The sequence below is a fragment of the Micromys minutus genome (assembly GCF_963924665.1).
Source record: "Micromys minutus genome assembly, chromosome: 1".
NCBI classification, from domain to species: domain Eukaryota; kingdom Metazoa; phylum Chordata; class Mammalia; order Rodentia; family Muridae; genus Micromys; species Micromys minutus.
In genome coordinates this window covers 161,345,133-161,489,311 of record NC_137969.1, presented here as the reverse complement: position 1 = coordinate 161,489,311, position 144,179 = coordinate 161,345,133, and the positions used below count along the sequence as shown (strand labels likewise).

The following is a 144,179-nucleotide window of genomic DNA, read 5'->3' as shown; positions in this document are numbered from 1 at the left end:
GAATGCGTCTAGAGAATATCATCCTGACAGAGGTAACCCAATCACAAAAGAACAGACATAATATGCAGTAACTGATAATTGAATACTAGCCCTAGAAAGCTCTGAATACCCAAGAAACAACTCACAGACCATATGAAGATCAAAAAAAAAAAAAAAAAAAAAAAAAAAGAAAGAAAAAAAAAAAGAAAAAGAAAATGAAAAAGAAAGAAAAAAAGAAAAAAAAAAAAGATAGCCCCAAAAGTGAAAGCCTTAGTTCTTTTTAGAAAATAAAATGTGCAGCACCCTCTCAGAGTGTGGTACACGTAGACCTTAAATCATTAATAATTTCACAGGTAAGAATGTAGCCTTGTGGCAATTCTTGTTATTTAAAAATCATTATGTTTAATCTTTACACACCAAGAAAACTTGACTATTTCCATGTTACGTTTTGTTTTACATGTACTCTATGCTCATTGTATCTAGTAAGATTTCAATGCATACCATCAAACCTTTAAAAATATAGTTTTATACAAAAATATAGTTTTTATACAAAAATGCTTTTTAAAAAAATCTGTAAACGTATCTTTGCTTTTTTTAAATAAAGTTGAAAAAAAGTATTTGTGAATTGGAAATAAATTGTTATAATGTAACTTGGCCCGTTCTGTGGAAATTTTGGAACTTTGAGGACATAGTATCTTGGTCACTCTTTGCAGAATGAAGTAACCCTCTGACATTGAAACTTTTGTCTACTTTAAATTCATATGAGTCCATGAAATATATAAGCTCACCATCATTTTATTTATTTTTAATTGATTTTTTATTAATTTATTTTCTCATGAATTACATCCTGACTACCGCTTTGCTTTCATTCTCTCCTCCCAGTCTCTCCCTCCATCCCCTTCCCCATCCACTCCTCTATTTCTTCCCCAGAAAAGAGCAGATCTCCCAGGGATAGCAACCAATCATGACATATCCAGTTCCAATAAGACGGCAACTCCCCTTCATAGCAATGCCGGATGAGGCATCCCAGTAGGAGGATAAGGGGCTCAAAAGCAGGCAGAAGCATCAGAAACTGCCACTGCTTAACCTATTGCGGTACCACAAAACACTAAGCTATACATCTATAATATACAGGCAGAGGGCCTAGGTTAGGTCCATGTGGGCTCCCCAATTGCTGGTTCAATCTCACTCAGCCCCTATGAGTCCAGGTTTGTTGATTCTGTGGGTTTTCTCAAACAAACTTGGCCAAAACAAATTCTTCCTAATGTTAGTTATTCTACTATCCTTGTAGACAGGAGCCTGGCACAATCACCATTACAGAGGCTCTGTCCAGCAGTCCATGGAAACAGATGCAGAGACCCATATTCTAACATTAGTAAATCAGTGAATCCTGAAGAAAAAGGATTATAGGAGCCAAACTGGTCAAGGTCACCATCATTTAAGTGATGGGCTTTGGAATGTTTTGGGGTTCTAATTGGATCATTTAATACTGAAGTCTGAGTACTCCAGTAATCTCTACTTGAGGGGCCAAAACTGAAGACAGACACACCCCTGAGGCAGAGGCAAGCAGCTTGGGTACTAGTTTCTGCTACTTACATTTTTTTTCTGCTCTGTGTGACTAAGAAAACTGCTCTTTGTCCCATGTTCAGAGTCAGAGACAGCACTGCCACGCAGCACGTAGATTTATAACTCTGGTCAAAGGTTTCAGCAAATACAGATTTCTTCAGTCTGAAGTCCACCTGTGTATGTGCTCTCTGAAACTAAAACAGAACATTTTTTTTATCCAAATCTTTCTCACCTCAGAATCTTGGGCGACAGGACCAAGAGCTGACAAAGAACTTAGAGTGTTGCTGATAGTGTCTGGTGTTGCCCTGGAGTTACCCATAGCTTTTATCTATCAGTCTCTTTTCAAACTTTGATAATGTCAACACAGACACAGACAGAGCAGAACAAAGGAACAATGTCCATTACAATGTTCCCTGAGTGTAAATGAAAAGATTATAAGTCAAGGAATTGAAGAAAATGTGCCTCTTGTCCAGAGCATATATTATGTTACAATTTGCAAACCTTTTTTAAAGAGAAAGAATGAGTTAAAAGAAACACAAAATCAGAAGAAGTCCCAGTGAGTCTGTGGATTTCATATCACAATCTAGGTACATGCTTGATATATTAATCATAATCTTCCATGACTGCTTTGCCCTGTCTGTCCAGCCCAACTCCTCCCAGGAAGATAGGGAACAGGGAAGGTAAATGACCTGCTTAGGCCCCCGTGGGTATCCCTGATACATTTGTTTCTTTAACATCTGACACAAACATGACTGGAGTAATAGTGTACTCTCAACCTTGTGCCCATTTATAGGGATATGACATGACCGTATGACATACATGTGACAATAGCATTCTAAAAGTATCTTACTGGAAGTCAATCCATCAATACCATCTCTGCTTTCTTGATGAATTCTATGTAAGGCATCTGGTTTGGACTCCATATTAGTGGTACTCAGTCATAGAAGGCATTTTGTTTTACCACAAAGTCTTGAAGCAGAGTCCAGGTATGGGTTTAACCTTTGTGTTGCTTTGTCTGGGAAGGAGCCAATTGCCCTCGGGAGCACCTGAAAATGAAACACCATCCACCCAAGATGGGAAATTTTCCTTGCCATTCCTATAAACTTTGATAAGACACTGTTGATAAGCACATGAATGTCACATGAATGGTGGTAAGTTTCAGTTACTGGGAAGTTCACCATCTAGTGAGACAGCATGAAATCAGAGACTTGAATATGGAAGCAGAAGAGTTATGGAAGGGCACATGCAGAGTGATCTCAGTCAGCCAGGGAGAATCAGGACAAAGTCAGAGTATTGTTAGCACAGCTTTCCATTAGACATCGAAGAGCCAGAATGTAGTCAACACAGCTGTCTGAAGCTGGCAAAAGTTTTCCAAATAAATGGAGCTCATTCCAGAGATGTTCCAAGCAACTTAGCTCTCTGCCTGGCCTCTCAGCACCCATCTGTATTCAAGGTAAATGGAAACATTAGACAAAGCTTGGTGCTTCAGCTTTGTCGTTTTAAATTATGCTCAGGAAAGTGTAGTATGACCAGTCAGTGCATGCCTATTATAGTCTGCAACGATCTAACCAGGAAAACACATTTCCATCTGTTTCTGACACATCCTTGGCAACTTTCCAACTCCTCTCTTTACTGCTTTAGAGAATCCTTAAGTTACTGTCAACTACAGGGTGTCGCTGCTTCAAACCTGTGTAACACTGAGCAGTTTCTTGAATTGACATTTTCCCACTGTGTTTTCCTTTTACAAGTCAGTTTTTTCTGGCCTCCAAAAAGAGCTTCTACTTGTCTCAGTCAATTCAATACCATTTCTCTCTAGTCACTTAAATTCTTTAATTTCTTTCACTCTTTCTCTCTCTATATATTTAAATGATATATGTATATGTATACATATATTTAAAAAAAGATATATATATATATTCTTTTAAAGTCAGGGTCTCACTGTGGAGCTCGGGAGGCATAAAACCAGGGTGTAGAGCAGAGTGTTTTTGAACTAAAAAATTTGCCCCCACCTTCTTGCTGGGATTAAAGGCCTGTGTCATTACACCTGGCCCATAAAGAGTTTTGCTACTTTCTTTGGTTTACATGATGTGAGATAACGCTTCACTAAGTATCTGTCTCTGCCTTCTCCTTTCTGTTCACTTGATGGTGTCCTGAACATCCATGAGCAATCACCGTGAACCTGAGTGTTTCTTTCGATACACCCCAAAGCCCAGAAGGATATTCATTTCTTGTAAAGCCGAGCTGATCTGTTAGTGTCCTTAGTGGAGAGTGGGCTCAGTGACTGCAGGGAGAGCTCATGATCCTAAAAGCACAGACATCCTCTAACACTGCCCAGACTGGTTATGCTCCTTGACTCAGGGTGGCTCCAATTCCCAGGGCACCATCTTACCAGTTTGCCTTGTGACAGGATGAGGGTGGATGCTGGGGACATCTTTTCCCATTAGTCTTTTCCTTTAAGCAGTGATCATGGAACCATGATTCTGGAGGAGGATGATTTAATAGGAGGCAAGAATCAGGTGTTGCAAGAATGGATCTCTTCAGTGCGGTCTGGGGTCAATCCAAAGGTGTCTTTCCTATGTATACACTGCCCTGTAATCTGTTAGAGTGAAAGGAGTTTGTTGAGTGAGGATTGGCCTTTAGAGGTTTCAGCCATGTTTGGACACAGGTCTGAGCCACATCAGTTATTCTGTAAGAGGAGTTGATGGATGACAGACAGATTATTTGAAATAATGTTTTTAAAATTCACTTCCAGGACTTGGGAGTTAGGTCAGTAGATGAAGTGTTTGTCACATAGTGTGAGACCTGAGTTCAGATCCCCAGCCTTCATGTACAAGCCAGGCATTGCAGACATTATGTGCCTATAGTCCCGACACTAGGATCTTATTGACTAACTCTAGCCAATCAGAGAGCTCAATGATATCATGACTGTTTTTTAAAAAATGATGTGGATAACAGTTGAAAGTGATGCTTGACACTGACCTCTGGCACACAGACATGCACACGCACACTGAAATGCACACACACACATGAAAGTGTGTGCATACACACATGCACTCACACAACCCACAGAATTACAAACATCTTAGTTTGGATATAATTCATTTAACATGTAATTTATACAAATAAGGTATAACTCTCTCTCTCTCTCTCTCTCTCTCTCTCTCTCTCTCTCTCTCTCTCTCTCTCTCTCTCTCTCTCTTTAGCACAGGCACAAAATTGTACAACTATCATCACCATTTAACTTTAAAATCTTTCCATTACTTCCAGAAGAAATCCTCTATCTAATAGCTATTATCTCGAACTCTCTCTTCCTCCATTCACCTCAGCCTTGGGCGACCATTAATATAGTTTCTGCTTCATGGAATTTTCTATTCTGGGCTCTTCAGGTAAATGGAATCAGATGGTCTTTTGCATCTTTGTCTTAGCATCAGTTTAAGGTTCTTTGGGTCTGTAGAGCACATCACTAGTTTTATTATTTTAATTACCATGTAGTTTTCTATTATAAAGTCATTCTACGTGTCTATAGCATATTTTGCTTATCCATTCACGAGCAAAAGAACATCTGGGTTATTCATACCTTTGGGCTATTAATAATACTGCTACCAGCATTTGAATATGAGTGTTTGTGTAGATATGCTTTGGTTTCTCTTGGGGGAAAATAAGTGATATTCTGGATAATAATGCTATATATGTGTTTAAACTTCTAAGAATTTATTAAAAAAACAACCAAACAAGACCACAGGGAAAACTTTTCATAAGAAAATTTTAAGGATTAATATTCAGAAAAGGTCCTTACTGGGACTGACACAAGACTGTCCAGACATCAAAGATGGTTAACAAAACTGTTTTCAAGGAAACCCTTAGAAAACAAAAGTGCAAGCAGATCTCTTCTTGGTCCCAACATCTTAAGGTTATTCTCTGAGGCAGGGAAAGGTAGGAAGATTTTTATATTCTTACACTTTGACATAACAGATCTCAGAAGTACCCCAGGCAAAATTGTATGGACTATATTGCTTACAAGGAGACCGGAGGTAAATTTGTGCTAATATAATGGCCACTAGTCATACAAAACTTTAAAATTAAATTCATCAGTTGAGGGGAATCTGGGTTACTTCCAGTTTCTGGATATAACAAATAAAGCTGCTATGAACATAGTTGAGTAAGTAGTAGGGCAGGGCACCGTTGGGTATATACTCAGGAGTGAGGTAGCTGGGTCTTGGGGTAGAACTGTTCCTAGTTTTCTGAGAAACTACCAAATTTATTTCTAAAGTGGCTGTACAAGCTTGCACTTCCACCAGCAATGGAGGAGTCTTTCCCTTGCTCCACATCCCAGTCAGAATGTGATGTCACTTGACCTTAGCCATTCTGACAGATATAACATGGAATCTCAGAGTTGCTTTGGTTTGCATTTCTATGACAGCTAAAAATAGTGAACATTTCTTTAAGTGATTTCAGTCTTTAGAGATTCCTCTTTTGAGGAATCTCTTAGCTCTGTACAGTATTTTTAAATTGGGCTATTTAGTTTGTTGATGTCTTATTTCTTGAATACTTTAATTATTTTGGATATTAACCTTCTGTCAGATGTAGGGTTGGTGAAAGTCTTTTCCCATTATTTAGGCTGCCTCCACCCTCCAATTTTCCTTTGCCTTACATAAACTTTTCAGTTTCATGAGGGTCCATTTATTAATTGTTGATTTTAGTGCCTGAGCTGTTAGTGCTCTTCTGTTCAGGAAGTTGTCTCCTGTACACATGTGTTTAAAGATATTCCCCACTTTCTTTTGTATCAGATCTCAGCGTATCTGTTTTTATGTTGATGTCTTTGATTCAATTTACTTGAGTTTTGTACAGGGTGGTAGAAATGGATCTATTTTCATTCTTCAACATGCAAGTATCCAGTTAGACCAGCACCATTTGTTGAAGATGACATTATTTTTCTCATTGTATGATTTTGGCTTCTTTGTAAAAAATCAAGTATCCATAGATGTGTGGGTTTATTTCAGGGTCTTCTATTCAATTTCATTGATTAGTCTGTCTGTTCTTATACCAATACCATGCAGTTTTTATTACTATTGCTCTGAAGTACATTCTGAGATCAGAGATAGTGATTCCTCTAGAAGTTCATTTATTGTACAGGATTGTTTTAGCTGTCCTTTTTTTTTCTGTATGACGTTGAGTATTGGAATTTTGGCAGGTATTACAAAGACAGTGTGGTACATTTATACAGAAGAATATTTTTTTAAAACGACTTTATTTTACAAAACAAAGATATATGTACAGATTTTAAACATTTTTTGCTTAAAATTATACATTTTTGTCAGTAATGTTTTTTCAGACATTGAAATAATTTTTACATAAAACCATGTGAATATATTTTTTTCGTCAGAACTTGATTTTTTTCAAGGGCTTGACAGTATGCATTGAAAACCTAATAGTTACAATAAGCGTAAAGTACATGTAAAACAAAACGGAACATGGAAATAGTCAAAATCTTCTTGTTTTGTAAATATATGTATATTTTTTTTGTTTTCTTTATTTCTTGGACTTCATACAGTCTGTGAGTTGTTTCTGGGGGAGTGCAAGCCTCTGGGGTTAGCATCCCACTATCAGTGACTGCATATTATGTCTGTTCTTTTGTGACTGGGTTATCTCACTCAGGATGATATTCTCTAGATGCAGCCATTTTGTTAAGAATTTGGTTAAGTCATTATTTCTGGTGGCTGAGTAGTATTCCATTGTGTATATGTACCACAATTTTTGTATCCATTCATCTTCTGAAGGACATCTGGGTTCCTTCCAGCTTCTGGCTATTATAAATAGAGCTGCTATGAACATTGTGGTGCATATATCTTTGTTGTGCATTGAAGTGTCTCTGGGGTATATGCCCAGAAGTGGAATAGCTGGGTCTTCAGGTAGTACTATATCCAATTTTCTAAGGTATCGCCAGACAGACTTCCAGAGTGGTTGTATTAGCTTGCAACCCCACCAACAGTGGAGAAGTGTTCCTCTTTCTCCGCAGCCTCGCCAGCATCTGCTGTCATCTGAGTTTTGGATCTTGGCCAATCTGACTGGTGTGAGGTGGTATCTCAGGGTTGTTTTGATTTGCATTTCCCTGATGGCTAAGGATGTGGAGCACTTCCTCAGGTGTTTCTTGGCCATTCGGTGTTCCTCAACTGAAAACGTTTTGTTTAGCTCTGTACCCCATTTTTTAATAGGGTTATTTGATTCTCTGGTGTCTAGCTTTTTGAGTTCCTTGTACACCTTGGATATTAGGCCTCTATCTGATGTGGTGTTGGTAAAGATCTTTTCCCATTCTGTTGGTTGCCGTTTTGTTTTCTTGACGATGTCTTTAGCCTTACAGAAACTTTGCAATCTCATTAAGTCCCATTTGTTAATCTTTGATCTTAGAGCTTGAGCCATTGGTGTTTTGTTCAGGAAATTTTCTCCTGTACCTATGTGTTCTAAGGTTTTTCCTACTTTCTCATCTAATAGTTTCAGTATACAGCAGAATATTACTTAGTTATTAAAAACAATATGATGAAATTTGCAAGTTAAATGGATGGAACTAGAAAAGATCACCTTGAGCGTGGCAACCCAAACCCAGAGAGACAGATAGACATTGTATTTATTACTTATTAGTGGATATTAACCAGAATGTTTAGGATAACCATGCTATAATTCACAGACCAAAAAAAGGCTAAGTAATAAGCAGGACTCAAGGGAGGATTCTTGTATCTTACTGAGAAGGGGAAATAAAATAGACACTGTGGGTAGATGGAAGGAGAGAACTGTGTGGAAGACAGGGTTGGGGGAATAGGAAGGAGCTAGTATGGGGAGGACATAGGGAGAGATTACTGGGAAAGACAAGTAGGGAGCATCTCTGGGACAAGCTAGAAACCTAGGACAATGGAAATTTCCAGTCATCTATGAAAGTGACTCTAGCTAAGACCCCTAGCAATATGGGACAAGGAACCTGTAACTGCTGTCTCCTACAACCAGGCAAGACACTAATCCAACCACAGAAATCTTTGACCTACAATCTTCCCTGCCTACAGGATGCAAAGGAATGAAGAGAGAGCCAAAATTGATTGAATGGCCAACCAATGACTGGCCCAACTGGAGAGCCAACTCCTGACAGTATTATTGATATTCTGTTATATTTGCAGACAGGAACCTAGAAAACTATCTCCTGAGAGGCTTCCTTCAGCAGCTGATGGAAACAGATGCAAAGACCCACAGCCAAACATTAGGTGGAACATGAGGAACTGAAGGATCCAGAGGTCAAGGATACTACAAGAAAACCTACAGAATTAACTATAGGGGCTCACAGCAACTGAACCATCAACCAGAAAACATGAATAGGACGGATTTGGGCCATCTATAAATGTGGCAGACATGCAGCTTGGTCTTCATGTGGGACTCCTAACAGCAGGAGCAGGGGTTGTCCCTGACTCTGTTGCCTGCCTTTGGATCCCTTTCCCTAACTGGGCTTCCTTGCCTCAACAGAGGAAGATGTACCTAGTCCTACTGCAATTTAATATGGTAAGGTTGGTTGATATCCAAGGGAGGTCTCCTCTGAGGAGAAAGGGAGGGGGGAGAGGGAGGGACTGGGAGAAGAGGAGGGAGGAAAAACTGAGAATGGGATGTAAAGAAACCAATTATGTAATAATGCAAAGTAAATGAAAAATTAAGTTCATTTAAAATTAAATGAAACAAAATTTGGTTCTCTGTAGTGCTGGTCACATTCTGAGTTCTCAGTAGCCATGTGGGGTTTGTGATACAAGCACAAGACAGAGATGCTAAAGCCATTTTTCTTCGGCAGTGAGCATCCACAGGCAGCCTTATTTAAAATGAAAGTTGTATTACTAACTGCTGGCAATTTTATTCCCCAGGGAAAAAAGGCAATGCCTGGGGACATCTTACTCTGTATAAATAAATATAAAGAGATAAGTGCTTCTGAGTGGAGACTAGGATGTTGCTGAACATTCTGTAACACTGGGTGAGATACTTCCAGAACAATTGGTCATCCTCAATAACCAGGAGTGCCTAGAATAAGTGATAATGCCTAAATGGGATCAGGTTAATCAAAAGATGAAAGATGGGGAGGTGGCTCAGTTGGTAAGATGCTTGCCTTGCAAGCATGAGACTTAAGTTCAAGTCTAAATGCTAGATATGCTGGGGTGTGCTTGTAATGCTGGTGTTGGGAGACAGGGATAGGTAGACCACTGGTACTCAGTGATGAGCCCAGCCTAGCGTAATCAGTTAGTTCCAGGCTAATCAGAGAACTTGTCACTAAGGAGGTAGATGGTATTTTTGAGGATGATACCCAAGATTACTTCCAGCCTCCAATTGTTCTCTGAGCTTCCAACTTCTTTTCCCCACTCACACAGATATAAAACACCAATATTGAAAAAAATCAGTGGGCCATATTTAAAAAAAAATACATGTCGGGGGTTCCACCTTGAAGGGTCTAAGAAATATGAACAGATTTTAGGGAACAATGTAGTTTTTCCAAGTGTCTCTTAGGCTCAACCAGATTAAAAAACAAATCAAAACAAAACAAAACAATTTCATTAGACTTATCCCCAGTTCTCAGTTGAGAGTAAAATCACCTGGTAAACATTAGCAGTACTCCCAGAATAAGTTAATGATTCCAAGGCTATTACATCTTCTGTTTAATTTCTGCAATTACTTCTCTCTCAATTAATGGGGTCATTAAGCACTTAAGACTTGCATTAATTTCCCTCCTCTCTCTTTCACGTTTTTCATTCTGCATAAATCTAGCTTGCAAATGATTACATCTTGTTAAATAGTGTACCCTTTCTGTTTATAAACAGAACAAATGACCTAGAAAATGTTTGGCAGCTGTCTTTGTTCATTTGTAGTTTAACAAAAAATAGCCGAGCAGACAGGAACACTCTCCCTGTAGTTGGCGTGGCAACACATGCTTTGGTCCATTCATTTGCTACCAGATAACTCAGGGCTGCTAAGTGAAACTTACTCTGAATGGCTTTAAGGTACCTATTGGGAAGTCAATGTAATGTTATGGGGCTTTAAAAGTATTTCCATGGACTACGTTTGTAATGAACACAATTTTTTTCACCTTCCTGATGTCACTGTAGTAAAGTACGAAGTAGGAATATGTCATTGTCTTATGACACTTAAAAGGTCCTATAATATAGAGACAGAAGGAAGGCACAAACCCAGGTAGCCAAAGGAAAGAGCTGAACATGCTCAGAGAAGGAGGTGAGGTTGGGTTCCTTCCAGACAGAGACCTGGAAATGCCCAGGGAAGTAGCTACATTTTAACTTTTTTTTTTTAATCCAAATGTTTGCGTGTGCCTATGTTGTGCCATGTCCAGCAAGCCATGGGGATCTGCCACCCCTCTGCTTATGTGACCAGTCACCCTGGTCTAGCCTTTCAATGCATAGTTACTTTGAAGCTACCGTGTACAAAGAGTCCAGACAGACAGACAACTAGGCTTCAAAGTGATAAGTCTTGAGATGGGTGAAAGACACAACACGGCTAATTTCCTTTTCAGTTTTCATATCACCTTTTAAAAGCACAGACATTTCATTTGCATGGTGAGGGTCATAGGGCGTCTGCTCACCCGTAGCAATGATTAATCAGATTGTGGAACGTAACAGCTGCCATTTAGTGACAGGCTGCAACCCTCTGGCGGGAAGCAGTCTTAATTCTGACCTCTGTTATCAGTAAATAATTGGGCCCAACAATCTACAGGCACAGCTCTCAGATTATTAATGCCTCTTACAGTCTTTTGGGCCAGCGAGATGGCTCGTTTGGTAAAAGGACTTGCCACTGCATAAGCTTGATGACCGAGTTCAGTCCCTGGAACCCACATAAAGGTCGAAGGGGAGATATGACTTCAAAGTTTCCCTCTGAGCACCTCACTGTGGTATTTATAACCCTCTCATACACCTACCATAATACTAATAAAGAAATAAAAGTGTCCTGGTAGAAATAACATGTTTTTTTCTGTGAAAAGTGTGACTGGCACTGAATTTTTTTTTCAGGACTATAATCTCTATCCAGCACTCACTCTTGTGTTACACTTATAGTAATAGCTACCTTGCATCAATGTTCCAATTATGTTATTGGAGTGTACAGATTATCCTTAACACCAACAGTAAACCTGTTCTTTTTCAGCATTCAGTTGTGGAAGTTCTGACAAACGAGGAGTTTTGTGGCTACCACAATATACAGAAAAGTTACCTCATCCCTGGAGAAGTCCCCTCATGTTGCTGTTGTCATCAAACTGTTCTCATCTCGACCTCTTTGCCATGACTGACTTGTTCTCTGTTACTATTGTCCCTAACTTTCTAGACCACCTTAGGTGAAATGGTGACAGGTTAGCTTTTTCCTTGGCTCCTGTGTATCATGGAGATGACATTACCATTCTTCAGGATGCTCTCTGCTTATACTTTTGGGGGGGTGCATACCCCGGAATGATATAGCCGGTCATATAGAAATTTTATTTTTTCTTTCTTCCTATGGAAACTCCATATTGATTTCCACAGCGGGTGGAATTTACATCTCTGAATTCTACATCTCTTATTTACACTCTCAGGGCTGTATGTGAGGGGTCTTTTTTCTTTATCTTTACCATCATCTCTTTCTATTGGCTTTATTAATTATAACCATTCTGGGTGAGATGAAACTATAATGTAGTTTTTACGTATACCCCTTGATGATTAAAGATGGTAGACTTTTTTTCATGTGTTTACTGGCTTTTTGAAGTTCAAATCTTATTAAGAGTTCAGTTTATCAGTACACTTTATTGATTAGGTTACTTGAATTTTCTGGTATTTCGATTTTTTGTTTTGTTTTGTTTTACTTCTGTTTATTTTCTAGATATTAATTCTCAGTAAGATGCATAATTAACAAAGATTTTCTTCCATCCAGTGGGCTGTATCTTCCTCTGGTGATTGTTTCCTTTGCGATGCGTCTCAAATTATCTTAAATGAAAACACATTTAAAACACACACCTCTATAAAATAGATACTTCTCTGTGACAGACTTTTCTGGGGGAGATTCAAGCTATACAGGTCTATTCTTGCAGGAAGCTCAAAGAAAAACAATGTAACATTTGTACTGAGGTCTATATTGGCAATCCAATGTGTTTTTATTGGGGGTTACTAATAGGTGTATGGGTAAGGGGGTTCACAGTATGATGGATGACACCAAAGCACCGTAAAACTGTCCACCCCGATGATGGTGACAACCCACAGGGCTGCATCCATGAGGCTCTCTGCATAAGCTGCAGGAAATTCAGCAGGTCTGAGAATCTCTGCTCGGCAGACAGCTTGCCAGTCTTCTCTCCAGCAGTGTTTACTGCTTCTGGAAATCTAGGTGTGGGGGACACTGATTGTATGTTTCAGCCTTCTGAGACACATGAGACTTGCCTCCTTGGTTTTATGAGCATCCTTATCACTCCCAGAGAAAAGGTTTCAATTTGGAGGAAACAGTTATCCAACATATACCTACTGATATCTGTAGATAAAATATGGCTCCTTCTGTGTAGAAGAGACTGTCTCACAGCAGATCTCTTATTTTTTCGTATCTTATAATCTTTGTGTCCTATTTTCTATGATATTTCCTGAGCCTCAGGTATAGAAAGTGTATTGTCAGTGTATCGATTGGGGTTGAACACCCCATGGCCACTTGCTATTGATCTTTGTAGTGGTCTCTATCTTCTGCAAAAAGTCTTTGCTCTAATGGGTGTGGGAGATCTACTTATCTGTGGGTATACAGATAAATATTTAGAATGTAGTTTGAAATTATACTGATTTAGGCAATTGATAGTAGTAGGTTCTCCTCTGGGGTCAATGACCTCTCCAGCTATGGGTAGTCTGCTAGGTTTACAGTCCTAGACAAGAATTCCCTCTGTTGAGTGCACCTTAAGTACAATTAGACAGCGGTTGGTTACTCTCATCATAAAAATGCATTTATACTACTGCGGATATTTTGCTGGGGGCTTTCATTTTTGACATAACTTGTAAAATACCTAGGAGTTTGGGAGGCCTGTGGAGTACTTGACAGCTGCGAACACAGATACTGTAGCAGTAGAAACTCACAATGAAGGTCTTGGCACATTCAGGCAAGTTGGATGATTAAGAAGAGAGGAAATGTATGATGCTCAATACACTGTAGAGAAATTCTAGCTAAAGATACCTAAAGTAAGGATTTGGCCTATAGACAAATAAGGATCTGGTTTGGGAGTATTACAGTACAAGGACACTGGCCAGGCATATAAAAGACCCTAGCTTCCATTGCCAGCACCCTAGCATCACTGCCCCCCCATACACATACACACACACACACACACACAGATACATGCACACACACACACACACACACACACACAAACACAGAGATACACACACAAAGAAAGAGACAGAGAGTGACAGAGACAGAGGGAAAAACAGAGACAGAGAAAGAGACAGAGAGAGAGAGAGAGAGAGAGAGAGAGAGAGAGAGAGAGAGAGAGAGAGAGAGAGAGAGAGGATGGTGGTAGCCAGAGAACTTGTTAAGTATAATGAAGGCGAGGGTTGTGATTCTAACTCAGCAGCAGAGTATTTAACTGACATATGCAATGTGGCTATGACTTCAATCCCTGGTACTGGGGAAAAACTCAGAAAGTTAAATAAATTGGGACCACTTAATCTTTTACAATGTCGATAAAATGTATAAAATCACTTCCAGGGTATAAGGTAATGATCTGTTGCCGGGGTTGTTTTGTATCAATAATGACAAAATTTCTACATTCTTGCTAGATGGTTATGTGTACATTTCTTGGCTACTCACTGGACTTCAAATTTTATGTGTTGTCTAATTTACCTTGACATTCTAAAGGACACAGAGAGCATCATGGAAGGAACTGTTCTGCGTTGTAGTCAGGAATGAGTCTGAAGCATGTGGGAAATGCTTTCTGCTTTTGCACACGTGCTATCTTTTCCTGGCTACTTCAAGGACTTCGTTTTAGACTTTTGTATTTCTTCACCATCAGGGCATATAGTAACAACGACTTTTATTCTTCTGAAATCCCTAGTACAAATGAGCCAACAGTATATATTATTTATTACAATTAAATCTCTAAAAGAATTCTTTTCTTCGAAGATCACAGTGACTTTCCAAGGAAGTTAATTTTAAAAACTGTTTACTTGTATTTTTGTCTTATTTCTTTACAGCTCTAAACCATAGATATTCTAGGAAATATTGACTGCTATTTAATTTCCACTTGACAAGCTCACCAGGATTAATGAATTTCATCACATTGCTTTCTATGTCTTTTCACAAAGAGGCTGGCCTCCTGTCTATGTGTGCTGCCTTTATGGAGAGAGGACCATTTTTGTCCTATTGGTGAGGCAGAAATATGTCTACATGACATGTCAGATTGTTTCTCAACTCTCAGACAGAATGCTTGAAGAAGCCTTGCTTGTAAAATAAACTAAGTGACAGAGAAACTTCAGTTAGAAATTAGAAGGAAAGAGAAGAAAATCTGAAACAGGAGAGTGAACCTAGTGGAGGAAGAAGTGGGCTGGAGAGCGAGGTCCTGCACTTGCTTTGGGGAACCTTGATCTACTTGTATGCAGTCCGACCTCTCACGCTGGCTCATGGCAAAACAGTAAGACAGAAAAAAGGACCCAAGCCCAGGGTGATGGCTAATTTGCTTTCTCTGTCTTCACGGAAATTCCCCCCTTCCCTACAGAGTCACGGGCAAGCAAATTAGATTCAACAAGACAGCACAATAATCAATCCCCCATTTAACTCTTGATTACGTTACTGCAATCTATTGGCTGAAATTTGTATTTAAGTTTTATACTAAACAATAAAGTTAGATCTGCACACTGATTCTGGTCTCTGGGGTCTGAAATCCCTGTGGGCCCAGTCTCTGCACCACCATGCCCCGCCCCAGTTCTCATCCTGGTTCAGACAGGATAGGAACATAAAAGGGTGTGCATAAAATATGAGAATATATTTAGGTCTCAAGAAGTAAATGCAGATGCCAACCCAACTTGGCCTGGCCCTGTACACAGTGGGACTTTGGGGATATACTGAAAGGTAAGAGACCAGGTCTTGAAGACCATGAGGGTTGGAAATAATTCAGAAAATTTCCTTGGGAATTTATAGTAGAAAATAATAGGGTAGAAAGACACTGGGGCTTATGGGTAGGGGCAAGGGTAAGAGTTGAAAATAAAGGGGTGAAGCTGGCTTTACCAATCCTGCAAGAGAGCATATTTTTCCACTGTTGAATGAGTGTTGAGTGACTGTTGAAGAGTGTGTAAACAGGAAATGGAGCAGAGATGTGATGGAAGGGTAAAGCTGGGCCTTAGAGAGGGGCCATCGCAGGAGTTTATCTGGCATAGTGGAGAACAGAACCTGAGTATTTGGGTCAAGCCAATCCTAGATGGAGGGCACTCTGAATCAGGACAGTGATTTACCATGAGGACATATAATGAATCGGAAACAATGCTGTCTTTTGATGTACTTATTCTTTGGTTGAGATTTTAATGTTGTAGCTGCATTGGACGAGATCCCTAACCCATTGCTTACAGTTTGAATTATTTCTTTCAGGGACACTGATTTGGGCAAGAGAAGGTTGGGCACAGAAAGGGGAATGTCAGAGAGTAGGAAGAGACAATGTGTTGGCTTCAGAGATTCTCTTCTTTCTTTTTTTTTTTCTTTACTGCTTTATTTTTTTTTAAAGAGGAATACATTTACAGATTTTAAAGGCATTTTGGCATAACATTATATGAATAATTTTTTCAGTACTTAACTCCTTTAGAGGTTTGATAGCATGCATAGAAATCTCACTAGTTACCATAAGCATGAAGTACATGTAAGACAGAATGCAACATGAAAACAGATTTCCTGTTGGGTATAGATTCTCTTCTTTCTAAACTGTACCAGGAAGCACACTGCCGTGGTTATTGGGTGGTCCAAGCTTCTTCGAATCCCCACTGAAAGGAAATGTTGAAATTTAACTGCACTATAAGTGAAAGAAACATCTCCCTTTAAGAGAGGCTGACTCTGCCACTTCCAGTAAAACAGTCAGTAGCAAAGTCAGTGCTGCCTTCTGGTGGCAAGAGAGAAAACTTTGTGTGAAACAAAAAACATCCTTACCCTTTGAAAAGTCTCTATGCATACAAAAAATGCACCTGAGTCAAACCCACCTCCCCCCCACTTGGGCTCCCCTAACATGGCTTTCTCCCAGCCTCATCATGTTCTTTTATTTTAAACAAATTTTATTGAATCCAATTAATATTGCCTGTATGCCCATGCACTGTGGCATTGCAATCTACCAATACGTACATATTCTCTGCATAAACATTACTCTCTGTCTCCAAATAGCTATTGGCTGCCAATAGCTCCTCAGTTAGGGAAAAGGCATCTGCGACCCCTTCTCTTTGCATGCTGGAATTTTAATTGGCTTGGTCTTGCACAAGCAATCCCAGCTTCCGTGAGTCCTAGTGTGCCCCAGCCATGTCGCCCAGAAGACAGTACTTCACACAATTCCTCTTCATTCTCTCTCATATTTTTTTCTTCCCCCTTTTCTATGATGTCCAAATATAAGAGACTTTCTTATTATTGCTACTGCTTCTTTGAGAATTTTATGCAATGTATTTTGTTCACACATTGTTCATACATTCAACTCCTGTTCCCCTAACCACCCAGCTTTGTGTTCTCGATTATTTAGAAAACACAAACATGAAGTCCCAGTTCTGTTGTCCATATACTTCTGGTGGGTGAGCATCCACGGGAGTGGGATTGACTTTTGAGGGACCAAACACTTAAATAAAATTGACTCTCCCTCTCCCAGAAGCTATCAGTGGCTAATAGATCTCCTTCTAAGGACATGAATTGGTACCTAACCCCCTCAATGGAATTTTGTCTGGCTTGAACTTGTGTGCCCTTTGTGTAACAACTGCAGTGAGTTCATTTGAGCACAGACCCGAATCCTACCATTTCTTTGTAGTCACCCACTGCCTTTGGCACCCCCAATGTTCCTGCTTACTTTAAAAACCAACTATCAGTTATTTTAGTTAGGGCTAACATTCTAGAATGTGGGTAGAAGACACATAGGACCGTAGGCTGTTGGAACATGAGAGGTAGAGGGAATATATTTGTAGCTGTGACAGAAGTATGTAACATGTTGGGTTTGGAGCAGTTAGATACATTTTTAAGTTGGGGGACAACAAAAGAAAGTTAATGTTTTGGTGTCAGGCTCTGAGAAGAGCTGTATTGGCTGCTTGTTTCTCACTAGGTATCAAACATTTGTATGCTAAGGAAATTGTCCCCCCTGAGAAGAATGTGGGTAACAGCAGTCACATGCTCTGTGTTATAGACTCAGTTTAGCAATCAGGTTTATATTTATTTGTACTCTTATAAAACGTTACTCCCTGGGGAACGTGGAAGAAAAGAAAGAGGAGAAAACCTGCAAAACCAAGGAACACCTATTGTCATCAGCAAGTGGTTCGTCCACTGATATTTTCCAGAGTTCCTTCCCTGCTCTGTGCCTGGTAAACCAGAGCTTCCAGACCTACAGATGCAACCTACGCATGATGCATTTGCCTCTTCAGTCAACATTAGATTCATGGAAGACAGACAACGTGTTTGGTATTGTTTCCATTAGTCTTGTTACTGGAGAAACAAACATAAATTAATAAATCAATAAATATGTTCTTACTTGTTATCACAGGCGAGTGACACTGTTAAGGTGAGAAAGCATGGTTGAACTTAGTGGTCCTTAAATTCTCATATATTTACTAATGGGTGTTCAGAAATATACTATTATCTGCCTTATGCTTTTCCCAAAACTTTTTATTTCAGTGATCTGTGACATCACACCCTATAGTGCATTCATCTGTAACATACAGTTAGCAAATTTTAGCAGATAGACACTGGCAACAATTGGGTCTTGTGTGCATAATCTGTTTATTAACTTGTTTTATAGTGTTCATTTGTACACAATGGTCAAGTTGGAGCATATATCCAAAATAGGAACAGGTACTCTTGCACTTAAGTCTTTTGCCTACATTCTTGGTTTTTTTTATAGCTGAGTTATCCCTCAGGCATATTGTATTGGTTCTAAAAACTGCCAAAGAGATGGATGAGAACAGTATTCTTACTTTTAGTAGAGTTGCCAGATAAACAAGAATTCTCAGTTAACTTAGTATCTTGGGAAAATAGCTCTAAGTGTTCTAATAGTGTATTTATACCAAATTATCGTCTGTTTACTGACCTTCAAATTTAATTGCCCCTGTATTTTTAGTTGCTAACTCTGGTAATTCTCCACTTGCTTGGTTGTGTAGCATGCTTATTAACAATCCAACATGTGCCAGGGTGTGATGATTCTAATGCTGTGTTTGACTCTCACAGAATACAAACAATAGAGGGTAAGTCACAAGAGTTTTTGCTGATGCTAATATTTGGAATAGCTGTCTATTTGATGTCTGAGGAAAATTCATACTCTGGGTATATGAAGAATAACATACAGAGATGGCAGGAACATATTTTGATTTTGTGAACCGTGGGCAGGGCAAGGAGGGAAGAAAAGGAGAACATGAGACCCAAGCAAGTGTTTCTGGCCTGCACTTGCCTTGGTTCCTTAGATAGACTATGATTATTAAACAGTACACACAAAATGCCAGAATCTAGGAACTGAGTCCTTTAAAATTATTCTGATTCCTCTTGGGTGTGATGCTTTACCCAGACTCAGAAGTCTTTTTGGCTTTTACATAGACATTTGGAGTATGAGACGAAATCTGATGAAATAGTGGGAATGCTTTGTTCATGTCATCTTTCCAGGGACTCTCTCCAGCAGATTTCAGTAAAGAGATAAAGAGATCTAATGGCCACAGGATGTGCAAGGCCCATGTATTACTTACAACAAAGCCAAGCACATTGGTTTTTGAATTTTAAAATTTAGTTTTGTCTAAAAGGAAATTTGTTAAATACAATTTTTTTCAGGAAACAAAAAATGTTTAAGATGAAAACAATAAAACTTCCATTTAAGATTAAAATAAACTACGGAACAAATTCATAGAAATGGAAAAAGGCAACAAGAACCAACGGGGAAAAACATGAAATGGAAACCAGAGATTAACCAAAAGATAGTGACAAAAATTGTTAATAAAAAAGGAAATAATAGAAAAAATACAGAATAAAGTTGAAAACAACCACACACATTAGAATAATGGAATTATCAAAACTATGCTAATAAAATAAAAACCCAGAGTAATGTATAAATCGACTGCTATTATTCTTTTCACCAATCTGAACATTCTCTGGGACTTCTGGGTTTCCATCATGAATAGTCACAGGCTGGGTCTTTCTTCTTGATCAACTATTGGGCAAAAAGAGAACCAGGGTGATAGGCCTTCCACCACAGCGATGTGACATGCCCACATAAGCTATGCCCAGACTCTACCACCTCCTAGCCCACCCTTAGGACAGCCCCTGAATCATGAGGCTTAAGGATGCCCATTTGGAATTCAAATGGCTCAGGGCTGGGCGTTTGCAACCTCCACTATTTATGCAGCGGGTGAGAGGAATCCTCCCTCGTGCAGTTTGTCAGCCTCCTTCTGTGCACGTGGACTCAGGCTCAGCAACTGGGCATCCTCGGCTCACAAGGGGCACGAGCAATCCCAGAGTTCGCTGCCATCTTGGTCCCTGGAGGTGTTCCCAAAAGAAGGGCCTGGCCTGCGCTGCGGTTGTTGGTAAGTTTAGTCTCTACTCATGATCATCCCGTGCTTTGGCTTCTCTCTTAAATTTTCTGCCTTTAACCGCAATCCCCGTGTCTTTTAGCTTCCGGGGCAACGGTCTTCCACTGTCGTGAGATCTCCAGAATCTCTGTAGGCCTTTACCCTTCCGCCTCCAACGGTGGTTGAAGTCTCTCTGGGGCCCACTCCCCACCGATCCTGCTGTCATGTCCTTTCTTGAGGGGTGAGATTCAAAGCCACAGTGAGAATGAGTGTAACATACTGTTCGAGGGTTTTATTTTTGTCTTTGAGTTATTTAGTCATAAGTAATACACATTTCAAAAATGTACCCCCCAAACCCCCACCACCCTCTGCCCCTTTTGGAATTAAAAACAAACAAGCAAGCCATTTGCTGCTCATCTGCTAAACCAGAGAGTAAAATGAGGGCAACTGCTTTGGGCTTTTAAAATTTTACGACTTAGTTGAATGTTAATGGTACCCTGAGCACCCTTCTCTCTTCCCACTCAAACAGGTATTCCTGTCTAGGATAATATTTTACTATTCTCTATATACTGACATGGCATATTTTTACCAAACTAAACGAGGAATCTAAAGTCTCTCCATCAGACAGTAAAAACTTGTGCGCTGTATATATTTAGTGATTAGAACAAAACAGACTGTCATCTTTCTGCTAACGCGCCGTTAATAAACATCCAGGCATACTTACCCATCTCAAGTGTCCAGGCTTTACAGCCTTCCTAGAGTGTATCCGAACCACAGCAAACTGCGCATATTTGAAGTATAAAATTTGATGACACTCGAAAACATGTGCACACCCATAAAAACGCTGTAATCAACAGAATAATAAACATATCCCCTAAACCAGGTTTCCTTTGATGAGATACCATTCTACCGTCCCTTCTGCTAGGCAGCCACTGGAAGTTTTTTCCCAGGGCAGTCTGCATTTCTATTTATTTATTTATTTGACTTTTATGTGCTTGTGAATGTTTTCTCCCTGCTGTTTTCAGTCGACACATTTTCCCCACTTATCCACGCCGTGGTTTTTGTAACATTGCTTTTCCATTGTTGTATAGCAAGGAACACCAACTATGCCTCTGCTGTGGACATCTCTGTTTTGAATTACATTTGTTTTATTCTCACTTTTGACATTTGTATTTATCTTATTTTTTGGCTTTTACAGATCTGCCACAGTGTCTTTATATGTTTTTATCCCTGTGATTTTTTTTTCAAATGTAGGAGTGAATTGGCTGAGGCAAAGGGACACACATGACTTTTAAAAATGAAACCACGAAGCTTTGCGTGGTTCCAGCATCTAATGACCGTGCACAGTCAGTGATGGTTCCAGTTATTATTCCACAACATTTCCTGTGCTTGGCTAGCTACCCTTTAATGCAACAATTCTATGGGGTATGAAATATTATTGTGGTGCAATTTAATTTGCATTTCTCTATAGAAATCAACATCAAACATCTCTTTTTGTATGCACTTTTTGTTTATATATATACACACATATACATACAAAATACACATATACACATATTCATGTATACACATATGTACACATGAATACATACACATATATACATATATACATGTACATATATACACATACATGTGTGTGTGTGCTTCTTTGGTGAGGCAGGTTTCCTGTATCCCAGATAGGACTTGAGTTTGCTATGGGCCAAAGACGCCCTTATGCCCTTTCTTTAGATTCTCCCATCTTTAATCCCAAAAGCTAGGGTTATAAATATGCGCCATCATGGCTGGTTTATGCTGTAATGTGGCTTGAGCCCAGTGCTTTATGCATGCTAGGCACATACACTCTACACTAGCCTTGTGTATCTTTTGTTATACAACAACAGCTAAAAGCTTGCCCGTTCTATTCTAGCATTTACTTTTCTTTAGTGGTCTTGTTCATTGAAAATTTGTTTTCATTTCTTATTTTAATGGCTGTATCATCTTTAATTTTTTTAGTTTCTTACTGTCCTATATTAACTGTAGAAAGTGGTTTTTGAATTTAATTGTGATGTTTTCCTGCATGAATATCATATATAATGTTCACAATTGCCCGCCCCTCACTTTCTCCTCTCTCTACCTTTTCATTGGTCTGCTTCCTTCACCAGAGTCTCTTCCTGCTTTCTTTTTTTTTTTTTTAAACTTAGATAGTATATATGAGACACAATATGCAATGTTTTTCTGTGTCTGGCATATTTCACTTAACATAATAATTTCCAGTTCTATTTTCCTCCATACAACACAATTCCATTTTCTTTATGGCTGAATAAAACTCCATTATGTATGCCTGCCACTCTTTCCTCACGCATTGTATGTTGATGGACCCCTAGGCTGACTCCTCGTCTTGGTTGTTGTGAATAATGCAGCAATACCTGCAAATGTGCAAATATCCACGTGGAATGCTGTCTTAGATTCCTTCGTGGAGACACATGGCAGGAACGGGGCAGCTGGGTCACGTGTTGCCCTTCAGTTAAGAAGCTGCTGTATAATGTTCACAGTAGCTGTAATAATTTAACGTCTTCAGAACAGTGTGAATGAATTTGAACTGCTGGCCTCTGAGCGCCACGGTATCATTTATTCAGTGTTTCCTGATAATTGCCAGTCTGACTGGACTGGGATGGACTTAAAATATACTTTTCATGTGCATTTATTTTGTAACTAAGGATATTGAAAATGGCCATTTATATTTCTTTCTTTAATTATTATACAGTACACATTTAGTAAGTTTGTGCCGATATATTTTCATATTATGAAGGCAGTTATGAAGAATCTTCTTATTGTATCATTTAAACAGGGACAAACACATGCATTAAAAATATTTCGTCCTTTGGGAAACAACATAAAGAATAAAATAAAATCTTTTCTTTGTGCAGGGAGATGTTGAAGTGGCCCTACTTTAGTGAAAATAAAGAGCAGATGAAACCCTAAGACGAAGACCTACTGTGTTTGCCTCCAGTTGTTCTGATGTGGGTCCTCTCTTGCCTCTTTATGCTTACTTCTCTCACTGTCCCAGTTGTACATGGTTTCAGTACAGCAAACGCTTGTCTCAATGACACTGGACACTCTAGCGGGCTGGATGGGTACCTTTATGTCCCTTCCTTTCCACTTGAATTCCATACCTCTCCATTTCCTGTTGTTTAGGGTTTTGATGTTAGTGATAGGTGAGCAGATCCCACACATCTTTTCAACACTTCATTTTTTAACCTGCCCTTCTAGTTCTTCCCAGGTTCTTTCTTTGTTCCTCAACTGTAAGTGTGTTAATGTAATTTGTGTTTCTGGCTTTGCTTGGAGCTTCTTTGGTTCTTTGCTTTTGGAGTGTTTAGAGAACCTGCAACCAAAAGTCTTTAAGAACAACTGGATTAATATAACCTGAGAAAGAAAGAGAGAGAGAGAAAGAGAGAGAGTCAGAGAGACAAGGAGAAACAGAGAGACAGGGAGAAACAGAGTCAGAGACAAGAGAGAGACAGTCACACAGAGATACACTCATACAGAGAGGGGACAGAAACAATAGAGAGACAGAGAAATGGAGACAGTTTGTCAGACAGACACACACAGGCAGGGGAGGGGAGGAAGGAGAAGAAATTAGGAAGAGTTTTTTCACATTGAAAGCATTTTTGCTTAGAATGCAGGTAATGCTATGTCAGAAACTTGGAGATGAGTTGATGAACTGTGTTCTGAAGGCGTCCAAAGGCAAGGATGCTCACAAATGTCTGAGAAGATATAGTTGTGAAAGAGTCAGAAGTGACTGACCACAGTAGGAAATAAGGTTGAGAACAAACACAACATCCAGATCTGGACAGTGTGGTGCTGGTGCCAGTTGGACCACAGGGTCACACAGCCTTTTGAGGGTCCCAGTTCTCCCTCAGTGAAACCATAAGTCCCTGTATAATTTTCAGCTGGATTGTTAATACATGCTTGTGTTTCTTTTTTTTTAAACCACCAAAATGTCTTTTATTTTTCAGTCTTTATTTTTTCTCAAATATTCAATCAACTATCTTTATTTCCCTTCTACAAACTGGGTTGCTCCAAGCAAATCTTTTTACACAGTGTTTCTGATTGCTAATGGAAACCCGTGCATGATCATGTACCTGCATTTTACACTGTGCTGTTAATTTTCTATGTCAATACAGTTATAACAACAAGTTATCATTATTCTTTTTTATACTAATCTACTTGTTTATTTATTTATTTCAATACATTTTTTAAGGTTGTAATTAAGTATTTGTGGGTACATATACATACATATATGTATATATGTAACAATAATATAGGAAAAGAGGTTATTAATTTGAGGAGATAGGAGAGAGACTAGGAGGGCTGTAGGGAGGAAAGTGGGATGTGATATAGTTCTATTTTAATTAAAATATATTCTTTTTTGTTTTTTGTTGAGCTTCACACAGTCTGTGAGTTGTTTCTGGGGTGTTCACAGCTTTCCGGGGTTGGTATCCCATTATCAGTGACTACATATTATGTCTGTTCTTTTGTGACTGGGTTATCTCACTCAGGATGATATTCTCTAGATGCATCCATTTTCTTAAGAATTTCGTTAAGTCATTGTTTCTAATAGCTGAATAGTACTCCATTGTGTAAATATACCACAATTTTTGTATCCATTCATCTACTGAAGGACATCTGGGTTCTTTCCAGCTTCTGGCTATTATAAATAGAGTTGCAATGAACACTGTGGTGCATGTATCTTTGTTGTGTGTTGGAGCGTCTCTGGGGTAAATGCTCAGAAGTGGAATAACTGGGTCTTCAGGTAGTACTATGTTCAATTTTCTGAGGAACCGCCAGACTGATTTCCAGAGTGGTTGTATCAGTTTACAACCCCACCAACAGTGGAGAAGTGTTCCTCTTTCTCTACATCCTTGCCAGCATCTGTTGTCATCTGAGTTTTGGATCTTGGCCAATCTGACTGGTGTGAGGTGGAATCTCAGGGTTGTTTTGACTTGCATTTCCCTGATGGCTAAGGATGTTGAGCACTTCTTTAGATGTTTCTCAGCCATTCGATATTCCTCGATTGAGAAATTTTTGTTTAAGTCTGTACCCCCTTTTTTAATAGGGTTGTTTAATTCTCTGGTGTCTAGCTTTTTGAGTTCTTTGTATACCTTGGATATTAGGCCTCTATCTGATGTGGTATTGGTAAAGATCTTTTCCCACTCTGTTGGCTGCCGTTTTGTTTTCTTGACAGTGTTTTTAGCCTTACAGAAACTTTGCAATCTCATTAAGTCCCATTTGCCAATCTTTGACCTTAGAGCTCAAGCTATTGGTGTTCTGTTCAGGAAATTTTCTCCTGTGACTATGAGGTCTAAGGTTTTCTGTACTTTCTCATCTAATAGTTTCAGTGTACCTGGTTTAATGTGGAGATCTTTGATCCACTTACACTTGAGCTTTGTACAAGGAGATAATAAAGGGTCTATTTTCATTCTTTTGCATGCTGAGTGCCAGTTGGACCAATACCTTTTGTTGAAGAGGCTATCCTTTTTCCATTGAATGTTTACAGCTCCTTGGTCAAAAATTAGGTGACCATATATGTGAGGGTTCATTTCTGGATCTTCTATTCTATTCCATTGATCCACATGCCTATTTCTGTACCAGTACCACGCAGTTTTCACCACAATAGCCTTGTAATATAGCTTGAGGTCAGGGATAGTGATTCCCGCAGATGTTTTATTGTTGTTGAGGATGGATTTCGCTATTCTAGGTATTTTGTTATTCCAGATGAAATTGTACATTGCTCTTTCCAACTCAATGAAGAACTGGGTTGGAATTTTGATGGGGATTGCATTGACTGTGTAGATTGCTTTTGGTAAGATGGCCATTTTTAAAATGTTGTTGTGCTTCTTTAAAAGATCGCTGCTCATAATCATGGGACTGTTCTGGGTCAGGGTAAAGCAGAATTAAGGACACACAAAGGAAGACTGGGCGGGAATCTACTACTGCAGACGGAGGGGCTTAATAACACAGACAAAGAGGACTGACTCCTAAATCATGAGGTGTCATGGAGTGGAATCATGGGAAATAGAAAAGACTCAAGAAAGTCTTTTTACTAGTAAATTAAATTGCATTTTTAGCATTTTAAAAATAGCTTCATTTTGCTATAATTTTAAAAGCATACATAGTTATAATCTCTGAGTTTTGGCTATTGAAAGACTTCTACAATATAAAATTAGAAAAGCGTCCTCATATTTCTCCCTTTTATGCTGTTTTTAAAATATTAATTATTTTCTACCTGGAATTTACTTCTGCTTCAGTTAAAGCAGTTTCTCAAATCCTGCATTATTGTATTTTGGAGCTAGACAATATGCTTCCTCCCCCCTTTTTATTGGATATTCTCGGTATTTACATTTCAGATGTTATCCCCTTTCTGCCAGTCCCATCCCTCCTCCCCCCTCCCATGGACTCCATGAAGGTATGCCCTCTCCCAGCCACCCTCTCCCATATCAGTGCCTTGGCATTCCCCAATACTGGGAAAACAAGCCCTGGCTGGACCAAAGGCCTCTCCTCCCGTTGATGCCAGAGAATGCTATCTTCTTCTGCATATGCACCTGGAGCCACGAGTCTCTCCATGGGAACTGATTGGTTGGTGTTTTAGTCCCTGGGAGCTGTGGTGGGTTTGGTTAGTTGATAATTTGGTTCTTCCCATGGGGTTGCAGACCCTTTCAGTTTCTTCAGTCCCTTCTCTAGCTCCTTAATTGGGGTCCCAGTGTTCAGTATGATGGTTAGATGCAAGTATTCTCCTCTGAATCAGTATGGCTCTGGCAGAGCCTCTGAGAAAGAATCCTTATCAGATTCCTGCCAGTAAGCACTTCTTGGCATCAGCAATAGTGTGTGGGTTTAGTAGTTGCACATGGGATGGATCCCCAGGTGAGGCAGTCTCTGGATGATCTTTTCTCCAATCACTGCTCCTCTATTTGTCCCATTATTTTCTCCCATGAGTGTTTTGTTCTCCCTTCTAAGAAAGACTGAGGCACCCACCTCCTGGCCTTCCTTCTCTTTGAGCTTCATAATTTCTGTGAATTGTTTTTTTGGGTATTTCCAGCCTTTTGGGCTAGTATTTGCTTAACAGTGAGTACATATCATGAGTGTGGTTTTGTGACTGTGCTACTTCACTCAGGATGATAGCTTCAAGTTCCATACATTTGTCTAGGCATTTCATGAAGTTCTTTTTTTAGGTAGCTGAGTAGTACTCCATTGTGTAAATGTACCACAATTTCTGTATCCATTCCTCTTTTGAAAGGCATCTGTGTGTTTTCCAGCCTCTGGCTATTATAAACAAGGCTGCTATAAACATGATGGAACATGTGTCCTTGTTAGATGTTGAGGCTTCTTTGGTGTATATGGCCAGGAATGGTATACCTGGGTACTCAGGTAGTACTATGTCCAGTTTTCTGAGGAACTGCCAGACTGATTTCCAGAGAAGCTGTACCAGCTTACAATCCCACCAACAGTGGAGAAGTGTTCCTCTTTATCTGCATCCTCGCCAGCATCTGTTGTCATCTGAGTTTTTGATCTTAGCCATTCTAACTGGTGTGAGGTAGAATCTCAGGGTTGTTTTGACTTGTATTTCCCTGATGACTGGGGATGTTGAATATTTCTTTAAGGGCTCTCAGCCATTTGAAATTCCTTAGTTGAGAATTCTTTGTTTAGCTTTGTACCACATTTTAAATAGAATTATTTGATTCTCCAGAGTGTAATTTCTTGAGTTTTTTTTTTTTTTTTTTTTGTATATATTGGATACTAGCCCTCTACCTGATGTAGGATTGGTAAAAATTTTTACCAATATCTTCATTGGTGTTTTGTGCTTCTGACAGTGTCCTTAGCCTTACAAAAGTTTTGCAATTTTATGAAGTTCCATTTGTTGATTCTTGATCTTAGAGCATAAGCCCTTAGTGTTTTGTTCAGGAATTTTTCTCCATGTGCCAATGTGTTCTAAACTCTTCCCTACTTCCTTTTCTAATAGTTTCAGTGTACCTGGTTTTATGTGAAAATCTTGATCTACTTGAACTTGAGCTTTGTACAAGAAGATAGGAAAATATTGATTTGCATTCATCTGCTTGCTGACTGCCAGTTGAACCACCACCATTTGTTAAAGAGGCTGTTTTTTTTTTCCATAGAATGTTTTCAGCTCCTTTGTCAAAGATCAAGTGACCATACATGTGTGGGTTCATTTCTGGATCCTCAATTCTGTTCCATTGATCTACTTACCTATCTCTGTACCAATACCATGCAGTTTTTATCACAATTGCTTTGTAATATAGCTTGAAATCAGGGATGTGATTAATGCAGAATTGTTTCAATTCTTGAGAAAAGATTTTGCTATTTTAGGTTTTTTTGTCATTCCAGATCAATTGTAAATTGCTTTTTCTAACTCAAGGAAAAATTGAGTTGAAATTTTCATGGGGATTTCATTAAATCTCTAGATTATTTTTGGCAAAATGGTCATTTTGACAATGTTGATTCATTCAATCTATGAGCATGGGAGATCTTTCCACCTTCTGAGGTCTTCTTCAATTTCCTTCTTCAGAGACTTTAAGTTCTTGTCATACAGATTCTTCACTTGCTTGGTTAGGATCACACCAAGGTATTTTATATTATTTGTGACTATTGTAAAGAGTGTTGATTCTCTAATTTCTTTCTCAGCTTGTTTACCCTTTGAGTAGAAGAAGGCTACAGATTTGTTTGAGTTAATTTTATAGTCAGACACTTTGCTGAAGTTATTAGTGCTAGGAGTTCTCTGGTGGAATTTTTTGGGGTACTTAAGTATACTATCATATCATCTGCAAACAGTAATATTTTGACTTCTTCCTTTCCAATTTGTATCCCTTTGACCTCTTTTTGCTGTCTGATTGCTCTTGGTAGTAGCTCCAGTACTATATTGAATAGGAAGAAGGAGAGTGGACAGCCTTGTCTATTGCCTGATTTTAGTGTGATTGCTTTGAGTTTCTTACCATTTAATTTGATGTTGGCTACTAGTTTGTTGTATACTGCTTTTACTACGTTTAAGTATGGGCCTTAAATTCCTGATTTTTCGTAGACTTTTAACATGAAGGGGTGTTGAATTTTGTCAAATGTTTTCTTAACATCTGAAGAGATGATTATGTGGTCTTTTTTTCTTTGAGTTTGTTTATATAGTAGATTAGTTTGATAGATTTCCATATATTGAACCATCCTTGCATCCCTGGAATGAAGCCTACATGATCATGGTGAATGATCGTTTTGATGTGTTCTTGGATTCAGTTTGCAAATATTGAGTGTTTTTACATCAATGTCCATGAGGAAAATTGGTCTGAAGTTCTCTTTCTTTGTAGGGTTTTTGTATGGTTTATGAATAAGTGTAATTGTGATTTCAAAGAATGAGCTGGGTAATGTATCCTCTGTTTCTATTTTGTGGAATAGTTTGTAGAGTATTGGTATTAGGTGTTCCATGAAGCTCTGATAGAATTCCGCATTAAGCCCATCTGGTCCTGGGCTTTTTTTGGTTGGGAGGCTCTTGATGACTCTTTCTATTTCTTTAGGGGTTATGCAGTTGTTCGCATGGTTTATCTGATTTTGATTTAACTTCGGTGTCTGCTATCTGTCTAGAAACTTGTCCATTTCCTCTAAATTTTCCAGTTTTGTTGAGTATAGGTTTTTGTAGTAGGATCTGATGACTTCTTGAATTTCTTCAGTTTTTGTTGTCTCCTCTATCATTTCTGATTTTGATAATTTGTTTATTCTTTCTGTGCCTTCTAGTTAGTCTGGCTAAGGGTTTATTGATCTTGTTGAGTTTTTCAAAAACCAACTCCTGGTTTTGTTTATTCTTTGTATCGTTCTTTTTGCCTCTATTTGGTTGATTTCAGCTCTGAGTTGATTATTTCCTGCCTTCTACTCCTCTTGGGTGCATCTACTTTTATTTTTTGTTTGTTTTCTTTTTTTGAGGCACTCAGAGCTATGAGTTTCCTCTAAGCACTGCTTTCATTGATCTTATAAGTTTGGGTATGTTCTGTCTTCATTTTCATTAAATTCTAAAATATCTTTGATTTCTTTCCTTATTTCTCTTTTGACCAAACTACCATTGAGTAGAGTATTGTTCAGCTTCCATCTATATGTAGGTTTTTTTTATTGTTTTTGTTGTTGTTGAAGACCAGCCTTTGTCCATGGTGATCTGATAGGATGCATGGGATTATTTTGATGTTCTTGTATCCACTGAGGAATGTTTGTGACCAACTATATGGTCAGTTTTGGAGAAGGTGTCATGAGGTGCTGAGAAGAAGGTATATTTTGTTTTAGGATAGAATATTCTACAGATGTATGTTAAATCCATTTGGTTCATAATTTTTTTTTAGTTTCATGGTGTCTCTGTTCAGTTTCTTCTTCCATGATCTGTTCGTTGATGAGAGTGGGGTGTTGAAGTCTCCCATTATTTTTGTGTGTGGTGTAATATATGCTTTGAGCTTTAGTAGAGTTTCTTTATAGATGTTCAGGATTGGGAGTTCATTTTGATAAATTTTGCCTTTGATTAGGAAAAAGTGTCCTTTTTAAAAATCGTTTTTGATGACTTTTAGTTGAAAATATACTTTATTTGATATTAGAATGGCTACTCCAGCTTGTTTCTTGGGACCATTTGCTTGGAAAGTTTTTTCCAAATCTTTTTCTCTGAGGTAGTTCCTGTCTTTGTTGCTGAGATGAGTTTCTTGTAAGCAGCAAAATGCTGGGTCCTGTTTATGTGTCTGGTCTCATAGTCTATGTCTTTTTATTGGGGAATTGAGTCCATTTATGTTAAGAAATATTAATGAATAATGATTATTGTTTTCCAGTATTTTTATTGTTAAATGTAGAATTATGTTTGTGTTCCTTTTTTCTTTTAATTTTCTTTCAAGAGGATTATTTTCTTGATTTTTCTAGGGTGTAGTTTGCCTCCTTGTATTGCAGTTTTCCATCTACTATCCTTTGTATGACTGGATTTGTGGAAAGATATTATAAAAATTTGGTCTTGGAATATCTTGTTTTCTCCATATATAGTAACTGAGAATTTTGCTGGATATGGTAACCTGGGCTGGCATGTGTGTTCTCTTAAGGTCTGTATGATGTCTGTCCAGAATCTTTTAGCTTTCATAGTCTCCGTTGAGAAGACTGTGTAATTATGATCAGTCTGCCTTTATATGTTACTTGTCCTTTTCCCCTTACTGCTTTTAGTATACTTTTTTTTGTCCATTTGTGTTTTGACTATTATGTGTTGGGAGAAATTTCTTTTCTGGTCCAATCTATTTGGATTTCTGTAGGCTTCTTGCATGCTTGTGGTTATTTATTTTCTTATTTTAGGGAAGTTTTCTTCTATAATCTTCTTGAATATATTTACTGGGCCTTCTAGTTGGGAGTCTTCGCTTTCTTCTACACCTATAATCCTTAGGTCTTCTCTCCTCATTTTGTCCTGGATTTCCTGGATGTTTTATGTTAGGAGCTTTTTAATTTTTATATTTTCTCTGACTGTTGTGTCAATGCTTTCTATGTTATATTCTGCCCTTGAGATTCTCTCTTTCATCTTTTGTATTCTGTTCGTGATGCTTTTGTCTATGACTCCTGACCTCTTTCTTATGTTTTCTATCTCTACGGTTGTCTCTCTTTCTGTTTTCTTTACTGTTTCCATTTCAGTTTTTAGATTTTGGATGGTTTTGTTCAATTTCTTTATCTGTTTGCTTGTGTTTTTCTGTGTTTCTCTAATGGCTTTTACTTGTTTTTCTGTGTTATCCTGTATTTGTTTAAGGGAGTTATTCATGTGCTTCTTGACGCTCTCTATCATCAGCATGAGGCATGATTTTAAGTCTAAATCTTGTTTTTCTTGTATGTTGGGATATGGTGGCAGAGCTGGGTTCTGTTGTTGCCAGAATGTCTTGGTTTCTGTTGCTTAGAGTCTTGTGCTTGCCTCTTGCCATCTTTGACATTAGTTTATCTTGTCGTCTCTGAATGGAGCTTGTCTCTCTTGTGGGTCTGTGGGCTGTGGGCTCTGGAGGGAGATTTTTTCTAGGTGTTCAGCTCTCTATGGGCAGATCCATATGGCATCCATATGAGATCCAATGAAAATGGGCCAGCTCTAGCTCTGGGTGCAGATGAAGGCTTGAAGGGTACAGACTCAAGCAGTACCATGATGATACTTGTGCCCTGAGAGTTTCCAGAGGTCTCTCCCAAGAAAGTCTGTGGAGAGTGTGGGCTCACCTATGGGCTCAGGAGGGAGAATGCTCCTGCATCTCTTCTGGGTGATCAGCTCCTTGTGGGCAGGCCACGAGTCTTGATGACAGTGTGGTGGCTCTGTGGCTCTGGGCACAGATGGAGGCTAGGACAGTCTGAATAATATGTTTTGTAATAGAGATTCTTCTCTTGGGTGTTTAGCAGCACTGTTGACCTCTACTCTCCACATGCCAGTGGCACTGACCCCTTTACTCCAATAGCACTGACCACATATTTCTTTAGATATTGAAAAATGTTTTGTTAAGGATAGAATTGCCATAAAAAAGTCACAAAATGAAGCCCTAAATGGTAAATACATAGGATGAAATAGTGCACACTGAATTGTTTCTACTAAATTTAAAACAAGAAACTTGAAATCAATTTTAATATATATTTATTATATATTAAATATATAATATATATTAAATTATATATATATATATATATACATGCATATATATGTATACACATGCCACACACACACACACACACACACACACACACACACACACACACACACACACAGAGAAGTTTAGAGGAGGAACCTCAGCTATGAATATCCACTCTGAGTCTGAATTATTTAACACAGAGTGACTTTGCCAGATTATTGTGCAGTCTCACCAGCATCTTGAAAAAGGATAAATCAATAAACTGAACCTATTTGCTTTGGTTTGCCTTTTACTTTAAACTTTCTTCTTCCCCTCTTCTCTTTCTCCTCCTCCTCCTTCTCCTCTTCTGTTTCTTCCTCCTCCATACTCTTTCTGAAAATTGGTGGTTTCTGTAACATAGCAGTAAATCTGGGGGTGATAATATTGTGGGGGCAGACATCAGAAAACTTGGACTTATGCTTCTCAACATCTTGACTTTCAGTTTTGAAGTCTGAAAAATAAAAATTTCATTTTAAAAATCAGTTAATCTAATGTACTGAAATACTTTGCTCCTTTAACCTTTTAAATTAAGTCCATGAGATGCAAAAAAGAATAGATTTTAACTTTTACTCTTTCTTCAATAGATAGACCTCAGGGGTTCTAGGTAAACACACACTCAACAAAGGCTTGCTGTGTGATTGGTTAGAATTGAGACATGCAAGTATGTCCATGCTTTGATTTGAATACTTATGATAGTTTGAGTATTTACTATTAAAATACTATGAATTTGAATTTAATTAAAAACAGATGCAATTAACTTTTTAAAACAAAAAATATTCAAATATGTACTAAGATTTAAAGTAGTCCATCTAATGAATTCATGGAGCATGGAGTTTAGCTTCCCTCATATGTTTTATTTGTGTCTTTCTGTATTGATTGTCACACAATTGTAGAAGGAAATGGGCAACTAGAGATGCATACATTTCATGTTTTCAATATTGTGTTATGGGATGCAATAATGAAGACACATTATGTGAACTTGTATTTATTAGAATTATTATAATCTCATTCGATGATCTTACAATTGAATTGTATAAACTTAAGATTAGTAGAATATCAATGAGTCCATTTTATAGATTTTTATTTTTAAATGACTTTTTGCTGAAAAATACATTTGAAAAGACCCAATGTAATTAAACTTCTCATTGTATAGATTTAGTGTTTGATTAGAAACAAAACCAAGTTTGTCAAATTCTACATGATTACTTGAGGTTCAGGTGGCATATGATGTCTGAATTGTGTTAACACAACACACTTCCAGTAGCATAGTGAGTGATATTCTTTGGAAATCTTGCAGGGCTAGAGTATCAGTTCTAGAATGTCTTAAACTATGTTTTGAAATGACCCAGATATTTAATGCATAAAATAATTAATTTGCTTTTAAACTGCTATCTTATATGTTTTTCATGAGTGTTCTCTGAATTTTAGTTGGTCAGTAGATGCAGGAATATGTACCTTTGTCCACGACACAGGCTCTTTATTCATGATCTCATTCAACAAACTTTGGAGAGGCAGGTATAGATGGATAATTGACAACCACAGGTCAGATTTTGCTTTTACACAATTAAAAATTTATTTCACAGTGTAGGTCTTTGTTAAGCATCATTATTTGAGAATTTATCTTCAAACCAATTCTTCACACCCCTATGTAATATATCTCCCAGACTGTCCTATGGATTCCTGCTGCCCTCTGGAAATCATTAGCTGTTGCCCATGAATCTTCATGTATTCAATCTAAACAACCCTCTCTTTAGGTAAAGTACATGCAACAGTATGTCTGTCTACTGTGATGATTTTCTCTGATTTCTTAGGGAAACTCCCCGCTGGGTTGGAGTGTAATTCTTTAGCAATCTGTTCTGGGTAAACCAGGCTTAAATTATTTTTTTTTCAGTGCCATGAAACAAGTTTTTAAGAGCTCTTAGATTGCCTGAAGGAATGAAAATGGTCTGGAGAGATAGGTATCTAGTGTTTCAAGAACCTGTTCCTACAGTATTCTTGAGTCTTTGTCTTGGATTGGCTAATACTATCCTTAATATTTACATTTGACAAAGGGGTTCTGCTGGGTTCCTTCTAAAATACTAAGTAAATGTGTCATGCTGCTCAAAGAATGGGGTATCCATTGACTGGCCATACCAATTGAGGACCAAACCATGATATTCATATTATAATAGTATTTGGTACATGTGCCACTTTGGAGTACACTTCAAATTTAAACTATAGCACTAAGAGCATGTTGAACTTTCTGCATGTTAACTTTATTATTTTTAGAAAACTCTAAATCTGGTGTTCAAAATATAAGCAAAGTTATCGCTCATTTTATTTTTTCTATTTGTGGCTGGGCCTACCAGTGTTAGGTATGCCCAGGCCTCAGTGCCTTTTCAGTATCATCCTACCTTAGTGACACACAGGCCAGAGCTTATTATCCCTAATCAATGAATAATCCTGGGGCTGCATACTGGTAGATTCTAAGTATCACAAGTTAACATAAGAGAAAGAATGAAAACTTTGTCTCCTCTCTGACTTCCATCTGTCCTTGTTTACTTCTTGTAGCCCTTTAAATTGTTGGTTATTAGAAGCCCTTTAGGAAGGTTGTTTTCCTCAGGCTATGGGGTCAGTAGTGCATCTGCTTTGCTTTTCTCATTATTCCACATCTACTATCTAGTAAAACTTTGCTAAGTTCTCTGAGAAGTAAGAATTACCTCTATGTGTTCCAATAATGATCTACATGTTCCCATTATGTCATTTTTTTGTAAAATGTTCTAATGTGCCAGTGTTTGTCTTTGCTATATCTTGTTTATATTAACAGAATTTTGCCTAGCACACACAAGTTTTCACAACATGCTTGAATAATAAACAAAACAAAACAAAACAAACAAACAAAAAACATGAGGGCTGGTGAGATGGCTCAGTGAATAAGAGCACAAGCCACCAAGCCTGATGACCTGAGTTTGATGTCCAGAGCCTATATAGTAGGAGAGACCAACCTCCTACGGTTTGTCCTCTGAGTTCCATTTATGTCTCCCTTCCACCTCCATATAAATGTAAAAACAGATATAGAATTATCTTAATGTTTTACATTTACTTGCCAATTTTATATAGGGTGAAGTTTATGTAATATTGATAGCCATCTATCAGAAACTAATTTGTACTTATTTTTCTGTTATAGCAAATGGATTCTACATCTTTATCGCCAACACTTTTAGATATGGATCTGACAGTTTTGCATACTGAGTGTCTCCCTAAGGATATTCTTGTGAAATTTAAAGGCAAAAATAATAGTGAGTGTCAGTTCGACTATCACATACTGCAGAGGGAAATACAGTATACCCCCAAAGTGAAGAACAATGTGGGCATCGACGAGTTTTGCCTGGTGGAGGAAAAAGGGACTGGAGAATGGCAGAGAGCAAGAGTCCTGGGAAAGAAGAACGAAGTCTACACGGTACTGCTCATTGACCGGGGAGACGAGCTGACTGTTGATAGTATGCGAGTAGCCTCTGCTTGCAAAAAATTATTTGAGCTTCCTCCTAGAGTCGTGTTTGGCATTTTTGCCAACATCCTCCCGGTTGGAGAGAAATGGTCTCCCAAAGCTCTGAATTATTTTAAGTCCCTCGTAGGAATACAGCTGAAAGGCAATATGCAAACTATTTTGCCTCTTCAAATGATTCTTCTGGAGGCACCCAAAGTCATATCTGGGGTTCTTGAATTACAATTAGGAAGATTTATTGACAGGGATACATTTCGTCTTGTTGTGGAAACTTTAATGGAAATCCCTCAGCCAATACCAAACTTACCACAACATAAAAGACCCGAGTTGCCATCAAGTAGGAAGAGCACTTCCCTTGATAGTCAGCGTGTCTTAGATAATTTCCAGCCATCTTTACCAGTGGGGAGTTTGGGCAGCATCAAAGTGTCATCTGCACGGAGCCCCAGTAAATTTTACTGTCAATCACTTAAGCAGATTCCAGAGCTAGAAGACCTGACAGAGCGTATGAATCTGCATTACAACACTAGCGGCCAAGAAGCCGGCCCTGCATGTGATAATTTTGGACTCCTGTGCGTTGCTAAAGGGACAAACGGGAAGTGGCAAAGAGGAATTCTCCAGCAGGTCTTGCCGGATAATCAAGTGAAAATTTGGTTCATGGATTATGGCGGCACTGAGTCTGTACCCGCAATCTACGTGAAGAAACTGAAGCAGGATTTTGTCTTTGCACCGCCGTTCTCATATCCCTGCTCTCTGACATACTTGCACAGCCCAGACCAAGAAGCGAAGAAACAACAGCTGACTGTGTTTAAGCAAGCCCTCTTGGGACATGCAGTGCATGCCGGCATCGACTGGTTCAGTGAGGATGAATGTCTGTATTACGTGACTTTACAGTCTCAAGATTCTGCAGCTAACTCTAAGTGTCTGCCGAGGACGTGGGGAACACAGATACGTTGTCCTGCATCTGAGTCAGACATTTCCAGAGCCTCGAGTGATGCTGGCACTTATGGGACAGACAGCTTTGCGGTTGACGTTGAACAGTCGGCAGGTGGGCTAAATAAAAAAAATGGCTTAAAAGCAGCTTTTCCTAATAAAACTGTAAAGGTGGAGATTGGCTCTACCTACATAGCATTTGTGGTGAATGTGCTGAACCCATCGAATTTTTGGGTACGCATTAATAAGTATCAGAACAAACTTCAAGACTTAATGAGAACTATGAATAAGTTTTATAATGTTCCTGAAAATAATGAACTAACTCTGAGACACCCCAGACCCGGACTATTCTGTTGTGCCAGATACAGCAAGGACAGGTGTTTCTACCGAGCCATTGTCACCGAAATGAATGACTACCAGATTAATGTTTACCTCCTGGACTATGGAAGTACTGACTCCATACCATTTTCTGACGCAAAAGTTTTGCTTCCAGAATTTTGTGAGTTGCCTCCCTTAGCCGTGCGCTGTTCACTGGCATACATAGCGCCAGTGACAGGTGTGTGGATAAAGGCAGCAATAGATTATTTTAAAAATATCGTTCTGAACAAAGCAATTTTGCTTCAAGTTATAGCAAAAAGAGATGACAAGCACATGGTGAATATTCAGAATGTCGAAGCTCCTGAGAACACTGATGTTGTCTCTCTGATGCTACAAGCCAGATATGCAGAACCTGTAGAGGTAGCGTCGGCTCTCCAGAAATCTGTAAGAGACCGTCTAGTGTTAAAGCTAAATACATTTCATGAGAAAACCGTTGTCCCAGTCAGAAGACCTGAGCCTGAGAGCCATCATTCCAATAAGCTGAGAGAAAACATCTCATCTTTGTGCAGGTTCCTGGATTTAAAAGTTTCCCTCAACTTGGGTTTTGAACTCAACTCATCACAATCTTATAAGGAATATGTGTTCAAACCAGGGAATCTTCTCCAAGTCAACTGTTCCTACTATCATGGCCCTGGTGACTTTTCATGCCAGCTTCAGTGTAAGTTAGAAGATTTAAAGGTGTTGATGGAACAAATCCAAGATTATTATAGCATCTACCCAGAGCCATATCAGACTGGGAAGGTAGCTTGTGTTGCTAAGCACTCCAGAGATGGGAAGTGGTACAGGGCTGCCATTTTGACTCAAGCATCAGAACAAGAAGTAGAACTAATATTTGTTGACTATGGCAATCAAGAGCGAGTGTTAATTAAAGACCTTTGTGCTATCAACCCACATTTTCTTGCTTTAGAAGCCCAGGCTTTTAGATGCTGTCTCAACTATTTAGTTGAACCTATTACTTGCAAACTACTAGACTGGACAGCAGAAGCATCCAGAGACTTTGGAAATTTCATTTCTTCATGTGGAGGCTTACTTACCTGTATCGTGTATGCCTTAGTCCTCATACACCCTAGATGTTTATGTAATTTAGTGGATTTAAAATCACCATTTACCAGTGCTAATGAATATCTCCTTCGCCGTGGCTCCACCCACCACAGAGTACTATCAAGGCCCCTCCCATTTTCAATCAGCCTTTATAGTTACTACTACTCTTCCTTTGATATAAAGATTGGAAGTGAAGAAGCTGTGTATATATCTCACGTGTATAGTCCCCAGAGGTTCTATTGCCAGCTTTGTAGAAACAACAAAGATTTAGAGATGCTGGAGACAAGAATCACAGAGATGATTAATCTCAGAATGTGTTCCAAATATGACTGGAACAGAATGAGACTGTGCATCTCTCAGTACATAGAGGACGGGCTCTCATATAGAGCCTTGGTAAAGCCAACAGCATCATCGACTCACACTTGCGTTTATTTTGTGGACTATGGGAATGAGCAATTGGTCGAAGAAAGTAAGCTGTGTGCCATTTCTGACCAGTTTCCCGAGCTGCTGTTTACACCTATGCAAGCAATTCCGTGTTTTCTGTCAGATCTTAGAGATATTGATATTCCAGGAGAAATCAATGGATGGTTTAAAGACAATTTCTTAGGGAAACCATTAAAAGCTGTAATACTGTCTAGGGAATCAGATGGGCAGCTTGGTATAGACTTATATGATGGGTATCAACATATAAATCAGGCGATAAAATTGCTACTTAATGTTTATGGAGAAAAGCATTCTAAAGAAGCCTGGTGTGTGGGAAAGAATCAGAGGTTAAATCAGGTATTTGCTGCTTCTTTGAAAGAGAACGCAGAAAGCAACCGTCGCCACAATGCAATAAATAAAACTAGCTTAGCAACACATTCTGCAAACAAAACAGCTCGATCAATGCGTCCCCAAAGCATACACAGCGGGAGTTTGAAATCGTCAGTTAGTTGTAAAGTTGAACCCATGCCAAAGAGCAAAGTGAAGAAATCCTCAAAGGATAGACTTAAAAATATAAAATTTGCCCCTGAGTCTGTACGCATTCCTGAAGACAGTGACATGGGCCCCAATTCAGAACAGAGGGTATCAAAATTATTTACCAAAGATTTAAATCAATCAGCTTCTCAGAGCCTTCAGATCCTTATTAGACCTCCGAGCACAAACATTCCTCAACCCCATGTTGACTTGAGTGCCCAGGTTACGGGGTCTGCACCTGCTGCCCATTATCCAGCCAATTTCCATATGGCATGTATCAGGAATGGAAATGAAGCAATTGGACCCACCAATGTTCTAAATGAAAAGGCAGGTAGCCAGAAAACCAGGAGCTGTCTGAGCCCTCTGGTGAGAGATCACGCTGAACATGCTAATGACCAGGCCGTGTCCAGAGGCCTTACTAAGGTTGTGCTGCCTGCAGGGTCCTTTGAAGTGGAAGTTTTTGATCATGGTCATACTGCCATAGTGAATGGATGTAAAGTCTTTTCAATAAACATGGAACTCTTAACTATCCCCCAGTCAGGAATTGGTTCTTTTCTTCATAGGATAAGATGGGATGGACCCATTGAAATATGTAAAAGCAAAATAGCAGAATATTTTGCCTCAGGAGTAATGACCAGAACAGCTTTTTGTAAGAGTTGGAAGACCCACGATCGGAAGTGGGAAGTAAATATAGCTTGTGGTGATAAATGTGTCATCAAGAAATTACTGAGTTGGTCACCATCTCCTAAACGACAGAAGACAGCATTGCAGGTATGCCAGGCCATCCCTCACAAAGTTGGTACCCTTGAAGCCAACAGGAGGAAGATGGGAAGAGTCGGTGTGTGTGGAGGTTCCATGCTCTTTCACCCATTCTACCGACAGCTGGGTGAAATTCCTTCTGAATCGTTGAGATACGGACAGCTTGAACAAGATGAAACGATTTACATTTTAGAGACTGGGGGATTTCATGTAATGTTACCAGAAAATCAGAAAAGGTCAGATTTAGCATTAGTAATTACTACAGAAGATCAAAATTCTTCTTTATTATCAATGGGTGATATCCAAAGGGGGTTAAAATTCTCGTCGGCATCTAAAAGAAACTTAATGTGGTACCAGCCCAAAGCAGTTGAGCAGTGGATGGATGAGAAACATGCGCAGCCCACAGTAGTGCCCGATGCCGCAGTACCTAGTGGTGAGATCATAAGTAGTCCAAAACAAGGAGTACCTTGGAAATGGATTTGGTTTACACATCCTACCCCTGAGTTCATTGGGTGTTTATTTGCTCATCTGGCAATGAGCATCTTTTCTCTGAAATATTTAGACTACACTTGGGAAGAGGACGTTTTAGTAGAAGGCGTGCTGCTTTCGGGGTATTCATATGTAATCACATCTCAAGTGGAAGAACAGAAAAAACAGCCACCTTTGGGTACTGTTTGTGGTCTGGAGCCCCAGACATTTTTGTTACCATGTGCAGTCCGGCCATCTGCTTGGGCGCCACTCCAAAATGGTAAGCGATATTCTAGCACTGCCACTGGTGTCCCCGACCTTGCAGACTTCTGTGTACAGTTTGAGGGTTTCTTTGATGTAATGAATTACCTCTTTACCTTCCTTTCAGATGAACCAGAGCCCTGGCGAGCATTGCTTCCCGAGCACGTGATTCCTGGTTCTAGTTGCTTGTTCAAAAGTGACTTGAAAGATGAGTGGAGCAGAGCAAAAATTTCAAAAGTTTCCAGTCAATCTTTACATCTCGTTTTGATTGACTATGGGCTTTCTGTTCATGTACCTTATTCAGAAGCAATGAGTCTTAAATCTGTACCTCAGAAAAGTATGAACTTGCCAAGGCTGAGCTATGGTGTTTTGCTCACTACAGGGAAACTGTGGAATAATAAAGTCAGACAGTTTTTTCAAGATTTCCTAAGCAAACCTGGATTTGTTATTCAGGTCAAGAGGTATGGTCTTGGATCAGTATTGGAATTGGATGTCGTTCATGAGAATGACAGTGTGACAGATATGCTAGTGGCCTCTGGTCTTGCCATGCATCCTAAGGATTCATCTCATCTCGATGGAATTACTGCTCCTGGATGTACAAAAGCCCCACATAAACTACCGAGCCATACCATCTCTTCACTGTTGAATGAACATCATTACAAAAAAGAAAATGTTAATTACAGCCCTAACAAACAAAGGCTACAGAGGAAGAAACCTATGAAGAGGAGAAATGTCACTAGGTACCTCTTAAGGAAGAGCCATGCTAGTAAAAAACTACACTCTGGAAATTTAAAGCTGAGAAGAAAAATCGTTTGTGGAAAACTTAACTTCCAAAGTTCAGTTCTGTTGGACATATGTGCAGCTTTGGTGTCTGGAGAAGTGCCTGATCTTTTAGAAAACACAGGCTGCTTTGGACACATTTTTGCAAACCTCTCAACTGAAGCACTCCGGGAAAAGAGTCACACAGTGGACTCTAACGCAGTGGGTGCTAAGGAAGAAATTACAGTAGAACACCTGAAAAGTAAGTCCCTGTGTTCAAAGGGGTTTCTATTGTTGATTCTTTGTTTTCAATGGACCATTGAGAGTGAACATTCCATAGTACAGAGAAAAACTCTTACTACGGAACCCGAATAGCGATAGGTATAGTGTATTGTGGCTACAATCTCTCAACAGGTAGAGGCAGGAGAGTCATCTGAAGCTAACCCCAGCTGTACTGTGAGCTCTAGGCCAGCTGGAGCTGCATAGAAAAACCCTGTCTAAATAAACAGACAAACCAACCAACTCACCAGCAAGGACACCCACAAGATAATTTGGGCTGTTTGCCATTCTTTCCATTTATGAACAATGAATTTATTAGATTGCAGTAAAAGTAGCTATTCCTACAACTACATGCATGTACATATGCATTCCATTTTATGCTATCATGAGTCTCATGAAACTCTTGAGGTGGTAGACGTTCAGGGCAAATGGTTGGCTTGTTCTTCGGCTTTTTTTAAAGAATCAATTTTCTAACATGTACATTGTTTTGTGTCAGATCAATGTTATATCCAGGTGCTTTTGAGAGTATTTTAAGCACATTGCTAAGTCAGTTAAAATTTATCGAACAAACTTATTGAACTGTATTTTGTCTTAAGCCATTAAACATAAAACAGCTTTTAAGTATTAAGATTTTATCATGTTATGTGCTATTGTCTGATTTTTCTTATTTGCATTTTATTAATCTTCTCTATGGATTATTCACTGTGGATTTTATAGGTGAAGATGTTCCTTCTTCATGAATGCTTGTTCAGACTTCGAAATAATGCTTGCCCCATATCCCAAGTTATGACTCACACACCAGCAGAGATTACACTCTTTCTTTCTAAGATTTGTTTATGTATTTATTATATATAAGTACATTGTAACTGTTTTGAGACACAACGGAAGAGGGCATCAGATTCCATTACAGATGGTTGTGAGCCACCATGTGGTTGCTGGGATTTGAACTCAAGACCTCTGGAAGAGCACTCAGTGCTCTTATCCGGCTGAGCCATCTCTCTTGCCCTGATTATACTCTTTCGGTGAGAAGAAATATCTTGTTTTTACTGATGTACTATTATAACATTTTTCTGCAAATTCACATTTAGATTGATCTCAGTCGGTGAGTGCTACAAAACTGCCCCCCACCCACTTCTAAACCTTTCATTCTGATATTCCCAAACATGGTTATGGTAGCAGTGGGAACGGTTTTGATGAAGCTGATGAAAGTGAAAGGATGCTTTGTTAAAGCAAGCATGGGAAAGAACACGTAACAAAGGATTCTTTGAATGCACCAAGAAACTTTTGGTGGTGTGCTGTGGCTTCTTGCTTCTTCCATGGGCTCAGGCTGATTGGCAAAGGGATGTCAGCTGACACATCACATGTAGTTTTGCTAAGTCAGACTCACATGCTGAGGCAAGACAAATTGTGGGGCCAGGCCCGTGGAGGACATGTGACGTTTGGAGGGAGGGTAAACAGGACTTATCAGACTGTGAGAGGAGCTTGGGGCTTGTTGGGAGAGGCAGCTTCTTGGTGTCGAAGTTTTGCTGATCTTTGCTTTGCTGAGAGAGGCACAGTGGAGAACGCCTCCTGTGTTTCCTGTTTGCCCTGGTCCCTCCTGCTGACTCTTGCCTATTCAGCTGAGGAAGGCAGATTTCTGTGAGCTTGGGGCCAGCCTTGTGGACTGACTGATGTCCAGGACACACAGTGCTGTACAGAGAAACCTGTCTTACAAAACAACAACAGTTTAATTTTGCTACTTTAGTCCTGCAAAAATAGGACCCTGCTGTTAGACTGTCACACTGTGTTTTTACCTAGGACAGAATGATTTTCAGTATCTCCTTGATAGAAAGCCTCAATCTGCAAATCTTTCACTTATTAAATGAGTACACAGGGACTGGAAAGATGGCTCAGCCTCTTTTCTAGAGGACCAAACTTTGGAACCCAGCTGTAATTTCAACTCTCGGGGGTTAAGCATCATACCCTGGCTTCTGAGAATACCTGCACATATGTGTGCACACACATACACATACTCAAAATGTTTACAGAGTTTTACCATTGTACTTACTACATAGATGCCTTCATGATAACGCATCTGTTTGGAAGATGGAATTGTGATATGGGCCATTCATAGTTGTAATATATAGAATATAATAAAGGGATCGGTAAAAGGTAAAGGTACCTATACCCCAGGTAGAAAGTATTAAGTCATTATGGTAAAATGATTTTAAGTTGTTGTATGTAAAGAAATTGTATAATTTGTTGTCTATTTTTTTTCTTTTTACCTTTTATTTTGTGACTTGTAATTATTTTTTCTTTTTTTACTTTTAACCACTAGAGACTGATCCTGGGGCTTTGCCTATGCAGGCAAGCAACTTGGCCACAGAGCTATGTGCCTTCTTTTGCTATTTTGTCTTGAGACATCATCTCATTATGGGGCCAATGAGTCCAGGAGCAATGAACTTGCCATTTTCCTCTTTCAGCTCTCTAAGTGTCTTGTCCCTAGCCAGTTTTGAAATTCAATATTATTATTTTTTAAAGTAATGCAATCCCTTTTGTAGAGCACACATAAATCTTGATTGATTCTCAGTAAGAGCCAAAGAACTTGAATATTCTAACATATACTTCTGTTTCGTTTTTCAGGAGAAGGAGGTAGAACCTCATGATACATAGGACAACGTGTGATCACCATCTTGCTCTAGCTGTTCTGGAGTCGAATGAAAGTGGTAAGTAAGGGGAAAGATTTCCCATTAATGCATGTTACAGGATGAGCCCATTTTGTTATTTTCCCTGGAGACTATACTAAAGTACCACACACAGCTTCATGGCTGAGAATAGGTGCTGTTTAGGAAGTATGGCTCATCATCCTATATTATCTGTACTGGTTAGTCTTATATCAATGGGATGAAAGCGTCATCTGGAAGGAGAGAAATGATACTTAGAAAATGCCTCTATAAGATTGGTTTGTAGGGCATTTTCATAATTAGTGATCAATGGGGGAGGGCACAGCACATTGTGGGTGGTGCCATCCCTGGGTTGGTGGTCCTGCGTTCTGTAAGAAATTAGACTGAGCAAGGCATGGGGAGCAAGCATGTGAGCAGCACCATCCCATGGCCTCTGTATTGGCTCTTGCCTTCAGGTTCCTTCCCTGTTTGAGTTCCTGTCCTGGTTTCTTTTAGTGATGGGCTATGTAAATATGGAAGTATAAGACAAATAAACCCTTTCCTATCCTATTTGTAGTTTGGTCATGGCATTTCATCACAGCCATAGAAACCCTAGAGAGCATAGTATCTTAAAACAGTCTTATTGGACAGGCCACCCTTTGTGTGAAGTTGAAAGCCAGTGGGCATCCTTACATCATTCCCGTATGACCTTTTATTTCAGGCAGCATCTCTTATATTTCAGTGAATTTATAATTGATATAATTGTTTGGACAGGAGTCCACTAATGAAATTAGGTTAACTCCTGTTAAAATAGTTTCTAATCTGAAGTCAGCCTTTTGCCACTAGTACATGGGAGGCATAGGCAACAGGATTTTCATGAGTTCAAATCCAGACTCAGCTGCAATCAGCTCCAGGCTTCTCAGCACTCTATAGCCAGTCCTTATCTCAAACCGAACAACTCATGAATGTAGCTTTTCCTTTATGCTTTATATTGTAGGCATACGACTTATTTTATTATACTGTGAAACTAATAAGTGTCAGTTGTGTGTAATAAGGGGGCATTTCATTCATAGTATTTGCAAATAAAACAAAAAGTATCGTTCATTTTTTAAAATCATATTTTGTTAAAATATAATGATAGAATAATATCATTTTCTAACCTTTAACACTTAACATCAATTTATCTAATGTGAGTTCTGTTACTCTCTAAATGTTGGTAATTTAAAAAAGTTGAGAAGCAGAACATTTAAAATATTAGGTAAAATATTTCAAAGTTCAGGATTAATAAATCGAAGCCTTGGAATTATCATTTGCCTCTAGCTTTGTTCTGCATTAACACATATATTTAAACTTAGATAAAGTTGTTTAATCTGGAAAATAATATGAGAAACATTTGCAAACTGATTAAGATTATTGATATTTTGGGAAGAATAGTCACACATTATTCATTTTTCAAGGCTCTGTTTTGAAGAGAACTAAAACAATCAATGCTGAAACTTCTATATACAAATTATTTACTCTAAATTTTTCTGAATGAAGTGTTAAGTAAAATTTTAGTGTTTGGCTTTTTTTCATTAAAAATTTATCTATTTATCTTGTCTTTATATCAGTGCAACCTTTCCTGGTTTTTAGTAGTTTTGAACTCCAGTACAACTGCAAAATGTTTATGTTGATATTACTGCTTTTTAATTTTGTTTAAAGATAGGGTTTCACTGTGTAGCTATGCCTCAAAAAACAAATGTGTGCATGTGCACGTGTGTGCGTGCATGTAATAGGATTTCAGAGTTGGCACAAAACAAACTCAGACACCAAATTATTAGCACAAAGGAGATTTATTATTCTGGTGTGTAACTGGGGGTCTTTTTCTGAATTGGACAAAGACTTATGGCATGTATTTTTGCAGGAATAGTTTTTAAAGAGAAAAGTGGGGTGTCTGTGTGAGTTGGCAAGGCCTGATGGGATAGGTTAACTAGTGTAACTAAATAATATTTTATTTGAGGTATATATTTGAAAATTTTAGACTCAGTGTCTTAGTAGTTGGAGGAGGGGTGTCCTAAGACTAGGGAAAGAGGAAGAAGACCTGTTAGAGACCATATATATATATATACATATACATATACATATATATACATATACATATACATATATATATATACATATATGTGTGTGTGTGTGTGTGTGTGTGTGTGTGTGTGTGTGTGTGTGTATTCATTCTAATCCAACATACACATATGTTGGATTTTAGAGACTATGTATACTCATATATATATATGTGTGTGTGTGTGTGTGTGTGTGTGTGTGTGTGTGTATACTCATTAAGTTCGTGAGATTTATTCTAAGTTATATATATGTCATATATATATATATATATGACTCATGAACTTAATGAGTTCTAGGATTGGTAGTAGCTTCAATGTACTGATGAAGTCAGGTCTCCATTTAGCAGGTATATGAGATTTTTGTCTTATACAGATGATGTTAAGTGTGAATAGATTGCTCTCTGCCTCATCACTTCGAATCTTGTGATTAACAACTGTAATAGATTCACATGAATTAAATGTGTTAGTTCCCATCCAAGTAATCCCGTTTCAGTGTTCATATGGACTGTCCCACCTCTTGGTTACTCATGCTTTGGGGATATCATCATTTTCAGCGATTACAGTAAACCCATTTCCACAGCATCTGTCCTCATTCCTGGCAAGAAGTTAATTCCCACAGCTCAGTCTTGCAGCAGTGAAGCAGTTGGCCTGCTGCTCCTGAAGAACACAGAGAATGGCTGCTCACCTGTGTTAAATGTGCATGTAGCCCTTTCTCCAAAGAATTCAGGTTCCTTCTTGGTGACAGGCTTCAGACTTTCTTTTATGAACCAGAAGGTATAGCAAAGGAGACACCTGGGTCCTATTGCTTAGAGTCTCTGGCTTTGATAGCAAAGGGGTTGAGACCTGTACGTTGAGAACTACTGGCCTAGGTGCTAGATGCAACTGGTATGAGTCTGAGAGCCACATTGTGAGCATCTTCTTCATGAGATGGGCATTGTGGTCATGCAGATTTTAATGTTGGACCCCACTCTCTTCTCATCCTCCACAGCCATCTGCAAAACTTTACACACTTCTCTTGTCCACTTGATATAACCTGTTACTGTTACTGGGGATCAGATAATGGAAACTGTTTATACGACCCTGCAAGCTGAGAGCATGCAGTGCTTTAAGGAAGATACAGGATGTGACGTGGTGGCAAAAGAAATCCAACCACACACGAAATGTTGCGTCTAATTTTAAGGAACACACTATCGCCTTCCCAGGAGCTCGGCCTGCACTCCCAGCTTAGCCCTGCGGTTGGCCATCACGGGTTCCACTCCAGATTTAGCTCCACCGACTCAGCCTGTGTCTGGGTCTACTCACTCTCTTTGTTCCATTCATTCATTCATTTTAGCCCAAGATTGAACACAGCCATGTCTTCCTCCAGCTACCTCTTCCTCCAGCTTGCTTTGCCAAGCTGCAGTCAACCGCTCCATCTTCTCTCTCCTGTCTACCTTAGCACCATGAAAGAAAAGCACTAGACAGCTTTATTATTTTAAAACTTGCAAGAAAACCACAATTGCTATGTGATGAAGCCCTTGTCCTAATCTTACCAGCTAGTCTATATCATCCATTGGTGGTGGAGGCCATGGGTTCTGGCTGCCCCAAGACCTTACAATGTTGTTGGGTTCTTCTTATTCCAAAGCCTGGCCTGAAGCCTCCCTTCTCTCTCCCTGCATCTGCTCTTCCTATTCCTGGGACCTGGAAGTCCCATCTTTTTCCTTCCACCCAGCAATTAGCTTCTTCCTTCTTTATTGACTAAATCAAGAACCAATTAAGGAAACATATTTTAGTATCACTTTCTCCTTCTGCAGGAGAGGTTTGTTTTCAGTCGTCCAAGGCACGCTTTGTTTCTGGACTATTTACACCACCAAAACTATGTGAGCTGGATCCCTGGGACTCAGGAATACTACATAATTGTTTGAGAAAGTGTTTTATTTTTTTTTGTAGACCTAGGTTTTGTTTTATTGATGTAACATGTTTTTCTCAATGTTGATTATTCTCTTTGTTCTAGTGATTTTATTTTGTGTTTTAATTGTTATAGATTTTTCTCAAATACCTCATTGGATGCTTATATTTACTGGTGGAAGGTCTCAGAGGTGACTGGAAGTTCTTCATTTAGGAACTCCTGAAGAAGAACGGAGAAAGATAGCTAGAGAAGGAGGGGAGGGGCGGGTGGGAGAGAAAGAGCGAGAGCATGTAGCCATGCCATAGCCCAGGAGCTGAATGAGGAAGTGGATTATAAATCTTTACCCCAAACACAGACTTTGAGTTTGCTTTTAGTGCAGTGTACCAGAATACATCTGCCACACTTCTCGTATCATCTCTTGACTTAAGTTCCCTTTATAATCTTAAAATAGTAGTGGGGAACAAAAGAAGCCTTCATTTATATGTACTGTATACATGCTTACTATGATAGAAAATAAAATCCAACACTTGAGATGTTTGATAACATGCAAATTAAGAGATATAAATAACAATTTAATTATAACATGACTAATAGTGATATATATAAAAACAGGAGTTAAAGAGATGACTCTGGTGAAGAACATGGATTGCTTTTCTAGAGAACCTGAGTTGGATTCTCAGCATCCACATTGGGTGGCTTGATCTTCCTGTAACTTGAGCTTCACGGTCTCTGTAGACAAAACGGGCTCATCTGTACCTTTTACCACTCCACATACATAACCATGCATAATAAAATCAATAATAAAACAGAATAAAGTCTCCTCAGGTCTGGATTTTGAGTATAGCTTGTCTCCCACACTTCTTTATTTATTCAGTCTCTTTCTATATCACATGCCATGTTGTCCCTGAAAATAAGAGTAAAAGATGCAGGTGGCATCTTCCTATTACTATGAAAGCAGTTTTGTCTCACAGACACCCTGAATGGATCAGGGGACTCAACACTGCTTTAAGAATCACTATTCTAAAGAATTTATCTGTCTTATACTGCGGTGGTTCTTAGCCTTCCTAGTGCTGCAGCCCTTTAATGCAGTTCTTCATATTGTGCTGGCCATTAATTATGAGATCATTTTGGTTGCTACCTCATAACTGTAATTTTACTACTGTTATGAATCATAATGTAAATGTCAGATGGCCATAAGTGATCCCCTGAACAGGTCATTTGATTCTCCCCAAAGGAATCACAGTTCACAAGCTGAGAATCACTGTTTTACTGAGTAGGGGAGATATAGTTATTTATGCATTTGTGGTGGACTGGAGCCATGGAGTTCTGCCTTCCAACCAGTTGGGGCAATATCCTTACTTTCAAAGAAGAAAGAGAAGAAGAAGGAAGAGGAAGAAGAGGAGAAGGAGGAGGAGGAGGAAGAGAAGGGAAGAGAGAATGAAAAATTTGGGTGTGATGAGGAAGCATTTGTATTGAATACCCGCAAGAATGTCCCACCTCAGAATCATCTCCCACCTTCTCCACCTCAAACAACCATGACAGGCATCAATGAATCCATCGTCACTTCACCCCTGCTGTTTAGTGTGCTCCTTTTGGAAATTGTTGACCAACCTTTGATTTTTGTCACTATTCTGATGTGGATTTGACAGGCAGCGTAAATGGGTCTAAGAGCTACAAGCCCATAGTGCTTCCTCCCTCTGCCATTGCCCGCTGATGACTATTTTGGTATCTCTGGATGAGGTTCAGACACTGTAGAGTTCAAAACGAAAAAACAAAACAAAAGAAAAAATAAAACCCCCACCACCAACAACAAAAACCCGTCACTACTGTGTTTTGTCTGAAGATCTGCTTTACAGAAAGTGTGAACATATTTTTTTCATCATTTTTGCCCATTGTGTTTTGGAAGAAGACCTTATGATAACTGAGCAGGTTTGGGTACCAGGAATGAGGTGTTGCTCTGAGCATTTTAAGTAAAGATGGGACTTGGGTGTGTTTTAAAAAACTTTAAAGGCCTTACAAATCTCTTAGGTGACTTTTCAGTTTTTTTTTTTTTTTTTTTTTTTTTGTTATTGTTATTGTTGCTTGTTTGGTTGTTGCAAAGTATCTCATTCTCAATGTTACCCTGCCAGACCTTAAATTCAAGCACTTTCTGCCTTACCTCTGACTCTGGGAGAATAGCCACCTTTGCTTGCTTACAGAGCTTTGTGTTGATTCGTAGAAGGGCACAGCCTACCTCTTAAGGAAGAGCCTACAGCAAAGAAAGACTTGAGATTGCATGTGTGTGACTTCAAATGGACTGATAATCGATCCACAGGAAACTCACAAAGCTTTGAAATAAATCGCGACAAATTCACAAACTTGATTTTAGAAAGCCTCTGATGGTACAGGTGGAGCACATGGCTCAGATAGAAATGGGGTTTGGAACCAAGATCTTACGTAGTAAGAGAAGCCAAGAGCCTAGAGAGTAGACTAAGGTTTAATCTGGGAATGGGCATGTGTTCTGTGTGCACTCTTGTCTGTAAGAGTTACTTTGTGCTTTTTTTTTTTTTTTGCAATAGTGATGAATGATTGTGAGGCTAACCTGTTACTTTTTTTTGTAGGTCCTCAGAAGAAATGTGCTTGAGGAACATCATGGAGTCCAATATGCACCTGGACCCGACTTATTTTTTATTATAAATTATTTTAATTAAACAATTTACTTATTTAGTTAGTTTTGGGACAGAGCCTTATCTATATACATCAGGCTTGCCTTGGACCTCTGTGTGGTCTAGACTGCTCACAAAATGTCAGTCCTCAATCTCAATCCCCCTGCCTCTACCTTCAAATGTTTGGATTGAAAATATGTGCCACCATGCTGGGGTAGACTTGAGTTAGGTGATAAAGACAAAGACTTTATCCTAATGTTATACTGAAATGAGACCTTGGACTCAGTTTTACTTACCTTATTCAGTCTTACTCAGTGTGACCAGTTCACTCTCCATGCAAAGCTAGATAGTTGTTTCCTTCCCTTCGCACATGGGGAAGCTTGGGACTGCTTTGAACCAATGGTATGGTGGGTAGGAGTAATGCCACATGACCACAAGTCTGGGTCATAAATAATGCAGATTTTGCCTTGTTTTCTGGAGTATTTGTTTGAGAAACCCAGCTACCAGACATAGCCAAATTCCAGAGAACCAAAGGCATATGGGTACATATGGGACAGTCATATAGTCATATGGTCAACAGAACAAGCCCCAGACAACTATAACACCCTTCCCCCCACGGAGGCTGTGAGCATTCTGTGATACATGCCAACTCTGTTCTGCCCATTCCCAAGATACAGCATTCATGAACTTTCAAGTCTGCATCTTTGAGATAGTAACTGGACCAAGTGGGTGACCGATCAACCTCTGAAGATTCATTAGCTCCCTTCTCACAGTGATATCAAGAGACTAGGTAATGAATAAAATATGAGCTTCAGGGGAAGGCTTGTGACAGCAGTTTTAGCTGCTTGATGGTTGTCTTGCTTCCCTGTTTAACTTCGAGATAGTAAGTCTGGTGCCTGTATAAGCTCCTGACACTGATGCATGTCTGTGTACTAGTTTGCACTGCTTTATTTGTAGAATTTCATTTGATTGGCGTTGCGTTCTCTTACTCCGTTAAAAAAGAATTCAATAAATGTGATTGTTTTAATTTGTCTCCGTATTTTACATGCAATGTATGAGATAAATGCATCTTGATTTACTGAATATTAAGCATTGATGTTCTTTAAAAGACTAATTCACAAGCAAAATAATGATAAAAGAATGTAGGTATCTCAGTAAATAGGGAATGTACTATAACCCTGTGATGCCTTGCCTATTACTAAGACCCGAAGCCAGTCTTTAAGGAAGTTTCTTCATCTCCTGATAATCCACACCTTTTTCTATAATATCACAGGAGCTGAGTGTGCTTTGGTTAGGCTGTGGAAGAAAGAACCAGCTTTCTCAGACTTAGGAGCAAGTCTGCAATTCTGGGGGGATTTTGCTGACACCTAGTGGTATTTGGGACTGCATATCAAGAATTTCATTTAGCCTTCTCTATTTGTAAAACTATTCTTCATTTATGTGTATATATGTGGGTGCCTGTGGAGGCCAGAAGAGAGGGATTTGGATACCTTGGAGCTGAAGGTACAGGCAGCCATAAGCCTGTAACTGGGTGCTGGAAACTCTGAAGAGCAGCAAGGGCTCTGAACAGCTGAGCCTCTACACAACTGTTTCCCCTACTTTTATATATTCTAAATTTTAAATAAAAACATGTAGAAAGTGGGCCAACCATATTTTTGAGTATATATACATACACGTATACGTATATATATACATACACACACACACACACACACACACACACACACACACACACATATATATATATATATGTATATATATATATATATATATATATATATATATATATATATATATATATCATTTAATATAAATGTGACCATCTCTCTTGCATTATGGGATGTAGGTTGTTTGTTTTGCTTTTTCCTGAGATTGTTATTTTCCTTTGTTTGTATGGGTCTCTAGGCCTCCTTTTCTTACTTCCTTGAGGTAAGTGATGACAACATCTTAAATTTGTTCCGTGTGTGTGTGTGTGTGTGTGTGTGTGTGTGTGTGTGTGTGTGTGGCTCATCTCATGAGTGAAGAGGCTCTGTAAATATACAAGGATAATGTGCACATTTTCCTGTTTTAGAAAAATACATTTTCACATAGTTTAGTATTTCTAGAAGTCTTTCTAAGATAGGTAATATATTAGCACTTATCCTTTTAAAGGGCATTTTGGTATTTAACATTATACACATGTTTTAATTCTGCTTTCAGGACTTTTTCTACAGAGAAACACCCATTGTTTAGCTCTTTGCTACAATGACTCCAACTGCAGTATTCATATATGCGAACATTCCTTTGCACAGGGCAATTCATCTCTCCAGCATAACTCCTTGCCAGCGAAACTGCTGGGACAGAGGAATGTACCCATTTTAATAGATGTTAACACATTCCCGTCAACACAGCTGAAACGTCTGTATGGAAATGCAATCCCATTTCATTTGTGCCACTAATGTCTCGTTCCAGCTTTATTGAGGGAAGTTGGTAAGTGGAGATTGGTAAGATGAACAGTGTGACGGATGTATACACAGAGAGGCCATCATTGTGATGGAGCAGATTAACACACCCCTCACTTCCTACATCAACATTAGGTTTTTAAATCACTTAAATGTTTCGTCTAGACGAGAAGTCTAAAGTGATTATTTTCAGTTTTCCGACTGCTGGAGAGACTTAGCAACTTCCAGTGTTCATTGCTTCTGAATTTATTATTGTCTGAGTCTTCTGGTCTTTGCATTTTGTATGAAATTCATCATCCGAAGTATCGATATTTTTAAAGGAAAGTTCTTAAGAAATCTTTAGATCATCCTGTAATCATTGGTGTTTATTTTTAATATTGCTACCCTGAATGTTTATATACAGTTAGACTCTTTCTTATGGAAGTTACATGAATTTTAACCTTCCAGGTTCCCTCTTCTTTTTTCGATGTGTACATAGAAATTTTAATTCAGCTGGAGATTCTTTTCAGTAAACTTAAAGAATTAAGCTATAATGTGCACAGCAAAAGTGTATCATTAAAGGATTGTAGAAATCAAAGAGCCAAGCCGAATCTTTACCAACTGAGAAGGAATCCTACCACTGCTGACCATGCCTCTGAAGTCCCTGGTGGTTAGAAGCCACTGTTTTGTCTATGGTAACTGCCTCCCCACCCTCCTCCTCCATGATTTTGTCTCCTAAAGCCAAACACAGTAGTTTGACTTAGTGGTCACTAACCTTGATATAAGTTAATTTGTACATTATTTATTTATTTCCAATGTTTTCATACATAAACCTGGTTGGCCACTGACTCCCAGCACTCTGTCTTTCAAGTGTGAAATTTCCAGATATGTGTCATGGTGATGCCTCAAAGGTTTTCTTTTAAACCCTACTTTATTTGCTATTAAATTGTTTTTTCATCCTGCTGAAGAATGTTGCCAAAACTGCACACTCCCGTTGTACAATGTGGTAGGAGTTGTATATGCTGGGGAGTGACCACTACACTTAACACTATCAACATAATGTGTCTCACATCTCACATAGATGCCTTTCAGTATTTCTTCCGTTTAAACCTCCCCTTTTACCTTTGCCAATGTCTTTTCCACTCCCCACCTCCAAACACTAATCAGTACCGTTTTTCTCTGTAGTATTATATATAATATTATTATTAATAATACAGTTTCTCTTGCTGTGTGGTTTTTTTTTTTTTTTTTTTTTTTTTTTTTTTTTTTTTTTTTTTTTTTACCTGTTGTATAGTAGCCTGATCCCTTTCCCTTCTACTTGGTATTCCCTCCAGTAGCCCTTCTGTTAGGCCATTGGTAGATGTTTGGGCTCCTAATCCATGATTCTATGGTGTCAGAGTCAAATGTTACATCTTTAGTGATCTCCTTCATTATCTTGAGAATTACATTTTCTATGAGGCAAATCTTTATTTTATCAACTCTCCTCAATGTTTAATTGGAAAGTTTCAGATTTATTATCACAGATTGTTCACGGTATTGTCTTACAATCTTTTAAACAATGTTATGGTCTGGAGTAATATTGGGTATGAATGCTAGGGAGGAAGGATGTAGAGGGAAACCACCCTTTTCACCATGTGCCATCAAGGGTGATTATTACTAGCATGACATCTGTAATTATGTAATCAAATCTCAGTCCTTAGGCTGATGTAGTCTTGATGGGAATTCTCCTTCATCAGGGTTACATACAATAGTGAAAGTTATACCCCTCTCTGGGGAATTATTTATATAAATTACCAAACTCCTTCTACACAGGATCTCTCTCTCTCTTTTTCTATTCAATCCCTCCTTTATGCCAGTATGGACCCATGGATATTTACCTGATATTTTAGGATATAACCTAGAGATATATTGTGATTTAGATCATTCTAAATTTGGTTATTCAAAGCTCTTTCATCATACACTCTTGTCCCTTTGGCTTTGTCCCTATAGTGATTTGAATGAAAATAGCCACCGTAGGTTCCTAGGGAGTAGCACCATTAGGAGATGTAGCCTTGTTGAAGGAAGTGTGTCACTGGGGGTGGGTTTTGAGGTTTCAAATGCTCAAGCCAGGCCCAGTGTCTGTCTCTTCCTGCAGCCTGCTGAACAAGATATAGAACTGTTAGCTTCTTCTCCAGGTCCACATCTGCCTGCATGCCTCCATGATTCCTGCCTTGACAATAATGGACTAAACCTCTGAATTGTAAGCCCCAGTTAAACGCTGTCCTTTCTAAGAGCTGCCTCATCACGTCGTTTCTTCACAGCAACAAAACCCTAATTAAGACAGTCGCATTAAGGTTTGTCTTGGAACATGAATTCTTTCCTCTGGCACTAAGAGATACTCCAGGTTTGAAATTAGCCACATGTATAGAGCTCTAGTTCTATTTTTTTTTCTTTTTGAGAATGATGCTAGGTATAAGGTTCTGGTTGCAGGTAGGCATTTCTGTTTGTTTTTTCCCTTTGAATTTCTTTGGCCATAATTTGCTCTTATTTCCCCAACATTTCAGGATGACTCTAGATTTTATTTTCATTATCATTCATTTTTCACATGTGAAATTCATGTTTCTCTTTTAAACCATGTATTGGTTAGATCATTGTCAACTCAACATAAGCTAGAGTTATTTGGAAAAGGAGAACTTCAAATGAGAAGAAGACCCAATCAGACTGGCCTTTAGACATATCTATGGGGACATTTTCTTGATTTAATGATTCTTTTGGGAGGACCCAGCTCATTTTGTAAAGTGGCATTCCTGGGCAGGAGGACCTAGAGCATGTCCCTAGGGTGGACCCTGGGGAGCCTCTGTCTCAGTTCCTGGTTTTAGCTTCCTGACTTGAGTTCACAGCTGACTTCTCTTTATGATGACTTATAATTAGGATTTATAATCCAAACCCTTTTCTCTCTGAATTGCTATTTTGGCTCACATAAATCAAAACTAAACTAATATGAACCATGATCCATGATAAAAACTAAAACCAAAACAAACAAACAAATAAACAAACAATGAAAAAAACCAAAACAAAACCATCCAACTTCCAAACCAAACCAACCACACAACAGTTGCTTTCCAAGACTATGAACATTTCTTTTTTACTTTTCCCTCCAAACTAACTCCATTATCATCATAGAATTTTTCTGAATAAAGTTAAATTTGCTGGCACTTACTCAGTCATCCCTGTACTCCTTATTAATGCTGAGTGTGTATGTGCAATGAGTGATTAGGGGTGTAGTGTTGCAAATAGTCCTTCAAATAGGTTTTTTAACTGTGCATTTTATATCCTTGCTAATACTCATACATTTTTATACCAGACTGTGAGCAAGGTATAATTCCTCACTTTGATAGTAGACTTACTTCTTTTACCTTTTAGTTATTATATTAGTCCTTTTTTATTATTGTTTCAACCAAATCACAGACAAAACAACCCTATTTACTGTGTTGTTAGTTTTGGTCCATCAGAGCACGGAAGGGTATGGTGGGGGAGAACTGGCTGGTGTTCAGCTCACTTAGTCTCTTGGACCCCAGGAAATGGCATAGCCCACCTTCAGGGTGGGTCTGCTTTACTTAAACTTTTCTGGAAACAAGGTCACATATATGCCCACATAGTTGTTTTCATGGGAATTCTCAATCCAGTTGAGGTGATCAATCCACAATGAAGAACCTTAGAATTCTTCCCACCTTTCAGATGGTTAAGGACATCTTATTGTAGTCAGACTTCTATTTGATTGCTGTTGTGAATTCAGTTTTAAATCTGACTGGTTTTCTCTTAAAATGATTACCCTGCCTCCTCCCTTGTTTGTTCTTAAAACTGTATCTTTCTTTTCAAAAAAATATTTGTATAATATGCCACTGTTTATAGCTTTGCAATTCTTCTGTTTGGAGTTTGACCACATTTTAATATTTAAGTGTATTTTTTGAAGTCCTGTTTTGTCAAATCCTCAGACATGAAATCTTTGAATATTTACTGTATCCCTTCCCTCCCTCTCCTGTGTGAGATCCCAACCATCACCACGCTAATGGTTTTGACTGTCACACATCCCACATTTCCTTTATTTCTAACCCCTTTATGCTCTGTTGCAGTCTACATACTTTCCTATAGCTATGTGTAACTCAACACATTCTTAACTCTGTGCTGCATTCTCAGGTCTGTGACTTTCATCAGTTTTTTTTTACATTGTTTCCCCTTCTTTGCTAAAACAATCTCTATTTTATCTTGCCCTTGACTATGCAAATAAGTCACTCCATATTCTATTTAATACCTTCATGATCAGAATTGCCTAACTGTTTGTCCTGTTCTGTTGGTTTCCCACCATGCATTATATTGTTAAATTTTGATTGACTGTAGTACACTGCTTGGGGAAGTCAGAGATGTTATCTTATCTTGGATGAGATACTTTTGCTAAACAGCAGACTACCCTAAACACATCAGGAACTGACATGTCTTGAGGCTATGCTTACTCTGTTGGTTCATTCTTATCCTCGAGGATGGTGCTGGTCTCCTTAGAAAGTCTTGGAGCATTTCTGGGACTCTGCACTATTGTGAGAATAAACAGTTCTGCTGTGTTTTGTTCTTTGAGATTGGTTGCTATTTGCCCAGCTTCTCACATTTTCAGTCCCAGCATTTTTCTCTGCTTGTCTCCTCTGGTAAAGCTGTGTGAAGCATGGGGTACTTGTCCTTTCTCCTTTTTCAGAGTTTGTTTCTACTCTTCTCCCTGCCTTTGTTGCTCTCCAGTAGCATCAAAGAAATGCATCTTCTAATTTATTTAGCTCTTCTGGATTGGGTAAACATGTAAATTTGTCTCAAACAAACCTGGCAGGTTATGGCCAGCTTTGACTTGTTTTTAGCAGTGGTATAACTTAGGGATGAAATAAACTTTTGAAGACAAACAGATTTTTGTTTGCTGTGACCTTTTATTAAACAATTCATTCACCATTTAAAGAATTGAACAACATCATCACAATAAATTACATTTCATATATTCTGAAATCTATGTCTGGTTTTCTATATGATACCTACTTGCCTTGTAAAATGGAGGCCTATTTTATGATTCATTTGGTCATTATTAGAGTTTTAAGGTTCATACACTTAGATGCATGTAGTCATGGACTATTAATTTTCATTGCCATGTAGCATTGGAATATAACAAGTATTCTATAACTTTCTCATTCTTTTTTATGATTATGTCTAATTTTGGTGTTTTGAAAGTAATGGTTCTATTACTTTCAAAAGTAAAGTAATCACTATGCATCTCTCTAATGCATCTCTCTATTGTACATATACAATACACATACAGTGTCTTTGTATAATCTTACTAGTAGACTATAATGCATTTTGTAGATTCAAATTGCCTCTGTTTAGCTTAATTGCTTACTTATTTATTTGAGTATTTTTCTTTGTATTTAAATTTTTGTTTCATTTTCAGAAGAAGAAAGGCTGGTGAAGATGTTTTTCTGTTCTGCAGGTTTCTCTCTTCACTTTGTTTATTGTTTTCTTGGCTGTGAAGAAGCCCTTTAATTTGATGCAATCCTATTTTTCAGCTCTTGGTGTTATTTTCTAAGTTAATAGAGTCTTATTTCTATATCTAGAGGATTGCCTTGTCTCTCACAAAATTACTTAAAAATTTCAGGTCTTTATTGATGCCTTTGATACATTTTTAGTTGATTTCTATATAGGGTGAAAGGTTGGTTTGTCACTGATGTATCCTAAATAGGGATATCTAATTTGCTTATTTCATTTATTAAAGAAGCCAAATTTTCTTTCAAGTATGTTTTTTTTGACACTTTTGTTAAGAATCATGTGGCTGTAACTGTGTGAGTTTATTTCTGGGGCCTCTATTCTAGTTCTGGTTTAAGTATCTTTTTGTAGTAGGTTTGTGCAATTTCTTTTTCTCTGTGGCTCTGTAGTATAATTTGAGGTCAGCTACTACCATCATTGGTTTTTAATCAGAATTGCTTTGGCCATTAATTTTTAACTTTATTCTTAATTTATATTTTGTTTTTGTGTGTATGTATATCTGTTTTTTTATTTTGTTTTGAGATACTGTTTTTTTCTGTGTGGTTCTGGCTGTTGTAGAATTCACTCTGTAGATCATATTGGCCTCAAACTTAGAGATCTGCCTAGGTCTGCCTGCTTGTTCTTCTTGAGACAAGGTTTCATTTTGTGCTGCAGTTGGCCTTAGGACTGCTGTGTAGCTGTGACTAGCCTTGAACTGCTGATACACCTGCCTTTATCTACAAGTTCTGAGATTATAGGGGAGTACCACCATGTCCAATTATTCCTGGGCTTATGTGCTCCCATATGAATTTTAGGATTTTTCTTTCTATCTCTGTGAAGGATGTAATTGGAATTTTGGTTCGGATGATATTCATCTATAGATTTCTTTTGATAACCTGGTCACCTCAGATCTTTTTGTGTGTTATTACAAATGTTTATAACAGAAGTAACAATTGTCTGAAGATTAAAGAATGAGAGATTCTTGTCTCAAAACAGAAATTATCACAGTTGTACAGATGCATTCCTATGTCTGTTGCCAGATATTAGTTATAGCAGGATACTAATTTTGAAATAATGGAAATGCCCTGCGATGGTTTAAATGAGCCCTTCCATCCTCCCCCATCTGCTTAGGTAGTGGAGTACTTGGAGACAGTTGTTGGTGCTGCATGGGCACTCTACCTTTTAAGAGGTTGAACCTTGCCAGAGGAAGTATGTCACTGGGTGTGGGCTTTGAGAATTTATAGTCTTTCCCTAGTTCCTGTGTGTTTTCCTTACTTTATGGTTGTAGATGTGAATTCTCAGCTTCCTGTACCTGATTTCATAGCACCTCATAATATTATGGCATCTTTCTCAGGAGCTAAAAGTAAAAGTAAACTGTTTCTTCTATAAGTCATTTTGGCCATGGTGTTTTATTGCAGCAACAGAAAAATGACTACTGAGTGTCTATTGATTGATGAACAAAGAAAACATCACATATACAAGGAGCATTGGTCAAGCATAAAAGCAAAGAAAATCATACATATACCAGGAGGACAGTATGCTAAAAGGAAATAAACTGAATGGACAAAGAGTTAATGGTGTCTCTTATATGTGTTGTCAGAAACAGCCAAACTCACAGAAGCAGGAAGGAGAACTGTGGTTGTGAGGGTTTGAGGACTTCGAAGACAGCAAAATGGGAGAAGGACTGATCAAAGACTGCAAAGCTTCAGTTATGCAAACAGTGCATTCAGAAAATGCAGTTTGCTCGTGACTGTAGTCAATGATTGTCATCTCTGTGTGGCATCTGCTGAGAGTGATGATCTCAAACATTCTCACTTCATGTGATGTAACAGACAATATTCACAAGGTTGACAGTGTTAATTAGCTCACACCATATGCATATAAAACATCACCATAACACATATAGTTCTATTGAATGCTTCCTTAAGTTTGAAGGAACTAGTTTATCACTGCTTGTTTGGTAGTTTGTGGTCTGACAGTTTTTGTCCTTGAGAAACCGAACATGTTTGAGTGGAATGCTAAGACATAAGCATACTTCATTTCCCACACATTGACAGGTAGCCCTTCCAGGGACTACAACTGCTTACTTAATTTTTGTGGTGACACTATTAGTGACACTATTAGGAGGTGACACTGTTAGGAGGTATGGCATCACTGGAGGAAGTATGTCACTGTGAACATGGGCTTTTAGAGACCTTCCTTCTAGCTGAATGGAAGCCAGTCTTCTCCAGTTTGCTTTCAGAAACAAGATATAAAACTCTCAGCTCCTCCTGTACCATGCCTGACTGGATGCTGCCATGCTCCTGCCTTGATGACAACAGACTGAACCTCTGAACCTGTAAGCCAGCCTCAATTAAATCTTTTCCTTTGTAAGAGTTGCCTTGATTATGGTGTGTCTTCATAGCAATGGAAACCCTAAGGCAGTTGTGATAGAAAATCTCTCTTTTTCTCATAGACTTGCTATCCACCAACATCGCTTGATGCTGGTAATTTTATTGAGAGCATACTCGGAGGTTGCTTTCTCTTGCTATACAGATAAAGAGTAATGAGCATTTATAGTACTTTTTAGTTGCAGATTTTTTTTTGTTATTGTTGTTTTGTGTGATTTTGCGTCTTTGTTGAATATATTTGGACCTTTTTGGTAAGTGTGTAAAAAATAAAGAAAGCTTTTATCTGAAAAGGTTGGGCCAGTAAATATCCATGCAAGAATATCTGATTGCCTAGATGAACAACATAGGAAAATGGACTTACTGCTCTATTCAGGTCCTCCAGACTGAATGCATGATGACAGGATGTCTAAGTTAGGGTTCTATTGCTGTGAAGACACACCATGACCATGGCAACTCTTATAAAAGAAACCATTTTATTGGACTGGCTTATAGTTTCAGAGGTTTAGTCATGGCAAGGAGCATGGCAGATTGCAAGCAGACATGATGCTGGAGAGGCATCTGAGTGCTCTACATCAGGATCCCAGGGCAGCAGGTACAGACAGAGCACACTCCCTTCACCAAGACCACATTTCCTTCAACATCAACGAGGCCACACCTCCTAAGGTGGGACTCACTAGGGGCCTATCAGAGCCATTTTTTATTCAAACAGGCTAAATGTGATTTTTCCTATTGTAAGAACTTTCTTTTCCATACATTGTAGATAGTATCCTAGACTGAGGCAGAGGCTCTCTATTCTTTCTGTTATGGGTAATAAATTTTAAAATTAAATGCCCATGCTGCAAACATCTATTAATTGTGCACTCCCCTACTCTCCCTAGCTTTTCTAGCCTGCAGTATGGATTCACTGATATGTCTGATTACCTTTTTATTTGTTTGTAACAGGAACTTTTCATCCTTCAGTTTTGAATAGTTCACACATGTCTCAGCAGGCAAAGGCATGTGCTACTTTGTATGTATACCATATGGGGTTGGCAACATTCTTTCTGCCATTCTTCACTTGGCAAGCTTGACTTATGATGAGACCACTTTGACTTGATCATATATCTACTGAGAAGAAATCGTCAGTGGTCACAGTGTGTTGTGTAATAGCTCTCGTTCTATACTATTACATTAACAGTAAAGTCCACACCATGGTAATGATGGCATCTAACCAGTACAACAAAGATAGTCAGCTCCACTTATTTTCACTGACAAATCATGAACCTCCATTTGTCTGGACTATTTCATTGTTTGACTGTTTAATATAGCACGTGAGTTAATGGAAAAATTTAATGCTTGGGAAATGTCATCTGCAGATCACAGTGGTTTTATGAAATAAAGATTGTTTTGCTTTGTCTGGCTCTTGGGTCACATCTCTGCTAAACCTAATTTTTTCATAACCTTTGTCACTTCACCAGTCACATGATCATCTACACTGACTCCTCCTGTGACCCTGCTCTCTCTTATGCAGTGTTACAGTTGGAGAGGAAAATGTCACTTACAGACTCTTGCTTGTACACTTGGTTCCTGCTATCTGGGGAGATGGGATCTCACTGGAGGAAGACGGTTTCTGTGCAGGTCAAGCAAGGCTTAGGCCATGAGTTTTATAGCCTCATCCCACTTCCTATCTTGTTTGTCCTCCGTAATCTACTCAGATAAAATTAGCTCTGTGAGCCACTCTGGTCATTGTGTTAGTTGTGTTCTGGTAGAATGTACCCTCAACCTGGGAGGCACTGGCATATTGCAATGAGGGGAGTAGCTAATTCAGAAAGTGAATCCTCGTTTGGAGAGTTTATTTGCTTGCTTGCTTATCACCCAGTTTGAAAATGACAGATCAATGACTAAATCTTAACTTCCTTCATGCATCATGATGCCTGGGTTGATACAAGCCCAGAAACACTTTGTTATGACATCAGCCCCCACACACTTAGTTGATATGACCTCACTGTGATGTGTATTCAACTAATTCTGGTAAATGCTATTGAGGAGGTCCTGCATGTTTTCCCATTGACCAATCATGTAAATTACAGAACAATGGTTTGGAGTTTGTAACTCTATGTCTTATATTTCCTTTGAAGGAAAGAGTCTTATATTTTGCTATATTCTTGGCCTTTTTACATGGATATCTAATAGTCAAGTCACCTGGGTTCCCGGGTTAAATTATTTTGTTGTTGTTCCCCCCAACCTCCCATTTCAATCTTCTACATTGTCAAACTGTCCTTCCCCAGTGTTCTTCAACTTCAGTATTTGGCCTTACATATACCTGGGCAGAAAATTTAAATTCCTTAGTTGCCCTTTTCCTCTGTCATGCCTTATAGACGTTCTTATTAGCTTAACCTATAAAATATCCCACCTAAATATTACTTTCTGCTACTACTATCAGACACTAAATCACTACAGCTTCTCACCTAGATGATTTTAACAGACATCTAAGTGAGATCTCTGTTACTTTTTCTGCATCCCACTCCTACCTCCTGCCACAATCTCAAATAAAACTATCAAATCAAGCATATGATGCTATCCAAAACTCTAAGGACCTACCTAAAATTTAGAATAAATTATATAATCTTTATGGGTTTCATAAAGCCCCTCTCCCATTTTGTTGCTCACTTCCCCCTTGACTTCATCTGTTCCAAGATATTTTTCTTATTCTTCTCTCTAGCTGAATCAGAAAGATCCCACCCTTCCTGTAAGTATTTGACTAGGAGTTAACCAGTGCTAAATATTGTTAAAAACAAGTTTTTATGTGCCTCCTTCAGTGTTTATTTCTTCTTCAAATAGCCTAAGCTATTAAGTAATTGGGACATTTTGACCCTTTGATTGACAGCTGCCAAGCACTTCCTTGTGCCTGGCTCCTTTGAGTTGGGAGCTCTTCAATAGTTTTGGATTGTAGTTTCTATCTAATTGTAGAGGGGGCCAATGCGATCACTCTACAGACCAGTACAACCTTTTCTCCAGACAACTTCAGCTATAGAAACACTATAGTCTAAATTTATTTTGTCTGTGTCAACTAGAATTTAAGGCTCCTTCAAAAGAAAATGCTTGCTTAGCTTCTTCACTGAGGTCCTTGCATTTAGGAAAATTGTTGATGTACTGTCAAATAACTTAGAGTTTCCAACTATAACTAAATAATTCTGCTCTATTTTCTGCATAAAATTGAACTGTATTGTCTACAGAAATGTGGATTTCTTTAATGTTCACATGGACTTATAACCTTTTCAATTTATATTTTTCTTTTATGGTAATTCCTCGTGTGTTTAATCTTTGTAATGCACTCCCAGAAAAATGTAGTGAAAACTGATGAGCTCCTTGAAAATGTAGGAGCAAAAATTTGGCCACCAGATGGAGATCCAATACTGACTTTTTGTGATGATTAGCCCCAAGAATAAATCTTAAAGCATGGTGCTTTGTTTTTCCTCCCAAGTCCATATGTTTCTAACAACTTTTACTCCTTAGAAATATCATCTGTATTCAGGAAGACTTTAATGAATGAAGAAGACAGAATTCAGGGAGACAGAATGAATAATAAGCGAAAAATGAAGATTCAGATCACACTCAGAATCCCAAGCAAACAGATCCACCTATATCCCAGCATTTCTGGATTCTGGGTGGGAAAGCTTTCAGATAACAGAAGGTTAGAGGGGCACATGCTGTTGAGTGATGGGATTTTAAAAGTCAGTGTATTTACAATAGCAATGGATGGGGCCAAGCAGGGATGAATACAGAAGGAAAGATAAACCATAGAAATACGTGTAAATAAATACACACCCTGTCTCAATGGAGAAGAGACAATTAGGGCCTTAGAATTGGAGGATTCTAAAGGTTGATGAACAGTAAAAATCTCAGAGGATCTTTTAACCAGCCAGACATCAGATTCTTTGTTTCACTCCCAAATGGAGACAATGATTGGTTTCCCATTGCTATTATCTCTATACTTAGATTAATTTTTTTCATGTCTCATGTGACACTTAAAGCACCTAAATAAAGCAATAAGCATTCTTCCTCTGAATTTCTTAGCAAATATAATTCCTGCCTCCCTGAAAGAGAAAAATGACCCCAGACAAGAAAATTGAAATAATGTTTTCTACTTTTCCTTACTGGCTGTAATTTACCTCAATTCTATACGTGGTTAAAAATGTCTCTCAGTATTGGGAGATTAATTCATACCCTGTGTTCCATTCGACTTCAGTAGCAGAAGAGAAATTTTCCTTTTGTTTCACTGTCAACCCACAGAGAAGTTGACGGTTCTTGCCCTGGTCTTCTATTTTTCCCACCTCCAAATAGCAATAACCTATTAACTGGACTTCTGCGTCTGTTCTCTTTGCTGTCTAATTGGCCTTTTACAATCTTGTTGAGCCAATTTACCTAAAACAATGATGACCTGGTCATGTTTTCTCTTGCCAACTAAAGCCTATCAAAGACAGCATTTACTTCAGGGTAACAGGCAGGCTTGTTAGCACAGTGAGATACCAGCCAAGTTGCCCCTGCTGACATGCTGGGTTTGAGGGTCGACTCAAGTGTAACTTTTGAAGCTTTCCTTAAATTGCTTTGGACATAGGCAATGGAGTCTCTCTTATTTCTCAGGCATTTCTTCATGTCACCATTTTAAACTCACATTATACTTACAGGCATGGGATGCTTAGCTCGAGGATATTCTGAGAAGTGTGGCATCAGGTGGCATCACCGTGAGATCACCATAGAGTATGTTTATACAAACTCAGACAGCTCTGAAGACAATAGTTGATGAAATCATATGCGATCACCATCCTCCATGCTGTTCCCTGTTGCCGGATGCATTTTAATGTCATACGCAACACTATTAATATAACTATGGCTTTATTAATTTTGTCTTCTGAATAGATTTTGGGCTTCTCAAAGTTGGGAATCATGTGTGGTTTTTTCTTGTTGTGGTCAATAGCATCAGATACATTACTACTTTTAGGGCATTTAGTAAATTTTTGATGTGACAAAAACAGACATGTCATACATTTCCTCTTATGACATATGACTGACTTTACATAAATCGTTTTATTTTTGAAATTATTGTGGATCAAATATTTAACTCTCTATTTGTGTGTGTGTGTGTGTGTGTGTGTGTGTGTGTGTGTGTGTAGAAGAGGTCAGTAAAGGTTATCTAATTCCTTGGATTTGAATAAAAAGAAGTCCAGCATGAGAACTGAACCTAGGTCCTGTGGAAGAGCAGCAAGCACTCTTTCTTAAAAACTTCATAATTCCACAGACTTTTTTATTGTATATTTTATTTATTTACATTCAAAATGTTATCCCCTTTCTTGGTTTCCCCTCTGGAAACCTCCTATCCCATCCTCCCTCCCCCTGCTTCTATGAGGTGCTCCCTCACCCACTCACATCTGCCTTCATGCACTTGTGTTCCCCTGCACTGGAGCATCAAGCCTTCCCACGACCAAGGGCGTCTCCTCCCATCTATGTCTGACAAGGCCATCCTTTGCTACATATGTGGCTGGAGCTATGACTCCCTCCATGTGTATTCTTTGGGTGGTGGTTTAGTTCCTGGGATCTCTGGGGGTGGGGTCTGGTTGATTGATATTGTTGTTCTTCCCATGGGGTTGAAAACTGGTTCAGCTCCTTCAGTCATTTCTCTAACTCCTCCAATGGGGACCCAGTTCTCAGTTCAGTGATTGGCTGTGAGCTTCTGACTCTGTATTTGTCAGGCTCTGGCAGAGCCTGTCAGGAGAGAGCTATATTAGGGTCCTGTCAGCAAGCATTTCTTGGCATCCATCATAGTGTCTTGGTTTGGTCTGTATATGGGCTGTATCCTCAGGTGAGGCAGTCTCTAGATGACTTTTCCTTCAGGCTTTGTTCCATGCTTTGTCCCTGTATTTACTCTCTTGAGTATTTTGTTTTTCCCTCTAAAAAGGACTAAAGCTGCCACACTTTGGTCTTCCTTCTTGAGCTTCACGTGGTCTGTGAATTGTATCTTGAGCTAATTTCCACTTATCAGAGAGTACATATTATGTATGATTTTTTTTTCTTTTTTGGAACTGGGTTACCTCACTCAGGATGATATTTTCTAATTCCATTCATTTGCTTAAGAATTTCATGAAGTGATTGTTTTTAATAGCTGAGTAGTATTTCATTGTGTAAATGTGCCACATTTTCTGTATCAATTCCTCTGTTGAAGAATATCTGGGTTCTTTTCAGACTCTGGTTATTATAAATAAGGCTGCTATAAACATTGTTGAGCATGTGTCTTTGTTAGATGTTGAAACTACTTTTGGGTATATGCCCTGGAGTGGTATAGCTGAGTCTTCAGGTAGGACTATGTCCAATTTTCTGAGGAACCATCAGACTGATTTCCAGAGTGGTTGTACCAGCTTACAACCCCACCAACAGTGGAGGAGTGTTTCTCTTTTTTCTCATCCTCGCCAGCATCTGCTGTCATTTGAGTTTTTGATCTTAGTTATTTTGACTGGTATGAGGTAGACTCTCAGGGTTGTTTTGATTTGCATTTTTCTAATGATTAGGGATGTTGAACATTTCTTTAGGTGCTTCCCAACCATTTGATATTCCTCAATTGAGAATTCTTTGTTTAGCTCTGTACCCCATTTTTAATAGGGTTATTTGATTCTCTGGAGTGTAACTTCTTGAGTTCTTTGTATATATTGGATATTAGCCCTCTATCAGATCTGTTGGTTGCTGTTTTGTCCTAATGAGAGTATCCTTTGCCTTACAGAAACTTTGCAATTGTATGAGGTCGAATTTGTCAATTGTTGATCTTAGAGCAAAAGCCTTTGGTGTTCTATGCAGGAAAATTTCCCCTGTGCCTATGTGTTCTAGGCTCTTCCTCACTTTCCATTCTATTAGTTTCAGTGTCTCTGTTTCTATGTGGAGTTCCTTGATCCAGTTGGACTTGAGCTTTATACAAGGAGGTAAGAATGGGTCGATTTGCACTCCCCTACATGATAACCTCCAGTTGAGCCAGAATCATTTTTTGAAAATTCTGTCTTTTTTTTTCACTCAATGGTTTTAGCTCCTTTGTCAAAGTTCAAGTGACCATAGGTATGTGGATTCATTCTGGGTCTTCAATTCTATTTCATTGATCTACCCGCCTGTCTCTGCACCAATACTAGGTAGTTTTTTAATCACAATTAACAGCTGAGCCATCTCTCCAGTTTCAAATGCTTGCATTTAAGTCGGGTAAAGTGACAAATGCATCTAACACATGCTCTCAGGTGGATGAGGAAGGGTGATTGAGAATTTGAGGATAGCCTGTGTTACATATTTTTCCGGGGTAACCTGGGCTATGGCAGTGAGACCTTGCTTTAGGAAACAAACAAGCATACAAAATTTTGCCTTTTAATGATAATCGCCAAAATACTCATTTGAAGAAAATAGTGAGACAATGTGGGTGTTATTCACTTCTCCAAATGTCACAGAACATTTTTATATTAAATATTCAATTGTGGATATAGATAACCCTTAGTTGACATAAATTCTTTCGATCAGCAATAAAATTAATCCAAAACTGAGCATGAAGAATTAGCTTCTATCCACATCTTTTCCCATAAGTACCCACAACAAACATGATCTAAGCAACATCATTCAAATTAACTGATGTCTAGTGGGTTTTAATAAGTACCACCTGAAGGAAGGCTTTGAGATTCATTGACTTACTGATTTAGCAGAAATGTATTGAATGTCTACTATTTGATAAGTACTACAGTTCAGCTAGAGAACATCTGTGTGCCAAATAGGTATGTCCTACCTCATGGGACTTACCATGAAGAGACCATTGGGATGACAATAAATGAACAATTTGATTTGGGGTGATGGTGATTTGCACTAGGAAAGCAAATCAAGGCAGTTGTTCATGAATGTCTGGGATTTCAGGCACCTTTTTAGTTTTTTTTTTTTTTTTTTAAGTAATCACATGACTAATGATTGTACTAGTAGTGTTTCACCTGGGGTGAGGCTTGTATTTGTAGGGTGTAAGTTGAGATAGACCCACAAAGGCTTAATAGATGTAATATGAGAGGTAAAGTATTGCCAAGAATGGTTTAAACTTTATATTTTTGAGTACTGTGGATTAAAAAATATGATTCTGGGATTCTTCTACTTTTATACACATTCACAAGGACACAGGGATTATTGTTGCACTACAAGTCTCAGGAAGTACTCCATAATCCTGAATACTCTATAAAACCCTTTCTGCCTCTTAGCTAGGTTATCAATGATAGAACATTGTGATATTATCAATAATGTGGTTGTTGTAGTATAGATTTTCTTTTTGATGTAACATGACCATCTCATAGCCATTGTGATTCAGGGATAGCCTTGACTCATAGTTCCATAGTAATGGCAACGAGTAAGCAAGATGGTACAGCGATAGGTTCATGTTAATGCCTATGGGGCTATAACACTCTCTGGTAGAAAGGAGGGTGGAGGGTCATAGAATCCTCACCCTGGGTTCTTGGTATCATTTAGTCCTGATGCCTTGTTGAACATGATGTTTGGAGGTATTAGTCTACATAGGAGGTTATATTAAAGATGAGACTCTGCTATGTATTTTTTATAAGGGGATTGGAGTTTGTCTTTCGTGAGTGCCTAGTCTTAGATGAACAGATATTTATATAAGTGAAAAAAATACAAGAGTGGTAAATCTTATTAACTTGTATGTTATTTTAGATGTAGGTTCTTCTTATGCAGCTCTGGCCTGTGATTTACTATGAAGACCAGGGTGGTCTTGAACTCATAGAGATCTACCTGCTTCCTCAAAACTCCTGGAATTAAAGACAGAAGTCACCACGACTTGGTTTCACTTCATTAAACATCACTAAAAAAGCTAGACAAATCACAAATGACTAGTCAGAATATGTGAGGTATTTTCTATTCGTTTCTTACAAGCTTACTCTTTACTCTTTTCAATCTGGTGCATTTTTAGGGGATGACTACATGATAACACTATTATCTGTTGTGCCCACTGGCCTTTACTTGGGTTTTGACAGAAGGACACACTGGCAGAAAGGACAAGAGTGGCAGGTTAATTTACTGTCCTTTACAACAAAGCTTTCTGTGGGCTGGCTGTGTCTCTTCTACATCTATGTGCATGGGCTTTTTTCTCTATCTAATCTCTCTGGAAGACAGAACTGGTTCTGTCTCCTTACACTTTCATGCCTGGGGCATTCGGCTGTTGTTTCAAGTCCCTATAACCCTTTACAGAGAGAGTCTGCTAAGGTCTCAAAGACCATCTGTTTCTGTCTAGAACCCTACCTAATTTGGTGTTGATTTTAAACCCACAGAATTGAATTGGACTGAAGTTAATCAACAAAGGAATTAATTATAAAGGTATTAGGAAGCTAACAGAATGATTAGAAATCATATTGTGTAAAATGCTTGATGTGGAATTTGCCACCATCTCTTCCTACCCAGTATAGCCCCAGATAAAATTGTTAGTCATTATCCCACACCAGTGCCATTTCTGACTCAAAAAGAGGGGTTTATCACCAAGGAATGGCTATTCCTGCTGTAACACTAATACCAGCCCCCATTGGAAGCCTCTTAAGCTAGTTTCGACACATTATTCTCTTCTGATTTGGAATATCTCTCAAGCAATATCTACTTACTGCTTGTTACACATTCATAGTTCACGTTCAACATCATATCAAACCAAAAAATCTTATTTCTTAAGTAATGCAGCTATTGTTTAAGATAAAAGCAAGCTTCTCCTATATAGCCTCAAACGGGGCAACTCAATGTTTACCAGCTTAATTCACTTGCCTTCAAGCCCTGCCTGGGTGAGTAATATCTATTTCTTTTCTGGTTATGCTGTAGCCTGAATTAACACTCTATCATTTATGGACTGAAATGTGATTGCTATCCTACACATCTAACTTCAAAACAGCAGAGAACTGAAAGGACATAAAAATTTGGTAAAAGTTACAAACGTGTTTATGAAAAGGGAAGAAATAAACAATACATAAAGGATTCTGGCAGCAATAGTGAGAACTGTGACCCTCTACCATGGCTCCCAGACTATTGAGAGATGGTATACCACACAAGATTGAAATTTCCCCAGGAATTTCATTCTGGGAAAAGGAAAGGGCTAGGATTTAGATTCTCTCTCTCTCTCTCTCTCTCTCTCTCTCTCTCTCTCTCTCTGTGTGTGTGTGTATGTGTATATGATTATAATATAGATATGTTAATATGTATGTATATGATTTATATGTATGTATTTGTGTGTATATGTATGCATATATATATGATGTGTGTATGTGTATGTATATGTGTAAATGTATATGATGTATATGTATGTGTGTGTATGTGTATATGTGTGTATATGTATATCTCCTCACTGTGTTTCCATGACTGCCCTGTAAGTAACCATGTAGACCAGGCTGTCCTCAAACTCAGAGATATCTCCCTGCCTCTGCCTCCGACATGCTGGGATTAAAGGTGTGCACCGCCATGCCCAGTTCTCCATTTCTTATAAACAGCTGCATGTGAGTATTGAGCTACTTGTTAAGAACAATGCATCCCAGGAACATCAGGAACTACTTGTACTTTCTTTACCTTAAAAGTTTTCTATTAGATACAGGTATGGAAAACATAGTGACAATTTTTGTAAGTATTCAGATGACAGAGCCAGTGACAGAATAATGGAAAACCGAAAGCAAATCCAAAACTTAGAGAAAATGTCCCTTGGTTAAAGACATGTTATTGGTCTTCATTCTGGATAATTAAAGTTTAGCCTGCCACATGATAGATGATGCCCGGAAATATGGAACCTTGTTGGATCTTCTTATCAGTTTCTATTGAAAGCCTGTTTCTCAGTGATACCATCATGCTTGGTGGAGTGCAGCCCAAATTGCTGAAACACTGCAAATCTCTGTCCTTGTCACCATGGCCACTCTGTTCATCAATTATTATAAGGATATCTGGGGAAGTAGGTAGACTACACTATCATTTGAAGATTACATTCTCTGCCTCAAGTTAACATTGTGAGCTTCGTGTACAGAGGTGGTTACATCTTTGGATTATCACACATGACATAAAAATCTGTAGAGTCTTGGCCTGGAGGTGTATACACCTTTTTGGGTGCTATCTTTGAGTCCAATCTGTATTTTAAAGTCTTGATCATCTACATAGGTATTTAGCATTCTCACTCAATGTCACATGCCCATGTTCTCTGCAGAGATACTTGAGCTGTGTTGTAATGCTACCAACGCTGGTGTCACAGTCTGTAACCCCAAGAACCAGAGCTAGAGACTAATCCTTGAGAAGTCAAAACAGATTCATAATAAAAAGCTGAAAATGATTATTTATTCAGGGTGGCTACACTGGGGAAAGAGACAAAGAGATCTAGTGACCTCCTCCAATTCATCCTCAGAGTCCTGAATTGAGATTAAAAAACAAAAATAAAAACAAAGCAAAACAAAACAGATAGAGGATCATGATCATGTACATTGAAATAGTTCTGGTCATGATTTTCCCACCACTGGCCCATGGTTGTCTCTGTAATACACTTAAGTTTCTTTAGCGAACAAAAGAATTTGTGGGAATAAGAATTTACAGCTAGACCAGGCTTTTCTTCTTTCAGCAGAAGATTCCTAGGGAAATTCCAGTTTCTTGGAATCCGTTGTCTTGATTGTTGGAGAATTCAAATGTTTCTTTGGAATATATTGTTTCTACCAGGTGGGTTATAGTGGCAATCTATTCTTTCCACATTAGGTGACCACTAAGAGCTCTTTCTAGGGTACAGATATGAATAGAGAGGCAGGAGGCAGTGATCACAATCCTGTATTATTCTAGGAGTCCAAACAAGTTTACCAAGTCTTATCTTTGTTTCTTGACAGTGGAGATGAATGTTGTGGCAACTTTCCTTCTGAACTGTAGAGAGCTTCCTGACATGGCTCAGATGAACATAGACTCACTTAGATTTCAGAACCTGATATTTTCATGGAGTTCATTTCAAATTATTTATTCCATATGTGACTTATCACATATTTACCTGATGCTTCCTTTTCTTTAGATTAAATCTGTGTCATTCTGTCAAGTATAACACACCTGAATCTTATTTCTTTCTTTCTTTTTGGCATAAGAGACAATCACAGTTTAAGCAGACAAATCATTTTACAGAGCCTGGGATTTGACTTTCACCTGGGTAAAATATTGAAAGTTGCTCCTTTCATAGCAGAGAAACTATAGGCTAGAATGAGTATTTCTTTCTCTGGTGGATGGTAGAAAAGGAGTTCAGGATCAGTGGCTGAATGTCAGATACTAGGGGTTGGGTTGATTTATTTAATTAAAGAGGCCACAGTAAGATCAACTGGTTTACATAATCAGCACATTAAATGACACCTTTCTCAAATCTACCCTGAAGTTATATGGGACAACCTTAGGACTTCTGAGCTCAGCAGCTTCTAAGAATTTGATAGTAGCATTCATTGTCTGTTAGACCTACTTGCTATTACTGTAAATGCATCATTTAGCAGATGGTTCCACCTTTATAGAATAAGAGGGCTTTTCTTTGTAAGAGTCAATGCCAGGAGTCCTCTGTTTTTGTAGTGTATCTATTCAAACTATTTTCTAAGGACATGGGAAAATGAGGACATCCCCTCCACACTGAATTAGTTTAAATCTTAGCTCCATTTATCTTATACAGACAACAGCAGTCCTCTGGATTAACATTCGCTCAAAGCCAATATGCAAAAATCTCTCAAGGATTTAGGCATTTCTCTTGGATTTAATGGTGTCATGTCCTCCTGAAAAAAAATAGACAACTGTAGAATGTATTCCCGGTGGCTAGCCTTTTTTATTGGGGGAGGGGCATTGGTCTAGCAGCTCACACAGATCTGGGTATGGTGGGAAAGGTTCACAGCCATTCTCATCAGACCCAAAGTTTTTGAATTATTCAAATGTTAATAACACACAGTACTAATCCATGCCTTCCTTTTCTCTATCATTCCACCATATTTATAGGTTTAGAGCATCCCGAGATCTGATGATGTGGATGAAAATCACATCCCTATACCACTTGTGGCATCTCTGAATGCTTGGTTTACAGAGGACGGTTTCCATGTTAACTCTCAAAGATGCTGTATCTCTCTAGGTTATTTGATTGGAATCTTCTCAGGAGACACAGAAAGAGAGACTACTAGGCAATCACTGGAGACGAAAATCACTGCAACACTGTCTCTTTCAATTGGAGGATTTCCTTGTGCATTCAATCACTACAGGATTTTCTAACATTTCGGCTTTGATATAGACATGTTGAGAATGGACTTAACCAAATAAACAAAAAATTAGAGCCCCACTGAACTGCTTGAACTTGACCAAATGCCAGATCTATGCAAACTCATAGTGATACAGTTGTCTTAACTTAAAATTGTCAGTCCTTTTTTGGCCTAACACTTTCAGAACCTTTTCCCACATGCTATTTTCTCTGTGTATTTTAAAAATATGTTAAGTAAGCCAAATGTGTTTGCTTATGCCTTTAATCACAGCTCTTAAATGCAGAGGCAAGTAGATCTCTGCCCCAGGTAGAGAGTTTCAGGATAGCCAGGACTACACAGTGAGACCCTAACTCAAAACCAAAACAATACAAACAAAACATAAGATCAAAATAGCTTAAAATAAGCTGGGAGCTGGAGAAATGGATTAGGGGTTAAGAACACTGGCTGCTCTTCAAAAAGATCTGGGTTCATTGCCCAGTACTCACATGGTAGCTCACACCATCTGTAACCCCAGTTCTAGAGGATTTGACACCCTCTTAGGGCCTCTGATAGCACCAGGCAGGCAATCACATGGTCCATAGACATACATACAGGCAAAACGTGTGTGTGTGTGTGTGTGTGTGTGTGTGTGTGTGTGTGTGTATGTGTGTATGTGTGTGTGTGTAAATTTTAAAAATAAAAATAAAAAATGCAACATCTATTTTCCCCCATGAAATAGCTGTTGCCATCGTACTGAATTTTGTAGCTGTTTCTGGAATGCTGCAATTTGATTCTGGCCACAGGTCAAGTGGAAATCTGAAGCAGCTTGAGGAGATGTGCATGTTCTTCCTATATCAGAATAGCTGCTATAGAAAAAGTCCTAAAGGATCTTGTTCTTCAAGCAAATTAAAAACGGCTTCGTAAATCCAGAGGGAATGGGCTGCTTTTGGCAAGGAACCCTCAGTGGCTTTAAGCAGTAGAGTAATTTGGGTCATTTAAAACTGTGCACTTATCGCCCCTCCAGTGTACAGGGACAGACCTAATCACTGCACTGCCTCTCACGCCAAGACCCCATAGAGTTGTGAAATCACCATTTCCTGACTAGGATAACGAGAAATCTACAAGATAAAAATTTACTTTCCTGTTAGCTGTATTGGTCCTGTTATAGCTTCTGAATAAGGACTCTTTCTCTCCTTGCCAGTATTAATTTTCAGGCTTCACTTTGAGGTGAGAATGCAGTTTTGAGCTTGCCTTCATTCAAGGTGTCTGATGAAAAGGTGGCAGTTACTTACAATGCTTGAGTTCTTCAACTTCAAGGGGGCTCCCAAATCCCTCAAAACGCTATTTCTATTGATCACTTCATACTCAGTGATCACAAGGGATAATTTAATCAGCAGTTCTATTCCAGATTAATTAATATATACATACGTGTATATACACATACTATATCTATACACACATATATGCACATGCACGTACTATATATATACATATATACACACACTATACACACACACACACACACACACACACACACACACACACACACACACACACTATACATACTTTTTTTTAGGTAGGTTATGGGAGAATCAGACTGGGGTCCTCATGTTTGTGAGGCACACTTTACAAACTTAGCTATCACCCCAGTCTCCACTAAAATACTTTATATGACAATGTACATTATTAATATGTAGTTAACCATGCATGATAATGGGAATACATTCATTGTGTTCTACAAATCAATGAAGTGAGTTAGTCTGTTATATAACTCTTAGCTTGCCCAATATTAAAGTGTATTTGAGTTGAGAATATACTTGGTGAATGAATTTTTGTTATTTAGTTTGTTCTATGATATAATGTGATACTTTGCTTTAGTGGACTAAGCATGCTGATATATTAATGTAAATTATTTGACTTAGCATATACTTGTGTAGCTTTAGTTTTGGGTACCACTTTTTTTCTCCCATGTTCCTTAGTTGTATTATCTTAGGTCCCCTCTTGCTTTACAATCTTTTCTTTCTTTGTCTTTTGTATTTCAGCTTTGTGTTGGGTTTGGCTCTAATTGTTCTTTCCCCAGCTCTGCTCCCTTTCTTCTTTCTGTATACAGACTCCACGGGTATCATCATCCTCTGCTACTTTTCTTCTGTATACAGACTCCATGGGCATCAACATCCTTTCTCATGGTTCTAGGCTTCAGTGGCATTTGTTTCAAGTATCGAACCCTAACCTTTCTGCCATTAAAGAGCCACATTTCTGGGCTGGAGAGATGGCTCAGAGGTTAAGAGCACTGAATGCTCTTCCAAAAGTCGAGTTCAATTCCCAGTAACCACGTGGTGGTTCACAACCATCTGTAATGTGATCTTGGTGCCCTCTTCTGGTTTCAGGCAGAACACTAATTGCCATCTCCTCAAGCTCCCTGCTTAAACTATTGGACCACATTTTCTCCTTCTCTCCTTATGTCCCCTTAGCACTCACTTTAAGTGAATCTTTGTTTGAATTGTTTTTAAGTTATCTGGACCCATTTGTTTTCTGCTATGACACCCCTTCAGATAAAGAGAGAGAAAGAGAGGGAGAGGGAGAGAAAGAGAGAGGGAGAGGGAGAGAGAGAGAGAGAGAGAGAGAGAGAGAGAGAGAGAGAGAGAGAGAGAGAGAGTCTATTTACTCTTTGTCAAGTCTTAACTGGAAGTTATTTCTCCCTAGAAAGCATCTCTGATCTCTATAAATGACAAAGAGGAGCCAGGGACTTTGGCAATTCACAGTGGAGTGAGCTCTGATACACACAGATGAAAATCCAGCTACCCACAGAGAGTACCCAGCTGTGAGGTTTAACCTCCCATGTTAACTTGACCAGATTTAGAATCCCCTGGGAGACAATCCTCTGAGCTTGTCTGGGAGGGAATTTCCAGAGTTTTACTGAGTAGAGGAGACCCACACCAAATGTGGGTGGGGCCCTCCTGTGGACTGCAGGCTTGGATTAAATGAAAAGAAAGTCAAGCTTTCCCATCTCTCCCTTATGCCTGACTATGCAGGTAGTGTGACCAGTTAGTTGCCCTAAGCTCCTGCTAGAAGCCTCTCCTGCATCCTTGACTTCCCTACTATGATAGACTTCACCCTCAAAGCAGGAGATGGATGAGCCATTTCTCCTTATAAGAATATTTACTTTTACTTTCCCTGGCTGAAATTTGTTTTTCTCATTTTCTTTTTGATATTTAAATTCATTTTGATTTTAACGGTTTTTTTAAACAGTGGATTTTAATGATCTCATTCATGGGTTTTTAATATAGTGTAACTAAGTTGGTCTTTTCTTAATATAGATGGATATAGCTTGAGATTTTATTATTTTAATTTGAATTAATTATTTTATACTTATCCACTTTACATCCTACTCACTGCCCCCTCCCAGTTACCTCTTCCTACAATCCTTTCCCCCTCCTCTTCTGAGCAGGTGGAGGACCTTGGGTATTTCCCCACCCTGGCAAGTGTTTGCAAGGTTAGGGGCTTGCTCTCCCACTGAGGCCAGACAAAGCAGCCCAGTTGGAAGAACATATTCCACAGACAGGCAACAGCTTTTGGGATAACCCTGTTCCACTTGTTCAGGACCCACATAAGACCAAGCTGAATATCTGCTACATACATGTTAGAGGCCTAGGTTCAGCCCATTTACATTCTTTGGTTGGTGGTTCAGTCTCTGAGAGCTCCAAGGGTCCAGGTTAGTTGAATCTTGGCTCTGTTGGAGATCCTATCCTCTTCAGGGCCCTCAATCTTTCCTCTTATTCTTCCATAAGAGTCCCTAAGCTCTACCCATTGTTTGGCTGTGGGTGTCTGTCTCTGACTGAGTCAGCTGCTCTGTGGAGGAGCCTCTCAGAGGACAAAATGTGGAAAATTTCTTACATTCATTTCCCATATTTGCTTTATTTGGTGCTTCTATAGTAAGTTTTGATTGTTATAAATTTATGGTATGTTTAAATGTCTGTTTTCATTATTTTCTTACTTCTAGATGCATGATAATACTAAATTAATATTTAATGATGCCCTTCTGCTGCCAATATGCATTATAAAATGTATTTGCTTTAATTCTTTTATAGAGGTCATTTACTTTCAAACTACAAAATTATTTCATATGGGCTATTTTAAAAATTTTGCCTGTTCATTCTCTATTTGATGTGTAGATTTGGAACTGAGAAAATTGTATACTGGTCATTATTGAGGTTTATGTACCATCTCATAAGAGGAAAAAAACTGAATTACAATCTCCCTGTTTAGCTTAGTTAAGGATTTGGTGTGTGTGTGTGTGTGTGTGTGTGTGTGTGTGTGTGTGTGTGTGTGTGTGTGTGTATGTGTGTGAATGTACAGGTGTGTGAGGGCGAGTTCTCACATAGAGGAGAGATAACTCCAGCTCTCATTCCTGGGGGCTATTCAGTTTAATTTTTAAAATCGGTCTTTCACTGGTCTATCAGGCTAGGTTGGCTACCCAGTCATCACCCAGTCATCACCAAACCTCTGCCTGCCCAGAGCTGGGATTAGAAACATGTTCCTCTCAGCATGTTTTTTTTTTTTTTTTTTTTTTTTTTTTTTTTTTTTTTTTAACTTTTAAATTTCAGGTTCTGGGTCTGGGGGTTGAACTCAAGCCTTCATGTTTAGGTAGCAGTCCTCTTACATACTGAGCTATCTCCCCATTCCTAACAAGCTGCCAGTGGTTTCTTAGAAAAAAAGGCTCCCACACAGTATTTTGAGGCAAGGTTATCACTCCCCAGCCCTAAAATGTTGCTGGTGACCTCTTGGAAATGGACAGCCCACAGTACTTTGAGGTAGGGCTTATGACCCTAACAGACCCCCTTGCCTCATTTTGGGCTACGCAGAGAATAGACCAGGAACTGTGTGACTTCTGGAAGAGGTGGTCACATGTCCCTCACAGTCTCATTCACAGCCACTGTTACCTGGGTTTTGGGAATGGTTAGTGGGGGGTCTATGGGAAATCATTTCCATACTCATCCAAGTTGTAGATTTCTTATACATAGAATGGTTTATGACTGATCTTACCTGGCCCCTGGTCTTGTCTTGGGGTATGTTTTCCACAAATTATTTGAAGTTTCTGACATGTGAATGTCACCTTCTTTTAAGGCTAATATGGAAGTTGTTCAGTCATTTCCATTTCAAAGAAGCTTTATTCATATTTGGTCATTTTAAGGTCTTGGAGTCTACATAATTCTCTGAGGTATTCTAATCCATCTGCTTACCTGCCTATCTACCTACCATCAATCAAAACGCATTGCTGAAATAACCTCCCATGCTAATCTGTTTCTCATCTAACATTTATAGCCACTCCGCTAGTATTTGAAGAAAAGTACTTTTTTAAGTGTAAAGACTTCTGATGTCACTGTCTTTGTACCACACCTATTTACCAATCAATGAATGCATTTATTGTAAATGAGAATCTACTCTAAGTAACTCCACCGTTCTTACCCCTGGTGGCAGTGGTGGAAGGGAGGGGCATACATAGGGTTTGGATTCTGGAATAGCAAGGTATGAAAATGGGTTTGAAGCAGTAAGGGGGAAACAGAGTATTTGGCTTTGGTAGTTGGAGTATGTGTTCCCTGATAGATGGCATTTGAAAGTCTTTGTGTTGTTCGTAAAATGTCAGGCATAGGAGAAAGTTCAGAAGAAAAGGACATGAGCAAAGAGAGTTATAGGAAAGACACATGGAGTTCAATGCTGGTGTTTTCATATGGGCTTTTCAGAATCCTTACTTTAAGATAGACTGTCTTAGAAAACTCCTTATTCATAACTCCTTATACATTCATATAGACCTTCATAAATACTGAATAAATGTAGTTAGTTACTTGTGTGCTGATGTGTCTATGTGTCTTCTGTCTTCTCTTTGAGGGCAGCTGTGAAAATAATTCAAGAGGTAATGTGTCTTACGTTCTCCTGTCTTCCTAATTGAAAACAATTACTTTTCTAAGAAGGTGTTTAGGGCAACGGAAATGTCCAGAGGAAGATCAAGACCAACCTCAAAAAGTCTGGAAGTTCTTGCATGGAGATGCATGGAGAATTTTTTAAGGAATCCTTGTGGTTTTAGAGTTAGTGTGGAAACCAGAATTTCAAACAACATGAAAAAAACTTCCCAACTCTCAACCCTTGCTCATCGACAGAGAAGCTTCAAGAATGGCTCAAAATGAAGAATTCCGAAAACAAAGCACTTATAAAATACATGCTATGAGATGTAAGTCATCATTTTATGTGTGCTCCAGTCCTATCACTGCATGTAGAGAAATCACCAATGCTGAAGATTCTGCTGCTGCCTCTTCTTCCTCATCTTTATTTTCCTCTTCATAACCATCACCACCACTACCACCACCATCACCACCATCATCACCATCACCACCACCACCACCATCACTACCACCACCACCACCATCATCACCACCACCACCACCACCACCACCACCACCATTACCACCACCACCATCACCACCACCACCATCACCATCACCACCATCACCACAACCACCAGCATTATCACCACCACCACCTTCACCATCACCACCATCACCACAACCACCAGCATCATCACCACCACCACCTTCACCATCACCATCATCACCACCATCAACACCACCACCATCAACACCACCACCATCATCACCACCACCACCACCACCACCACCACCACCACCACCATAACTACCACCATCATCACCACCACCACCACTGTCACCACCACCATCACCACCACCTTCACCATCACCACCATCACCACCATCACCTCCACCACCACCATCATCACCACCATCATCACCACTACCACCATCAACACCACCACCACCATCACCACCACCTTCACCATCCTCATTATCATTACTTTCAAGCAAGTTAAAGGGCCATGAGGTTTGTTAAGGCAGCAGATACCATGTCAAGTCTGTAGAAAGCACTAATCGCTCATGAGATTAAAGTCTCCCTTGACATTTTTTTACACTCCTGCAGATTCTTCAAAGTAAATCAGAGCCACTCCCTGTGCCACCAGCACTGGGAGCTGGGTGATCGATCGGCAGGAGCTCTGGCTTTCTGCAACCATTCTGAGGACAGTGGCTGCAGTTATCACACTCAGTGAGATAAAGGGCTTCCCACCCCCAGCAAACCTATAATTACCCAATGGGAAAAAGGCATCATACATTAAGTGCCACAAAAGAGATATCGGCATCCACTTAATTTATCCAGGCCACCAACCTATTGTGCTTAGTAAAATAGTTCCAAACTTTATGCAAGATAAAACGTTATGGCAACCAGCCGTCTTTTAACTTGAAAATTAGTAAATTAGCACTTCCAGAAGAGCGGTGGCTGTGTCTTAGATATAAGAGCAGCCAGATGGCTATTTTTATTCTTTAATATTAAACATTGCAGATATAGAAGCACCTTTTCTATTGAAAACAGTTTAATATATCTATTTATTTATTTGTGTGTATGTAAACAGGGTCACGGGGTGGGGGGCATGCCATGGCATTGTTGTGGAGGTCAGAGCACATCTTAAATTTTTCATTCCTCCAGTGGATCGTGGGGATCAAACTTATATCATTAGGCCTGGTGGCAAGTGCCTTTAACCTCTGAACCATCTCACTGGCCTGGATATGCATTGTGTGTCTACCTATTTTTTATGTGCACACACACACACACACACATATGCACACACACATATATGCACACATATATAAACTCAACATTTATAGTTATATCTATAAAGCCAAATACTTTAAAATGTTTAATGTTCTTGCTTTCATGGCTTCATCTAGAACTGGTTCTCTCTTTATCATTTGGGAGATGATTTTTTTTCCTGCATAACTTGCTCCAAATTTTCTCAGAGACACAATAACGAAATCCACTGATAACTTTGAAGCTGAAATCAGCCATACATTTTGTCCAGTAAATGTACAGGAACGTGTCTGCATATGTTTGTAATGCTCTTATACACATATACACATACACACATGAATCTGCTTTATACGGTCATGAGGATTTCCAGTATTTTAAATGATGTGAATGCTATAAGAGCAAACAGGGTAGTAGTATGTACTAGAATGTGGGATGAGTTTAGACTGAGAAAAAAACCAGAACCTTCATCCCTTTACCTGACTCCTTTGGAAAGTGAGGGATTTTACTTTTATTTTCTGTCCACCTGTTCCCTTACACAAACTTCCTTCTAGCAAGTGAAATTTATTATCTGCATGAACGAACTACCCTTGTCTCAAATATCATGATCTCCAAAGAGCCTTGTTCTTATAGCCTTTCCCTTGGCAACTCAAAATTGATTCATTCTACAGACATTTTGGCATGTCTGCCGGATGCAAATCACTCCATAAATATTTATGCAAGACCTGTGTTTGAAACACAAATGAATAATATCATTCTTGACCTCAAGGAGTTTCTTTCTGATAGGGGAGATGAGAAAATTATAGTTATCTGCAATAAAAGGTGAGTTCTGCATTAATATCCATTTAATATTTAAGGAGCAAGATGGGAGAGGATTTAGTGTTACAAATATATTTTAAATTTAACTTATATCAACAAAAGGTTGTTTTTTTCCCCTTTCTTTTTATTCTTGCAGTCCCTGGGCATGAAGGTGAATTTCTTCTAGAAAGAAACACTGTCACTTTGCCATTGAGAGACAAAGCAATTACATGAAGAGGTTGTATTTTTCCATCTGCTTTGCCTTATAAGATACTACCTTGTTCTTTCTACTTAAATAATGGAAGCAAACAAAGAGAAACACCTGCTTATTTTACCTCTAAAACACACACACACACACACACACAGAGAGAGAGAGAGAGAGAGAGAGAGAGAGAGAGAGAGAGAGAGAGAGAGACAGACAGACAGACAGACAGACAGAGACAGATAGACAGACACACACACACACAGAGTCTTTTTCTGTCTTCCTCCCTCCTTCCTTCTCCCTTTCTCTTGCCTTTTTTTCTGGTCATTTACATCAGGGTTATTTATTTCCACTTTAGTTTGAAGTGGACACGTGAGGATGAGCAATCCATGTACACACATCATTAAAATTATCCTTTAGTTTGTAACTGATGGGCTGGCACAGTTCATCTCTCCATATTTGGAAGCCACAATGGTGTGAGTGGAATCATACTCCCCATGGCCTACCTTTTATTTTAGGGGAGGAGAAGGGTCCAGTTGTTTTCATAGAGATTAATCTACAGATGTTATCCAAGGAGTTGTAATTGTATGCCACAATTCTTCAGTGCTGAAGGATATGAAAACTTCACATTTGCAAGTAGGTTGTTATTAGCAAAGAAAGAGTGCTGTTGCATGGTGTGTGTGTGTGTGTGTGTGTGTGTGTGTGTGTGTGTGTGTGTATGTGTTATGTGTGTCTGTAAAAATTTTAGTAGATGTTCTTTGAGTGTTTTATTATTATGTACTCTGAAGCTTGTCAAAACATTATCTGCTTTGCAGCTTGCTTCACATAAAGATACAGAACCAACTAGCTGATTTAATGTATTATTAAACAGATTCAGGCTCTCTCGAGATACAGTGTTGACTTTACCCCTGTTTGTGATTCTGACCCCTGAGTGTTTAGGTGCTTGAGTACAGTGCCAGGCCACGGAACTTTTGCGAGGGTGTAAATATGAGGTTATTTACTGTGTATCAACTGTGGTTTGCTTTATAACAGTCTAAATTTGTTCTTCGAACAACATCTCCACAACAAATCAAAGCATGAAGAAATAAGAGCTGAAAATAACATTGGCCCAACTTGTTGAAATCTTAGCGCTATGCAGATAGGAAAAACGGGTGTATTGGTTACTTTTCTTGTTGCTATGACCAAATGCCTGGCAAGAAGTAGCTTGAAGAAAGGAGGGTTTATTTTCACTCATAGTTCCAGGGGAACAAACAAACCTTCATGGTTGGAAAAGGCTAGGTAGCAGGGAACTGGAAGGTCCTGGTCACATCACATCTACATTCTTCAATTAGTGAGCTGAATGCTGATGTCTATGATAACATTCAACCTAGGACCCTCACCTATGGATGGCTGCTGCTCTCCCCATATTGGTTGACTGAATCTAGAGAATTCTTCACATCTAAATCCTGTGGTGTATTTCCATCACAATCCTAAACCCTATCAAAATGATAATCCAGATTGGCTATCACAAGTACTTGCCACAAGTGATAAAGGAAAAGTTAATGGACAAATTGGTTCATGTTGCTCCACCTTAAGACCACCTTTAAATTCTTTCATACAAGGTACCTCTCTCATGCTCATGGGAATTCAGCAGGATACACAGTGTCATGAGGACTCAAGTTGTCACCTAGGATGAACTAAATGCTTTTGGATTACTAAGATATGTTTGCTTTGTTCTAGAACAGCATATTTTAAAAAGTATATGCTATTCATCTTTGACTTTGATGTTATTTAGTCTTTGAGCACTTTTTTTCAATATCAGTTATTTACTTACTACTTAATTTTTTTTTAAGACAGGATCTTGACTTGTTGATCTGTCTACCCTGGAACTCATTACGCAGATCAGCAGGATGCTCATGAACTTCGACTTTCTGCCTCAGCCTCCTGAGTGTTTTGATTATACGCTTAAAGAACTATGAACGGGCTGGTAAGTCTCAGTTTTGAGTTTGTTTCTTGCACTGATGGCTCAGGACTGTATCAACACTTGCAATGAGACACTTGTAATTGGTGCCACTTTTCCTCTTAGACATTCAGTAAAGACCTTCTGTTCAGAGAACAAGGAATCAGAGTGGTGACTTCTGTCCCACCTCCTCCACACAGCCTGTTTATGATCTTTTGGATCTTACAATGTGTATTGAGAAATAAACATAATATAACATAAATAATCATGAGATTGTTGAAGGGAAGCACCAGGCCACAAAACAAAGACAGACAGACAGACATACACACACACACACACACACACACACACACACACACTTTCCATGAAGTAAATTATGTAATATTAAGACATAACATCTATAAGGATTACTAAATCTATTAATCCATTTCTAAGTTTAAAAAATTGGTAAGCAGATTTGAATTTGAAAGAACAGTAGTCTATGCAATTAGGCATAGTCATGAAATTTCCAGCAGGTATTGAAATTTGGAGGGAGCGGTTTCTAGTAACATGAGTCATTGACACAACCTGCTCTAGCTCTTCTGCAGCTAAGCATCTCAGAGTCATTCTTGGTCAGGAAACTGTTCCCTTTACTACAGCCTTCGGATGTTTAGATTATTTCAAATCCCTGGTAAGACATAATTTGTGACAGCACAGTTTGGGCACCGCCCTTTGATTACCCAGGCATGTCTCCACTTACAAACTTCTGTCCCAACAGAGTTGTTGATTGGACTACCTTAGTATCTTTTATTTCCATAGCAACACATTGATTCTCTGATATTTTAATACATTTGTTAAATTTTGAGGCTTGTATCCAATTTTGCAATTTGCCTCCTCCCTTTGATAATCTGCCACGAATCTCTAGTTTTCAATAGGTGAGAGCAGCTATTTGAAGTGTCTTTGTATGATTTTGCTTAAGAAGTGTCTTTTGAAAAATAGATTTGGGGGCTGAAGAAATTGCTCAGCAGTGAGGAGCTCTTACTGCTCCTCCTGGGCAGCAGCTTTGGTTGCCAGTGTCCGCAGAGAAACAGTCAAATGTCTGTAGCTCCAGATCCAGAGCATCTGCCATCTCATCTGACCTCCCCAAGGACTGTATGCATGGTACACAGACATATGTACTTAAGCACACATGCATCCATATGCATACATACAAAAATACTAAGAATAAATGTATCTGAATCTTTCTGTTGTCCTATTTAAAGACACTCCTGTTTTAAAGGATATAAGCTTCTTATAATTGTGGCTGCAATGAACACAGTAGGCTCATTTCTCAGATTCTTGTGGAAGGCAGTACAAGGTTATAAAAAGTCAGCTCATATTAAACATCTCACCATTGATTTTTTTTTTTTTTTTGATTCATGGAGGTTTTATGATTCCTATCAAAATTAAAGCTCTGCCTCTCTCGCCCAAACATTTGTTTTCTCCCCCTTTTTGTTTAGTTTTCTTTATTGAGTCTGTGAGCTGAATTGGGCAAAATAGAAAGGTGCTCACACAAGAAGCCTTTCAAAATGAATGTTGCCAGCACTGGCTCTGTCATCCAGCATAGAGATATCAACATGTGCAGCTTGTCTCAGAGTACATTTGGTTCATACGTGATAGCTCCTTCTGCAGGAAAAGAAAGCATTTTGTAAGCTTCATCCTGTTAGAGTGTGTCTAGAAGAAGTCATGTTATGTCTTGAGAAAGGAAAATAATTCTACCCTCTTCCTGGCTTAACAATGTGTCTGCTTTCATAGTTTTCCTGACTGCTTTTAGTAAATTGCAGAATAAATAATAAAAAATCTGAGTTTATTGTTTAGATGATTGAGAGACATTTCTTGGTATGGCTTTATGAATAACAGTAAAAATAATCATACGTGCTACCCAACATGAGAAACAAAACTAACTATTCTATACCTTCCTAACCCTTTGTGTGCACACCCTGGTTGCAATACCCATTCCATTAAGGGAATTGAACTCCCAATTTTAGTAATTACTCGTTTTTATGTGTAGGTTTGTCACATTGATTCTGATATGAACATGTTCTTCAGTTTCTGTATAGATGACTCATATGTGTGTGTTTCTTTTCCTGATATTGCTTAATCAATTCCCCACCATTGATCATTGTGTCTTCTGTTTTTCTTCATCAGTTTGCCTGAAGGATTATCAATTTGATCAATCTTTTCAGACAATCAGCTTTTACTGGCTTTCATATACTTCCCTGACTTTTTTTTTTTTTTTTTTAAACTGGCTTTGAGTCTTATCGATTTCTGCAATGGTCCTTAGTATCTGTTTTACTTTGCTCGTTTTTGTGTTTCTTTTCCTGTCATTTGTCTTTAAGGCAGAGAGTCAGAGAAGTGATGACACCTCTCGCTTAGGTTTCCTTTCAGCTCATCTGTATCCCCCACCCATTACCTATATCCCACACACTTCGCTACAGCTTGCTTGTATCACAAATATTTTCTATTTTTCCTTGACATTTGCTATTTGATACCTGAATTATACTGGAAGCCATTTTAACTTCCATTGGCTGCAAGAGTACTGTTAATTGATTATTAGCTTAGTTCCTTTGTGATTATCTGGTGACTAATCAAACACATTTTGAGGACTTCAACCTTTTAAAATGTATTGGGATTTATTTTATAGCCTCGGATGTGACTTTACTTGGCCAGGGTTTACACACATTTAAATTATGTTCTACTACTGTTGGTAGTGTGTCCCATTGTCATCCACAGTTGGTGGCTTTGAGTTTTATAAACCTTATGTTGCCCCATGGTTATCATATTTCCCACAGTTATGTCTTGTGAGAAAACAGCTGAACTTTATAGCCATAATAGTGGATATCTCCTTTTATGCTGTTCCCTCTTTCTTATATGTTTTACGGCTCTGTTCTAAGACAAAACAAATTATAGCCATGCTGTCTTCTGTAAGCCTGTTCTAATCCTTGCTTTAAATTTTATTCTTTACCATGGAAGTGGCCCTTGCTATCTTTCTAGTAACATTTCATGTTATCTTTTACAATCCATTTGCTTTTAATTTGTGTTGTTAAAATTAAAGTTTATGGTGGATAAAATATGGTTTAAACTTATTGGTTAATTCAATACCACAGCCTCTGTCATTTAATTTGTTTATTTAATTCATCTATGCTGCATGCCCTCTTTAAACAGTAGGATTTAAAATTTGTCTTTCTACTGACTGCCTCGGTTTTGCTTCTTTGACCTTGCTCTTTTTTTTTTTAAAAAAACACATCTTCTATCAACTTTTAGATTGAGTGTTCAGTATGAGTCTAAATTAGCTCAATTATTGTCAACACTATATCTCCATGTTTCCACAGTAAGTTGTTTGACACTGTTTTTTTTTTTTTTACCTCATTGTAAACACTATTGCTATATTTAGATTTCACCTAATGTTTTATAAGAAAGAACTGCTTGAATTTTGATATTTTTCCATGTTATATATTTTTTTCAGTTGAGAAAAGATATTAATGTTATGAATTTTTAGAGCTGAGTTCTATCAATGATGTACATATCTTTTTATAACTTATGTACAGCCATCATTTTATTTTTGAGGTTTTGACCATATCCTTATATGAAAATTTAGTAATTTAAATAACTTCATAGTATACATATGAGTAAACCATCGTTTGTATATTAATTAATCTACTGGGCAACTAGTTATATTTTTGCTTATAATTAATGCTATGATGAATATTTTCTGTATCTCTTCTTATACTCATCATTACTTTTTGGTTAGACATATACACAGTAGGCAGCTTTATTTTATAAATGTCAACTAGAGCATTATAATATTGGTTGATTATTATTCAAGTATCACTATTCCAAACATATGTTATTACCCTGAATATTTATAACCATAACAAGAAAATGTTACAGTAAGTGATGTTAAACCCCCAATAAACTAAGGGGAGAAATTAAAAAATCTATAATTGTAACAAGAGATTCTAGTACCTCAGTATCAGTGGATACAATGCATAAACAGAACTTGTGTTACAAAAATAAAATTAAGGAACAAGTGTGAAAACTATCTTGGTATCACTGTAGGTCATTAAGGACACAGGCACATTCATCAAAAGACAATATTCTGGCCCACTGTGATAAACAGTCATCATCGTGTGTTTATCTTTTATTACCACCCAAGAATTAAAATAGCAACAAATACTGTGAAGACACCTACAAAATCCCCAGTGTTTAAAACATTTATCCATATACCTCCCTGAACACTTCATGGGTTAGCTAAGAAGTTACATGGAATATTGAAATTTTATTCTTTGAAACAAAAAGTGTAAAAGCTGAGGGAGGTAGCTAATGGGGTTTTCAAAGGGTAATCGATAGCATTGAATGTTTACACTGGAGTTTGGGCCTCAGAGCAATGATTTAAGCTTTGACTTCAAGAATAAATGCAAAATGGGAAAATGTAAACCAAAGCTAAAAGTTAGGAAATGATCTGATGCAGAAGTAGGTGATGTGGGAATCTGAAAACAAAACAAAACAAACAAAACCCAAACTCAAAATATTTAAAGGAAATTGATGAAAATAGAATAATTTCTGTCTTTGGAGAGAGAGCAATTGAAAAAGGGAGGGGGTGAGTTGATTGAGAACACAGACTGGAGCCCAGAGCTATTATTTTCCATTTCTATCAAGAATCAAAGAAGAAATCCAGATCTCTTGGAAAGGATAATAAGAACTATACAATAATAAGAACTGTACAATAAAAATTTTTGTGATTCTTTAACAATTTAGGAAACATGATCAAGTTTGTTGAAAAACAGAAACTGCAAGAAATGCCCTCAAGAAGAATTAGATCACCTGAAGAGATTATCCATCAGATGCAACAAAGTCAGAACTCAGAACCTGTCAATGGCCAGAAATTCCATACCCTGTTTCACTGGGTAGGTCGCAGATGGCAGAACAAACCAACAACACTGAGGAACTCTTCCACTGAAAGAAGTGAGAGGAACCCTCCCCCTTTGCTTTTCCAGGGCTAGCATCAGCTCCAGGCTAAATCTAGACAGCAGTACTTATGAGATAATAACACTGGAGACCAGCATTTCTGTGTACATGGCCTGAAATTATTCTTAAAGTGTGTGCTGTCATTTTAGACACTGTCTGCTGTCATTCTCACAAAATATGTACTGTCATCCCAGCAAAGATTTGGGGATGTAAATTTGAATGAGAGTTTTTAGCATCCCACATGTTAAATTTGTTTTGTTCTAAATTTAAAGCCTGCCTCAGATTTTGACATTTGGACTTTCAATTAAAGTCAGACCTTTTGTTGAGTTTGAGTTGATTAACCTTTTGCAGTTGATAACTTCCCTTTCAATAGTGCCAGGAGATCCTCTGAGGGAAGAATCTAGTGAATACTTACAGTCATAATATTACAGTGTACCAGCCATTAATTTTTATATTTTAAATCAGATTAAAGTATTAACTATCAAGGAAAATTAAGCTTGCTTTAAATGTTTTATTTATTTTTCAACCAAAGAACTAATGGGTGAAGTTACTTGGCATTGAGAGTAGATGATTTTGGGATTAAAAGTCATTTATCTGAAAAAAGCAAGGTGTCTGCTTGCGCTGGAGTTTCTGAATAGAGTTCAGTGTCTGATTCTACCATTGCCTTTGCCAATTCAGAGTTCAGTGCCTGATTCTACCATTGCCTTTGCCAGGTCATGCAAATATGTTCTGGTTTTAGACCTGGCATTAAAGTTTATAGTGAAAATATGCTTCAGTTCCGCAGTTAAAACCATCTTAGCAATAACACCAAACAGGAAGATGGCTTAGGGAATTCCTGGGAAAATCTCAATGCTAAGTCTGGAAGAGACCTAGTTAACTGGGTTGCACTGGGTTGTACCTGTAAATTTCAAAGAGTACACACACACACACTCACACACACACACATACACACACACACACACACACACACACACACACAGACACACAGATACACACACACACACATTCTCTTGTTCTCTTTCTCCCTCGCTCCTCTCTCTCCACGCCCTCTCCTCCCTCCTTCCTTGCCTCTCTCTCTCTCTTCCCACCTTCCTATGTCTTCCTTGCCTTTCTGGTTTTTGATACTTGCAATGATTAATCTTTTCTGTGGGAAGCAAAAACAAACTCTTATTTAAACAATTGAACACACAGCTCTGCCTTCAAGCTTTTCAAATGCTATTAAAAAGACACCTTCATTTTGCTGGTGATACAACTTTCAGTAACTAAAACAAATATCTGGGAAACACTGGGATTTGCACTGTAGACTGCCTTGAACCAACAGTTGTCCATAAATGATTGGTATCACCACATCTTGTATCTTCTTGGGTATAAGAAATATGAGCTATACTCATTTTTGAAAGGTTCTTGGTTCTGATTTTTCTTTTCTGAAAGGAACACAACACCAACCAAATGTTTAGCAATTGGAAAATGTAAAGATGTTGAAATGATGAAGTTGAGAGTAGAAAGATAGTTACTAGAGGCTGGGGAGGTCAGGGAGGACAAAAAGGTGAAGAAAGGCCACCTAGGGTGTTAAGTTAAAATTAGAAGCAAAAGGCTTTGGTGTAGTGGTTTAAAGGGTGACTAAAAACAACAATTATGAAATATGTAGCTCAGAACTAGAAGAAAAGATGGGTGGTTGAAGAGATTGATGTGCTTAGCCCGATTTAAACATACACTGTATGTTGAGACATTACATAGTGTCTTGTTACTGTGTGTAGGAGGAATAGTGGCAGCCTCTTCTATGTAAACCCTGGGTCCCACATAGCCACAAAGGTATCCCCCGCAGGAGGACCTAATTGAAGATTGCCTGGGAGACAAATGTAGACAATGCCACCCAGTTGGGAACTGCTGTTTAGAAGGAATGCTTTCTTGGGGCCTTAGAAGAGATGTTCTTGGGACCAACAGGGTAGAGATGGAGGGTTTAAAGGAGCTTACAGCAGTGTTCAGATGAACTTGCTTCAGTGTATTTTGCCAGCTCCTTGAGTATGTGTCATTGATTTGGTGCTGCCTCACCTCCATCCTCCAAGGGCAGGTAGGGTTGGTTGGTGATTAGTTCAGGGCACAAGCAATAACTGTGTGCAATTTTATGCATATATATATTAAAAATGAAACCATTTAAAGCAACACATATAGAAGACACCAACAATACCTTCATTTTTTTACCATGTTCTATGACCCTGGATAATATACTGCAAGTTGAATTACCTATAAATAGCAGGTTTAGCCTAGAATCTCACTAAACATAATACCAATATTTCATCTTCTATGAAAACCTGAAATTTTGGGTAGACTTTCTAGTGTTAAGAGTCTTCTAATAGGCAGCTGCAGTCAGGTCTTTGTAAATTTAAGACAAGCCTAGTCTACAAAGTGAGTTTTAGGATAGCCAGGGCTACATGGAGAAACTATTTCTTGAAAAACAAAACAAAACAAAAAAAAAAACAAAAACAAAACAAAACAAAACAAAAAAACTCCTTACAGCAGGAACATGGACTGTCTATGACTCTATTGCTTGCTTTTAGATCCCCTTCCCTTTACTGAGCTTGCTTAATCTACCTTCAATAGAAGAAAACTGCAACTTGGAATGCCCATGTTGGTTGATATCCAGGGAAGGCCTTCCCTTCTCTGAGAAGAAAGGGAGGGGAATGGGAAGAGGTAAAGTGAGAGGGAGAGACTGGCAGGAGAGGAGGGCAGGGAAGGTGCAATTGGGGTGTAAAGTAAGTAAATAAATTAATTAATAAAAAGAAAGGAAAAGCAAAACAAAAGAAAACACATACACACAAGTCTTCTTGTTCAAGGGTAGATGGATGAGTGGGCTGAACTCAGCCCTAATGAACTGATGAGGTAGGTGTTGACTCTTCTCTCTACCTTCATCTCTAGAATGACCTGAAAGTTGAGTTGCAAAACAATCTTAAGAGTCAAAAAGTTAGGTCCTTCACACAGGTATCATAATCATGAGTCTTGGTCTGTAACCTGAAGTTCTTCAAATAGTATGATCTCTAAGTTTTATAGCAAATGAAATAACACAAATGTAAATCTTCATGATACACTACATCCATTCACCTATCCAGAATGAATAGAAACTAGAGTTATTACTACTGGAGAACCATGAGAAGCTTTAGACTTTAGACTCTGGCACATACTAACTTTTTCATGTACATTGCAAAGTTTCTCCTTTGTGGTCTTGTTTTTCACCATATAACCTTTGCACACAAACTATATAATTGGAAAAAGAAAAGAAAATATAGCTATGCCTGAGATCACTGTTTATTTGATCTTCATGCAGTTTTTATCATCTAAATGATATTTTCTATAAAACAAGCAGTCCTATTGGTAGGATTACCTGAAGTGCACTTCTGCACTTTTCTGTTTTTTTTTATTTTTTATTTTTTACAGATTCTCCATTGCCATTCCCATGATGGTCTTGGCTTTCATTCACTCTATGGTCTAAAGAGGACATGTCATACTTCCTTAATGTGTGCTGCCCCACTACCTTTAAGAGATGGTGTAGACTATATTCAAGATACATGATGATATTTATCTTCAATGAGTTTAAAAACCATCTGTGCCTTTCTTCAAGAACAGCAGTTACAAAAGAAATTTCAAAATTCGGAGCGCAGCAGTGTGTAATCTTATTTTAAGGTTAATGGAATCTTAGGATAAAAATATGGTTTGGCATTAGAAGGACTTAAGAGGCATTGAGAAAAAAAAGATCAGTATACAAATAATTCTAGAAACAAATATGAGTGATTTTTCTTTGCATTGTTGGTGAGGGAGGTTAAATAAAGCATTCTACTCTTCTGGTGGATTAGATGTAGTGGTAGGTGTGATGAATGATTGTTTGGAATGCATTGGATGAAGGAGAGTATGATCATCATTTAAAAGTATCTGGGGTGGGACTTTGCATTCTACACAAGTTAAGAGGGAGTGATTATAGATCTTTGGAGCAAAGAATGAATTGATCACAATATATTCTTTTATTACTGTGGAGTTCCTAAATATTTTTATTTTAATGTGTAGGTGTGTTTTGTCTGGATGTATGTCTGCACATGGTGTGCATGTCAGATATTTGCACAATCCAGAAAAGAACATCAGGTTTCCTCGAACAGGAGTTATAAACAGTTGTGAGCTGCCATGTAGGTCCTGGGAATCGAGCTCAGGTCCTCTGAAAGAGCAGCAAGTGCTCTTCAATACTGAGCTATAGCTCTAGCCTCTATTGGTGAGATTTTGCAAACACTTATTCCTCATGTGTTTTGTTTTTATTATCAAAGCAAGTCAGTTCAATTGTGAAGTTTAAGCAAAAGAAACATTTAAGTCATCTTGCCTGCTTTTAATTCATATCTGAGGCTGGGTTATTTTCTCAAAAATATGTATGCTTGTACTGCAAATGTATATTCATAACACAACACATATATAATTTATGCAAAGTTGGATTAAAAAATCTTTCTTCTATATTTTGCTGGAGTCTCTGTGACTAGACCCAACAGTGAAGACAGGACAGACAGTGACATGTCAGCAAGGATTAGTTAATGTGACAAAAATTTTCCTAAAATGTTTGAGTAGATAATAAAGACATACCAGGGAAGGTGTTCCTCTGCTTTAAACTATTGACTCATATAGATAATGGGAGGAAGAAAAAAATCAGGTATGCATCGCAGAAATAAATGAAATAAGTAGATGAGGAAAATATTTAAATAATGAGGCCTTGTAGAGAAAGACCAATAAAGGAAAATGTTGACATTTTTGTAACCTGTAGAGGACAGTGAAAAATAAAACTAAAACCATCCAATAGTGGTCTGATTAAATGAGACAGAGGAGAACAGACTCTGAACCAAATTGTGCAGCAGCAGACAAGAGCACAGGTGGAGAACTTTATTTAAATTTAAAACATCAAAAAATGAAACAAAACAAAAACCCTTTGAGCTTCCTCAAAATTCTGTAGCTGTACCAGATCTTTAACAATTCTTGGTAACTTTGTAATTGGTATAAATTTGTGAGTCTGAGGTTTCATCTTAGACACAAGCTAGTGAATTAGCCTGTTACTATTTCCTGGACCCTAGTTGAAAACAATGGGATTTTTCAGTATGCTGGATAGTTTATATCAACCTGGCACAAACTAAACAGAGTCACTGGAGAGGAGGGATCCCCAATGAAGAAGATGCTTCCATAAGAGTGGGATTTAGGCAAACCTTTATGGTAGCAGTAATTTGTGTTCCCAGACACCTTCCAGAGCCCTCTGGATTTGAGAATGAAAGACACACACACACACACACACACACACACACACCAGTTAATTTTAAATGCCTGGCATAACACCCACTAATTTTATATTTATCCTTGTTGTCCTGGCTCCGTCTGGGCAGCTCCCTAGTCTTTGCTGCCTGAGATGCTTCTGAGCAGTTTCTCTGGGGACCCACATTTTTTCTCACCTACATTTCAGATGATTTTTGTTCTCTAAGCTCTAAATCTGATCTGTGTCCATCCAAGTCGTGTGATTCCTTTTCTTCCTTTCTCACAGTTTCTAGCCCACACAAATCTCAAGGTCCTGCCTCAGTTGAGGCTGCCCCACTATTGGCTGTTGGCTCCTTATTGAGGATCAAAAACCAACTGGGGACAATGACCTTTAAAGTTTGGACATGAAGATTCCAGATTTTGGGGATCAGATTAATTCAAAGCATTAAAACCAATCTCCAACATTGTAAGGCATTTTAAAATTAATGTTTGATGAGAGAGGGCTCAGCCCATTGTAGGTGGAGCCATCCCTGGGCTGGTGATCCTGAGTTCTATAAGAAAGCAGGTTGAACAAGTGATATGGAACAAGCAGCACTCCCCCATGGCCTCTGCATCAGCTCCTGTCACCAGGTTCTTGCCCTATTTGAGTTCCTGTCCTGACTGTGATGGACTATAAATATGGAAGTATAAGCCAAATATATCTTTTCTTCCCAAACTTGCTTTTGGTTATAGTGTTTTCTCACAATAATAGTAGCCTTGCCCTAGATCTAGGATGCTGTGCTGCCCCACCCCAATATCTTTCCCATCTTAAATACTGAACCATCTTTCTAGCTGGGTTTCAAATGCAAGCATAAGTGTGTCCAAGTGGATGTGTGATATTACTGAATTTTCAGTTTGTCTCTTCCGCTTTACAGAAAGCAAGCTGAACACAAACACACATGGGTGAGTTCCTTGCTCTCTGTTGTTGACTGTGGCAATAAGCAGTTACTTCTAGTTCCCTTGGACTTGCCTTACTACAGTACTGGAACTGTGAATTGAATAGATATATCCACCTGCCTGTAAGCTGCTTTCATGAGATTACATTACCACTACCACAGGAAATAACCAAGTTGTCCTATCAGAGCTCCTGCTCACATTAGTGACACACCTCCTTATACTTGCTTTAGGTCTCACAGAAGTAGAATTTTGTACTGACATGACTTTACACATATATTATTAGAGTGGGGCAGCAAGGGATGTTGGGCATGCCTGTGTCTTGTCTGCTCATGGATGTGTTTTATTGTCTCTTTGCTTTTCATCTTCCAAATACAAGTTCAAAGACAACTATAGAGGTTGTGTTCTGATGTTAGAAGGAGAATGCTAGACCTAGCCTGCACATTGTCCTCCTGAATGTGTGACTCTGAATCTCTACGGAGGATGTGTATAGATAAGGCAGGGTGAGCTTGGAGAATCCATTACTTTTATAGTAGACAGTACGTAGGTATTATCTTTGTCTTAGAAGGAGGTATAACCTCATGTTTAAAGGCTACTTTCTGGAAATACAACTCCAAGGAATGGACATAGAATTATCCAGTTAGGATTCCTGGTGCCAGGGTAAATGTTGAGCATGAGAGGTGTGCTGGATGATTTTATGTCAACTTGACATGATCTAAAGTAATTTGACAGGAGGAAACCTTAATTAAGAAAATGCCTCCATGAGATTGGGCTGTAGGCAAGCATGTAGGTCACAGCATTTTCTTTATGGGGGGGGGGGTCTAGACTATTGTGGATGGTGGCATCACCAGGTTTATGGTCCTGGGTTCTATAAGAAAATGGGCATGAACAGCAATCCAGCAAGCAGAAATCTTCCGGGCCTCTGCTGTATCAGCTCCTGCCTCCAGGTTCCTGCCCCATTTGAGTTCCTGTCCTGATTTCCTTCAGTGCTAAACAGTGATATGGAAGTGTGAACCAAACAATCATTTCCTCCCTAATTGCTTCAGTCACTGTGTTTCACCACGGCAATAGTAACTCTAACTAAGACAAGGGGAAAGAGTTGCATGCCCAGAAGGATGAAGCTAGCAACCCTTGGCCTCACCTGCTCATCTTCTTTGTGGCGGGTAAAGTTAAGTGTCCTACCTGTTGACTAGACTGTCTCACTTGCTGCTGTAACGGACACTTTAGGTAGGTGATGATAAGGGTCAGGTAGGTTTTGATTCATAGAAATGAAGATCCAGACACATGTGTCTCAGAGACTGTTTCTCAGCTTATTTGCAATTTTAGAGCAACCCTTTGGGGGTAGAACAATCCTTTTACAGGATACTCATAGCGGGTATCCCGCATATCAGATATTTACATTATAATTCATATAAATAGCAAAATTACTCTTATGAGGTAACAACAAGAATAATTTTTTAGTTATCCCTCCTCTCTATTCTCCTTTTCCTCCAATCCTCCCCTTTTCCTATTACCTGCTTCTACTAGTCCTTATTAGGTATGCCAATGTTTTAGGACCAGTAATCTCTTCAACATTCAGAAGAACTATCTCATCATGCTACAGACTGTAGGCTCACCTAAGACTCACCACCACATGCTTTATATATCTAAAGACTAAAGAGATTTGTGAACTCTGACCTGGAAAGAATGGCCCAAAGGTGGCTCTTGGAGAGTTGTATTTAATGAAGATAGGCATTTAAATGTGTGCCAGCCTGGTGTAGAATTTCCCTATGGATATTTGAGGAAAAGAAAATGGGAAAATTAATTCCAAATTGCTAAAGCAGAAAGGGTATTTTCAAAAAAATATCTTCGTGTTCAGTATAGCCAGGGACCAAGGGACCCCTGGGAACACGATCTTTCTTTCAAATTAGAAGGCATATCACTTGCATTATGCCTAAAATCATGCAGGGGAGATTATGTTCGAATCTGTCTGCATCTTGGCTCAGCTGTATCCTCTTTGATGCTGTTCTCCATCTGAGGAACCCTTCTTCTCTTGGGGCTCATTTATTTTGTTTTTGGGCTTGGTGAGGTTAGTTGCAGGTATGGAATCCATGGATTTATTGTTTAAATTAAATTTTGTAACGTATGTCTGTTGGTTCTCTTTTTCTACATTTCTGGGAATCCAACTAGATGCCTGTGCATGTGAGGTACCTGCTCTACCACCGAGCTGCCGCCCTGCCCTTTGTCTGTTATTTCTCCACATGTCATTTCCCATCACCATCACTCCTGCACAGACTCTGGGCTTTGGCAGTAGATCTACTGTCACTTGACCCTTTAGTGCCTGCCTCGGACTCCACTTCCAATTTCTTAAAGTAGAAAGTCGTTTGTTTAAACTGGAAAGTCATTTACCAACAATAACCATCTATGGTATTCTTACAGCGTCCTTTCTCATTCTGAGATGTTTTTATGTGCATTTGGTAAGTTGGTCAGTGGTCAGTGAAGTACATTTTATTTTCGGACATAATTTAAGTCTTCCATCTTAAATCAGAAGCTATGTTTTATAATTTTCTGCATGCTCTCATGTTGTATCCCTGAAAACTAGAATCCGCAGTTACTTTTAATGGCCCCTCTCACATGAAACTAAATTTAGAAGGCAGGAATAGACATGCTATTCAGTGGGTTTTAATACTAGAAAATATGGTTTGCTTTTCTCTAATTCAAAATACCTGATTTAAATCCATAAATATCCATGCCTTCCAAGTGATGGGATAAAATTAGACTAAGTTCCAGTAAACACCGTCCCTAAGCTGCAATATAAATAGGGTATCAATTATGTAGGAGTGGGAGTCACTAATATGTATATAGCGATTTCTCATTAGCACAGGCAACATCAGAGCTCTTTTTACATTAGATTAAAATAGTAATTTAGCTGCTTAGTAAATGATTAAACGCAAAGAGCAGTTATGTAATCCGTTGGCTAAGAATTGGTAAATGTTGCCAAGTACTAATGATTCATTTCTTTAATAACACAGGAAGTGCCAGGCCATAAGTTTCTGTTAAGGAGGTTCTGTCCCCACCAGATGCAGCTTTGCTACGGAGGGGCGCTGCTCCTCAGAACAGCACGCATGCGCGGGCCTCCAGCCCTATGTCCTCATGCTACCTCTTTGTACTCATGTAACTGTTAGCAAACTAGTCTATCTGCAAGGTCAGCGTGGCTTCTGTAGAAGCCCTAACTTTGTAGAATCTATCGCTGCAGTAAATAGTAATGCAGATCCCCAGTGTCTCCCTGTATTATTGTTGCATGCAGGTGGTTCTCTCTTGTGCTAAAATTAAGGTTTTCTTGATAAACTAGACCCTGTAAGTAGAGATTAGAAAAATAGAGAGGCATTGTCTTATTGTCGGGGTTTTGGGAGAACATTTGAGGCATCTGGTTAGGAATGGTTTTATTGGTCTTTAAGCTTCAGATTATTTCAGTGGGAAGAAGATAGAAAGTAAATATTCCGGAAGCAAATGCCCATTCAGTGCTTTTTACAGACAGTACGGAATCTGAGGATGACTTATTTTTGTGGTTTAAAATATCTTCTGACTAGAGAGCGCAGGGTTTCTTTAAATCATACTGAAATTATAAAAGGGCTTAATTATGTTTGCTCCCAATAGCTCTACCTTTCCTTTAACTCATGGGAAGTTAATGGGGCAAGGTTAGAGAATTTGTGTTCAGAATTTAGCAGACAGTAACAGAGATAATATGAAACCATGGCATAGCAGAATAACCATTCCAAATAGTCAATTAACATAGAACACCAACATCCAACAAGCCATGATAGCATCCTTGACAATGAGTCTGCAGGACGGTGAACTAAAAAGTACAGTAGTTTTAATCTTTATGATGGTAGTGGATGTTATGTTAGCAATGACCTTCCTGCTTTCCAGCAAGAAATGGTCCATAAATGGTGTGCTGGTTAAGGTATTATTTGTTTTTTGTTTTTTGTTTTTTTTTTTTTGTTGTTGTTGTTGTGGCTTTCTTTCAACTTAACACAATCTTTAAAGATGGGACCTCAGTTTTGAAGATGCCTCCATTAGACTTGCCTGTAGGCATGTGTGTTGGCTATTTTCTTGATTAACTATTGCTATGGGAAAGCTAGGCCTCTGTAGGTGGCACCACCTCTGAGCAGCTGGTCCTGAGTTGTGTGAAAAGCAAGCTGAACAAACTCCAAGGAGCAAGTGGTAAGCACTGTTCCTCCATGGCTTCTGCCTCAGCTCCCTCTTAAGTTCCTGCCCTGACTTCCTTCGATTATGAATTGTGATCAGCTCACGTGTGCTAAAGAAACCCTTTCCTCTCCATGCCTCCTTTTTCCCCATTAATTTATTCACTTTACGTCCGATCTCCACCACTGCCCCACTTTCCTCCAAGTTCCTCCCTCACACAGCCCCTCACCCATCCTTGCTCCCCTTCTGCTTTGAGAAGGAGGAGTCCTCCTTGGGTATCAACTCACACTGGCACATCAAGTCACTTCAGGACTGGGCATATTCCTTCCTGATAAGGCTAGCTAAGGCAGCCCAGTTCGGTGAAGAGGATCTACAGGCAGGCAACAGAGTCAGGGGTAGCCACTGCTCCAGTTGCTGGGGGACCACATAAAGACCAAGCTTCCTTACTTTCTATCATGTTATTTATTACTACAATAGAAGACAATCTTGGACACACAGTAACTCTACTGTGCACACTAATTGTATCTGCATGTTTGCAAGCAATAGGTGTTTAATTCATCCTTTAAATACAAATTCATTGTACAGCTAGGTAGCGTGGATGGGATGTTAAATAAGTAGACAGCATTCCCACTGTGGTGGAATTTATATTTGGGGAAGTCAGACAATAAACCGAGTAAGAAGACATTTTAATGTACTGGTAGATAATAATGTTATGAGGAAATATACAGTAGAAAACAAGGAAGAGGACAAAGCGTGTTGTGGGTGTCTTGTTGAGAGGGTTGTGTTTGATCAGTTACCTGAAGATGCTCCATAAATTATCTGAGGTGGTGGTCTAGAGGAGGAGCCTTTCTTTGGAAGGGACCAGCCAGGATAAAGGCTTTGCATGAGCTTCTGAATGGCCTCTTTTATTTGATTGACAGCTGGAGAGGATGATGGGGAGGGATATCAGTTATCATAGGGTTCATCTGAGCTTTCTGGGCCATTGTTGCTTGATGTGATATGGGAAGCTGCTGCAGAGCTCTGAGAGAGGACAGATATGACCCAGTATATTCTTAAAGGTTTAATGTAACTTCTGTATTGAGCATAGTATATAAGGGGCCTAGGAAGGAAACACGAAGAGTGTCCATCTATTAAATAGAGCTAAGTTAGTGGGCTGCTGAATTGTGTCCTTATATATGTTGCGCTGGGGAAAAGATTAGTGGTGAATACCCATTAAACTGCAGTGAGATTGGAAGGGTTGGTTTCCTCTAGGGGACTTGGAGTTCCTTTTGGCAGATAAGGAAGCATTCCTGGGCGATACAGAGGCATCCTTCCTCTTATTAGCAGTGACAGGAAAGCGAACTTGCTAGCTCCAGCCCACCTGGATGTTTTAGATCTATTTCTGGAAAGCAGGTTTTACGAGGTATGCAAGGAACTTCTTTTTATTGCAACTTAAAAGTTCCCTAATTGGGTTGAGTTCAGGTTCTGTGTCATGGTTCTGTTTTCTGGGGGAGTCTAATAAAGAAGGAAGCCATGGATTCTTAGGACCAATGCAGGACAGTAATTAGGCAGTCGGGTCCTGCCATTGGACAAAAGCCTTAAGCAGCTCAGGCAAACACCAAAAAGAAACCTGCCACATGCATACTGATGTAGACGCCTGGCAACATCTTAGAAAAAAGTGCTCACGTTTATTTTTCTGCAGTAATATTCTTTTCATGAACGGTTCCGCACTGTGGTGGCTGTGTCATTAGGCTGGTAATCTCAAGGTAGCTTTTTATTGCTTTTCCTATGGTTTCCTTTGTGTGTTTGGCTGGAGCTGAAAGCTGAACAACTTGTACAGATTCACCTACACTGTAGATTCGCCTCTGAAAAGGGAGTATGGTGGAAACCCAAATGCAGTAAGCACCTTTAAGTAGATGAGTGTTTGGTTCTAGTCGGTGGATGGCAGCTCATTTCTGTGTGTCCCACATTGTGCCAGGAACTGAATACGCTACCTGCCCCAGCTGAGCTGAGACCTCCTTGGAGAGATTATTACGCTGGCATGAGACACAGCTAGCTGATGCTTAGCTGTGAGATTCCTATTGTTAAGTCCAGCAGGAAGTGAGCAGGTGAGAGAAATAAGGGTCAGGGGGCAGCTGTCACACTGCTACATGATTAATACGGTCAGAACCATTGCCAGTAAAACCAGCTTTTCATGATGTAACATTAGGGAGGGTTTCACTTCCCTTTGAATAAAATAAGCTTTAATAATTGACAATTCTTTATAATTAGGTCATTGAAATGCTCAGGAACATGACTGGTTGAGCCATGAAGAGTTATCTGGCCATGACACTGAGAGCCTTGGTCAACCTCTAGGTGCTATGAATGGCTGGATCCGACGAGACTTTGCTCTAGCATGTTGACATATGTTTTAACAGTAAATTGTATAAAGCAAGAAACACTAAAACAGCAATTGAAAACAGTCATTATTTTATGACTCCTAATGGCACCCACTGATGAATAATACCTTCACGGAAACTTGCTTCATGCATTTCTACACATATTGTCTCCTGTTTCTCAATCCTGTAGATCATATATATCAGGGCAATGCCAGACTTGATAGCTTCCTTAATCACCCCACACCAAGAAGCATTGATTAGTCTCTTATTGAGCGGAACACTAGCTATTTTGGTAAACTCAAAATGTCAGTGTCTTATGTAATCCAGAAAAAAGTTCATTTCTTTCCTTTTTTTTTTTTTTTTCCAATTTGGCCTACTTAAAGGTCCAGTGCACATATTTTGTCTAGGTGACTCCCTTACATGCAATGATTAAGGTGCTAAGTTTGTTTCCACAGGAAACTGTGTAGTCCCTCAGGAATTTACAGTTTTCTTCATTTAGCCAATGGACAGTTAATGGATCAAAGACAATTCCTGTCTGGAACAGACATTCTTCTGTGCCTAGGAAGCACATATTATTGGTGAAGTTATATGATTTCTCATATGATTCTAATTTATGTGTGTGCTTATTTGTGTGTGGAGAACTGGACGTGTGTGTACATATGAAGGCCACAGGCCAACGTCTGATGTGAGTCTTAAATTCTCTGTACTGCCTTCCTTCTCCCTTTGGCAGCATCTCTCCTTGAACATAGAACTCACCAAGTGGCTAGAATTCCTAGTCTCAGGATCCTCCTGTCCATGTTTCCCCAGTGCTGGGAATACAGGCATGTGTCATGTAAATACACGTCTATATTTACAGGGTACTGGTAATACAAACTCAGGTAGGTCCTCATGCTTCTCAGTAAACACCTTATCCAGTAAGCCACATCCCTAACCCATTTTTGTGTAGATTCTTTTTCTATTTGAGGTTAATTTACTTGGCATGCATTTCAAGAAGTGAGAATATTTGGATACATTTTGTTTGAATTGTAAAATGAGGAAAATTTTGTTTACCTTAATAAAATCTATTGAAGTCATTATCGATATGTCTGCCAGGGCTCTGAACATATACCACATTCTATTCCTTAAATGAAAACAACACGCAATCTTCTTTATTCACTTAACATTGTGCTTTAATGTGATGGACACAAAAGTTATGCCATTGGTTTCAGCTATAACTTCTGACCTCAAAAGACCCTCCTACCCCATCCTTCCAAGTAGCTACAGTTATAGGCACAGTGCAGCCCACGAACGGCTACACCTGACGGATAGAGTTTTGAAACTACTTTAATTATAAGAACCCACTTTATTTTTAAACATTTATTTGCCACAATCTATATGAAAGTCAATCTCTGGTAAATAGATTGCTTATAAATTTGTACATTATCAACAATGTTGCAAGGAGGTCTATGGGATTTGCTTTTATCTCCCAATATATGGGTCAGTAAATGCCCAGAAATGCTGAATGAAAGGTCACGTGTCATTTACAGCGGGGGTATGTATTGTCAAGTTGCCCTCCAAACTGATTAGGTGCCATTTCTCTGCTTCCAACAGCTTGTGAGAAAATCTGCTTGATCTAGCAAAAATCCTGTTACAGCAAACTTTTTGATCTCCACCAAGATCATTTATTTTAAAAATCCTTATCTTAATTGAAATTAATCACTTTGCAGTTGGACGTCTTTTTAAGTATTCATTGGCTTGGATGCCCCATGTCTTCAAATTTGTATGTTGAAATCCAATTCCCACAGTGGTGGCATTGGAAGGTGGAGCTGGAGCTGATGTGGTTATGCATAGTGAGGAGATTCACACCTACCAGAGAGGCCTCTGAGAGCCACTGTCCCTGGCTGCCTTCCATATGCAGAAACAGGAGAGTCAAATCCTGTGAACAGGGCAGGCGTCTGCCATTATAGTCTCTGGACTCAGCGCAAAGAATGGTGTGGTGAATATGTTTGGCCCAGGGTGTGGCACTATTAGGAGGAAGTGTCACTGTGGGTATGGGCTTTAATACCCCTGTCTAGCTGCCTAGAAGACAGTCTTCTGTTTGCCTTCTGAACAAGATGTAGAACTCTCAGCTCCCCCTGCACCATGCCTGCCTGGATGCTGCCATGTTTCTGCCTTGATGATAATGGACTAAGCCTCTGAACCTGTCAGCCAGCCCCAGTTAACTGTTGTCCTTATAAGAGATGCCTTGGTCATGGGGTCTGTTCACATCAGTAAAACCCTGACTAAGAGAAATGGTGTGAAATAAATTTCTGTTGTAGTTTGAGTAGACTGAGAAGCTAGCTCCATTAGCCATCTTACTTTCCGTGAAGCATCTCTATCTGCATCTGTCCATTTTTCCATGTCAGACTGGTCTTTTATCACCAGGCTGGTCTTTTCATCAGTTGACCTTGGAGGGAATATTATGCATTTTATTTTCCAAGAATTAGGTGTGTGTGTGTGTGTGTGTGTGTGTGTGTCTGCACACTTAAGCTAATGTGTGTGCATATGATCAAAGGGGCACAAATGTTGTGTTCCTAATTAATATTGGTGAACTATAATATTTATAAATAATTGATTGCTTACCATGTCAAAGGAATATGCTTAGCATTTAGCACATATTGTTCTATAAGTACTTTTACCTTTATGTTGTAGGTGAGGAAATCAACACATAGAGATTATGAGCAATATGGTCAAGTACATGGCTGGAAAATGGCTGAACTCTGGCCTACCTGCTTTCAATAACTATTGTTAGTAGATAAATATGGGACTTTTTTTTTTTTTTTTTTTTTTTTAGTTTCCTTCCCAGAAACCTTAAGTAGTTTATTTTTCTAATTTTGTATGTGACTCAAAACACTTGAAAAACTTTGGCAGTGGAAGGGGGGGAGAGGAGAGGGTAGGGATTATTGGTTTCTTAGCAGAACACAAAATTTCCAAAGTTGTCACCCTTTCTTCCTTTTTGTCTCTCTTTTCTTCCTGGGGCTCTACTGTGGGGCCTGAGCACAGCCAGGGTCACTATTGGCTGACTTTTGCCTCCCTAATCCTCAGGACAATAGCAGCATATAGCCAGGACTCATAGAAGGCTCTCTCACACTACCCCACCCACTCACTTTTCTAGACAATGGCTGCATTTTAAGACCATAAGATCTGTAGGCTTGAGAGACACCAGGCATGCAATCAAACTGTTTAGCAGCCACAGAATTTTAAGGCCCTACAACTTAGTGAGCCCACAAAATGCATTCAGATTTAACAGACAATGGCTACCAAACCTCACCATATACTAAAATTAGGGCCAGGCTTTTTGGGTCTCTAACCTGACCTCTGTTTCCATTTTGCATATGAAGAAAACCCAAGTTGATGCTCCTGTTCTAAAGGCAGGCTCTTTGTCTCTGAGGGGGATGCAGTTTTTAACTCAGATCTGTCTCCCCTCAGGAGCATATTTTCTTTCTCCAAACTGGGGAGCAATTTGTATAAGAAACTGTGTCAGTCTTTTATTGCTACGATAAAGATCAACCCAAAAGCAACTTTGGAAGCAAATGGGTTATTTTCGCCTACCCTTCTAAATTATAGTGCATCACTGGGGTAAGTCGAGGCAGCAACTGAAGCAGGGAGGCCAGAGGAGTGCTATTTACTGACTTGTGCCCCCACATCCCCATGTCCACCATTGCAGCCCAGGGGTAGCACTATTCACAGTGACTTGCCCCCCACGCCACATCAATCACTAATCAAGAAAATGCACCACAGCCTTGCTCACAGGCCAATCTGGCAGTATCTTTTTTTTTTTTTTAATTGATAGTTCTCTCTTCCCAAATGATCCTAGCCTGTCTCAAGTTGACATAAAACAAGCTAGCACACCAAGGCTATTAAATTATGCATTTGGGAGTTTTGTTTTTGGGAAATTTGGTTACCCATGGAGCACTACCTGGGATGCAGAGCATCTTCTCAGGCTTCAGTTTACATTCACAGTAAGCTGTTGACTACTGACACTTGTCAGGCATTGCCTTAGATAGATGTCCTGGCTCATGCATGCTTACTGCATTCCTCTGCTCTCCTCCCGCCTGTTCTTTTCTATTTTATTTGCAATTCTTTTTTTCTTCATGGGGGGGTCTTTGAATGCTGGTTATTTTTCAGTACCATCTGGACTCTCTTCTTTCCTTACTCTACGTGGCTCCCGCATTCTCCAGGCAGGCAGTCAAACTCAGTTTATTCACCACCTAAAAGGGATAATGTTCAAAACTCTGACCTCACACTGATCTCTCCAATTTGTATATTCAGGTGCCCATCAGAACTGTCCGTTGGTTTCTCCCACAGGCATTTTAAATGTTGCAGACACACTATCTCTAGGTTTGCTTCATTCTCAAATCCTCCTCCTCCTCTCTCTCTCTTTTTTCTTTCTTACATTTGGCCGATCATCATGTCCTATTGATCGTCAGCATTTTGAAATGTCAATTTCTTTCTGTCTCTACTGCCAATCCCAAGAGCAGGCTGCCACCTTCTTCTCTGCACACCATGCCCACAAATTGTCCTTTCTTACAAGTCATCTCCATACGGCACACAGAAGGTCCCTAAAAAAAACCTAACAATGTCTAGTTCATATTTAAAGATCTCATAGTAATTTTTCCATTCTCGGAAAGTAAAGCCTAACTCCTTACTGTAACATGGATTGTTCTCTGTGTCTAAATTTCTGTCTCACATGGTTTGATTCATTTCTCCCCTCTTTCTTAAAAGTGGCTGTTCATGCTTTCTGAATCTTGGGCCAATCTGGGTCAGGGTCCAATCTGTGTTTCCTGCTTTTGTTTTTAAATCTCCATTATCATATGGAATTATAATTACTTAAGTAATTATATTTTTGTATCCTTACTATATGATGCCAAGGTCAGATTTTTTTTTTTTTACTCTATTCACACAAATCAACAACCAATCACCATGGTAGGTGCATCATATATACTCAATAAACATTTACTGATTTTTTATAGCCCTGAGGTTAATACTTTGCAAAATCATGCACGCAGTCATTTGTCTTTGAAAGAGTCCACAGTGGAGAGATCAGAAGATCCAGCCATGTAGAAAACCTCTCTATTTAATCCTAATTGTCTGGTTTCCTAAGTTTCCTTCCTAAGGTGTAGGTGGCATGGTAAAACCACCGTATCAAGTGCATGGCTCACATCCCCTTCACTGTGGTTCACTCTTAAACTTCTTTCAGATCAGTCTGCATTTCAAAGAAGAAATTGAAAACACATGAACAGTTTGACTTATTTAAAGAGAATAGTTTCAAAGAAACAATATTCTACATTTGCAAGAGCTAAGGTATCTATTTTGTCACTAACTTTCTTTAACGGATCAAAGTATGGCTGGGGTATGACTTCTCTGTATGAGGAGCCAATGTCGCAGAACCAGTTTACAGAATGCACAAGAAATGTATAACCAGAACATTCATTTCTACCCTCTTGAGAAAGAGGGTAGAAATGAATCACCCCTTGTGGAACACAGAAACCCAGTGAAACTCTGAGGCAGGGGCTGAGAGCCATGATCATGTACAACTGTCCCGAGTATCTGTTTATAGCATGTGACAGGCTACACAAAGGTCACTTGAGGTTTTTGTGTGTTTGTTTTTTGTGAGATTCGGGGAGGTGTCATTCTAAGAAGAATCTTTCTAACTGGACAGTTCCTCAGCCTTTATTTATTTGCCTCATATTTATATAAATGACAATTGGATGGTTAATAAAATCTTTGAACACTGGTTGTATGTTGTGTCAGTACCATGATGCCAATTTGGTGACTTGAGCAAAGAGGTGAGGAAGGCTAATGTGCCTCGACAAGTCACTTTGTGGCTTATTTTCAGGTCACAGGATTGCTGCCAAAATCATCAAACATATGACCATTGTTCTCTAGATGGTTGGATAAGTCAATACAGTCCTGGGATAACAACCAGAGTTTTAGGTAGCCTTTGACTAGGTTGAAAACTGAGAGGAAGACCTAAACAATTTATTTTCTTTATCTTCTATTACAGTGGTGTAAAAGTTCTGGTTTGCTACCCAAGGATTCTATTTTCCATCACAAACAATGCTGCTCACAATAACAGCCAGAGCTTCACTGAGCTAAACAATAAAAGGCAAGGAAACAAAAGAGCTAATATATTAGTATTTTGTGGAGCACTTGTAAAGAATATGTTAAAGTTAATGAGTCTTAGCTACTTAAATTATTTATAATACTTCAACATATTTAATATGTTGTCTGTAAATACAAGTTGCTGCTTGCCCTAACTCTGGACAGCTTCCTTCACCACAGGACTGTACAGTATTATTAACCACCTTAGCCCAATCAGGTCTAGAGGGTTATTCTTAAAAGCCTTGAGTTTAGGTTAAAATAAATGAGTTCTAATACAATGACAGATGACTAAGCCAAGAGTTCAGGCTTATCCTTTGCTACAGCCTACAACCATTGTTTCCCAGAATTCACCAGTCCCAGAACACTGTAAACACCAAGTGTCACATTCCCTGAAGGTATTTTTCTGGTGATGAGTGCTATTCTGTGCAATGAAACAAATTCATCATGGTGTTGGGGCACGCAGGTATAAGGACAGCTAAAAAAAACCAGTTGGCTAGAGCTACAAATTTCTTTTGTAGTTGGAGCTAAAAATTGCTAGGTTCAATCTGGGACACCTACCTGTATCCTATCATATACACCCCCATTATAAAAAAATAGAATTATCTTTCTCCTTATCAACCCGTTTGTAGCTTTCCCTTTGTAACCAAATGTATCCTTAAATAAGTCTTAAAACTAAAAGAAATGAGCTGATACAGTCAGGACCAGTCTGGGGTGGATGGTAGTAAGGCAAACTGTGTCCTTTGAGTGACATTTTAGAGGAAGACCCTTAGTGTTTATATAACTATGCATGATTCAGCATGGATATAATTAAAATCAGATTCATCATGGAAAAGAACAAATGCTCACAACTGAAGCCCATCAACCAGTCAAAATGGATAAAACCCGCACCCCATATAGCTACTACCCCTCCTGAACCCACAAAAGGAGGCTGCAAACAGTGGCCTATGACTAGCAAGTAGCTACAACTCTACAGGAGCGTTTCAGGCCTGTAAGTTTGCTTCACGTCTACACATAACCCTTTGCTGTTTGTATATCTTTGCTTTTTGTTTGTTTATTAACAAGATTTCAAGAACATGGAAACACAGTCCAGGCAGAAAACTTCCCAACCCTAAGTAACAGAATGAATCCCCCGGAATGATGAGCCCAGAGACATCCTCCCACAAATTGTCATGCCAGGTGTTTTAGTCACAGTGACAAACACATTGACAAACTGTTTTCCAATATGCTTTTACTACTTAACTCCCCCATCAGCAATGAATAAGATTCCCACATCCTTGTCAACATTTCTTTTGTGAATATTTATAATTCCCACCTCTCTAATAAGTGTAGCATCTAATTTCATTTAAATTACGTTTTTTTAAATTTCTAGCAGCAGTGGGCATTTTTCATGTGCTTGTTAACTATCATATATATTGCTTTGTTATGTATCTCTTCCAGTGTCTATTTTTAAACTTTGAGTTATCTGTCATCTTCTTAGATTAGATTTTTTAAAATATATAATCTAGAGACTACCAGATGCCAATCTTTATTAGAATGCTCATTGCAATATCTTTCTGCCTTAGTATTTTCCCGAAGAGCAGCTCATAAACAGTTGTTGATGCAATGCAACTTATCTTTTACTTTGTCTGTTGTGGTTCAGGACTTTGGCATGCTACTGCAGACACCTTTGGCTACTGAAACATTATGAATGCTTTTCTCTATTTGCCCCATAATCTTGAACGTGTTCACTTTTACATTTCAATAAACAATATCCTTAGTTAATTGGCATACATGAGGTAAAATGAGGTACAAGGCTTGTGCTTTCTTCAAATGATCATGGTCTTGGCCCAGCACCAGCTTATGAAAAGATTGTCCTTTCAGATTGACTGGCCCTGCTGCTTGCTGCTTTTATGACAAGCTAATTATGTGTATATGTGTGCATGCGTAAACATATTCTGGATTTTGTTCCATTCAATATATATATATATATATATATATATATATATATATATATATATATATATCTTGGTTATGTCTTTTCTACCCCAACATGACTCCCACAGATTTGACATGGTTAAATTTTGCCAGTCTTTCCAACTTTGTTCTTTTTATTCATCTAGGACCTAGCTATTTTTTGTCTTGCAAGTCTAAGGATCACCTAGTCAGTTTCCACCCCGACCTATAATAGGAAACAGCTACTTGATGCATTTTTTCTCTGGTGGTCTGTTTGATTTGTAGTGATGGTTATGTACAAAAATGTGCTGCTTCAATGTTCTGTGTCTCCTTGCCTAGACTGTAGAGCCTATCTTTTGACCACACACTATCTTAGATGCTGACCATATTTTACAGGTGTGATTAAGACGGAAAATCATTTGGCACTAAGGATTATGTAGTGAGCTACATTCAATGAGTTAAATGCCTCAAAAGAAAACTTTCATATTTTCTGGGGAAGAACTTCTGCCTCAAAACTTAACATAGACTCATACTTGACTTTGTCAATTCAGGGTTTAACGTTCAATCTATTTCTGCCTGAGCTTGTCATTTGCCTATTTGTCCTGCAGATACTAAATTTTAGAACCTGGTAGAAGGTCAAGAAAACTGACTTTCTTCCTGTTATTCTCATCTCCGAATAAAACTTCCTTGAAAGCCTCATAGTAAGTATGGCCTATGTTTGAATGAAAAGGCAGACTTTTATAGGAGAAGGTCATGTGAAGATACCTACTATTAAGCACTACTTAGAAAAGTGGTTCCTAAGTGTTGAAGGGTGGATTTGAGAATAGTTGAAATGCAGTTTTTTGCGGGTACATAACACTAAAAGTTTCCACACAACAATTTATGCATTGCTGACAAGTCCTCCGGGATCGAGGGTTCTCTCAAAGACTTCATTACTTAATGAGTCAGTCACATAAGTAGCTAGCCTATAAAGATAGCTATGAATGGATGGGCCACATAACAGTTACTGTGAGAACACCTAACAAGTGTTGGTTGTCCTTTACTTAAGCACATAAAGTGCATTGTTAGAGGCAGAGGATTCCTAAGGGAGGATGTAGCAAGATGGAGTGAGGTCCCAGTTTTTATTTTGCCTGTGGTTCACACACCATACCATGTATATTCATTGAGGGCCCTCTGGAGAATGAGCACGTCCCAGATAACCCACTTCTATGTTTTCTCAGAGTAAACTGTTCTTAGCTGTGAAGACATGGTAAAAGTCTCCTTCAGGAAAATGCCTTGCCAAGAGTCACGACTATGTGTGCATGTGAATTGCTTTTCATAGCACAACTGATTGGGCACTGTTAAGGAAAAATAGGCTCTTACCCTCCATATCATCAGTGATACCAGTTCTTCCTTACAGGTGAAGGGCTTGGTCTTCCAGATCAGGTTTTATGGGTATAATATTATAATCTTGAAGATATGTCATTGTGCATGTACCACTATTCAGTTTTTCTTATTTGAAAAATAGCCCACTTATAAGAGGGAATTAAAATTCAAGCCTGTGAAGCTGGAGAGATGACTCAGTGGTAACAGTCTGCTCCTAAAGATGATGCAAGTTTGGTAGCAGTATTTAGATTGGGTAGCTCTCAACCATGTGACTTCAGCATCAGGGGATCCAATGGATTCTTCTGGTTACCTAGGTCACCAACCCTCATGTTCACATACACACACGCAGGGACATAATTAAAAAATAATACTAAACACAAATAAACCAAGTCTCTTGTGCTTCTAAAATCTTGGAAAAAAATTCAATTTTTTCATCTCTTATGATGGAAAAATAGCTAGCATTCTCAGGAGAATTTTGCAAACTAAGATTAGACTGCCATTGCTCTTCAAGTAGATCAGTTTCTGAATATCTCATATTTGATTCAGTGAGAAACAGTGACCAGGATCATGGGGAGTGCTTCCAAGCCCAGAAGTTTGCAGAGTGTTGGGAAGAAGATACATCACATGATGGATGACAGAGCAAGAGTGTCCATTAGAGGTGAGACATTGTTTAGAGCTGGAGGGTATCGGTGGTATTCATGGAAAAGATAGAGACAACAGGAACTTTGCTGATGAGATGGTGAGTTCCAGAGGATCTAGAGCGTGTGTGTGTGTGTGTGTGTGTGTGTGTGTGTGTGTGTGTGTGTGTGTGTGTGTGTGTGTATGGGGAGAAAGAGAGACAGAGAGACAGACACACACACACAGACTGAGAGACAGAGAGACATAGAGAGACAGACACATACACAGAGACAGAAAGACAGAGACAGAGGCATGTCATGGCTCTGGAGTTAAAGAGGACACTTAGGAGCTGATTCTCTCCTTTTATTTTGTATCGTCTAGAGATCAAATTAAAGTCATCAGGCTTGGGTGGCAAGCATCCTTAGCTAGTTACCTGTCTTTCCAGCTATGGTCATAGCTTTTAACATGATGTAGCTCACAAGTGCATGTCTGTCTGTACATCATTTGACTAAATCTTTCTTCCTGCCATGGCAGTTCTGTGGACAAATTCTCATTTCCATTTATTCTATCGCTTGAATAGGTGAATGGCTGAGTCTGTGTTTGGTGATTGCCAACAACTGTGATTTAGTTGTCCTTGGATCTTCTCTCGTGTCAAGGAGCTTTCTTTGGGGGTAGGATCACTTCTTTGTTTGAGAGAATATTGTTTTCTCCTTTATTGTTTGGCTGAGGTTAGACTAGATTGAGATCCAACCAGGACTCCTTGATCCCATAATTTTCCTTGTTTAATTTCACTCCTAAAACTTTGTGTGCCTGTGCTGCTACTTACAAAATCTTTCTGAAGCCTCTTTAAATTCTGGCCTTTTCTAGCCTAAAGCCCCATGGAGCTCAAAAGCTATACTATGCATTTTGGCATTTAGCCACATATTCTCACCTGTGGGCTACAGATAAAAGGCAATGAGGAAAGTATTAGGCACTTAAAGATAATCTTAAATTGAGGATGTCACATACCTCTATTGGAACACACGTCTGTCTCCCCTAATATGAATTTTCACTCTGTCAGTCACAGTTACTTTGGTAGCAGTTTCTCATAGACATCACTTGCACCCAGTCTGCATTTTAGAAATGTTTCTCCCATTTTGATCAATCAGTTTGTATTATTCAGGGAGAAGGGGGTATCAAGATTGGAGAATGTTCCCAAGTTTGAGCCATACTAACTTGCTTTATATATTTAACAGCATTCCCCAAAGACCCAGTTTTCTAGAAAGACCAAGCAAGCTAATCAGATTTTACTTTATATTTTACCCAGTATGAATCTATGCAAACACTAAATTATCTCTCATAATTCATATTATGAATACCTCTACCCAGAAGTATGAGTCCCAACATAGTCCCACACTGGTTGGGAAGAATGTATCCATTATCAAAGAGTCACAAATATTTTAATTATTAAGTGAACCTGTCTTCAATCAGATGTCACATTTTAACAAAGCTGTCATCCAATAACCTGAAACAAATGTCAACGTGGAATTAATTTGTTTTATAATTAACACTCAATCTTTGGTGTCAAATGGATATAATAATTTAATAGTAATAATTAGACTTTATTGTAATTAGCTTAAAAATGAAGAACACGTTCAGAGCTGTGCAAAGCAATGCAGAAAGTTGATTATGATTTATGTGTCTTCTACAGTAGAAGATATAATAAAGATGTCAATTCTGGCCAAAACAGTCTGCAGATTTGATGGCAATTCAATAGAAATGTTAAGTCTAAAAAATATTGATATGGTGGTTATTGTGGTTCATGATAGATAAACCCAGCACTCGGGTATGCCTAGGGAGAAAGGTTGCTGTAAGTTTGAGACCAGCCTGGGCTTCATAATGAGTTTCCAAGCTACCCAGCGTTATAGAGTAAAAGCCTCTTCAAAAAAAAAAAAAACATTTACAAATGAACTATTTATTCTTGAAAAAGAGTGTAAATGACAATGGACAGGATACATGGGGCTGTAGAAGAAAAAATGCATGTTACTATAGATTAAAGTTTACTATGAAGTAAGTATAACATTTGGTAATAATGTTTGAGCATAATAATAGGGAAATAAATTGATAAAAAATATTGTGAACAAGGTCTAATTTATGGTAGAGCATTATGTATGATAGTTAATCACTTCTAATCAATGGAGAAAATGCTGATTATTTAGTCAAAGATATTGAATAAGAATTGTCTTGAATTCACAAGAAATCTATTTCATACATTAATAAAGATCAAATGGATTAAATATTAATTAAAACTATTATTATAAGAAGAACATTTTAATTTAATCTTCTCAGAAGACTAAAAGCTTTTCATTGCTTGGCATGAAGCAAGAAACCACAAGGAACAAGAACACAAATCTGACTCCAGAGTTTCTAATTTCCATGTGGCAAACTGTGATGTTCATTATTTTTTTCTGCTCACTAATATTTCTTGTGTTATTATTACACATGAAGCATGCTCATTAATGTTTTCACCAGGTAAAGGGTTTCTGCAAACCAATAGTGAAGCTAAGAACAACTTGAGCAAAAAACAAGAATAATATATCTAAAAGGTATATATGTAAAGGTAGTTTATCCTGTTACACGAAAAGGCAATAAATACATGAAACAAATCAAAGCTGTACCTTAAAGCAACAATGATTATAACCTTCCGCATACTGTACTGATAGAGATTTAAAAGCTGTCTGTGTTGATAATGGTGTGATCCAAGGGGTATTTCGACTTCCATTGTGAATGTACATATTCATACAAATTGTAGAGTCTTGTGATGGCAAATTTGTGAAGCATACTAACAATTAAAACATGCATAACTTTTCACCAGCAGCTCTATTTCTAGAAACGAACCTCCAAGAAATCATTGCACATGTTGCGAAGTATTATGTAAGAGACTTTCATCTGTGGCAGTGTTTATACTCACAAAAATACTGTTTTCTCCACATGATGAAATTCTGTGAAACTATCTCAAGTAAGTTAATTATTTGTGTGCCTACATGAAAATATGCCCGTAATACATCATATTAAGTCAGCATTGTGGTTATAGATGTATCCTCATTATAAAATTGTATACATGATATGGATATGAAATATATGTGTGTGAATGCATATTAACAAAAGCAAGTTTATTCTGTTCATCTCCATGAAATATGGATTCCAGATATTTTTCTTTTGTTTGTTGCTAGCTTTTGGATCTTTTAAATAAAGAATCTGTGTTGTTTGTAGCTCAGGATGGGGAAGTGATGGCTCAGTTAGTAAAGTGTCTGTCATGCATAAAGAACTGAAGTTCAATTTTTATCATCCACATGGTAGGTAGTGTGACAACATATGTCTTGAATCACAGTGCTTGAAAGATAGAGACAGGCAGATCCTTGGAGCTCACTGGTCACAAAGCTTAGCCAAATGAGTGATAGTTAGGTTCAGTGAGAGACCATTCCTCAAAATATAAGAGAGAGAAGAATATTAGATACCTGGTGAATCCTGTAGACTCTACACTTTACATGGCTGAACACATACATCTCTGCTTTCTGTACATTTGCACACACCTATATGAACACACATACCCACCTCTCTCTCTCTCTGCAACATTAAAGTACATTTTTCTAGTCACATTATTTGATTTTCACTGTAATTATTGAGACAGACTGACGTCAGACGGATGTTGATTGTCTCACCTCAGCTTCTCAGTACTAAGCTTATAGATGTAAACTGCCATAATTGACTTGGATTTTGAGTTTTTATAGATTATGAATATTAATCAGGTTGCCAGATGTATAGCTAGCAAATATTTTGCCACTCTATGGAAGTGAAATAAAAAGAAAATCAAAACAACACTGAGATTCCACTTGTCAGAAAAGCTATTATTAAGGAAGTAAACAATAAATTCTGGTCTGGGTTTTAGGAAATAGAAACACTTAAATGTTTCAAGTAGAAATATAAATTAATATAGTCATTATGTAAATCAGTATAGGGACTTTCACAAAGATCAACTGACAATTGGCATTACAAAATGGCTCAGTAGATAAAGGTGCTTGCTGCCATGGCTGATATCCCGAGTTCATTGTAGGCTTATATTTTTTAAAACCTACGTTAGTAACAGTTCTTAACACTTCAACCTCCCTGAGGTATGGGAGGAAGATGGCTAATAGGACAAGGAGGATGTGGACTTGTTCAGAAGTAGTTCTTTGAGGGTGGTTGCAATCTTTATTGTCAGCAGTTCAGCCTACTAGCAAAACACCAAACATGAATCAGTAGCAGTGGCTCAATCTAAAAGAAACCGTAAGGCTCTGCCCATCAGCATGTGTCTACTGAAGGAGCAAGAAGCATCTAGAACACCACCAGAAGTTCTTTGGTACATTTTTCTCTATGACAAGCAAAGATCAGTGAAGAAAGCCAGGTGAACCAATGCAAGAACAGTGAAGCCCAATGAAGACCAGCAGAATGCAAGGTGAACCAGTGCCAGAACCTTGTTCACTTCTGTTGGGTTATATGTTTACTCTTTCCAAAAATCATGTGTCCTCTCAAGCATCCACCCCAGTAGAACATCACATACCATTTTGCCAGACAGCTTCCAGGGTGGAAAAAAAAAAAAAAACACGTGTATGTTCTAAGCAAAGCATCCTCTTACATGCCTGCTTCAGGAAAACATCATCTAATAAGACAGTTTTCAGAAAAACAAAAACACATAATGAAAGTGAGTCTCCAATGAAACCAGAAATTCCTACTTCAGTGCACCTAGAGCTTGTATGCAAAAATGTGTGAATTAACTTTTGTATAAGACCTACTCATCTGTGTTTATTGAAGGACTACTTAACATCGCTTAGTTGTGGATACCTCAGTGTTTATCAATTAATGAATCAAGATGATATGGTTTATATGTATAATATATGTACAATGGAGTTTTATTCAGAAGTAAAGAGAAATGAAATTGTTATATTTGAAGGAAAATAAATAGAAGTGGAATCATCATGTTAAGTAAAATAAGCTAGACCCAAGACAGATACTGTATGCTTTTTATCATGAGAAATGAAGGGTTAAATTTAACTAATTTATTTATTTATACAAGGGCCAGAGTGTTACAAAGTGACTGTAGGAAATGAGGTGGGAAGAGAAAAGAGAGGATAATGGAATATACATGACATGAAAGCAGAAGAGATGACTATAGGGAAAGATGTTTAGGGAAAGAAGACATAGAGAAGCAGGGTTGAAGGCAGGCAACTAAGGTAAATAACAAAGTTTAATGATATATGTATATGTGTTGATATATATATACATATTTTGATGTATTTATGTATATGTATATAAGTTGATATATTGATATATCTGCATAGCATGTCATAATGAAGGCTATTATCTTACATGATAACTAGGATATTAGTACAGCAAAAATACCAAGTCGTAAGGCCATAAAATGTGTTAAGCGGCAGGTGTGATGGAACCTACCTACAATTTTAGCACTTAAGATGTTGAGGCAGGAGGATTATGAGTTCAAGGTGACTTGGAATATATAACAAAATTCCATCTCAAAACATAATTTGCTTGGAGGACACAATTCTCTTATGTGTATATTTTCTGTGACTATTTATAGGAAACATAGCCCAAGTATTGTTTTAAATATTTATATCTTGTAATTATTTTCTTTTAGGGAACATAGATTCTCTTTTCATACAACATATCCTGATTCCAGCCTCCCCTCCCTCTGCTCCTTCCAGTTCCTCTCCACCTGCTCTTCCGTCCTCCAGATCTACTCCTTCTCTGTCTCTCATTTGAAAAGAGGCTTCTAAGAGATACCAATCAAACATGACCAAAGAGCATATAATAAGATGAAGATCATAATCTCTAAGTTTCCCTTTTAAAACTAATGCTTTAAACCTACATTAACCGCTTGCATGTGAATGCTGTACTCAGTAGCGGATCATCAGCTTTGTGAGCCTAACAATGCATCTTAGCAGCTCAGCATGAAAATGATTCCCAGTCCTCACTTTAGTATTTCCAGACAAGCTGGGCAACAGGGCACCTCTCAACTCAACTTGATATAGTGCATTAGTTACTGTTCTTACTTCTCACAAAAATATCAGTGTAAAACAGCTTAACAGAGGGGCTCTTGCTTGGCTCACAGGTTGAGGGTATTGTCTATTGCCCAGGGAAGCATGGTGCAGGAGAGTAAGGGAGATGCTCATAGTGGGTGTATGTTCGAACCTGAAGGAAAATATAAACACTGGTGCCCCACTCTGCTTTTCAACTGGTTAGGGTCCCCAACCAATGGACCTTGCTGGCCAGCATTAGATTTTCCCATCTTAAACTTCATAGACAGAATGTGAGTTTTGTCCTTTAGGTCAATTTAAATCCATCGAGGCTGACAATGAGATTGGCTGTTATGTATAGAAAGGGACAACTTTTATTTGGAGGAAGCTGGTTACTTTACCTGTATAGCTCCTATAGAGCCCTTCTGAAATGTGTTTGAGGTGTTCCTAAACAAACTAAAATAAAAAGATGCATGGCTGTGGCTCTGGAGACCAGTTTGCTTCTTGTCTGTCACCACCTTGGACTAAGAGAATCACATCTTTTTGGGGTAAAGCAAGCTGAATCATAGTTCCCTGAATGCACTTATTGTCTACTGGCTCCAGAAGATCTATATACCCAATCTCTAAGTTTCTATTTCTGGGTAGTTTAGCTAGGAAAGATGTTTCTTACCAATACTGAAAACCCAAGTTCAATTCTCAAGACTCACATAGTAGAAGAGAACCAGCACCTGCTACTTTCCTTTTGACTTTCACAAACATGCTATAGTTCACACATGTGTGCACATGATGTGAGAAGCTGAGATATAAAGACTTGGAGGATGGAAAGCTCTAGCTTGTTAGAGAGTGTTTCTCAACCTGTGAGTCACTACCCCTCTGATGACTTATCTCCAAAATTATTCACATTTTGATCCATAACAAAAATTACTGCTATAAAGTAGCAACAAAATAATTTTATGATTGATGATGACCACACCACTAGAAACTATATTAAAGGGTTACATCAGTAGGAAGAGTGAGAACCATTGTGTTAGAATTAGGAGATTGAAGGAAGGCAGTTCCAATTCCCCTGAACAAGATTAATACAGAGAATGAAGAAGAGAGACCCCAGGTCACCTTTGGTTCCTGTAATGAAAAGCCCACGTCCTTGGAGTGCACGAGGTCCATTTGTCGACAGAATGTACCTAAAAACATGATTGCTTAAGAAGCCTTTAGTATAAAAGGATCTGAGAAATGAACCGCGTCAAGGGGTTCAATGATGGGTAGGTTTATAATATCTCCTTGTCTACAGTAATAAGAAAAGAAAGGCCCATAGACTATTCAAGGACCTTTAACACTGAATAAACACATGACAGGCCTTTGTCTGAGAAACATGAGTTTATGACTGTACTTTTTCCCAAACAGGCCTCAGACATTTTTAATTTTTCTGAACATGGCCTCTTCCTGGAGCACCCTGCACTGCCCCCAGTTGTTTGTATCCTACTCATCTTGAAATGCCCAAAATATGCTTTCTACGGTGTCTTCTCTGATGTTTCACAGGAAGTGAAGTCTTCACTCTACAAGCTCCTGTGGCTTAAAGTGCCTTTTATGTGTTCATCCATTTACACATGGTGCTGTCTATTGATCATCATATGTGTTTTATCTCTCCCGACAGACTGTAGACTTTGCATCCCATCAATTAGACAACACCAGGAAGAAACACACCAATGTTTGATCCATTTAGTAAGTGGCAAACAAATACTAAGATTTTTTTAATATAGAACAGTTATTGCTATATTTTGAGGGATGTCTTAGAAATTTAAGATATAGAGCATTTGCTTGTTAAGATAATTGGGTGAGAGTTACCAGCACGTACTGGACATAAATTAGATAGAATACATGGTTTTCAATAGATGAAATAGTCTGAAAAAAGAATCAGTAACACTGGTTCCTGTGAGCTTCTGAAATAACATCCAAGATAGTCAAGCAGGTAAAAATGCATTTTTATAATTGTTTGGAACTAGAGGCAAATCTCATTCATAATACGCACTCAAAGTTCATTTTATTATGCTTTCCTGTTTGCAGAGTTTTTCAGGAATATGGTCACTATGTAGATTGTGGGGCATTTTTATTCTTTCTATGTTGAGAATTTAAGCAAATGTTCTCTATTTTGGAAAACAATAACATCCTCGATGGAAGGGTCTAATTCAGGCAGTCTGCAAATGTCTTCTATGTCTCTAGGTGGGCTTGACTGAACGGTGACTTACGAAACACATGTTAATTTGTTGTAAATTATATTTCATTTACATTTTTATCCTTCTTGCCTTAAAGCATTTTATTATTTTATCTATATCTATCTATCTATCAATCTATCTATCTATCTATCTATCTATCTATCTATCTATCTATCTATCTATCTATCATCTATCTATTAATATCTGTGCAGTTCTGGAACTCATTTTGTAAACCAGACTAGTGTCAAACTCAGAGATCTGCCTGCCTCTGCCTCTTGAGTGCTGAAATCAAAAGCATTTTCTACCACTATCTTACATACTTCATTATTTTAAAATATGCACATTAATGTTATTTGAGTTCCACCTTAACATAGTAAAGAGAAGTTAGTAATGAAGTTGAAAAACACAGGTCTTGATTGTTAGGTCCATTTGCTCTCAAAACTTGGCTAACTTTGTGTGTGTGTGTGTGTGTGTGTGTGTGTGTGTGTGTGTGTGTACGTGTGTTTTACAGGTTAAATAAATGATCTATTGTGGCAGGGAAGGACTGGTGTTTGGGACATGAGACAGCTTTAGTTATGTTGCACTGCTGCAGTCAGAAGACAGGAGCAAAGACTGATGGGGTAGTTCTCTTTCTCCTCATAGACCTTCTAGAATCATGAAATGACACCACCCACAGTGAGAGTAGATCTTCCTAACTCTGTTAACCCAGTCTAGAATCCTTGATAGATATGCCCAGAGGGGTCCTCCTAGGTGACCCTAGACCTGGGTGCTCTGTGGCACTTCCAGAAACATGGTCTAAAAGATGCATGATAAAAATAGAGCGGGCAAACATGTCTCAATGAAAAGCTGACATCGAAATACAGCTTTCTGAGCCATGGGGCGTTCCTCGCAGCATTATCAGAAGTGACACAATGAACCAAATTATTCCAAGTGCTCTGAAGATGACTCACATCCTCTAAATAAGTTCAGTCCCCTGTTGCCTGTGCTGCAAGCCCACTGCTGTATTCAGGGCCTGGCAATGTCTTTCCTGTGGCTGCTCAGTGGCTCAGTCACTGAGAACCAAGTAGAAGTTCCTAGAAATTAATGCATTTGCCCTGGTCTTATCCCAGTATGGGTTTTAATAAGGTCATGATTTTGAAGGCAGGGTGAAAATGGTCAGCCCTAAAAACATGTATATGTGAACAACATTAAATTGATTCAGAAATTTCTTTTCATGTATTTATATATATATATACACATATATAAATTGCACATATCTTTATCATCATATATCTTCTCTATCTGTTAATCTATCTATCTATTTACCTATCTATCTATCCATTCATCTATCTACATATATATCAAGAAGCTGTGAATTTGAGATGGAGCAGGGAGACATGTGAGGAACAAGGGGGAATTAATGTGAAGACAGTGCATATGTATGAAATTTTTAAAAATTAAAACAATGAAATGAAGTATGGGATCGCTAACAAGTCTAAAAGCCACATACACATTCACACAGCATGTGCATGCATGCACACTCACGCACACATACATAAACATGCATGCATTACTATATATTATATTACAGAAGAAACAGAATGAATTTTATGTTTTAATTTGGAGAATAATTCCAGAGCCACTTAATTTTGAATAATTGATTGTAATTAGAAGCCCTTACTCTGTTTTTACTTTCTCCATCCATATGGCTCTTTTTTTCGCTTGCGGGGACTTACTTGAAATACAAACTAGATGCCAGTGGAAGTGTCTGCTTGCTTCAACCCATGTTCAAAGCCTCCAAGCCAAACTCCATTTATTTACTGTCCGCTATAAAACTCAGGTCTAATCATCACAAGGCATCCTTCACACATGGCCAAGTTGTCCTTTGTTTCTCACTGTCTCCTACAGTGTTTATCTTAATGTTCTTCCATGTGTATAATTTCCCAGAAAATTTTGTACTTAATATTCTGATGGTTTCCAGTATATGTTTTGTCTTCCCACTGAGACAGTAAATGATTCAGAGGCAAAGCCTGTGCCTTACACCAGTTCTTTGTTTTCCTGTGCTGAGCCCACAGGCGGTGCTAAATAGAGCAGTGGTCCATCATGGGGGAAGAGCTGAACAAACACATCAGAATCACAGAGGGAAGTTAGAAAACTATGCGTGTCAGTTATAACCCACATGCAGACCCGTAATCATTCTTCAGGTATTAGATTTTGCAAAGAAAGGTTAAAATCATAAGCTGAAATATAAATGGCAGGGCAGCAATCAAAAGGGGGAAAGTCAACTGTCACATGTGCATGGGGTACAATTACTTTTTTTCACAAACAAAAAATTTGTTAAATTATCTCATGATTGATGTTAGAACTGGTAAGACTGCTAAGCAGTGTCCCTAGGTACAAGAACAGCAATGTGCCTCTACTTCAGCAGAAACGAACTAGAATGTTGTACTAGACAGTAAGATTTAACAATAGCCATAGATACATGACATACCTAGAAATTAACCCAATGAACAGTAGAGGAATGCCTTACCAAAAAGTTAAGATAACATACAGGATAGAAAACAAACATCTGGACTAATGAAGAGATATATCATGTTCAGGGTTAGGAATGAGTTCCAAGTCAAATATCCACAAGTGCTCCTATAAAAGGCTCACAAATATTCCAGATGAGTTATTTGAAGTTATATGTGCCAACGGATGTGAGATATTAAAAGCAACACAGCTCAAACAGTGGGCAAATGATAGATTATTGTTTGTTAGTTGCAGAGGTACTAGTTCACTTGTTAGGGTTAAATTCTGAATGACTGTCAAATTATGTCAGGATGTATGCTTTCATCTATTTAACCAGAGATAGTATTCACTTTTCTACATTGTAAGCAAACTGTGCAGAAGAAAGCAGAGAAAGGTCTGGTTCTCATGGAACTGTCATCTTTGTGCAGTTCCATGGGCAATTAGCACACATGAATGTTCATTTTTAATCACAGATACACACAGCGTTTCTGTTCTTCTGCTTTCCCAAGGGACATGAAGAGGGGAGAACCACCAAACATGGGGAGATTTGATTATTCAAGATGGAAAACTGTAGACTAGAATTTTCAGCTAGCACTGGAGTATCTGGTTATCTTGAAGCATCTTGGATGGCCCTGGGAGTGGCAGAGGTGTCCCCAAATATGAACCAGTGTACTCAGCACTGTCCATTGATGGACCATGGAACATCATCATCTGAAGCCAGGGCTTGGTTCCTAGCCACATTCTGTTTTTTATATTCCTTCAAACATAAACATGCTTTACCTTAAGACTGAGTTCTTAAGGTAGAAAATCGGAAATCATAACAAGCCTGGCTGTTATAACTTAGATACTTCAAAGAAAATTTTGTGTCCCCCAATATTACTACCAGACGATTGAAACACTACCCCCTGAAGAGATGGGGAATTTCCCAGGAAGTTCATGCAAGAAGACAGTAGAAGCACCTTCCACAGTGGAAACTTGTCTGGAAAGATATTTCACATAGTTGTAAATATTTGTCAAATAATCTTTTAGGGTGAAAATGAAGCCCACTTAATGATGGGGTGATTATACCTAAACCTATACTGCTTAGATATGTATATATGGTTCTCATTTAAATTTCAGTTTCATTTATGGGCTCCCAAAGATGGGCTTGGGAGAGTTACCACACCTCTTTGCTCTCTTCCCAATGTAGTCCCATTGAATAAATCTTTATCTGCTTTCCCATGTTAACAAACAAAACAGAATGGATGACATCTGAGAACTGAACTCTTGCATCCATGTACCTGCACACATATGTTGTGTACCCTACCACACATATTTATCTTTGTAAATGTAAAACTAATAGTCATAAAATACCTACAAAGTAACCAAATGAACAGTACAGAAATGCTCTACAAGGAACTGTTAAGACAATATTTAAAAAGTAAGCCCAAACGTTTGGACTAACAGAAATTTCATGTCTAGAGATAGGGATAAATACCCCAGTACACACATGCATGCATATTCCATTATAAACATGTACACATACAAACGTGTATCCCACCACACATGTATGTATGTCACCACACATGTATGCATACAGTCAAAGTATTTTACTAATACTATAAAATTCCTGCATATTTGTGGTTAACTAGTAGAAATAAAATTTCAGATAATTCAGTACTTGGCAAACTCATCTGTATGATGCAGAGCCAAATACTGTGGAGTCTCAGATGTGAGCTTGTAACATAATTTGGAATAGGAAGTTAGAAATTGTATTTATAGCTGTACTATAGAAGTGGTATAGATACATATATTTCTCTTTATGCATAAATATACTATATATAGTATGCATGTATGTATGTATTGAACATATGCATGTATTACTTGTGTGTTTCAAGAGAGTCATGAAGAGACAATGTTTGAAGACTGATGGTCTTGAGGGATGATGGAGAGCCTGCAGTTTCTAGGGAAAGCTCTGGGGCAAGTTTCTAGTTGAAAGCAAGAGCTGATGCTGCAGTTTGCAGTCTTGAGCCTACGCTCTACACAGGAGCAAGCAGAAAACTCGGGCAGGCTCTCTGTGCTCCTGCCTTTGAACATTTTCTCCACATCAGGAAGGCTAGTTCCTTGCTTTCAAGGCCTTTGTCTAGCTCAGTGGTTCTCAACCTTCCTAATGTGGTGACCCTTTAATACAGTTCCTCATGTTATGGTAATCCCAAGAATGAAATTATTTTGTTACTACTTCATAACTATAATTTTGCTTTTATGAATCTTAATGTAAACATCCGATATGCAGGGTTTGATATGTAACTCTTGTTAAAGGGCCACTGAACCCCAACCCCTAAAGAGGCTGTAGCACACAGGCTGAGAACCACTGACATAGACAGATGAGATCATTTGATGGAGAGCCATTAGCAGGCATACTCAGTCACTTTCTACCTATGTGGTCACTCATTTTCCTTTTTTTCTGAATTTATTTTTACCAAAACAACTGGATTGGTGTCTGATGAAAAACTGGGGCATCAGAGCTTAGACAAGTTACACAACTAATTCACCTTGATGGAAAGATAAAGGGAACACCCTCTGTAGTCAGCCTCCCAGACTTGACTCTTACCTCCACTTAGCAGTTCCTTAAGCCTAGACTTATTCATGTGAGCTCTTTGTGCTTTGTGGTAAGGCCGTGCTTCTCATGTCACGTGACCACTGGGGGGGGGGACTAACACATGCAGGTTAGAGGAGTATCCATAGGAATGCTCGCTTAATGCTAGCTGTAGTTAACCGCAGTTAAGTCATTACTGGATAGCTAGCGGGACTCCTGAAATCAGTGAAGACATTAAACTAGTGGGAAGCATTCAGGTGTAAGCAAGGGGCAAGTTTCAGCAACAAGGCAAGGAGAGAAGAGGTTGGAGTCCACTCACATGAGCTGCAGGGATTAGAATATGGGAACATATAGGCATCCCATTTTATCCCTCAGGATTGTTTTTTTTTTTTTTTCCTAAATAGCCAGGAGTGTTCAGGAAAGTCGGTCAACTGCTACAACCTAGCATCATTTGTTGCTTGCAAGTGCCCTGGGGACTAGAGGCAAACCACAGCATGCTTTCGTTCCCAAGGAAGTGGTTTGGTAGAGTAATGAAATAGTGACTCCAATTATTTTATTTGGATGTTAAATGAAAGAAAAGAACGAGCCTAGAATTGGAAAGCCGGAGGGAATTTCGGAAACACAGAGTGGTGCATGGCTTTCTACACAGTAATGTGAGCACGCACAGTTGCCAACTGCACCTTCAAAGCCGGATTCTCATAACCTCTTACCTGGCTCCCTAACTCAACTCTGCTCAGGGTAAAGTTGGTGTCTCAACAATGTCTAAACCTTGGCCCAGTACCTGTAAGGTCATGGGACAGACCAGGGAAGTCTTTGGTTGTTTCTTTCCATTGTTCTCATCATCCTGAAAATGTGGATTCCCGCTTGGCCTTGGGACTGCAGAAGGCCAATTTGAGATCCGTCAGACTTGAGCACCCCGCAAACAGCTACCACAAGCCAAGCCATGGGTGCCTGAGGAAGGAAATTAACATTTATCGCATCTTAGTAAAAATGATGTGGCCCAGTTAAATTAGATTTCCTTTCATTTACAATAGACTTAAAATCCTATTTAGCTATAATCCAGCCTGTGTAAAACCTGTTATGAGGATCCCAATTTTCTGAGATATTGAAGCTTCCTACTCCTATCAGAGCATCTTGATTCTATCTATTTTCATCCATCGTTAAATTTCTTATGACTGAGAATGCCAGGGGCGACCCTACCTTTCTAATCGGCTGCTGCATTCAACAGTGACTGGGCTAAGATCGGAAACATTTATTTTATGCAATGCCTTCTCTGCTCTTTTCCACTATTTTAAACACTACCAAGGGTCATCCTGGAAATTCTGCCCCAGTTCTAACTGTAATCAAGCAAGAAATGGTTTTATTTTATTTTAAACTAATATCAACCTAAGCAGACAGCGTTGCTTCATATGGGAGAGCTGAATGGCCCAGTCGGCCATTGCCTTAAACTAATGGTTTGAAGATCTCATCACTGTCCCCAAACATTGCGGTATTGCACATTTACAATTTCCCAGTTCTTTTCTTTATGTAATGGATGCTCATCCCACTCAGGAGTTGCACAGGTGATAATTTTCTGTCATGGGGAGTACCTATTGAACACTTGTTAGTAGTGTGTCTGTCCCATGACAGCATGGCGTTGTTGACTTAGTTCTTCAGTGTGAGTCTTGCTACCCCCATTAAAACTCAGGGCTTCGTGGAGATAGAGATTATGACTCAAGAGTATCTGCTGAGTGATCCAACAGATCCAACCTGGCGTATGCAGGAGACTAAGCTTTTCTTGGTTCCCAATTTAGGGACCTTCTAATGTCGCTGAGTGCCTCCAAGAAGCATCTCTGGACTACTCGGACCTCCTACTTCCCTCTAGGCAATCATTGTCTTCCAGAATGCCATCCCTAGGTTCATCAGCTTCAGAGTTGGGAGACGATGGAGAGGTCAGGAGCATAAAGCATGGGCCATTGGGTGTGGATCTATGGGGAGGACTACTGCTTCTGAGGTTTTGCAGCTTGCTTTATTGTTCAGCAGAGTCCAAGCCCGTCTTGAGCACCACCTCTTCTCCTTCTTCACCTCCTCAATATCCTTGTATAGTGGTCTGGAGTTTGGGGACAAACTTACCTGCTAAGGCAAGATACTTCTCCCTGGAAGGAGGAAATCTTAAAACCAATCTCACTGGCTGTGGCTGATGAAGAGCCTGTGAAAAGGAAATCTGTGTGGCAGAGAAAGAGGTAGGGGAGGGATTTCAGGAACATCAGTGAAGGCTTCTAAACAAAATGGAGCTTTATTAATTGGTGAACTTTATGTAAAACCGTAAAAGAGATGCTGAGCAAAGCAAAGGACGGTGAATGAGGTTTCTAAAAGTTGAAGAGCCAGATGTATGGAAGATACAAGGAGACACTTTCCCTTTCCGACTCAGTCAAAGATGTGTTTATTAAAACGATAAGAAGAATGAGTATGTTTGGTAGATGTGTAGTCAGGTATGGGGGAAGAGGGTGCCGGGACCAGCCACAGGGGTAGTATAGAGTTTATTCAGATCATGGGGAAGGGATTTGAGTGGGTGGGGGGAGAGAGAGAGACAGAGAGAGAGAGAGAGACAGAGACAGAGAGAGAGACAGAGACAGAGAGACAGAGTATAGAAGTAGAGGCAGGTCATGAGCATATGGAGGGAGAGGGGGAAAGGAGTTGGGAGAAAGGGGGAAGGAAAGGGACGAGAGGACAGATCAGGAGCAGGAAGGCAAGAACTAGAGAGAGTGGAGGGGGCAAGCAGCCCCTTTTATAGTGAGTCAGGCATACCCTTGGCAGGTGACTGTGGGGTGGAGCTTAGACAAAATGCTAACAAACAGCATCTGCCAGTGCACAGGAAGAACTGTGCAGGGTCCCTGAAAGTGTGTGCCTTAGGTGCTTATGTCTTTGTTTTGTTTTCCAAAGTAGAATTTTGAAATGGCCTAGAGTGAGGACTTTCTGGAGAAGGGGACTTCCGTGGCTCCCTCTGGCGTCACTCGGGAAACCAGTTACTTCCCAGAAAGCCCTCCAGATTCCTCACTGTTGTGAACGTGGAATGAGGGCATCTGTGTCTGCGGCCATTTTCCAAAGAGACCCTTTTTTTCTTTTTTCCCTGACAGTACCATGCCATTCTTTCTGCCTCAAGTGGGTGCTATGCTGGAGGATATACAGGTTTTAGAACAAGCTAAGGATAGGGAACGACCTAGAGACAACCTTGACGTAATCTAGATTCAAGGTCCCTTTTGTTCTTATTTGCTAAGATCTTGTCTTTTTAGGATACTACTAGCAGCAACCAGTCCCATTCTCCAACATTGTCTATAAAAGGCGCTATCTTCAGCATGAACACCAGAGGGCAGAAGAGTGCCTTAGGACAGCTTTACTGTTCGGAGGCCCTTGATGAACACGGCTGTGAAAGGGTAGCAAAGGAGGCTCCTTCCAGTTTCCTGAAACTAGAGATGCAGACAGTTAAGTCAGGACTGGAGGACAGGCTTTCAGAGAAGACAAGAGTCTTGTCACTCGAGCCCCTTTTTTCTGAGCACTCTGGTGCTCGTAGGAGTTGACTACCCAAACTCTGCATACCTTGGTGTCTGTGGGGATGAACCAATGCTTTTCTTTAATGGCATTGGGGCTGCAGCAGTCTGCACCACGTTCGTAGTGGCACCAGTTACTCGTGAAGGTCTTAGGCCAGAGGGACCATCTCTCTTTTCCCTGGGCAAGGGGCCAGAGGAAGTCAGACTGACCTCTAGCGGTCAAAGGAGGTCACTGTCAAGCTCAAGAGTGAATTCTCTCGGTGGCCTAGATGCTGCACACTTGAGTTTTACAAATGCAGACCATCGCAGACACGTGCAGAATATGAAAATGCAGGTCAAGGCTTCACGTATGTTTCCCCCGGGCAAAGAAAACCCAGGGCTACACAAAGCTCTCCTTCAATTTTCACTGTGGGCCTGTCAGATACTTACAAATGGTGACTACAAGCCTCTAGCATTGGGATTAACAGCGTGGAGACTAACAAAAGAGCCATGTCTCATTTACCTTTATATCTTGTCCCCTGCAAGGCCCAACACTATATAGCCTTGGGGGAACTAACACGTACGAAATGCCCATCCCACAGGATCTTCAGGGGACGGTAGTAACCCAGACTACTTCGCACAGTGCTTAGCAGCAAAGGGAGCCTTTCAGCTATCACACAGGGCTGGTCACACAGCTCAGTAGTTCACAGCACAGAGGATGCTCTTGCAGAGGACCTGGGTGTGAATCTGAGCACCCATATGGCTGCTCACAACTGTCTGTAATTCCACTTTCAGGGGCTCAGCTGCCCTGTTCTGGCCTCTGCATACATACACACAGGCAAAACGGCTCATACCCTTGAAATAAAACATAAACAGAAAGGAAATGGCAGATACAACTGTAAGTCTTTAATCTAGGTGAGTCTAGCCTTTCCTACGGGCCATGAAGCCATGGCCAGAGGATAGTGGAGACCTGCTCCATGGTACTTGTCCCAATTACCCTGCTGCCAGGCTTACTATAAAGATGAGTCCGCTAGTTCTGAATGGAGGCTGCCTCAGATTACACTGTGTGTTACACCGGGTCCTGGAAGAAAGCCAGCAAGACACAATGAAGGATGTTTCCCTTTGTGTCCACAGCTGCTTTCTAGTTACAATGGCCCTTTGTTGTGCCAGACCACAATAGAAGAGAAATGGTGCCTATTGGCCGATTGATTCACATTCCTGTCCTAGACTCAGGCCTTGCTTTGTCAGGGGCATCTAAGGTTTCTGAGCCTTGCCTCAAGTAGTAAATTAGGTATTACTAACTGATAGGCAGATAATTGGCTTTAATTATTTTCTTTCTCTATGACAAAATTACATATTAATGTGACTTGGAGTACCTCCAAATGGATTAAGGGCGTATGCTGCACCGGCTGTTGCTGGCATTGCTTTCATATCCCATATTAATGGAGGATTTGCCCTCACTGATATTGGGTATGGCTAGCATCCACCATATTAATAGAGCATTTGACCTAATGGTTCTGGGAACAGGTACCGTATTCTTCATTAAAAGAGAATGTGCCCTATTGATGTTGGATATGGTTATCAATTTCTATATTAATATAGCATATGACCTACTGCCATATGCTATTGAATATTGTATCTAATTGCTAAAAGCATGCATGCCTCACTGATGCTGACCATGGCTGTCACATGCCATGTTAATAGAGTATGTGACTTGGTGTTGTGTGTGACTTTAATCAATGGGGTATTGGCCTATGTGACTTGATAACAAGCTTTGAGTGTGTTATTGTTTGGTCTAGCCTCTAGCTTTCTGAATCTCCATGGTATGCTTATCCAAGGAATGCTACTAACATGGAAAATGGAAGAAGTGGAAGAAGCTGGACCCTAAGCTCAGTTCTTAATCTGGATCCCAACCCTGATCACCTCGAGCGAGAGCTGCTGAGTCCAGACCTCCTTACAGGCCTGGGAGTGAGACACACAAATGCTTCGGTCAGTGAGACCCGGGGAACAGCTGTAACCCAGGACTCTTCGGACGCAGTAGATAACCAGCACATCCGCATAGACCCTTGGGCAGAAGGAATTAGCAGGAGAATTCAATAGCCAATGACAGGCCAATATAATTGAAATTACCTGTTTCTCTAGAAGAGATTACAGAGAACATTGTCTGCCCTTTCCCCCTAACACCTGATTTGCTGACTTGCTCAGACTAGGTAGTTGATAAGTGCATGGCATATATAATTGAATTGAGATAAAATACAGGTAAACTGAATACAGAAAATAATGGGATATTAGGGGGAGAGGTCTCCTGATAGGATTAGTTTCCTCATAAGAAGCGACAAAAGACATTTTCCTATTTTCAAATATTGGAGTTTCTTTAGGAGCACCGGAGACTGGGAACACAGGGAATGGGATCGGTGGGCTGGGCCACCCCAGGGCAAGGTCAACTTAAAGAGAGATTGTGTAGCTCTCCTGACACTTAGCCATGTGGAGCACATCATTGACTGACCCTGTCTAGGCTATTATAATAGAGTGTTATAGCTCAGGTGTCTCACCTAACATAGTTCTCAGGACTCCGAGACAAGGTTTTAAAATCAGGGTGCAGATCTGTCCAGTTCCTGTGTGGACCTTTCCTGGTTTGCAGAGAGCCTCAATCTTGTGTCCTTACGTGGACAGCCTATAGAGCACACTATCATCTGTTTCTCCTTATAGGCACTAATGCCATCAGGAGGATCCCACACTCTGTACCATCATCTCCCCAAATGCCGCATCTCCAAATACCATCCCATTAATACCACGAGGATGTGGTGGGGCCAGGGAGGCACACATGGATTCTGTTAATCGAACCTTCCTATCTGGAATCAAGTCTGACTGTGTGATTAAATGCCCTCTCCCTCGCCTTTTACATGTGATTTACTTTTTAGCACCCAGAGAATATGAGGACCACTGTGTTTTTTTTCCAGCCAACCCCCAATTCTCAGCAGATTCACTCACCTGATTTCATAAAGATGCAAGAAATAACCCTCTCCCATGAAATTTATATTTTTTTAAAAAGTAAAATCTACAAATTGAGAAATATTTTTTCTTATGGGAGAGATAAACAGATGGGGGGGTGAGAGGGAAAAGGATAGAAAGCCTGAGCTTCCTTGTAGGCTTCCCAAATCCTCCTAAATTAAGGTGATCCCTCTGAATCTCCATGCTTTACTTGTTGCTCTCTGGGATGGGATAGAGGCAGGCAGTAACAGTGTGAGCTGCTTCTGTTTAACATTACAGGGGCCTCAGGGCATGTGTGTTTGCACAAGAGCCTGCTCGTGCTGACATACATTATTAGAAGTAAGTGGATCCCCTGGGTTTCTCTGGGAGCTGGGATCTGGACATTGCTTCCTGCTGCTCCTGTGTGTAGCCAACGCTGATGGCTAAAGGGATTGAATTCAGCTTTGTCCAGGTAGCTTCTTAAATGGGTGCACATCTCAGCTTCAGGAAAAAGCCCATTGGAATTAAAAAGATGTTCAGTATCTAACAGCTTGGTCAATTCCAAGTGAATCTAGGGAAGCCACAGAGTACTTAGAACACCAGGGGTGAGTACCTGCTGATTTAAGGCCTAGGAGCCAGACTCCCAGTATGGTCACCTGAGAACTCTTAAGTAGTAAATCGCTCATTAATCTATTAAAAAGCCTTGAAATAGTTCATGACACATACTATTCTTCCTGAATACCATGCTTTTAAAGTCTTATTTTAAAATAACTAGGGTTTTTTGTTTGTTTGTTTGTTTGTTTGGATAGAAAGATACAGAGGTCTCAGGACCTCTTTGCCCAACACAGATTGGGTAATGTCCAGTGTCCAAAGAAGGAAATTGACATTAGTTCATCTACTGGGATTGTTCAGATTTTACCAGTGTATGATGCATGTTCTCTGTGTGTTTATGTATGTATGTATGTATGTATACCCATATATGTATGTATATATGAGTATATTATATATGTATATGTATAAGTGTGTGTGCTTGAATGTATATTTATCTATGTGTTGTTGTTTATGTGTATATCTGTGCATGTACATAAATATGTTTGTATGCTTGTTTATATATATGTGGGTTTATATGTTTGTATGAGTATGTATGTGAATGTAGTCATGCCAACTTAATATAATGACTATCATAACCAAAATTCACAACTTGGCAGTTGTTCTAATGATCCCTTATACCACCCTTCATAGTCATACCAAGCAGTAATTTTCAATGAATGTAAGTGGTGAGGAGTAGAATTCTCCTCAGTAGAAGAATGTTTTTAATTCTAGAAAACACCTAGCACTGGACTTGTGTAGCAGTGAGCTAGCTATCTGCTCTCAGACACACCCAAGAAGAAGCCAGATCTCCTCTACCAAGGACTCTTCAAGATGATCTTTCTGGAGGAGGAGAAAAGATGGGTGAGGTTAAATTCCATGCTTTTAACTCTGTGCATCTGAGATTAGATGGAAATCCTTGGAGGAGGTTAGACTTCACAGGGGCCCTGAAAGGAAAGACAGAGAGGTGATGGAGCTAAGAGTGAGCATAGGAGATACACAACACGAAGAAACAGCACTCTTTGGCTCCCCAGGACAACGTGAACCTCTGCGGACCAAGATTAGGGTTCTGTGCAATGTTATTGGGCCAGATGAAGCCCAAACATCAGGGCTTTGTGGCTCTTTTGAGTCAAGGAGTTAACTCCTAAGCCTAGTCACAGACTATTCACTGAAGGCTAATGCTTAAAGAGAGATGTCCTTGAAAACATGGGGGTCTTACTCTTATGCATTGACATGCAATAGGTGTTTCTACCAAAGTCCATGACTCCAGATCAGCAATCCTATAACAATTCCTTTTATTAAAACGATCAACTTGGGTTGCATTTTGAGAAAGCATGGGCATAGGCACAGGCACATTAGGGCTGTCTTCTTTGCACCTTCTGTGACATTGTCTTTTGCAAGGACTGTCTCTCTTCCTTGTTCTCTGTTCAAGGGGCCTCAGCAGGTAATTTAAAAGACTAACAAACTTTGGTGCAGATCACTTTAAGAGCCAGGATCTGGCTGGAATATTAACGAAGCCATCCAGTGACAGAGTTGCTTCCTGATGCAGGAACATATCAAAGACATTAGGTCCACAAGTGTTGCCCAGCAGAGCCCCATTGCTATTATCTAGCTTTTAATTACTTCATTAAAATTCAGCAGAGGAGCTGCCCAAATCCAGTAGCATGCCCAAACCTTGCTGGGTGATTTCCCTGCCTCTGGCCATACGTGTGTTTTAGTTCTTTTAGGTCTCAGGAGATGGAAGGCCAGATCTTAGGCAGGTGAGGCTGAGTCTGCAGGGAGGGCGCTTGAGGGCTGGGGGCACCTGCATGCCTTCTGCACAGCTGTTTTTCTAGTCTCTTTTCCCTCAGGTACCAGGATACTCTCACTCTTTGATATGTATGGGAAAGGGGCAACTCCTTGGGAGCGTATTCCCAATCATAGAGCACAGATGTCTCTGTGCACACATACTTTCTAGGACTCTTGGAGAGAGATGTACTAGTCATAGTTCTTTTTTCTAAAGCACTTCATTTTAGCTGGTGTGCTGCTCATATAACAATAAAGATGGTGGCTGCCACGCTTGTCTTCTTCTTGGCTTTATATTCTTTAAGCTTTGATATTCTTATCTGCAACTCAGAACCTACACTTGGTCCCTTCTCAGCTCTAGAAGCTCTTGGTCTTCAGTAGTGTCCATATCCTCAAGATGGGGCCTTTAAGCATGACACCACACTATTCAGCTTCCTTTCTAAACTTTCTCATTAATGAGTTTTCCATTGCTATGGTATAATACCATGCCCAAGGCAACTCATGGAAGGACAGATTTATTTTAGCTTATGATTCCAGAGTGATAGGAATCCATCATGGTGGGGAGGCATGGTGTCAGGTGGGCAGAACAGTTCAGGCAACGAGATGAGAGTTCATGTCCTCAACTACAAACACTAAGCAGACAGTCTAATACAATAGAAGTAGGGTGGAGATTATGCTTCTCTCAAAGCCCATGCCCAGTGACAATTCCTCCAGGAAGACCATTACCCCTAAACCTCTCCAAGTGGCTCCACTCACTGGGGGCCACGTATTCTAATATCAGAACCCGTGGGGGCACTTACTCTCCCTGCTAGCATCTTTTTCTTGTTCCTTATTATGATACTTCTTGTTTTTGGATTTACAATTGTTAATTTGCTGTGGGACCAGAAAAAAACACTCTCAGTATGCTTTTACTTCTGAATGCAATGGTAAGTCAATGAATAGTGGCATGGAGGTGTGCTGTATAGACTTTCCTTCCAAACTGAAACCTGGAGGCTCATTTGACTCTAGAAATAAGTAAAACATACAGGGTACAAGAAAAATCAGGAAAACTAACAAGGACCAAGAAGTTATTTAATATTTCAAGAGTCATAAGGTCCTTCCCTACGGCTATATCAGCAGGGACAATTTCTGGAAGGAGAAGACTCTTCAGTAGGCCCAGCTACCTGTACGCACTGCTAGAAGATTTATGGATGGAGCTCTCATGAGCTGTGCTTGAGGCTAGCATTGACTTTCTGTGATGTAACTGCTCTTGAGTCACCCATGCTCCTGAAAGTGTCCCTTTATCCATACCTCTCTATGTAATTCCAATAAAGTCACTGTTCACTAGGGTACACTGGGCATTTGTTTCTTTGATCTGTTGTTAGTGCTCTAACTGGTGTGAAGGGATGTCTATTCATATATCCCTAGGAAACGTCACTCAACAAGAGTAGGTAGCAGCTCTTCTATATTTTATAAGGCATAGACTCATTGACTGCTATTTTAGTTTCAAATGGTCTTCTATATGCTTCTTGGTTTAAGTTTGTGCTCCAGATTGATTCTATCTATCTATCTATCTATCTATCTATCTATCTATCTATCTATCTATCTATCTATCTATCTCTGTATCTAAACACATTGTGATGGTTAAATGTCAAATTGCCACCATCTAGAATCACCTGATAAAAGAACCTAGATCAAATTGACTTATGGTACATCTGTGGGACAATTGTCTTATTTGCTACCTTAAATAAGAAAGCCCAGCCCACCAAGGGAGACACCATTCCCTAGGCAGGGTCCCTGAGTTATACAGGTCAGGAAAAACTAGAAGAAGCATTAAGCAGAAAGCCAGCATGCATTTGTTTCTCTCTGCTCTTGACTAAGACTAAGGATGTGTTGTGATCAGCTACTTGAGTTCTTGCCTTGACTTTATTGAAATGGTGAACTATACTTGGAAAATATAAGCCACATAAACACCTTATTCTACTGAGTTGCTTTTAGGAGGCTATTTGAAACCTTAGTGAAAGCATAATACACATTTACCATTTGGGGGAGCAATGTGTTTGTTAGTGAATGTGTTTTCTGTACTTTCCTGCCTGCATGCCACTGTTTATTTTTTTTCTCACTTTTGATCCTTATGTCTCTTTAAGGCCCTTCAGGGAAGAACAAGGACAGTTCACTCAGGATCCCTGGGTTGTGGCTACTGGTGCATACAAGGATCATTCAGTGGGAGGCTGTCCACAAGATACTGATTCCATGGAGTGTGGCCTGGGTGTCTGTGCCCACAGGTGCAGGTAGAGGGTGGGGCTCAGCAACAGACATTAGGGCTGCAGAGACCTCAGGCCTTTGAGGAAGAAACATTAAGAAGAGTGTGTGCTGAAAATGTTCAAGCATGTCACGTTGGGAAGCCAGACAGGAATTTCTGACAGATGGTAGAAAAATGCAAGCTTGCAGGATTTTGAGGTAATGAGAGCCTTCCACAGAAGCAGGTCCTTTTCTTCTCTTACCTGCCAGTAAGACGACAGGACCCTCCCAAGGCTTCCTAAGCATGTTAAGCAGTCTTGGAGGAGAGCATGCTTGGCAAGTCCTTTGCTTCAGATCCTGACACCACTTTGGCCCCAGAGTGGGGCATGCTGGATGAGGGTGCTAGGACACTTAGCGTAGCACCGGCAGCATCTTTCTCATGTTCATTTTCTTTTTTGGTGGTCAGAACTTTGATTTGCAATGACCCTCTTTTTTCTAATCTTTATTCCTGTGTTCATTCATCAGTTAAGACCTTTAAACATTCCCATATCATTGGAACATGCTGCTATATGCATATGACATATACTCTGGTATATTTATCATATATATATCAATATATGATATGGAGGTGAAGGGCTATAATGGGAGAAGAAAAGGTCTTAAGTCAGAGAGGGGGATACTTATGACAAAGAGTAAGTACTGAATTCTTCCTCATATATGTAGAGTTTAAATTTACCCCCAGCTCCAAGTGCATGTAGTGTTTTTTACAGATAGATAGTTAGATAGATAGATAGATAGATAGATAGATAGATAGATAGATAGATAGATAGATGGATGGATGGATGGGTGGGTGGGTGGGTGGGTGGGTGGGTGGGTGGGTGGATGGATGGATGGATGGATGGATAGATGAATGGATAGATGGATGGATAGATAGCATTTTGAGTCAGAGAGGAAGATTTAAGTGAAGAAGAGAGAGAGTACTTGGGGAATGATTAGAACAGTGTTAAAAATTATTAAGATGTGTATGTGTGTGTATGTGTGTGTGCATAAGAAATACAACACTCATTAATTTGTATGCTAAATGAAGTATAAAATTAATTAATAGGAAATTAATTTTTTTAATTTGGCCACTATTCTGTTTACTTTTTACCCTCTCCTTGTATTCTGGTCCTCTTTCTTTTTGTATCTTTGTAGTTGGTCTGTCTGTCCTGTCAGTCAGTCAGTCTTTTTCTGTCTCCATTCCAGAGATGGACAGGAGTATAAAACACAGAGCCACCCCCTTTCTTGATCGAGCATGAAAAAGTATACTTGGAAGCTAATGGGGCACAGGAGTCATGTATGTATGTGAGCATGCTCAGTCCACACTTGCTCTCCACCCTTCTGCCGAGACTCATCTGTGCAGAGATTGCTTTCTGAAGCAGAGGGAGGTCTTCTTTGTAGCGATGAATCTTGATTTTTTTTTAACTCAAAGCCTCCTAAAGCACTTATTCTGTAAGACAATTAAATGACCTGTCCTAGAGGGAAAGAAGAGGGGACAACACATAATTTCTACAATATCTTTTAGAGGGGCAGAGTTGTAAATGGCATAAGCTCCCAAAGATGATGTGGACTTTGCTCCTGAATTCTAGATAGCATCATGGGTCCTGGTTGTTCCTAAGAGTTTGCATCCATTTGCACTCCCCTTTCGGATGCTTTTCTCTCAGCTGCAGTGAACTCCTCTGGGAATTCTTAGCCTAAGTCTTCCAGAGTTAGGGTCTCTCTTCTAAGTGACTGCTCTTACTTTTTATTGTCACATGACACTACAGAGACCTGCTGGCTTATTTATTCTTGTCAGACTATGATATCTTTACAGGCCCCTAGTAAGGGATAAGGACACATTGAACAAAATCGAAGAAGAGTAGTTACATGCTGAGTGATCAACAGGAAAATTCACACAGAGACACCATTGGTGTCTCTTTAACCGAGAGAGAGTGTTAAATGGTGCTATTGACCATTGAAAGGAGAACAGAAATCAGGAGAGAGGGATACTAATGCCTCTCTTTGCACCTCAAGCCCAGTCTTATAAAAGAGATCTGTAGGACTTTGGCAGAGTACAGTTCTACAGAGCCTTGCTCTGTCAATGTTCCCTTGCCCATGATAACAGTTGGAGAACTATTGTGACTGTGCTTGGGATCCTGGTGACCTTTTGAGATCAGACATGGTGGGAAGAGATCAGGGGGTGGATGTGGATGATGGAGCTTTGGAGGATGTTTCTGAGTCAGGTTCTCATTTTGGCTTGTGGTTGGGTAAGGAAGGAAATGTCAGATCTAGAAGAAAGATGTCTCTTTCAGTCTGTCCTGCTGCTTTTCTTCTTTCCTCTGACTAACCCCAGCATCCTCCCCTGATGATAAGGGAGAATGCTCTGAGGAAGAACTCAGAATGTGTGCTGTCTTTGTAGATATCTCTGGGGCTAGAACAGCTGCACTTTATAAAATAAGGATGCTTATTACTCACGGCCTTGTATTAAGGTCTGATGTGGCAATGTAGACAAGTGCAGGCAAGCATCACGCTACACTGATCTCCTTCCCATCCCCAGCTCTCCTTAGTTTCTTGCAGTAATCCCTCCAGGAAGCATCTGCGATACCCCACCCCATCCCCACCACTGCAGCTCTTCTAGAGTAGTGACATGTGATTCTCTGATCCTCTCCTTTTCCTGCCTTGGTGGATACAGCTAGAAGCCCATGGGGATGGAATCACAGAGACCTCCCACAAGCTCAGTTGAAGGCAGATGACGAGGGTGCCCTTTGTGACTGTTACAAAACTCTCTTGTCTCATCTTTTTCAACTCAGGCATGGCTATAGACCCTATAGGTATAGGTACTACTCGTGGATTTTGTACAGGAAGGATTTTGTATATATCAGCTAGTTAAGAAAATCATCTTTACTGTTGATTGGCCTCTAACTCTTGTGCCAATGAGTCCCTGGCTGCAAACCCAGTTTATTTAGTTGAGAAATTGCCACAGTCAAGGGAAAACTGAGTGTGTGAGGTTGGCCAAAACACCCACTACAGTGAAATCCTGTCTTCTTCCTTGTTTTGGAGACTTGTTATAAGAACCATCTGAAGTACTGCCTGTGGAAGAGTTATGAAATTGTAAAAGTTTGAAGGATGGGTGTGTGGTGCTCAACCCTTTATAGGGTTTCTTTAAAATGAAGTTACGCCAGGAGAGAGTGCTGGCAAAAGCTCTTGGATCACTCTCTGGAAAAGAAAATGAAAACTGGTTTTGGGAAGAAACAATGGAGGGGAAATTACAGGTGCATTTCTAGTTGTAATACACTGAATTAGATGTGGTAGACTGCTGTTTCACATAGAATCCCTACCCTATACCAAGTTCTATGGTCAAGGTGGATGGTTCAACACAGAAATAAAGCTCACAGAATTTCTATTCCTAAGTGGTCTGTACCTCTAATGGGCCTATTCCTAATTTAACTAATCATTGCTTTTGGCAATGCCACAGGTATGAGTACCTAGATCCTTTGGACAGTTCTTGTAGTTAGGATAGAAGTGTTGCTTCTTTAGTTAGAGGATGGAAGCCCAAGCTCACAGAGGTGGAGGCAGGAAGAAGGAAGCCAGGCAAGAAAAGATGCAAAGTAGTGCAGGGGGCCAGAGGTTTATGCTGAGCTTATATACACAGAAACAAGAATGGGCCTCAGCAGGCATGGCCACTTGGCATATTGGAATTATTGGGAATGTTAACAGGGAAATAAAGTAGACGTTGAAGCACCTTCTCTCCATACTAGAGAGAAAGGGGAGTCTTTATCTGCTGAGCTCTCTGACATTATCAACAAGGTTACACACTATGAGAGCAGTCCTAGCCCATAATGCTATTTGATGGGCAGATTCTGTACCGCGTGATGCTGCACTCTGTGCAAGTATGGAGCTGATATAAAGATCCGGGTAGTGGGTAGGATCCCAAGCAAGAGAAAGGAAGAACAAAAGAACGTTTGAATTAAAGGTGTTTGAAAAGGCAGCATGTTCTGTGTCCTGTACACTGGTCTTTTCTTCTCAAGGTTAAGAGGCTTGGTATCCAGGGGTGAGAAGGGGTGGGTACCACTCAGTTCCTAAATTCTCCCTTTCATCTCCACTGCCTGGAAGTGACTGCATCCTGCTGACAGGCTCCTGGGCTCAGATTCTTCATCCACAGGCTTAACAGCCACAGAATAGCTTTGGCTGCCCCACCTTGGCCTTCCCTGGAGACCCAGTCCAGCCTTAGCCTCACCAAGATCCCTGAATCCTTATTAAGAAACTATGGATTTTCAGAGTAAAAAAAAAAATCTATAGAGAAACTTCAGAAACAGTCTGGGGAGATTATAAAGAAATGTGGGCCAGTTTTCCAAGGAGACTTTATAGAATATTCAATAGCACTCATGTCATAAAAGGCCTATGGAGGTTTCCATAGCTGAGGCTGGCCCTGAATTATGATTCCCCGATGCACAAGCCCAGTGAAAGGCCACAGCATAACAGGTTAGGGCTTGAGTCTCTGGTGCTTGTAAAAATAGAGCCACCTCATGAAAACGCAGTGGGGATATTAATTTCCAGGGCTGAAGTTCAATTTAATAGAAAGACAGAGTAGAAAATAGAGCTGTCTTTTCAATCCTGTGGTCATAATAGTACCCCCACCTTGCACCTCTCGAGAAACTGTCTTCCGACCAGCTTCCAGACATCCTGAAACGTGCCACGTGCCTTGCTTGCAATGATAACTAGAGCAGGGTAGCTGAAGGGACAGCAATTACTGTCCACAGATGGGGAACCTGAGGCAGTCAGAGGTTAATCTACTCTCTCATGGGCTCAGAGCAAGACAGGGAATGTACCAGTTTGCGGTTAGGAAAATCTTCCTCCCAAGGGGAAACAGACGACCACAGCTGAAGAAAGGTTATTAATGTGCACGCCTACCTGCTGGTCCCAATGTGGGTAGCACTTGACATGCATATCATCACTATATTTTTATGGAGAGTGGGATAAGTCAATATCCTCTTCATTTATTAAGAAACAGGTTTAGTGAGATAAAGGCATTCATTCAGATTACTATATATGTATATGTATTAAATATATAAGTATATAGTATTTATTATATAGTCTATATGTATATATAATAGAGATATACAAATAGTACATTGTATATACATATAATACATATATACATATTATATATACACATATGACATACACAAACACACATACACACACACACACACACACACACACACACACACACACACACACACACACAAGCACACATACCATGTAGTTAATGTAGACTCCAGGAGCAGAGAGTAATGGCTTCCCAAGGTCTGCCCGATACACCTTTGCACATTGGAGATCTCTACTCTGCTTTTAGTTGCAGTGGACCCTCTGTCCCAGATCAAGATCTATGACCTGTTACAGACAAGGCCTGGCACAATTGGTAGAAGTAGGTGAGAATGGAAACCAGTGAGCATGTTTTCAGAGAGTTGTGAGCACCTGGATTTTAATGTGAAACTCACTCAAACCTTTCCCCCTTGCCTTAAAGTCTAACATTCACTGGAATGGCAGTCTCGGGGCAGATAAGATTAGTTCAAAGTGAATTTTATAAGTTCAATAGGAAGCGAGCTTGAAACAGGTGTGAGGTCATAGAAGGGTCCACAGCTGATAGAGTACAGAAAGATAAATTGAGAGGTCCTGAACTTGCTGTATTCAAGGTCAAGACCAGCATTCCAGGACCTAGGACGACTTTATCCTTGTACTGTGAATGTTGGTCAGCAGTGAGTGGCTCTTAGCCTAGGATCATCCCTGAGTTGACAGGAGATGTTTAAGTAGTGTGTGGGCCCAGGGCACTTCAGCAGATATTGCCTAGATAGGTGTTTCATGCAGGCTCTCCCTCCAGAGGCTAAAGAGACCAGATGTGGAGGTGCTTGTGGGACTAAAGCTTATTATTTGCTTGAGTTCAGCTCTCTATAGGTTGTAGTGACTGTACTGTGTGCGTGTATGTGTGTCTGTTTATGTGTGTGTGTGTCTGAGAGAGAGAGAGAGAGTGAAAGAGAGAGATAGACACACACACACAGAGAGAGACAGAGAGAGACAGAGAGAGAGAGAGGGGGGGGGGAGAGAGACAGAGAGAGAGAGAGAGAGAGAGAGAGAGAGAGAGAGAGAGAGAGAGAGAGAGAGACCACAGGACAGAACGACCCTTTTGGAATTGAGGAGAAATTCTAGTTTCTACAAATAGCCCAATGAAACAAGGCTACAACGCCCTAACATTAGCAACTATAACCAGGCTTGTCCCTTATTTAGCAGGTCTAACATGTGGACACACCTCACCGGAGGCTCAGC

General features: G+C 39.2%; 1 protein-coding gene across 1 annotated transcript; it reads left to right on the top strand.

Annotated features, from left to right (window-relative positions):
* Window positions 1-36,104: 36,104 nt before the first annotated feature.
* On the top strand, window positions 36,105-130,325 carry TDRD15 (tudor domain containing 15; the record flags this gene model as incomplete). Its single annotated transcript, XM_080911679.1, has 3 exons — window positions 36,105-42,234; window positions 90,453-90,601; window positions 130,041-130,325. 3 exons carry the CDS (start codon window positions 36,105-36,107, stop codon window positions 130,323-130,325), a joined length of 6,564 nt encoding a protein of 2,187 aa, XP_080767805.1.
* Window positions 130,326-144,179: the final 13,854 nt, after the last annotated feature.